We start from the raw sequence: 106,338 nt of genomic DNA, 5'->3' as shown, positions 1-106,338 counted from the left end.
CAACATGTCTGGAAGATGATTACTGAAGACTGCTGGGTCCATCAGAATTTCTGCCTGTGGAGTTTTGAGCTGATGAATCTTTCTGAACTCCCTACAGTTCATCATTTTACATTTAACCAGTCCTTGCTGCGGGGAGTGACAAGTGAAGCAGGACTGGGCAGGGAGAGTAATTTGAGCTGCTAACTCCTTTTAGTGTTTCATTATGAAGGCTGAAGGTGCAGAGGGTATCAGCTGGGCTGTCCAGTGTATTGGGGAGAAGAAGAGTTACCTGAAGAAGAAAAATATAATGCAAAAGAAAAGCAGAAGAAAAATACATGCAAATGAGACTGTTATATTAGAGCATATATAGTCTATTTAACTTTGAAAAGGAAGATAAAAGGCTAAGGGCTATAAAGGGGAAAGAGAGGGGTGTTGCACGGCATGGTGTGGCATACCTAGACCCCGATACCTTGCAGGTGTACATTTCAGGAGAATATTGCCTGCAGGGTCCATGGTGCTCTGTAGGCACAACAGTGTAGGCACAACAGAATTGTGGGACGGAGTTGTCTTCACCTAAGGTACCAAGGAAACTGTTCATACCTAACTCCAGCAAGTAAGGAGAGCAGCCTTACCCACATTCTCCACATTCCTAAATCCACAAAACTAGGTATGGAAATGACTCAGAGGTGCCCCCAGGTGTGTCTTGCAAAGAGCTATTTCCACAGCCTCTGTTGTGAGTAACAAATACCAGGGAGCCCCTGTCCTGTTCTGAAAGTCAGCTCACATTGTCTCCTGCAGTTGGAGACAAATACACTTCACACTTGATAACACCATATTGAAGATACCTGCAAAGCTGCTTGCTATTCCAGTGGATGCTTGATCTGGCTTTTGTCAGCAGCATTAAGAAGTGTGTTAAAAAGCAAATTAGCTCAGCAAAGCATAAATGTCCGTGTTCTCCTGTTTGCTTATCGGCTCCATCAACAGGTCCAGTTCTGATCAGCCCGGGGTGGGGGTGTTGTACTGCCATGACAGTTGTTTTACATGATCACTCAGCATCCTGTTAACAAGCAGGTATTTGCAGAGTATTTTGTGCTGGTCTTTTCCTGAGAGGGTGTAAATGATTCTTTAAAACACTCGTACTGCAAGAAATACCCTTCAGCAGAAACCATGACAGATCTCAGTCTGCTGCCCAGGAAAACTCCTTTCAACCAGTTTAACTGTAAGGCCTTTCTGTCTCTGGTACCGGTGGTGTGCAGCAGCCTGGCGAAGATCTGTGGTTTCCAAGGCCTGGTTCACAGTGGGGACTGCAGCGGGGTGATGATGGCAGAGGGAAGCTCTTTCGGCAGAGGGTCTCCTCTCACGTGCATTCACAGAGCTGTGCCTTGACAGGCTCCCTGTCCTGGTGGGTGGTTCTGCAGAGATAACTCAACTCGCTTTGCTCGCGAGTGGTCAGACATGAGTCCTGGTGCTGCTGCTGCCATCCTCAGCCCCTGCTGCCTTTCCCCTTTGGACTAGAGGGCGGGCAGGGGGACCCTGGCGTGAGGGATTTGTCACTGTGCTGGTGGACAGGAGGAGCTGCCTGCTTGTCCTGGAAGAAATCCGTATTCCTGCTCCTGTGGGTCTGTTTCCCTCACTGTGAAGCCACATGCCACAGGGCCACGTAACAGGAGAGAGACTGGAACACAGGTCTTGGAGCAGGACAAATACAGTCCAGCCTGTGAAGTAACAAAAGTTCCAAGTTTGGTGTGTGAGACTTGCTAAGTCTATTCATCTTTCAATAAAAAATGACGAGTTCTTCCTCTGTCACCGCTGGGGTCTTCCCAGGTGCCCAGGCAAGGACTAGTTTGTTGATGAGCCTGCGAGGTCATGATGAAGCGTGAGCCACGCTTGTCATGTCACTACTTGGGGCAGTAAAACCAGAACTGCCCGGCTGGGGCTAAAATTTCAGCTATGCAGAGCTAGTGATTAACAACCAGAGACTAACCTGCCCCATGCAAGCCCCTTCTGTGGACACTTTATTAACACCAAACCTCACATGTGTGAGAGAGGAGAGGGCTGCTCTGGGGGAGAGGGAGCTTGTACACCGGGAATCGCTGGTCCAGGGATCCAGTTGTCAAAATCGACAGATTATCAAATCCCCTCTCTCTCCCTCGTCTTAGGTTTCACTTCTGCCTTTAGTGTGAAATCCGCGTTGGGCACCCCGGCCCGAAGCCCGTGCGGAGGCTGCACCCGGCGCCAAGGGCACTAGAGGGCGCCAAGGGCCGGCAGGCCCGGGCGCGGCCCGAGGGGAGCTGGTTGTTCATAAAGGGCTGTTTGTTTGGACTTCCAGGCGTTAATCACCGCAAATGGCTGCTCAGATTGTTGGTGTTTAGCAGCCCAGGGCTCCTGTGCGTTACTGCTCGCCTGCCTGTGTTTCTGTGTCCCTCTGACCCCCTCAGGCGCCTGTTCCTCAGCGGGCTGAAGCTTTACCAGCGCTCTGCAACCTACTGGGTGTTTTTCTTCCTTTAAACGTGTTTATATTTTGTACAGGTCCTTCCCTACCCACAAACCTCTTCTCCATCCCTGATTCCAGAGGGGACGCTTCCCCAGGTGACAGAAAAACTGTCTCTGGCCTCCTAGGTGCCGCATACACAGAACACGGGCCCCGGCAGGCCCGGCGGCCCCGCTGTCCTGAGGGAGCTGAGCAGCTCAGCACTTCGCCTTTTCCACACGTTGTTGGCTCACACAGAGTTCACACTTCGTGTCCCCCCGAACTCCGACCTCCTCCACTCAGCACCTTGGTTCCCAGCCCGTCCTGAGGCACCTGCCTGTGGGGAGAAACCCTGTGGGCTTCCCGCAGGTGTAGGAACCACTGCGGGCTGCCCTCATGCGTGACCCTTATAAAGTCATCTAAACAAAACCTGAAAAATTCATACTTATGCTAAATGTCCAAGTAGCTTTACTGCCGTCATGCAGAGCAAGTGCGATTTGTCACAAAGAAATGTCCTGTGTGTCTTTGTATATTGTGATATATAAAGCTCCTCTATCCTACATAGCTGCATACGATTGAATCTCAACATTAAAATATTGTGAAAAGCTGCATATTTCTGAATAAGTACGAGAATTTTCTCCTAGACATTTTCCACTATTTAATTTTATTTTTATTTCAGGAAGATACTTGGAAATATCACAAAATTTGGTATCTGTATTTGAACTGCAAAACAGTGATATAAGATGGAGAAAGTCAGACCTGTGCAGTGGATATATCATTATCCAATCCAGTCATAGGTGAAGCTTTGAGTCATTTTTATACTTTCATCTCCAGCTGACTTGTCTCTGTTGATCTACCGATACATGAGCAGCACGAGATGCAGGAAGAGTCATTCCTGATGAGAAATGGATTTTTCCCCCACGCTCATTATTGTAGAGGACTGTCAGTTTCCCTTGGCAGCCCATACAGTGGGCTTGCTCTCTAATAAATGCAGATAGCATTAAATTAATATTTCATTACCATGGTGACAAACGGTGGCATCTAGTTCTAGCGCAGGATAATTCAATGGCAACATGGCAGCAAACAAGTACCTTGCGAGTTATGGGCTAATCAGAGATGTGGAGTGTTCAAATTGGACTCAAAGCATCTACATAGCTTGGAGTAAGTTTATTAACCTGGAGGCATACTAGTGAAAATGAGCCAGGAACTGGGAAATGAGAGAATATGCATTAAAAAAAAAAAGAGCCAAGGTGCATAAAAATAAGCATTAAAGCATGGTCAATTTTAATAAACATTCCTTCTACTCTTCCACCAGCTCTAACTGGAACCTCTGCAGGAGCTGTCAGGGAAGGAGAACTGTATCCACACCTGAGTGCAGGAGTATAAGTATGCGTGGAGATGAAGAAGATGATAGTTGGTTCATATGCTTGGTTGATGAAGCTGGTAGAAATAGCGCTGCCAGCCTGGCAAATGGTGGAGTTTGTCATGTTCTTTGGTCAGGGTTTGGCAATCTAGGGTAAGGCAGAGCTATAGAGAACCAGAGCCAGAGGTGTCTGGAAACTCTTGCATGAAGGAGCTCCAGCAGCCAAGAGCAGATATCCACAGCAGAGGCACTCCGAGGGTGGTAGAAGCCTGATGGGTGACGGGAGCCCTTCAGTACCCTGCCGTTCTGCTGGGAAGGGAGCTGCTGGCCCTCTGCCAGCCCTGGATCTGAGGCTTCTCTCTCTGCTTCTCCTCTGCTGCTTTTGTCCTCTGCCACTGGATGCGTATCTGGTGGCCCTTTATTAGGCCCAACAGTGAGTGCATCTTTCTTTTCAATTTATAATATGCATGGGTAAACACTCTAGAGGGAACAAGATACTGAGATCTTGAGACAACTTGCAAAGAAGGAGAGATTTTGCAAGGACAGGGAATTCAGCCTTCATTATTAGACTCGCCCCAGGGTTTTGTTCTGCACATCAGCAGTTCTGCAGGAGGAGGAGGACCAGCTGCAGGCTCTTACAACAGAGGGTTCCCCTTTCACTTGTGCTCAGCTCTATGTGCTGCATGTTTCTGAAAGGCTATTTCCTGCATATATTCTCGGTGACACCAATGCTTCAGTTAGTGCTTGGGATAACATCTTATGGCTAGTAGTTGCTTTTTTCTTTTCATCTTATTAGTTATTTAAAAGCATCTCATTAATGTCCCATAAAATTATTCTAAATATTCTCATCACACTTGTTTTTTTTATTAATGAAAGCTCTGGGAGCCACATCTGGCATGTTTTATTGATCATAATCTCATGACTGGAAGCTCATCTTGGTAGCTATAGCAACAGAACTTTTTTTTTTTTTTCCAAATGTCAACATAATGCCGCAAAGAGTGGAGTAAGAGGGAGCAGATAATTTAAATTACTGAGCAGCTAATAACTCTTTTTTTTTTCTATAACCAATTCTGAGTTTTCTAATTTGACACAGTAAATAATGGACAGGAACAAAATCTTTTGACAGCTACATCTGCTCTGGAAGCTCATGAAAGAGAATAATATGGATGCATGTGGTGTCTTGAGAGTCCTTTTTGCTGGCCGTCTTTGCTCCTGTCCTCTGCTGGGCTGCAGACAACACAGACAAGGCTGAGAGCACAGACCCTGGAGCAGCAGCACCACGGAGCACGTATTAGCAGCCCTCTCTCCCCTACCCAACCAGGCAGAGGTCTCAAACACTGCCCATGTCAGTAGCACTTGCTCCAGCTCCCAGAGGCAAGAGGTGCTCCCAAAATGTGCCAAAGGGTCAAGGTGAAATGGTACAGACTGAAGTTATTACTTTCTGTAAGTGCACTCTGATGCCTAAAGACCCCTGTGAGGTCGGCACCACCAATTTGTTTTTATCAGAGATTTTCTCAGGTTTGTCTAAACACCTCTAAACACCTTGTGTCCCCACACAAGTCACCCCTGAACCAGGGAGCCTACAGGTAATCTGGTCCGCAGTGTGGGATAGCTCTGCTTCCAGCTCTGATGTTTGGCTCTGAGAGCATTTGGAGCAGCGTTTCTTCCTCCTGCCTAACAACGGCATCCTGCTAGCACTTGAAAATCATGATGCTGGGACAGTCAAATGAAGTGGTGGGTGGATGCTGTTGCCTCCCTTGTTTCCCTTAGGGCTTTCCAGCAAGGCAAGTGGAGAACCGCCCTCAGCCTCCAGCCAGAGCAGAAAGTCAGATCCAGCTGTGGCTGCCTGCTTTTTTCAGGTCTGCAAGAAACTACGTATGGGTATAAAAAAATTCTAGAGATTCAACTCTTGACATAATCTTTTCAGCAGCTGAATAAAATAGCCCTTTGGAAGTGCTGGAGAGCACAGCCCTGAGAAAATTGCCCAGGGCAAAGGACAGGTTCCTTTGCTGTGGCCCACCACTGCTCCCCAGGTAGGGCCTGGAAACTGTTCCCATCAACTCCCCAGCTGGTGATCAGTGCAAAACGCTTTGGTGGCCTCGACATGTTCCCCCAGCTGGCACTTGTGTTCCCCAAGTCCCATTCCTGGTGTGCAGCCTCAGGCAGGGCTGAGGTTCTTGGCAGCACTCCACAAAGGGCCTCAATTATTATTACCGAAATCCAGCTGGCAGCTGGAGGGCAAGTCATCTGGGGGTTCTGCTGCTCTAAATATCATCTATTTGAGCCCCACTTCTGTGCAGTCCTCTTCCCCACAGCCCCGTCAGCAAGGTGGCACAAGGCCTTCCCTGCAGATGCCCTTTCCATCCAAGAAACACATAGATCAACTTCTTCTCATCCTGCTCAAAAACGAGGCTGGGTCAAGGGTGTTTTCTGACACGTCTTTCCTGCGTTACGTTGAATCTCCATCCATCCCAGCAGACGGCTGTGGCCAGGGCAAAGGCGGCTGCCACTTCCGCCCGACCGCAGCCCCGGCGTTTTGTCCCTGTGCAGATGATACAGCCGCTCATGCGTGTTAATCCCAGCACCAGGTCACTGAGCGGGAACAAGGCAGGGATTGTTCCTCCGGAGCCCAGGGAAAGCAGGAACACAAGGCATGGGGAAGAGAGAGAAAAGACACACCGCCTCATCCCAGACAGTGGCAGAGGGTGAACTGTGTCTCCATTTCGCTTTGGGTAATACCAAGGGCTGGTTGCTGGAAGAGATGCTGGAAGAGATGCTAAGACCTTGTTGCTGCTGAATAAAAGAGTGAGTTGGCACGCGTTGGCGCTGACGTGGTGAAACACGTTTCCCCTGCACTGCACCCACAGAGCACCCCGGGGAAGGAGATAACCATCAGGAAAATATGTAGCGACGGCGCTGCCAGGGATTTGACACAGCAAAATACTTCTGCTGTTATCGGTTTCTGCTGGTTGAAGCGCTCCTCCCTGCTGGGGCAGGTTCCTCGCTGCATTAACACTTAGAAATTTGGGGAGGTGAGGTGGTGGGTACAACATTAGCGAGAAGGACCAGTCTGCCGCGTGGTTAAGGTTGGGCTCTGTGATACTTTGCTTCCAGTTCAGCCAGTCAAGTGCATCACTGTGAAGAGTTTGCAATTTTATATGGCGAGAGCAGAAATGGAAGAGTAAAGTATGTCCCTAAGAGCAGACAGAACCAGTGTGCCTGGATAGAATTTAAAAGACAAACCAGCTTATGTGGTTGAGGGATTGTCAAGGGGGCTTCTTCAGAGAAGTGGGTGTTGTGTTGGTCTAGAAAGGACTAAAGGTATATAGAACTTTTCTTTCCTCAATTCCCTTACTTCCCCTGCCCCTATATTTCCTGAAAAAGGAAAAGCCTTTCACCTTAAGCAAGTATTTTATTGTATTAGCATAGCTTAAAACCTCTAACAGAGCAGCACTGGAAGAGTTTGCCTGGTGCTGCTACTCGCAAGGGGCAGCGTCATTGGCAGGATCATGAACAGAAAATTCAGTGTCCATGGGAACTTTTGGACTTACATAGACCTCAGATATTTTAGAAAAGTTTAATGAGACCATCTTTTATTTTGATTCCCATTGTATCTTTACAGCAGTGCAGATTACATCCCACCACACACATCTAAGAGGAGCCTCAGACAACACCACAACCCAGCATTTGGTTGTACTCACAGCAGCCTGCCCTGACCTTGTAAGGATCCAGTTTTGTTACCTCCTGCTTTTCCACACCTGCAGTCATCAAAGTCCCTACATGTCTGTCCCCTCCCAGGCCACCACAGCCAGGAAGAGGGGAGGTGCTGACACCCTCTTATACCCAGATTAGGAAGTCTTGGTGGCAGGGGATGTGTTGCAGGGAACTTTCCAGTACTTTATATTCAATAATTCTAGGAACGAGGATGGGAAAGGGCTTTTCTACCTCTGCTAATGAGTGGTGTGACCTCTAGGCCAGAGACTCACACTGACTTGACCCAATAAATATTTATGGACTTTGTACGAAAAAGGCAAAGCTTCCACAGGTAGAGCTGAGAGCAGAGAGAGGCTGCAACTGCCCTTGGGCGAAAGAAAGGGCTGGACTGGGGTTTCTCACATCTTGGTTGACTGTTTTAACCACTAAACCAGTGGGTGAGAGTCACAGCAATGAAAACCAAACCCAGCACCTAAATGAACCAAAACAGAAAGTCATGATTCATGCATGGGTCTACAGAGAGGATTCCCTACTCTCACTTTCTATGTACCTTCAAAGAGCTGAAAAACATCCCCATTTTATTTTATTTTATTTTATTTTATTTTATTTTATTTTATTTTATTTTATTTTATTTTATTTTATTTTATTTTATTTTATTTTATTTTATGTTTTAAAGATAAGATTAGAAAGACAATTTGCAAGAAGTGTATAAGCCCTCGTGGGGAGCATGGCTGGGCTCTGCCCTCCCGGGCAGCTATTCCAGCGGCTGCCTGGGGCTCACTGCGCTCCCTGCACTGGCTTTTCATCTTGCAAGATGTACCTATCTCTTCTGTGTCCTCTGTGTGACTGGGGTGTCAGAAATGCTAGCTGAAAAGTTAAATATCACAAGGTGCTTTTGCAGCCTGAATCATCCCTGTGGCTCTAGTCCATGTTCGTAGCTAATCATGTGTGATGATTGTAGCAGGATTGTTTTCTAGGCTTAGAGCCTGAAAATGCCAGATAGAGGAGGAGGGCAGGGCTATGTGTTTAGCTGAGGAGTTAGGTTTACCTTCTGTATCTGTTACTGATATGATCATTTGTATTTGACTCAGTCAGCATTCATTTATTACACATGCATTAACAAATACTCATTAAAGCCAGCTAGAAGCTGCCTAATGTCTAATATACCAAAACCCTCAGGCTACTCACAGCACTACATGATGTATGCAATATTTATTCAGGTATATATATATATAAAAATACGTATGTATGTACACATGCATGTGTGTGAATGCATGCATGTATATGTATGTTTGGATTTCTTATTCCTCAAGCCAGTTTTGTTCTGCTGATCCTTTGATACAGAGACAGCATGTGGATTCTCTCTGTTGAAATGACCTAATTCAGTTTACACTCTGAGTGTGGGGTTGGGTAGGGCTGTTCTCCACCGCGCATGGAGCCACAACCCAAACAGCCCAAAGTCAGTGGCAGCCACACGGGTGCCCTGGGGGGCTGCAGCTGGAGATCCCCCTGCTCTAGGGAGCAGAGCGGCTGCGGGCAAGTGTCCCTCTGGCCGGCGGAGGGGGAGCAGCCACCCTGCCCCAGCACAGCATTAGCCGCATAAGCTACCTCAGCGCAGACTTGGCCTGGTGCCAAGTGTCAGAAAAACTTGCATTTTATTTAATACAGCTGCTTCCAAGGCAGAGCCTGCGCTGGCAGCATTCCTGTGTGGTGGGCTCCCTGCTGTGAACTTGCTGCCCACTCCACGGAGTGCACTGAGTGTTCACTAGGGAGCACAGAGCAAATGCAGTGTGTCATCCTAATGCCGTGCTGCTTGTGCCAGGCAGGCCAAGGGGCAGCCAGCAATTCGGGCACCTCACTGTCAGGGAGCATCAGTGACTGCTGCTACTTCTGCACCGGAGAGGATGGTGGTAGGAAGCTGCTTGCTGCCACCTCAATGTCTGCACAAGCATCCCCAGAGCATCAGTTAAAGGGAATATCTTGTCCTGTACTCTGATTTAATTGGAAAAAGATATGTCACTAAATATTAACTCACTCCACAATGAGACTAATACTTTCCAAACAGCTGCAGGTCTCTCCTACTCTCTGAAATATTCTTGTGGGGGAGTGACGTGGAATATGTTCCCCTTTAAAATGTTTTCATTTGATGTGTGTGCTAATGTGTGTGCAACATTGTCACTGAGATTACCCCAGAGTGTCACATGTTGGAGACTCTGTACAGTTTGTTTCTATAATGGCACTTCTTACTGCTAAACATTTAAAACTATTTTTAAAAAATGAAAAGTAGACAAACTAATATTAGGAAAGTCTTGCTTAAGACAGGGAAAACATCTCCTGGGGGAAAACCATTTTTATTGCTCTTAGTTTATGAAACACTTCACAGAGGTCAGCCTTTTCTGTGTAAAGATCACACACAGAGATACAGAATGATCTTCTGAAAGTCTCGTAGTATGTTAGTAGTCGAGGTAGAATATCTGTTATTCATTAGGCATTAAATAATTAATGTTAATAACCAAGCTGCTGACAGAGGGCATGGGGTGGTAGGGCTGTGTTCTGACTCAAGCACCTTGCTCTTGGTCTGCCTCTTAGACAAGTTTACACAGAATCTTGCCTCTGCCTGAACTGGGTCCTGGCCCTCCCAACCTCCCCTTGCAAAGGAGAGCAGGCCTTTGCCCACAGGAAAGGGAATATTAAATTAAAAAAAAACAACTCCCCAACCCCAGGAAAGGGCACTGTGCTTTGGAAGCAGCCAGCCTGCTCGCTTGCTCGTGGTGACTCACATCCTTTGTGGCTGTGAGCAGCAGCCATGGCACGAACCTGAATCAGGGTGTTGATGGATGCCACGGGCAGCCTGGGCACATTGAGATGGAATGGGAGGTTTGGGTAGCAGGGCTCTGGCACACATCACCATTCCTGTCGCAAAACAGGCATGTACCAGGCTCGACACAGGCACTTAGGGACGCTGCATTTGCTTTGCAGGCACTTTTTGAGCGCTCCTGTCTGTGTGTGACAGTGTCCATAGTGTCAGCTGTGTGAAAGCCATAACCTTCACTCTTGGTGGTTCGGTGGCTCCGGAGGTGCATGAGGAGGTGTGTTTGGGGGCAGGTGTGTGGGGGCAGGTGTGCAGGAGGAGGAGCTGGGGCACTGGGTGCTAGCAGAGCAGTGACTCAGCAAAGGGAGCGGTGACTCAGTGAAGGGAGCGTGGCCCAGGCTCCCACCACCACCCAGCTGCCCCGTGGCCAGCGTGGGCACCCGCCAGGCTCCTTCCTGGAAGAAGTCCCCGCCACCGTTCCTCTTTAAAAATGATGAAAACACATTGTTTGGGGGAGTATTATCCGTAGTCTTATTTTACCAGATAAGCTTCCAGGTTGGGTGTGATGCCAGGCAAGTCAGAAGGTTAACAAGTCAGGGTGTTGAAATCTGTTCTTCCTACTTGATGAACGCATATACGAATTTCACTCTCACACCATGACATGGGCATGTACCTCCAGCTGGCCCTTGGCTTTTTGCTGGCACTACTTGCCTAATATGTATTATAATTTTATACTTCTTGAATGTCTGGCTTGGATAGATCAAATCTTTGATGTAGTCCTACCAACTCTGTGTGTGTGAACAGGAGGAAGTATAGAAGCACTCATCAGGACAACAGTAATTAACTGCATCTTCCAAACGGAAATGCACAATTAATGCTGTCTTACATGCTGAGTTTCAGTCATACAATAAGAGACTTTTGATGGCAATTAGGAATTCCAGAATTTTAGGGCAATTTCTGCGCCCAAAATCCCTCTCAGCTTGCACAAATTGTCCTGGGCAGTATTAACCTATTGTGCAGCATCAGCCAAAGGGGCTATTTGCATCTCGCAATAACTCTCTTGCAACCTGATCTCCAGAGAGATGGCAGTTCTTCTGTGCTGCAGCACATCTCTGGGTAATAAAGTAACCCTGAGCCCAGATGAGAGCCAGATCTCTTCCCGAAAAAAAAGTCAGTGAATAAGGAAGGTCCTCCTGCACAGCTTTCTATGCTTGAAATCTCCTATGCAACCTCCAAGAGTCCCCTCCCTCTCTCTCAAGCTTCTCCCCTTCCATGGAAAGCAGAGAATGGACATGCAACAGGAGGCCTAGGGGTCCAACCCACCAACCCGTCGAAGGGAGATAGTGGTGGCAGCACCTGAGCAGTGCTTCCCTCCACCGCAGTCACCACGAGGCCATGTGAGTATCACACACGGTGATGGTGAGTCCCTCTCCCTGACTGTACCTGGGAAGAGACCTGCTCACCTGTCCTACAAACATGGAGCATGCTGAGCCCTGCAGGTCCTGTGCTCTGCCGTGCTGGAGGGACCCGAAGCCTGAGAGCTTCACAAAATCATGTTTTCTTGCTCTAGGAGTCAAACACAACAGGTTTACAAACACCAGCAGCCCTTACCTGCCACCTACCAGTCTGAGGCCCAGATCTCAGACTTGCCTATGCCATCAGAGATGTGTGAACAAAACTGACCTGTGCCTGCCTCAGTGCCCATGGCTCAGCGATGGTGTCCACTGAAACCACCGGGTTCCACCATTTGTCCACGGGTATCCTGCCTTCGTTATTGCATATGCAAAATACCTGTCCTGGATCTGGGGCACCTTTGCAATGACTAAGCTCGTGAGTCACCTACCAATAATATTTGCCATTGCAAATGACATCCAGAGGACAGCGCTGCCTGGCTGATGCCACCACATTCATCTTCTGGTCCTGTCAAAGGTTTCTGGCATGACTGGGCACTGCCAGAAATGTTTGGCTTGGAAACTCAGCCTGGGATTTCCTGGTGTTTGGGTTTTCTCAGTAATGGTGACTGTTGGGGCATTATCATTGTCACCCCAAATGCAGGGAAAGGCCAGACTAGCTGCCTACTGACCAAGATGGGGGCAAACAAGAAGTGTCCCCTTTGAAGCTGAAGTTTAAAATCCTGTCTCTTTTAATATGCTGAGGCACTGAATAGAAGAGGGAGCTTGGTGCTGGTGCAAACAGTGCAGTGCTGCATGCCTGTCAGAGGAAGGACAGCGAGGCGGATGAAGAACTCCTCTGTTTCCCCATTAGCACTACTCTTTCTTTTTGATTTTCAAGAAAGCAAACTTGTTTTTTTTCCAAATGCCTCCCACCTCTGTGCCCCAAACTCCTCCTGGCCCGTTACAGTTTTTCCAAAGCATTTTGAACTAAAAGCTGCTGTCAAACCTGTCCCCAAGCACTGCTGGTTCTGCTGGATCAGCTTATTTAACCTTCTACCACTCAATGATCCTTGTACAATACTTACTGTTCTCACTTTCAATAATGGGAGATTAATTTAATTATGCATCTTTTTCACATAGCAATTGTGATTAAATCTCTGAATCCTGATGCAGCATTATCAAGCAGCTTCTACCAGCTGCTACAGCAGTAGGGCCTGATCCACAGACCACTGATTGGTTTTGTGGAAGTCACACAGGACTCAAGAAGAACCAAATACTACAAATACTATTTTCACTGCAGACGTTCCACAGGTCACTAAACCAACACCAGCAAGTGCCATTATTATTTTGGACAGGGGGCAGCCTCAGTGAACCAAAATGTTAGTAAAAGAAACAAAGACCAGAGTGAGCAGTATGTAAAATTTGCAGGTGTTTCTTTTAGGATAAAAAAAGCTTTGTCCACATAAACCATCCCACCTAACCCAAAGCAAAACATTTTTGTTCCTTGCATTTATAAAAACAAAAATAAGGAGAGGCTCCATACACTGACCTGTTCCTACACACCCAGATTTGTCCCCTACCAATAGTACCTCACACAGCAGGAAGAAAAGATGGGAAAAGAAGAAAAATTTTAAAGCCATATCTGACCTTTATTGTCAGTGGAGACTCCCCTGGCATGGGCTGGCCCAGGGGGGTTGGGGACAGCCATATATTTGGAGGCCAAATGCCTTGGGAGATACAGTTGTTCCTCCAGCTCTCCTTCTCCCTCCCAGAAGGTTTCCAAGAAATAATGTGAATCAAAGCCTTTGTAAGGAGAAAGGAGAGGGAGTCACAGAGACAAGCTGGAGAGGACGATGCCAGCCAGCGCCACGCTGACAAGTCCTCCCTCAGAAAGCAGCTGTGTCCCCATTGTGCTGGGTGAGTGACAAGGCTCTGCCAGGATGTCATGCTGACCCAAAACATTGTCGCTGTGTCCGGTTGACCAATAAATCATGTCTTGTTCAGGGATGCTCTCCTGAATAGCTGGGTAATCGCTGCTCATTGGCTAAATGCTCCATAATGGGTGAGGTTTAATTTGGAGTAGATGCGAGTCTCTGATGCCACTGGTGAGTGGTTTTCAGTGCTGCAAACTGGTAGTGCCTCTGAGGGACCAGGGCCAAGAGCATCCTGCAGCATCCTCCCTCTGTGCTGGGGACAATTGTCACCAACAAATAATCATGTTTTTATTTGGTTTTGATGGTGGTTTTGTTTTTGTGGGGTGGTGTGGGTTTCTTCCCCCCCCACCCCCTTTTTTTTTTCCTTCTACTAGCAGTAACTATTTGGGTCAAATTTATGAACAGTTTTGGCATGACTGAATTACTTTTGGGGGAGAATTTGCAATTTCCTTCTAAGAAACTGCTGAGATATACCTGTTAATTACTATCAGCTCTGAGGATCTGTGGGGCAGGTGGACACCATGTAGAGGAGACAGAAGTGAGACAAAACATTTTCCAAGCAAAGATATAATTAGGGATTAGAGAGACTGATCCTACTGCATAGTATAATTAGGAGATTATGGCGTGGCATTGGCCTGGATTAGGCTTGACAGAAAAATCTCTACCCAGCTATAAAAAACCTTCCATGTTTTGAAATGGAAACCTGTAAACAAAAGGTCTTCACTGTCTTAAACCCACGTCCTACAGCAGCCTCGAGCTGCTGAGACTGGTGTGTTGAGGAGTGAATAGTAATTTGTGTGGTCTCGTGGGTCGGAGGCAGAGAAACCCCTGACGGGAGGTGCCCACCCGCCCTGTCTGCCGCTTCCCCTTCCCTGCGGAGACACTGGTTCCCGCTGAGCCTCCTCTGGAGCGCTCTGCTTGGAGTTTCTTTGTCATGCACTGTGGTTCCAGCAGCAAGGTTGCTCACTTCCCACAGCAGCTTCCTTTCTCCTGGCACCACTTTTGTCTTTTATCTAGTATTAATTCTTCAGCAGAGAAGCCACCTTTTTACTGTGTTATATCTATACTTGTTCACAGCGGAATAGATAGCAAATGTACTTCTCTTCCCTTGTTATATACTCTCCAGCACACAGGTGTATAATAAATTAATAATCTGCATTTTATGGTCAATTAACAGGAATAAATCCATGGGTGAAATACATGTGACAAAAGCCCAGCGTGAGAAGGCCCTGCAGCCTCTGCAGGTCCATTTTCTGTTTCTCTTTCTGATGCTCAAAAATCAACGTATCGTAAAGTTTGAGCAGCCTTCACATATAAGTGCCAGTCAATAAGCAAAGATCTTGGCCAAATCAAAGGCTTCTTTTACTTTGAGGAGCATTGATTTTAACAGGGTCATTTGTCTTTCTCTTGCTGTGCAATCACAGAATGGAAAATTGCAGAATTTACAGAAAATAGACAGTCATCAGCACATCATTTTGTCAGACTATGATTTGTCTAGAGACAAATTACTGTCAAATTTCTTCAGCCTGGAAAACTAATGTGAACACTGTCTAGTAATTTTGCTAAACTTCCTAGCACGTACAGCAAGCCAAATATTCAGGACACTAAAATGAAGATATTTAAACACGTGATTTTAATTAAAAATTATTCCAGAGCAATTACTTGGATGCTCAGATTCATCCTCTTTTAAGGTATTTTTTGGAATTGTTTTGTGTAACGGTTTAATTTTAATTTTATCTATAATATGAACTCAATCTTTGTGATACACCATAGGCTTGTCTAGTAAATGTAATTGTCTCCCCTCTACATTGTATTTTCCTTGGTCAAGATTATTACCCCCTTGAGTACTTCACTTAACCTTTTGCTATCTAACAAGCCAATTAAAAGTTATTTGAAATGGTAAGTAAAGAAGTAAAAGAAGATTTAGAACTATAAAAAGTAAGCTGTGTACTTCTACAAAAGCACCTATCTGGGGAATATTAAATGACTGCAATGTACAGTCAAGAATAAAAGGTAACACAGCAAATTGGAGCTGTCATTTCATCTCCCATGAAGAGATTAATTAATTTTCCCTTGACAGTGATAGCAGTTGAGCTTCAACAGAATAGCACATGATACGACAGCATAAAAGCTTCTTTCGAAAGTGCATATTGATAGTCATCTGCCTGGGATCCTACAAAGTACAGTAGATTTTTTTCCCAGATTTGGCCCAGCAGGACCATTAGGTGGTTTGTCAGAGGCCGCAGAAAGGCTTGGGAGTTCCTGAAATGGGAGCATATCCCTATTCCAGAGCAGGTTTGTGGTTTTCTTTTGGTTTTTTTGGTTGTTGCTTCCTGCCCCAGCCCCCGCCCCCCCCCCCCGCCTTTTTTTTATAAGATATTGAAGATCTTACTTTTCCTAAAGTATCTGGTTGTTTAGGGAATTTTATATGTGCATCTTCTCCCTTGTGTTTGGGATTAATTAACCCTTGGGAGAAGAGGTCTTCTTGTATATCTAACAAAATGACCTGAAAAGATCTGTATTTAAGGGAAAGCCCACCAGCTGTGTGACAGCCTAGTTCTGCGTAATGACCCAGTCGTCGCTGCACGGCGGTTGCTTTGGGGTTCACCCAGAGCCCCAGGGGGAACTTGTTCCCACAAGACCCCCCAAGATGCCACTGGCGTTGCAGCGAGCCCCAGCTCATGGCTCAGACACCCGAAATAAGGAGCCTGACTTGACTTCCAGGAACTGGGATGAGTTTCTCCAGCAGCCCAGCCTGGTTTTCCAGCAGATGGCAATAACCCATAATGGGTGAGCGGGAGGAGCGGGGGGGTTTGCGCAGCGATGGGGCAGGACCCTCCCCAGCAACCCCACCAAATCCCAGTCCTGGTGACGGGGAGAAGGGGGAAAAGCAGGGAAGAGAGAGCAAGGCAATGAATAATAGATTACTAAAATCTAGCCAGCTAGAAAGCACATACACAGGAGAGGGGAAGAGTGCATAATTCATCTATAATTGCTTGAGGGACGATTTTAAATAAAGAAGAGAGATGGGTTGCACGTTCCCTTTGCTTCTTTTTTAAGTCTTCCAGTGGTGGAAATGTGTTTTTGTTCACCCATCAGGGCCTTAGGACCCAGAGGTGACCCAGCTGCTGTCCTGGCATCTGTGAGGTGATGTGGCTGGTCACACATGGGATGCTGTGGTGTGACTAAAGTGTGACCTAAAAATGACTGTTGCCTGCAATAGTGCAGGCAAAAAGTGGTGAGTGTAGAGGATGCACCTTTAAAAAGACATGGATAAATCCTGGAACTATCTTGGTGATGGTTATTTTATAGGTCCTGAAAATACTCTGGAGGAATCTCTATCTTGTGATTCACTGCTAATCATCCTGCTCACTTTGCAAACCACTGAATTTATGTGAGGTGGGCTTTTGTCACAGTAAATAAAAACCTGTTTAACTTTCTTGTGTTTCTCCAGAATAAACAAAGGAACAGGAGAGAACAACACAGGTTGTCTAACCTGGAGTCTATAAGGATGTTTCCTTGGGAATCAAGCATGTTCATGTCCAGAAGTGATGATTTTATGTGATAAACTTACACTCTGCATTTGTCAAGATTAATATCACCTCAGAAAGCAACATAAATACAGATCCATGCTGTCAGCTCAGAAGTCTGTTTGTGCCAACATCCCATCTCTGAAAGTGTAAAAATTCAAGCTCTTCTGGAGGAACAGCAGATGAGACAACATGCCCTGGCTTCCCATTCACTGGGGCAGGTACAACAGGCTGGTCTGTGCTGTAGAACCGGCACGTTCATGACGCTGCTGTTCAGGGCTGCCTACCTCTTGTCTTCTCATCTTGCTGCGCTCTCAGCCTCAGTGAAAGACTTTGGCAGCAAGTTCCATGTTCTAGTTTGTGTGAAAACCTTTCTCAGTTTCTACTTCGTAACATTTCAGTATCACTGAATGTTCCTTTTTTTGTTTGTGTTTGTTTTCCCCTTTTCTTTTTACAAAAGAGCGCACTTAGAAACTTTTGATCTGCTTTCTCCTCAACATGATGTTTTTTCTTATCCTGTTTCCTTGTACTGGTCTCTACCAAAGGTAAATTATTTCAGTTTCCTAAAGAAAGGCATAAAAAGAATGAAGAATGGGTAATGCCCACTCATAAAGCATGCAGAAAAATACTGAGCTACTTTTATAAGAAAAAGCAGTTCTTCCATGTTTATGTCTGTCTTGCCCTCTTCCAAGTAGTAAATTTAGAGGGCTCAGGAAAATAATTGTTTTGGGTGGGTATGTGACTGAGATCTTAACAATAATGTAATAGCAAGTACAATACTTGAAGACATATATATATATCTGTTAAAAATTAGTAACCATTTGTTATTTACCCACCACTCTATCAGTGGACTTGTTTTAACTCCTGCTGGCATGACAGCTTCTCAGCCTCCACAGCAATAACCTGTTTCGTGCTTATTTTTGAATTATCGTGTGTTCAGCACCTAACGAGATGCGGTTTGTGGTGTGCATGGAGTATGTGGTCCAGATTACCAGCTCTGCATTTATTTCACTATTCTGTTATGATGAAGCTGATGCTGGGAGGTGAGCACTAGCGTATCATTCAGTGCCAGATGGACTGGCACAGAAAACTGCAGTTGGAGAGACCTGCTCAGAAGTCACCGTCTTGCTCTTTGTTTTCTGACCACGAGACAAGATGCCTATAGATCCTGTGTTTCTTTTAGTGATAAATCGTGGTAATTAATGCACTAAACAATTTCCATTAAACAAGAGTAGGAATGGATGATGTATTTCCTGATTAAGAGTAAAATTGGAACAAATGTGGTCTCATTCATTCAAAAACTTCGTAGATTTGATCTGAAGTAATGTGAAGGATGCTGCCTAGGGAGAGCAAAGGAAAAGCAATGCCACTGTATTCCCATCACGAAGTGGGGGGAGGGGACGCCTCTCTTTAAACATTCACTTTCAGCATGGAAGACGCAGGTTCAGTGTCTGCGTGGGGGGATTTAAGCCCCCTCCACTACCTCTTTTTTAGTCCTTCACCACTAACCGCCACGCTATTAAATATTCTGGGGTGCTTGCAATCCTGTTGCTGCTGTTCCACTTAGCATTAATAATTAAATCTTCAGCGGCAGAGGGACTGAGCTTCAGATATCTTCCACCCTCCAGGAGCGCCACAGGCTGAGAAGCGTTCACGTCCTTTGTTGAAATGACTGCTTGTGTATTTTCCACACCCCAGAACTGTGCCAGCCAGAGGGACTGAATGTGCCCCACTTTAGAGTGACTGTCTCATCGTCAGGATGCTAATCTGGAAGAGATCGTAAACATGACTTTAAATCCAGTTTCTGCTTCATTTGAGCTAAACGACAAGGTCTTTGTTTTGCTATAAAGCCTCTCCCATTTAAATTTATTTTGACCCAAGTCAGGGCCTGTTTTTGATTTTGTTCCCCGCCTTGCTTTTTTTGTCTCTGCAAGATGCCTGAGAACTCTCCCTCCCTTTTCATTAATTGCAAACATAATGGTAACAAAACTCCCAGCCAGTGAACACCTCTCACTTGGCTTTGGAGTTTATTCATCCCTAAGGTATAGCTATTATTTTGTAATTGGAAGCACCTTCTAGGTATTCTTTTATCAGTAGTATAATAAGTATAATAGATACTTACAGCTGTGCTACTACTTCTGTGTAAACCTGCCTTGGTGTTAACAGCTTTAATCCTGGCTCAGCTGTTTACAATAGCTCTGGGGCTCCTCCCTTCCAGGACATAGTTTCATCCTGACTGAAACCAGCATCCCACACAGCATCACTCATCACGAGGGCAGACAGGTGCTGCACCAGGTTCTTCCCACTCTGCAGGAAGAGATCATGGCCTCAGTGATGTAAAACAGCGGACAGAGCACGCGTATCATGTACTGCCAAAGCTATGACCCAGTATGCACCAGGCTTCTGGACTTCCTAATTAGGGACTGAGCTAATTAGAACTGGCCAAAATATCCATATATTGGACATGTTTCTATTTCACAGGCTTCAAAAGAGATTTAAGCCTCTTTCCCTTCCAAAAATCTTTATATTTGCCATCCATAGTTGCACTGAAAGGTTTAGAATTTATTAAATTGAAACCTGACTTTTCAAATGAAGTCTATAATTACACGGATCAATGGTTTTGATGAAAATAAGAGAGTTTGGGGTTTGGCTTCATGACAGTGATACGGGTAAGAAGTTTCCATGAACGCTTTAGGAAGCACAAGCACAGTGAAAGGCTGAGCCTGGGGGAAAAGGCATTAGACAACAGCTGTGGTGCAGAGGTGCAATGCAGTGTCACAGATAACACGATCTTTCTTTCCCCCCTTTCTTTATCACAGAGCATTGTGAAGTCACGCTATGCTCTACCCAAAATGTTCCAGGGGATCTTTCACATCAGCTTGGGGTGTAAACCTGTGCTGGTCTGGTCAAAATATGACAAATTTCCTTTCTTTCTAATGATACATCAATTTTTACTATTTAAAAAACACATACAAATAATAAAGACCCAGCCAATCCCTTTAGATGAGCTTCTCCCATGGTTTGCTCTCTAGTGAAAAACTTGAATGACTCATTTCTGGCCAGAAGCAGCTGAGATAACAGTACTACTGGCAGCATTGACTCTGTCACCTGCAGCGTTATTGCTACCCCAGCCTCAGGGCAATTAAATACTTCGTAAGGGTTTCTTTTCCCTTTTCAGTGGAAAACAACTGGGCTAACACAAAGAGCAAGGAAATCCAGCAGAGAAACTTCCAATAAAGCAAACGTAAGACAAAATGAGGACTTGCTTTCCTGAAGATATCTCTATTTGAAGAAGGAGCGACAGGGTTGGAAAGGGTTTGGTCCCTGAACTCCAGTGACTTCTTGGGAATGGGTATGATATGCTGAAATTACTAAGAACTCTGAGCCAGCACATAGTTTCCTTCATACCAGCCCACTCAGGGCCTTGAAATAACTTTTTTGTCAGAGGCAAAACACAGAACTGAAAGAAAGAAAACACAGCATGTGAAGGAAATGTCATAACCTTCTACCTGACTCCTCCTGCAGTAGCTATCACTACAAAAGGTTTGTTTTCTCTTTTATGAAGCAGAATTAAATAGAGAAGAGTCGGTGCAGGGGCTATAAATGAACAGAGCAACTGGAGAAAGAAGAATTAAAGGTGGCACCTGCACTAGTAAATTAAACATAGTCACAGGCACTGGAACTTGATCATCTATACTGTGAAATTGTTTGAACAGTCCTTCCCACGGTTTTGGTCAGAGGCTAGCTTGCTGTCTCCCACACGTGTCCTACAATGAGACCTTTCCCAATAGGTAGTTCACATGTGAACAGCAGATTTCAAAAAGTAAGAGCTCTGCGGCTGTGGGCCCTTCTGGATCAGATGGCGTCACTGGGAGATGCTCAGGCCTGGTTGACCAGTACAGGCACAGCCATGGGGACCTTCACGTTCCTTCTTCCTTTTACGTAAGCAACCAAGTCATGCCTTTTCTCCTAAATGTATCTAACAGCATCTTGAAATGAGTTAAGATTTTTCCTGATTCTAGTGCTCTCTCTGAAGCCATTCAAAAACTCTACCCTCCTGATGGCAAGGAGCTTTAAAAAAAAGCAGCCAATTTTCATCCTTTCTGTTGAGACGAAAAAAGCTTCTGATGGTGTTTTCCCCTGACATATTTACAGAGAGGAATCAAAATCCCTCTTCACCTTTGTTGTGTACAACTAACTACAAGAGTATGGAAATGGTTAGGGACCTCGCAGGTGATGCAGTGCACTACTCACATATTTCAAATAGTCTCTTCCATGCTGAATGATTAAAAAAAAAAAAAAAAGTAATTTTTACCCTTGCTACTACTGGTTATTCCAGTTCTTATTTCTATCCTGGGCAGAAAGCACTTCCTAATTTCCAACTCGCATCTATTCACAGCTCGAACAGGATTGCCGCCCTGCACATGCAGTGTTTCAGCAGCCTGCCCAGACCCAGCCAGCCCTGGGCACCAAGGCTGGGCCTGTACTAGAGCATCACACAGGCCCAGGCTGTCCTCTGGCCCCGGTGAACCGGCAACATCCATCAGCTGAACTCTTCCACCCTCAAAACCAGAGTGCCTAATGGGAACAGCCTCTGGTCTGTGCTAATTCTCCAACTGCCTGAACATGGAGAGGTCAAGGTTGGCCAAAACCACATGCCAAAACCACATGCCAAAACCATGCCAAGGAACACGCTAACAATTCAACAGGGTGGGTGGCCCCGTTTGTTTACCAGCACAGCCACAGCCTTAGACTGTGATTTGCAAGAACATTCACTGAGTTGAATATCACAGTTGCCAGATGATACATTTTTCTGAATGACTGGGGTCCACACAGTGAAACCTCTTCCATCAGGATTGCTCTCTGGCTCTGTTCTCTTCAAGACCAACCCCATGGTGACCAAGTAAAATTTTTTAAGTGAAAATATCATGCTTATGGAACAAAATATTTCAGAGAAAAACTGAAATATAACACAGGGACATCTATTTTTCTGAGGATATATAGGATTTAATTCACTTTAGGCAGCTGAAAATTGAAATTTTAAGTCATCCAATTTTTATCATGAATTTGACTAATTCTTTTCTGAACATGAAAATTTTTGGCATTCACTAATTCCAGCAGCAATGATTTCCACTCTTTAACTATGTCAACAGACTCTAGAGTGCAACTGATCTGATCACAGGTGCCTACTTTAAGATGAGTTGAATTATACTCCAGGCTCCTTTGTAACTCCACTGAGTATCAAGGGAGCTTAGACATCTACCTTAGATGAAGATACATACTAATAGACACCCAAAAAACTTGGGCAGGATGAATTTTTTCCCTGACTTTTAGCTATGGCTGTTAAGCAGAGATGAATCCCAACTGGTCTATCAATTTCTGCTGTTCCTCAGAAATAGGATTCAATATAACTGGACAATGTCATGTATCTTCACTTTGACTATCTGCTGGGAACTTTACTGGACGTTGAGAAGCCCCAGTGGCTGCACGGGGCAGGATGAATTTGACCTTGCAGCGTCAGAGCACCCAGAGGGGAGCACGTCACTCACTGAGCCACCCCCGGGCCTTGTACTGGAGCAACCTGTGGGATTTGGGGAACCAGAAACTCCCTCGTGTATCCTCTTTAAGCCTGAATTTTGTGCAGTATAACAAAACGAACTTCAACACAAATAAAACACTTAACATACAAAGTTTTATTTAATTCTTTTTGCACAGCTATGTAATATCTTTATATATCAGTTCTGCATATCAGTGTTTCGTAAACACAATTCTTTCCTTTTCATTAGACAAAAAATAAGCTACTTAAAATTTAAAGACACTGCTGTAGGACCCTCCTTGATTCTCCAAGGCATAAATGGACATTTACATTGTTCTTTTGAATATCAGTAGATTTCATTATAAGTTTATCCCAGGAAATGAATTTTCTTTTTTAAAGGATTAATCGTGCTTTTAAAATGTTTTGTCTGTTAGCTCAAACCATGGCTAGATGAGGGTACAACTAGTTGTGCAGAGCTGACTAAGATTTAGTCAAAGGTTTTAAGTCAAGGTAGCACAAAGAAAGGTCCTTCATCCACTGTCTGCTTTAGCGGTTCTGTCGGAAAATGATGCGGTACCTTTCTCTGCTGTTAATTCGTGCTGTGACTCAGAGGCACCTCTTTGTGCTCAACACAGAAGTGAGACCACCCGGAATACTACGCTCACGGGAAAAGCGATAAACAGTTTAACTTTGCAGGTAACTAGTGAGCCCGGTCTTGGCAAGAGCAGAATTAAAGGATCTGTTTGACCAAAACAAAGTGTTACTTTGTTCTTTGGTAATGCTGACAATCAGATAGTTGTAAAAAACCGTTCTTTACTTGCAAACTGAGACTGCTAATACAAACAATAGGCACATTTGAATTTTTGTGGCAGCTTCCATTGGATGATTGCAGAGATACAAATACCGAGCACCACAATGACCATGTGGCCAATTAACAGAACAAAACAAAAAAGCACGCTTTGACCACAGTCCCTTCTGGCTAATACAATTTATAAAAATAATCTGCCAGCAAGATGGAAAAATCTTACAAATTCCTCCCCGATTTTGCACAGTAAAACAAATTCTCTTCTCTGAACTGTGGATAAAAGTTCCTCCTTAAGGCAGAGAACATTCCTTTGTAGTGTCATGGTGAAAGAAGTTCTTCGCTGAACTTCTGGGAAATCTGGGTTCCTTTTTCTATACTCTTTACTTTCTTTGTTCCCTTTTCAATTGATTTTCCTTATAATGCGCAGTTTTAGAAATAAAATGGCTCATCTGTTAGCTGAGACAGGAGATGGGGAGTAAATTGACAAATCCATGCAAAAAGCCCACAAGATCTGCACTTTGTTAAGAAGTGCTTTTAGAGAAGTGAGAAAAAGCAGAAAGGAGGAATTGATTGTATATCTGTAGGAGGTAAAAGTATTTTTAGATAGAGGTGAGAGGCTAGAAGCTGCCAAAAAAATGAGAGTAGGAGCAGAGTAGATAGGAGGTGCCCAAGGTAATATGCTTCATATCAGGCAAGTTGAACCATTTTATAAAATACACTTGCAAGTGGTATTTGAAGTAAAACAAAAATATTTTCTAGTTATATCAGAACTGTTTGCTTAATTAAGTGCATTTCTTTGTCTAAATTCAGAATGGTTTCTCTAGTGCATATTACTACTGAGGTTATAATACCAACCATGGACAAAATGTCTGTGAAAAAAAGGAGTGAAAAGCAAGGAGACAGCAAGATGAGCAAGGTGGATATTTGCAGTATCTGCCTGTTAGATGTGAGAAAGCTTTTTGTGTTTGCTTTCTCAGTCATTTCCGAAAGAAAGAATCAACACAGTTCATAATGTGATTAGTCTGTTTGACAAAGGGGGGGTGGCAAACAATGAATGAACAACGCAGATTTAATACTGATCATGTTTTAAGCAGCACATTTCTGCTGGTTACCTAACATCAGTCCTGGCATTATGAGTAACAGGGCAGCAATGTCCAATCTCAGATATGCATTTCAAATTAATTAAAACATGACATGCATCTAGAATTACTGCAACTGAGGCATAAAATAATGGACAGCTGAACTTGCAGAGATTTGAAATAGAGGACTCTGGAGAAAAAAAAGTATAGCAAATAAGTAAAATGGGATTTTGCCCTTCAAATTTAATAGGATCAGATCCTGGTATTTCAAAACTTTGAATCTAAGGAGAGAAAGCATTCTTTCCTTGTCTAATCAAACACCAAAAATGGATTTTTCCAAGACCGGATTTCTACAACAACTAAACTTTTTCTCTGTGGATTTGTGTTTTATGATAGATTGTAAGTACTGAGTCAACTTACCCACAATTGTGGCATTTGTAATGTCATTTTCTTACGCAGCTTCTCCTGCCCCTTATACAGCTGCCTGCTTCTCCACAACTTCTGGGAGCTTAATTACCTTTGAGACCACTCCCTTTTGGCAAACATGGTTAAACGTGGACAAAGGTTTTGAAGGACATAGCGTTAACAGGACAGACGGACACAGTTCAAACACCGACTTTTCATAAGGAATCAGTTTACAAATACAGAGATTGATGTCTCTGTGTGTGAGTTATGATATAAAACATTCAGAACGCAATAGGTAAATGAATTAAGAGTCCTGTAGTTTCTACTACAGCTCACATATACTCCATAAAGCAACTGTAGTTGCCAGTTCTTTAAATGTGAGATTCATGAGGTCACTACGTGTACCTTTCCACCGAACATACCCATATAGTCCCGTTGGAGGTATCAGTGTGACAGCGATCCTTCATCTTCAGAAAAACAACTCACAGTGAGGAAGGTCGTGAACTCCAGTTCTTTGCACTCCAGTGAAATGGCAGAGAAATCCTTCACAGGCCGAACATGCAAGAGATGCTAAAATTGGAACTTGGGCTGGACGGTTTATTTGTAATGTGGAATCTTTCATGACAGTACTTGGGCAGGGACTCAAAATTACATATCTTCTGGCACCTGCAGCTCTATTATGCATGCTGATATTATGTGGGACCATTGGTTCAACACTGACTCAGAGGGAAGAGTGCCTCAGACTGAATCACTAATGCTGTATCCTGCAGCACGCGAGTGAAGCCTTGGCAGCAAGGAAGGATAATTACAATGTGGTTACTATGACTGATTTTTAGATGCTTTTATGTACACCTCAGGCTTGTCAGTACGTAAAATGCAGTCAGCTCACTCAGGAATACAAAAAAAAAGTATGAATACAAAGCTACTTTCCTTTTACATGTTTATTTTGCCTTTTAATGACAAATAAGGACATATTACAGTATCACAGTATGTTTGGGATTGGAAGGGACCTCAGATCATCTAGTCCAATCCCCCTGCTGGAGCAGGAACACCTAGGTGAGGTCGCACAGGAACATGTCCAGGCGGGTTTTGAATGTCTGCAGAGAAGGAGACTCCACAACCCCCCTGGGCAGCCTGTTCCAGTGTCTGTCACCCTCACTGAGAAGTTTCTTCTCAAATTTAAGTGGAACCTCTTGTGTTCCAGCTTGATCCCATTACCCCTTGTCCTATCATTGTTTGCCACCGAGAAGAGCCTGGCTTCATCCTCATGGCACTCACCTTTTATATATTTATAGACATTAATAAGGTCCCCCCTCAGCCTCCTCTTCTCCAAACTAAAGAGACCCAGCTCCCTCAGCCTTTCTTCATAAGGGAGATGCTCCACTCCCTTAATCATCTTCGTTGCCCGACGCTGGACCCTCTCCAGCAGTTCCCTGTCCTTCTGGAACTGAGGGGCCCAGAACTGGACACAATATTCCAGATGGGGTCTCACCAGGGTGGAGTGGAGGGGAAGGAGAACCTCCCTCGATCTACTAACCACCCCCCTTCTAATACACCCCAGGATGCCATTGGCCTTCCTGGCCACAAGGGCACATGTTTTTTCCCTTACAATGGAAATACTAGTCTCTAGTCGGCTTTTTCCAGACTGGGAATAACTATTGAAGGAGTAGGTATGGCAGTGGTATCAGCCTCACAACACCAATAGAATTTTAATAATGATGTTCTGTAGACAGACAGCGCGAAGTCAAATGATCTTTGGTGTCAAGGGGACATTTTCACAAGTATTCAGGCTAAGATACACAGAAGCAAAGCTTTAAGGCATTTGCACTGTTTACCACTTGTCACATACCACCTGATAGAAACATGAAAGAAATATTCAATACGAAAATGTGTCCGCATGTTTAGTTACAACTATTGATGCCATTTTTATCTTATCCTCAAATAGAGTTTCTGTCTCTCTCTTTCAGTTGCTTGTACTGCTCAGGTCTCTTCCCATTGCCTTTCCCTTCAGCAAACATGTTCTTCCCACCTTTTGAGGATTTTACTGTTCCCTTCCTTCTTCCGTGTGTTAAAATAATCAAAGAAAAAGTTAGGGCAAACATTAGTCCTGATTAGATTAACAGATCGCAGACAGTTCACAGATCTCTGTGCCATTGTTTCAGGATGTTTGCAGATTTATTCGGATACCACTGTATCAGTTACAGTCAGTTCATGCTTTCAAGGTTATCCTTGCAACCAGGGGGACCAGATACTATTTTTATTTAAAGATAGGATTACTTACAATTTGAAATTGCCGCGAAGACCACATAAATGTTCCCAAACTGGACGCTTGACAACTGTTACTAATATAGTGAGACATACCAAGCACTGAATGGGACTAATTCTTCTTTCTTTTTGATCAGACAAATTAGAAATTGTGGTTTCTTCAGTTATCAACTATTGAACACTCAGACCCCTGGCTGCAGCAAGGAAGGAGTGTAGTTTTTGTTTTCCATCTGTTCTTTCTGTTACGGACAGAAAGGCCTAGATATTTCACATTACCATATGAATTAGAACACGATGTTATCGCTCTGGCAGTCGCACCGGGTGGCTTCAGACTAGTGAGGGTGGACGGCGGGACGGACGGACTAACCGGGACGCTCACCGATTTCCAGTTACGACCAACAGCCCCGTCCGGGAGCCGGCCCGCGACCCCTCGAGCCTTCCCGGGCCCGCTGGGAGGCGGCTCCGCGGCCGCGGGGCAAACCCGCCCGTGCGGACCCAGCCCGCAGCGGCACCGCCCACCGCGGGGTCCCCGGGCGGGCAGGGCTCTGCCCACCCCGCCAGGCTCGGCCTCGGGCCCGGGCGCGTCGCCCACCGAAACCCCGCCCGCACCGCACGGCCACCGCAGCGCCCCCCGAGTGAAGAGCTGCGGCTGCCCGGACTGGCGGGACAGAACCGGACCCGGCCGGACCGGAGCGGCGGGAACCGGGTCCGCCACACCCCCCACCTCTCTGGCCCCGCCCCTGCGCCCCGCCCCCGGCACGTGACGGGAGCGGTGACGCCGCCGTGCCCCGGAGCTGACACTCGGCTGGCGGGAGGGGGAGCGGGAGCGACTGGCGGAGCGGGAGCAGCGCTCGGCCGCGCCGCGCCGCGCAGGCAGGTGAGGGGCTGCGCCGCTCGGCCTGGCGGGGGACAGGGAGACGAGGAGGAACAGGAGGGCGGGGAGGAGCGCGGCGCCGCCGCCGCCCCCGGGACAATCGGGCAGGGCAGGGCAGGGTCCTCTGTGGCGGGCGGAGGGCACGGCCGCACCCGGGCCGGCTCACGGCGACGGCCCCGGCCCCCCGGCGCCGCCCTCTCTCCCTCTCCCGGGGCGCCGCCGGGAAACGCCTCCTGTGCCAGGCGGCCAGCGGGGGGTCTGGGCGGCGCCACCCCGCGGTGCCCCCGTTGGCGGCGGCGGCGTCTTCGTTCCCCGAGCGCCGCCGGCAGCGCCGAGTTGGCGGCGGCGCCGGGAGGCAGGTCCGCACCTGGCGCTGCCGGTGGGCCCGTGGTGCCGGGGGTGGCGCGGAGGCCGGGCCGGGCTGCCCGACCTGCCTGGTGCAGCCGCCGCTCACCTGCCGGGGCCGGCGGGAAACAAAGGGAGGCGGCGGGCAGCGGCGGCCTTTCCCGGGCCGCCCCGGACCGGGGGGTGTTTGGCGCCCTTGTATTAACTCGAGCGCCGCAACTTGGGGTGGCTCGGCCGGGGCGAGGCGGTGCGGGTGTGCTGCACTATTTATAGCCGGTCGTTGGAGTCAACAACTTAACAAAAGCCCGAACGAGGAGCGAGTGGGCTGGCGATGCGCTGGAAGCTCGTCCAGGTGCGGGGTGCTGCAACGCGGCTTGAAAAGTTGTCCTGACAGTTGTTTAAAATGCATCGCTTATTCAGTACTATGAGTCACGGGCAATTATTAAATGGTTACTTATTATGCCTTTAATTTTTAAGGAAGTGTGCGCTCTGGGAAGCTAGTTCACTTGGGAGGAGTGCTCCATTTCTAACCTGTGTTAGTAATCTGAGAGGAAACTGTAAAGGATTAATTTTGTGTTCATAAAGTTTATAAGTTGTCTTTGTTTTGTCTATATTTGTTGTTTGCATTTGCGTCTTTGCATCTATTTTTATACATCTTTTGCATGTTCTAGATGCACACTTTGCAGATGCTGTTTTTTACAGGCACTGGTGAGGGCTGGTTGTCTGTGTGTGTGAAAGCATCAGCTGAGGAGGTAGTTGTGTTGGATAAAGAGCGCTGCCCCTTGGGGAGAAAGGTATGAATAGGGTTGAGTTCTGGCAAGGTTATTGTGGGACCACTCTCCCAAGCAGTGGCTGTGCAGTATGGCTTGAACCCCTGTGAAAACTGCCCAGGGAGGAGCAGAATCATAGAATCGAGTGAGCTGTAGCCAGGGTATCTCATCTGGCCTGAACTGATAGGAATTTATCCTAATTTAGCTTCAGTAATTGAGTTTATTTCTGTATCAGCACAGTGAAAGGGTTCATTTCAGTAGTGGGTGAAGTTTGATGCTGAAAATGGAAAAAGATTACACAAGTCAACTGCTGCTGCTTTGTAGGACACTGTGAACAAGGTCACACGAAGAATTTTAAGGCGATTGGTTAATATCCTTGGTGGTGGCATTTTTAGTAACTTATCATCTGTTCGTATTATAAAGTAAGTAATGATTCTGTAGCCATGGTAAGGTTTCTTCCAAGAGGAGGAGAAAAGAAATAGTAAAAAGTCTTTTTGGTATACCTCAAGTCCCACTGAATTACCTGATTCTTGAAAATTAGAATAAAGTACTCTGTGCCTGGTAATTTCAAAAGGAGAGTATGAAACATCTATTGTGTACCTCCTGAATTTTTTTTTTTTGCTCTTTAGTTCTAGGATAATGCTGAAGTTAGCGGTAATTATATCTAATACGATATATGATTGTATTATGTGCACATTGTATGTAGATACCTATCTGTGTGTGTTAGGACCATGTTTCTTTCAAGACCACTTGTGTGTGCTTCAAGATCAATCTAGTGAGCATCGCTGTGCAGATAAGGTTGAGTGCTGTCAGGAGGTGACTGTGTTGTTGTAGGGTTTAAGTTCCCCTAGGAAAGGCCAACTGAGCAAACCTAAAGCTCTCCAAACCCAGCCTGCCTAAGGGGGGCTGAAGCTGTCGCTGCAGTTACTTGGCTTTGGTTAGAAAAGGTCTCAATTTGTGTGGATGTGCATGAAATCTGGCGAGAGGCAAATGTTTGTGTGATGCAAACCCCTCGTGCTCTGTTTGTGTCCCCCAGTGGACAGAAGCTGCAGCAGGGAAGGAAGCAGCCGACCTCCACAAACATGGAGGGTTGTAGGAGATGGAACGATTCCCATCGGAAATTTGAGCGTGAGAAGATCCACGGATGGGTACGGAGTGATGGAGTGGAAGGTCCCCTCACCGCGGGTTGCTGGGCTGCCCAAGGTCTCGCACCCAGAGCTGTGTGTGTGATCACGAATGCCCTTTCTCTTCAGGGCAGTAGGAAAGTGCTGTGAAAGGGTGGAATGTATCACCACATGGGGATGTGGCCCACCATGAATTGGTTACCCTGTAGCATTTGGGTTTTATTTGACTGGAAGAAAAGTGTGGCCTGAGTCTGTTCTTTGGTGTTCATGAATAAGTTTTTTTAGGTCTTTGTCAGTGAGGCAAGTCATTGTTACTAATCTCTTAATCAGGTATTGAAACTTTATTAAATAAGTATTAAAGCTTACAGATGTCCTTTCTGGAAGTAAATAATTTTTCATGCTTTTTATCCTCTAATTACGTTTCTTCAACTTCACTGAAGTGGGTGCCATCCAGCATTAGAGGTAATGGTACAGAAAAAAAATATACAGTGAGATTACAAGGTCTGACCTGCTGTATTGCATCAGTTCGCTGTGAATTGTTGACTGACAATGAAGTCAGTACTCCAAATGTCAACATTGTGCATTCACATCTGAATTATTCTAAGCCCCTTAGAGTAGAGGTTTGGCCAAGATTTCCATGCCTCTTTAACCCAAGATCTATGAGGGAGATACATGGACCCTTGAAAGGACTTCACAGTCTCCTGGGCTGTGCATAGGGTGCAGGCAGTCAGCTTTCTCTGGCACAAACAGCTGCTTTAACAAAATTCAAACAAGATCAAACTTAATGCATTTGGATCTGTGAAATCAAGGCCATGGTAGTTGTTTGCAGACCTGCAGGGTTGATGTTGATATTTGTTAAACTTACTGAGAAAGGTTTCCCACCTATAGTATAGGTATGCTATATATCTCGAGGGCAGAGAGGCCCTTGTAGAGGGATCTGGACAAATGGGAGAACTGGGCAATCACCAACCGCATGAAGTTCAACAGGGGCAAGTGCTGGATTTTGCACCTGGGACACAGCAACCCCGGCTGTACGTACAGAGCTGCTGGAGAGCAGCTCTGCAGAGAGGGATCTGGGGGTTCTGGTCAATGGCAAGTTGAACATGAACCAACAGAGTTCCTGGGAGCCAAGAGAGCAACTGTGTCCTGGGTGCATCCAGCACAGCATGGCCAGCCGGGCAGGGGGGCGATTGTCCCGCTGTGCAGTGGTGCGGCCGCACCTGGAGCACTGTGTGCAGGTCTGGGCAACACAGGATTAAAAGGATATAAAGCTACTAGAGAGTGTCCAGAAGAGGCTATGAAGTTGGTGAAGGGTTTGGAGAGGAAGTCATATGAGGAGCAGCTAAAGTCGCTTGGTTTGTTCAGCTTGGAGAAAAGGAGACTGAGCGGAGAACTCATCCGGCTATAGCTTCCTCACAAGGGGAGGAGGAGGAGCAGGCATTGAACTCTTCTTTTTAGTGAACAGTTACAGAAGCCGAGGGAATGTCAGGAAGATGTGCCAGGGGAGGTTTAGGTTGGACATTAGGAAAAGGTTCTTCACCCAGAGGGTGGTGGAGCACTGGAACAGGCTCCCAGGGAGGTGTCACGGCCCCAAGCCTGACAGTGTTTGAGAAGAGACTGGACAACACCCTCAGACACATGGTGTGAACTGTGGGGTTGTCATATGCAGGGACAGGAGTTGGACTCGATGATCCTTGTGAGTCCCTTCCAACTGAGGACATTCTATGTTTCTAGGTATCTCTTGCTTCTTTCTGTTGAGGTAAAGAACTGGAGCCTTGCTTCATCCTGATGATGTGATCTGTTTATAGTACTGTTGTAGTGTTCTGGCCAAGCACAGAACACAGCCTGTCTCTTTTTGATCGTGTGTTCAAATTACCAAATGTTTGCTATTGACTTGGTAATTTTGCAGCTTGGATGAAAGAACAAAAAATTGTGCCGCATTTTTTTTTTTTTTTTTTTGGAAAGGGGTTAGGCTGCAAAACTGACTGCGAAAATGGATAGAGCTATTTTTGTAGCCACTCTATTTTATTTATCTTGTATTTCTCAAAATTGTCTTACTTATTTTAGGCATAAAATGCAACTTACTGAACCTGTCTTGAACAAATGTTAAGCATGCATTCTCAGTGAATAGTTATATGGAATTGGCAAAAGAGAAATTAAACATCGAAGCTTTGAAACACTCAGTAGCCCTGTGGGAAACCACAGACTTGTGTTCTCTCTTGGGTTTCTGTATGGGAGAAGGAAAAAGAGAGTGAATGGATCTTCTAACATTTCAGCTTCCAAAGTGGCAGACCTCAGGGGTAAACTGTGACTGGGAAACACTTGAATTTTTCTGGTATATGACCTTGAAGCTGTGAAAGGGCTTGGTAGCAGCTTTGAAGAAGTGTTGGGAGGAGTCAGGTTTAGCAACAAAGAAAAAATAACGTTTGTATGACAGAGCTTCCAAAACTAGAGTGGGAATGGCTGCAGTGTGTTCATGTTTACCTAATGCTACAGTTGCTAAACAACTGCAGAGCTGCGTTTAAAAACACCTATTTATGTAGAACAGCAGGTAAGCAAGTTGTTTTGTACAGAAGCTGTAAATAGACTGTAATGCTGTGAATTTCAGTGTGCCATTTTATGGTAGAGGGAGTAAACGCCAGAATCCTAACATTGTTTTCTACTGCTTTATGTTCCTACTGTCTGTTGTTGAATGTGGTACCGTCATTCCAATGAAATTCTATATCTGACCTTGTATTCCATTGCAGTTTTGTAAATGATGGTAGCTTTCAAGTTACCTGTAGGAAGTATAAGAAGATGGACAGTGGGAGGAAGACACAGAGGCACAGTACAAAGATGGGCACTTCTGTCTTGGCATCATACTTTTGCTTTTTTCTTCTTTTTCTACTGAGTTATGTGGGAAATACTTCCCCCCACCACCTCGAGGCTCAAACCAAATAGAAATGGTGAAAGAAAATCTGAAGAGGTGTTAGGGGTTTCTGCTTCAGCTCTCCCCAGAAGGTCCTTTTTTTAGTTGTTGTTTCTGTCCTTACTCCTGTGCTGGGTAGCAGAGCTCCCTCTGCATGTGTGTGCCTGCATGGAATTGCATTAGTTCCACTCTCTGGCAGAGAAAACACTACAAATCTCATCACAAAGTCTTAACTTGCAGAGCTGCAAGTTTCTACATAATTTTTCTTGTACATGAAACATGCATTTAAAAAAAAAATTTGTTAATCTTTATAAGATTAAATGTGGTGGCATTTTACTTGAATTCTCTTGCGTTCTATTTGAATGCTAGAGATTTTCCCCTTTACTTACATGCCCTGATTTTTCAAGATGAAGAAATCAAATCTTTCATGTCAGTTTACTCTGTTGTGTTCAGTGTAAGTTGGCAAGACTGATGCTTATCCACTCATGAATTGTGACATGGAAGCTACATCATTAAACAGAGACACCTTGTTTTCATGGGTGTAGATACAGTGGTGGTTGTCTGGATAATAGGATGCTAAAAGTCCTTATCAAAATTTTCATGTATTACTCTTTGATTTGTTATTTTATTTTAATTTGATTTGTAATCTTGCTTCATTATTTTTGTGTTTTCTGTTTTAGCCCTTAAAATTTTGGTTAGATCAGGTTTTCTCTAAGGTAAATACCACTAAAAGCTCTTTTAAGAGCAAAGTAAATACATGGAATTTAAACCACTGAAACCAAAGTATCTTGGAAATGTTAAATACTTTTATTTAATACTACCATGGTTACAGATTAAATTCTACGTTGCAGTTCTGCTGACAATTTAAAGCAATAAATAAAAGAGTGATTATACCATGTATTCAATAGCCCACAGCTGTCTGCAGCGGCAACACGATCTGCAGCCGGTGCGGGCAGTGTAGCTCCCTCCTCATCCTCTGCTCCATGGGGTGAGGCTGGCAGGTCTGTGGGACCTGCAGTGCGCGGGACCGCGATTGCCAGCTTGTGCTTGGACCTCATGGCAGGAGGGAGCGCTGGAAAAAGATTTAAGGGGTTTTTGTAAGGAATTCTGGGCACTCTGAAGGAACTGTTGAACTGAAAGATGAATCAAAATAAGCAAATAATAATATTCACTTTTTGAATATTTTGGTTAAAACCGGTGTAGTTACACAGTTCCATAAAGCAATTAAGCCTGCGTATAAGCAAGAGATTGCCTCTGACTAGTCCCCCCAACAAGCCCCTGGTGATCCACACTGTTTAGTAACAGAAGCAACAGGCATCATGAGCAGCTTGCTAGTAGGAGGCTTATGTGAGTAGGAGAGTTTAATTGGTGAGTAGGTTGCTCTACTGACTTCGTTTTATCACTGAGAAAGGTATCTGAACATCTTGCATTTTTCCATCAATTTATTAGTCTGAGGTTGACATAAATTGAACAGGCAGGTTATTGTTGAAGTTATTTTCCTCTGAAGTGCTCTTAGACAATTACTGTGTTACTTTTTCTTGCAGCTCTGATTATTACAGGAAAATAACACTTCTGGAACAGAATGCGGCTTACCTTTTGCATGAAAAGGTGAAATCTTTTCAAACAGAAATGGCTGATAAAGGTGGGAAGATCCTTCCAGGACAGCTGTACATTGAAGTGGAGTATGACTATGAGTATGAGGCCAAGGACAAGAAAATAGTAATTAAGCAAGGGGAGAAATACATCTTGGTGAAAAAGACTAACGATGATTGGTGGCAAGTCAAAAGAGATGAAAATTCCAAACCCTTTTATGTGCCAGCACAGTACGTGAAGGAAATACCACGAAAAGCGCTGATGCCACCTGTTAAGCAAGCGAGCATGCTGCAAAATAACACTGTGAAGTTGGTGCATGGACTACAGAGATCAACTGAAAATGTGAATAAGTCACCAGAACTTTCTAGTTTTGGAAAATCTTCTCCTGTTCAAGTGTCTTGCTTAGTTCGAGATGCCAATCAAAATCTGGGACCAAACAATAGCCCTGGTCAAACTCTTGGTTTGAGTCTGGACCTTACCCAAAACAATGGAAAACTTAACAATGAGTTGCAATCTCCTAAGGTTTCGAATCAGTATAGAACCGTCTCCATGGGTCATTTCCCATGTCCAGAGTTCTTGGAAATAGAGAAGACCAGCTTTTTGCATGAACAATCTTGTGATTCAGCAGGAGAGGGCTCAGAAAAAATTCACCAAGATTCTGAGTCTGGAGATGAACTCAGTAGTAGCTCCACAGAACAAGTGCAGGTAAGCTGAATACCGGTCCCTGGAGATTTGTTGTGTGTGTTGTAGTGTGTGTTGTGTTTTTTTTTTTTATTTTTGTTTTTTTACAGGATTTCTTGGTACTCTTTTCAGTTTTATTCCTAACAAAATCAGATTGTTGAAGTAAAAATGTATTGTCTATGCCTTGCAGAAATACTTTGCTTTGGGGATTAATTCTACTCACGTTACCCTGTGATTGAATGTGACAGAAATGCTTTTGTTCTTTCTTAAGATTGTTTTGAGATGCCGCTGAATTTGGTTTGTACTTTCTTCTAGAGGATGGGAGCCTACTGCACTAACTCCTCACTTCTTGACGTGTTGAAATAATGGTGCTAGTTACTGTCAGCTTTTCCTAAGTGTGTGTCTAGATAGCTAATGAGCTGTAAATTGATGTACTGGTGGGTTTAACAGTTTAAAAAATGGTATACTTAGAATTTGTATGGTGTTTAATTTCTCATTTGATTATTTTATTTGTAGACCATTGTGAGTCGCCCTTGTCAATTCTGCTTCTCACAAGGTTATTCTGGATTAAAACTCAAAACATGGGAGTTTGTTAATTAGTATGGAAGAATCTCAGGAATGATATACTCCCACTTCAGGCTAAGACTGAGCATTGATGGCCTTTTTTCCTTAGTGAAGTAGTTTCTCCCACTTTTTAATTTTTTTTAACAGGCCTCTCCCGCCCCCAGCAAAAGATTAGCACTCTGATTTAGATAATCAGGTCACTTCTGGTAGCCAAGTTAATTAGTCTATTGAAATTCCAGGTTTGCTCTTGAACCAATGATGTATGTGTACATACACATATTTTTGTGTGTATATAGATAATTCCTCCACCTCACCCCCCGTCTTTCTGTAGGAAGATATGAAACTATATTAAATTTTTAAGGTTAAAAGCTCCCTGTTTTTGAACTTTAATCTTACTCTGTAACATGAAACTGTTGTTTGGGTACAAATAGTAAATCCCACTTGTCAGCACGTATTCAAAGTACCAAGGGAACTCACTCAAGTGCGGTATTCAGATAAAAGTTGATGCTCACGTTAGAAATAGAAGTCTTATCATGGAGGGCTGTGAGTCCGTACTTCGCTAATAAGACACAATTAAGACAAAACTACTTAGTTAATGAGTGTGGGAGGATCTTAAAGATACAAGATTGATTGGGTGGTTTATGTAGTCTCAATCTGTATGAGTTTATATCTATATATATAAATACTTGGAATCAGTAGTTTTTCAATATCCTACTCTACTCTTGGCCTCATTATTGAGACTTGGAGTTTCTCTACGTATGGGGGTTCATGTCTCTAATATTTGTATCTTTTATGATAATTTTAAGGTGGTGTTTTTTTTTTTTCCTCTCTGCAAATAATCAGGAACAAATAGGATCACTTTTTTTTTTTAGGTAATTTCTCACTAATGCAATGTGAAAATTGGTCAGTTTTCTTGTATTTTCTTTACAGCAGTGCCCTAGCTCACTGTAGTTGATATGAGACACTTAGAACTTGGAAGGATAAAGTAAATATTACATATTTATTTTAGAAGCATGTGTAGTTGCCCATCTACTGCTGTACTAGTCAATTGCCAAACAAATTGAAAATAGTAAGGGATGTTTAGAAAGTATATCCTACTTCAAATAGTTTACCACACTGAAGTTTATATTGTATATTAAGATAGTTCCTTCTTCTATGTTGACTGTAGTTAGATGCATCTCTGTCTCTAGATGAAATTAATGTTACATGAGTGTCTTTTGTCAAATAATAAGAAATATATGGCCTGCTGCTTCTTCCCCTCTACCTCCCAATATACTTAACTCAGTGCTACAGCCTATTTCTAAGTCTGGATTTGAGTGAGGCGGGTATGCACTTCTTTTTAGACTTCGCTGGGTTATGAAAGGTCTGAAGATTGGAGTATTCACAGTGCTTAAAAATGACAAACCTTAAAAATGCACCATTTTGGCTGTGGAAAGAGCGTGGCTGTTTCTGACTGATGTTACTGAAGAACTTGTCATTGTCGTGGTCTTTGGTGCCAAGAGTGCTCACCGTGCTTTGCAGTTGTCTGTTTTAAAACTGTGAAGTAACTTAATCTCGTCGTGCGCAATCACAAGCTCCTTAAAGACAATGAAAATATTTGACATTTAGTTGCCGTAGGGATTAACGCAGTAGTAGCACTGATGTCACCGTTAGCTCAGTGTAGAGATTCAGAGTGCCAGCCTTCTCGCTGGAACAGCCCCGCATTTTTTTTAGAATTCTTTCAATAATGAGCATTGTTTAGTAGAAATCAGCTGTGCAGAAATTAATGGCTCAGAAAGCTGTTTTTATTGCTCTTAGTCTGCAGTGAGAACATCAAGTTCCCGGCTTTCACGCACAAACAGGATTTCACTTCACAAGACTGGCTGTGGTTCTCCCTCCCCTGCCTGCTCTGCAGTTCAGCTTGATGCTGTCTGCATTATAATAGACTCTAAGCTACAGGTGTTTTTTCCTGAATTTTTAAGATTAGAAGGAAGAATGACCTTAATAATAATACCTTTGTATTGGTGATTTTTTGGGGACTGAGGTGATAGCATTCAGCCATTGCCCAACCTTCAGTGTGTGTTTTAGTATCCTGAATACAAATGTATGAGACGCAGAGGAATGCTTCTACTATGAGATTCTTCTAAGGGGTGGTTGTGTTCTCTGAAGATTATCCTCCATCTCCTTTCCAGCAATGAAGTGCAGGTTTTGCAGCTGTACAGTCTCGAAGCTCATAGGCTTGATGGCTGTGGAAATACTGAAAGATCCAGAGTCTTCAAAGTAGTGCATGAAGGAAGGATTTTTTAGCAGCTGAAATATTATATGAAATGAAGGATAGAGAGGTGACAGTGTGAGCAGAAGAATTTGCTAAAGAAGATGTAAGCAAATGGTCTGGTCAAGAGAAAGATCAGGACTGGCTAATGAGTAGCCTTGACATTTTATGCAAAGAAATTCCAACTGTTGGGTGCAACTCTGGTGCATAAGGCATTGTGAGAATCAGATGTTAGTTTATGAACTTGAACTGTAGGAAGGCTGGAGGTAATTAGAGGACGTTGGGCTTGAGAGGAAACAAGCTCCAATTTAACCAGATTTAAATCTCTGGTGGAGATGGTGACTGCAGGTTGAGATTGGAATGGAATGGTTCAGGAGTGCACGTCTGGGTGTCAGAATCACTGACATGGTGGTGGCACTTGAAGCTGTAAGAATCAATGAAATTCAATTAAGTTTTAGGAAAGTTGTGTCAGATGTCATGTCCTGATCCCACAGGAAGGGCAGAAAATGCTCCTTGAAGAGGCTGGGGATATGGGGAAAAGGAAAACTTTGAAAGAGAATTCTGTAGCAGAAGATAGACAATACTTGTAAGAGGCAGATGGGAGATCCCAACAGTATGCAGTAGAGCCCCGAGTAATTGTTCTGAAGAGCAAAATGACATGTTTAGGCATGCCTGAACAGGAAAGAAAAGTCAAAGCAAAAGTGGAAGACATTAACATTGGTCTTGAAAAGGAGCTTCGGGCAGTTTTTGCAGATAAAATCTATTAACCAGTTTTGAGAGAGAAGGCGTGCAGACAGGGAGAGGGTTGGAACTTGTGTTCCGAGATCGTGTCAAGAATACTTACGCGTTATCTTTGTGGGGATGGTACTTTGGAATAGAATCATTACAGACAAAAATTAAAGTCTGCTTTCAGCAATGCAAATACATAACCTATGTGAAATAACTTTGTTTCTGGTGAGTGTTACCTCCTGTCATAGGAGACATAGAATATACTTCAGAGTAAAATAAATGCTCTGTCTTAATGTTAATTTTTATGCTTATTAGAAGTTAGTTTTGGTAGCAGGCTGGTTTTAATCATTATAAATATAGACAGTGACCTATTTGCAAAGATTGTTTTGTCTTTCATCCTCTTTAGTAATTGACTATTGCATAAACTGTGAAGCACTAAAGGGGATTATCACTAGGGTGGCTGTTTTACTTTGGTTAATTCTGAGCAGTAAAGATCTTGTAAAGAGATCTTTCTGTCTTACCTCTACAATTTCTTTGGGATTGCTGTATCTTTTTTAATTGAGAAAACAAAGTTTTCTGTGTTTCTGTAGAAGATGTGAGAGCAGGTCTTCTAGAAATCTTGGCATTCTTTATCCCTTAGTTGAAAGACTGGTAGGCAAATGATTAGTGTTAGACTGCCATGTTGATCAAACATGAAATCTTTGAGATAAATGGCTATTACTGGTTTTGTGGGGCCCAGATTTAATTTGGTTCTATTGTAAGAAATTCCATGCTATTTTTGATTTCATTCATTTGCTCAAGGAGTAAATAAGTTGACAGCATGAAGGAAGCACACTGTATACATAGTGTCTTTTCTTAATGAAATTGAGCATGTTTGCAGATTCATATTGGTATGTATAATATGATGTAATATTTTGCATTATGTTTTAAGTACCATCTTTTTAATCTCTTAACTCCTTAAAATCAACATTTGTTATTCTAATAACATTAAATGCTGAAATACGCCCATTGTAATGAGGTGAAGAATAACTTTCAGTGACAAGGAACTAAAAGCTTTATAATTTAAGCAATTTTGTAAAACATTGAAACAATTTTTTAAAAATTTTTGGTAATTACAGTAACTGCTGCTAGAACTTTGTAAACAGCTTGAAATGTTTTTTAAGTTGCATCAGTAACTCTGAATGTTCTGCCCAGAACCTTTAAGGAGTACTTTCTGTGGCTTTTATTCCCTACACGGTGACAACAGGTCTGGATAGTTTTGTTTCACAGTGGTGCTGTTTGTGATCAGCTCTGTCTCAGTATTTTTGATATGTAAGTCAGCTAGCAGATAGTTGTCCCTCTTGGTCTCAGTAATTCTGGATTTAGGTGCCCCAGAATGAGAAGGCGCTGTGTCCCACTGACACTGCTGCAGCACGTATGTGCCTCTGAACTTGCCTGCTGCAAATCAGATTGAGCTTTTTTTAATTAAAAAAAAAAAAATAGAGAACAACCAAAAACAACAAACCAAAAGATCCCAAACATAAGTATTATCTCTGGGACAATTGTTGAAAAATAGTAACCCGAGAGCCAAGTTGGTTGTAGTTGACTGGCTTGTTCTAATACTGGTGTCAAAGCTCAGCTGAGTGAGCTATGGATCTGCCTGGGACACGCGGTTTTGTGTTGTCATTTTGAAAGAAGCATCTAGACCACTGTAAAAATTCTGGAAGTACCAACACAGTCTTCTGACTTCTATTTACCTTAATTTAATGTGGAAAATGATACAGTGGAACTTCTAAGGCATCAACTTTAATTAATAAACCTGTGCCTTTCATCCTGTAGCTCAAATGAAGCTCAAGCTGCACCGCTTAGGGGATAACAGACATAATATGGAATTGGTTTATCTTTTTTCATCTAGAAAAGTCTAATTTCTAGTGCGCAATATGAGTTTTGGTGCCTGCTGTCCCACCCGCCTTTTCTTTTGAAGCAGCACAAACCACCCCCCCTGGCAGGGTGATGCTGGATCTGTACGGATGGCGGGGTAAATGCTTGAACAGCAAAGCAGGGGGAGGAAAGGGTGTTTGTGTGACCACTGCCTAAACTGGACACAGCCAGACATGCTGGGGGCTCGCTTGTTCTTCCTTGGCAGTGCTTCTGTCAGTTTTAAGTTGGGAACCTCTAGACATAGAACAAACTCAAATTGCTTTATAATAAACAAAAACCCCTTTTGAGAATATTTGATCATATCTTGTTCTTGCACATAACTCTGAATATGAACAGTTGCATTTGGTATGTCTTTACCTAGTTGCTATCTAGGGGCTTGTTTAATATTGCAATGCTTACCTATGGAATAAATGTGCTGTTATTTTGTGGAATTCTAAAGAAAGTATCGTTTGTTTTGCAGCAGTGTGACAAAATGGTAGGGAACGTATGACTCGGTAGAATAAAATGCAGAACACTTCTTTTCTTTTTTTTTTTTTAGGCAGCTCTCTCTGGAATAGTAGACATTTGTGCTTAAAAAAAGGAAAGTAAAATCTATGCATATCTAGTACCCAAACAGCTGATATTTCTCTGACGTGCCTTGCCACGTACGTTTGATTTAAAAACAGTAGAGAGAAACGGGTTTTACCATCATGTGGAGTTCGTTCTAATGCTGAAGGGCAGTACTTTTGGGGAAAAAACAGGCTTTCAGGATAGTAAGAACTGAAGAGTTTTAAATGACTTCTGTGATGGTGAGTAATTGGGCAACATAGTGTGAGATTACCTTTATCAGTTTTGAATTTAGGCTCTCTTAATATAGCTTCTGAGCTAGTTCTTGGGAAACAAAGTAACTTTTTGGTAGATTGTTTTATAAAAGTGCTAGGTTCATGCAGGCAAGCCATCGAACAAGCATACACAATGTCCGTAGTATGAAACGGAGCAAAACAAAAATGCAGAAGTCTAATTCCGTGGTATTTCTACATTTTTAAACAGTGCGTGGTTGTTGGCCTCTCTCGTCTTGAAAAGGAGATACTGGTGCTGAAAATAGCGTAGAAGAGGTGAAAAGTATGAGCAGAGATGAGAAATAGTCCCTGTGTGAAGGCTTTGCAAAAAACATTGCATGCTAGTGGGTGCACATTTAGTACTGCATACACAAGACTCCTGATTTTTAATTTGATATTTTAATTATTGATGCTGAAATGGCTGAGAGATTGTTGAGAAGTAAAGCAACCTTAATTTTTTTTTTTTTTTTTGCTCTTTCAACTTGTATCTGCTTGTTCTGTCTTTTTTTTTTGTCAACTTTTTGACAGGGTGTGCAATGTTTTGACATTGTGTGCAATGAGGCTGTGAAGACTGGTATAGGTGTTTGGAGTCCATGTTTCAATTAATTCTAATGCTCTGTCTGATAAAAGTTTTGTAAATGAAGGCTAAAAGTTGAGCTGTCTGAATGGATTGAGCCTACTGCTTGTGTTGGGTTTTGATGTTACATTATCTGGCTTCAACTTCTGTTTGTAATCAAATTCATTATTAGAACTTACTGGTTCCTGACTTAAATCTGAAATTACATATTACGTTTTGTATTTAATTAACATAGTTTTAATTGTTCCCTTTTTAAATGGTTTGCCTGGGGCTTCTGGATGATCCTCAGATCATCCAGTTAAATTAAGTAGCTTCCCTGTGTTCTGTTTAAAAGTGGTGCTGAAGACCAGAGCTCCAGGTATGTTTTCTGGTGATGTGCAGCATATGTAGCTGCTGCCTTTCTCTTGCTTTTATGGATTATTGTTCAGCTGAATCACTTTGCTGCTCTAGTCACCACCTGGCTCTACAAATATTTATTGCCAATACAGCACTGAGATGGAGTGGTACTGTGATCAGTATGTCAATAGCCCCTACATACTCCTTTGTTGCAGCTTAAATAGTTGTAAATAGTCTAGAGTCAAGTCCACAAACCTGATGGATTGGAGGACACACTTGCCTTTTCCATGTCATTGATGTGATGGGAGTTCTGCAACAAGTGTGCTAATGTAAATAAATATTCTACTAGAATATTATGTCAAATAAAAACAAAAATACTGTTAAACTTCTGAACTCTCAGCTGGTTGTTCCACATATCTAATAGTGTTGTACACACATTTACTTTCTAGGCAGCTTGATGGATTGCAAGGATATTGTTTAGAAATGATTCATGCTGTAACATAAACTTTATACCATATTGCACATAACCATTGTTCTTTAAGTATTTAGTAGAAGCTTTGTCCTGCGGTAAAGTGTTGTAACACTAAATATGAAGTTCTTCAGTGACTTTGCTTTGGCTGCTTTTCCTGTTGAAATTGAAAAAGGTGATTTATTTATTTCTTTATTTATTTTGCCCCCTCCCCCTCCCTGCCAGTGTTCTATGAACATACTTGGCACTGTCCATATCAGTTCTGGTTATCTGCATCCAGTTCAAAGCATTAATAGATGGCTGTTGTGCATACCTGCATTGTGCTTTAGATGCAGGGCACTATATGTATATATGCATATACATAATTCTATATATTTATGTAAAGATAAAAAAAATCAGGGGGCACTATTCTGTTTCTTCATAGCACTTTGGCCTTGATTTACACATCATATAGTGCAACTGTTAACTTTAAACTCCTTCATAAAAACTTCATGAGTTATACTCATCAGTATTGTTCTTCCCCCCCCCCCCCCCCAATCCTCCAAAGAATTCCATTTGTCCTGGCTGTGACTTTGCCTTTATCCTCCTCGCAGATGCTGCACTCTACCTTTTAATGGCATCTCCCTGCTCCCCAGGGCTCTGTACTTTTCATACCATAACCCGTGTTACTCCTGGGTGCTGGCACCCCCAAGCCTTGCCTGAGGAGTTAGTTCACTGCTTCCCCCAGACGTGCTTTTCGGGTGCCGGCAGGGAGCTGGAGCCCCAGCTCTGGAGCAGAGGAGCTGTGGCCGTACTGGTGACCCAGCTCTCACACCCTTTGCTCGGTCCACCCTTTGTTGCTCATTCACTCCCTGGGCTCGGCCGCTGGCGCTGGTGCCCTTGGCAGGTTGTGGTCAGTTGTCACCCGCAGCCTTCAGCTTTGTTTGCTTTCCTTCTTCTTGCCTTTGCCAGCTCAGAGGGCTCTGTTCTTCACGTGACTGCCTGAGAATGAGATGTTTAGGGTGAGGGAAGTAAAATGTAAATTTTATTTTTCTTGGTATTGTTCCATGCACCTCTTCCCAGAAAGAGACCTGGCTTAGCTCCTTCTCATCCCAAGTTTGAGAACTTACTCCTATAGCAGGTTGTGGTTTGTGATACACCAAGGTGTAAATTTTCCTTTAAGTTTATTTACTTTTCAGTTAACTGTATATGTAGAAACTGTATTACATCCCTTTTTACTTTTTCCTGGTTTAAAAGTTGCTATTGCAACCATCAGTTGAGCAAAACTTGAATATGTGCTTGTGCTCCATTTTTTCTAATTAAAAAAAAAAAAAATTCTCTTATGAGAAACCTGAAAACTCCAAATCCAAAATTCTTTGTTAAGAGACAGCTCTAAACTCTTCTATTCTTCTTTTCTTGCTTTGTAAAGCATTGGAGCCTTAGCAGATTTTGTCCAAACTTCCCTGTCATACTGTTCCATGCAGTGTTTCTAAGGGCTGTGAGGCAGGGCTTTCCATCTGCTGCATGTCTGTGGCATGTTGTTTATTAAAACACGTAAAGAGAACATTGTGGGGTAAGAGAGATGACACTGACAATTGATTTTTGAGGAAAGTTTTTTGACTGTAGCTTTAGGAGTTGTGTTTGAATACTCTGTCCCACAGGTGGTCTCAAGAATTCCATATTCTTACCCTTCTCTCCCTTCACCTTCTCTCAGCGCTTCCTTACCATCTGCCCAGAAACTGCTGCTTCGCTCCACCATGTATTATGTTAAACTGTGATTTGATTGCTGAGAACCAGGCTTCTGTGTTCTTGGTGTGGATGGGTCTGGGCTTTAGTGCAGCCTTAGAATTGTTGTAAATAAAATTCTACAAATATTGAATATTTTCTATCTTATTAACCATAATAGGGGAAAAAATCGCAATGGTTCAATGTCTAATTTGATTGAAGTGGTAGTTGCAGGCTTATTTTAACATCTGTTTTAATATTGAAACACAAAATTAAGGGACAAAAGTATCCTTATTTACTCTGCATACTGAATTGCAGAAATAGCTGTTCTTAAAAGTGAAAGAAATTCTTGCTAGTGCAAGGAAAATAAAGGGGAAGAAAGAGTTCAGAAACACATGGCTGAGTGTTTAATGCTTTCTGCCCTGAAACTGGATGCCAACAAACTGTCTTCAAGTAGGGAGAAACAGGCTAAGAAGTACAGTCAGAGGACAAATATGTATATTTGCAGTTGTTGTAGGGGAAAAAAAGGGTGCAACCTGCTTGAGATTCCTATGAGAATTTTATTGCTTTGCTTCATTCTGCTGTAAGCAGAACAGTATAGCCTGTTGCTGAGTATTTCTGGGATTTTGAGATAGTTTTTAACATCACTTGTGTACTTGCCTTTAGCATTTAAAAAAAATCCTCAAAAATGATCTTAAAAAAATCTGTAACTTCTTGATGTGTCATGCATGATGGGTTGCATGCATTTCTAAAAGTATTCATCCTACTATTCGGTACTCTTTCGCAAAATGGAATCTTGATGTTAAGATTAGCATGAATGTTGAGAACTAAAAAATAGTGTAGAATCACCATGGCATAATTACTTACAGGCTTTTTCATGTGGTCTTAAACAGCTACTAAAGGAAACATTCCTACTCGAATTTTGAAATAAGTCTTCTGTAAATGTGTCAACTACTAGCACTTATTTTGTTCATCCTGTTATGTCTTTTAAGGACAACATTTAAACTGAAGTCTTGACTTAAGCTGTTGCATGTGTGTCTTGTCTGGCATGAGACTTTATGCTTCTTTATCCTTCATTACCAGAAGAAAATATAATGTGTGATGTGATAGTAGATGTTCTTTGTCACTAAATTGCTAATTGTGCTAATCGTGGGGATTGCGTCACTAAAATACATGGGCTTGAACATGAGTTCCAGCAGCCCTAACAAAAGTTGAAAGTTTTGATTGTGTGCTGGAGCACATATATTGTAAAGGCATCATTTTCTGAATTTAGAGAGACTTGTGACATTTTGTCTTAATTCTTCAGATCTCGATCCTCCTCCCCCCCCCCCCCCCCCCCAAATAAATGATGGATGCCAATATATGTGGGATTTTTATGGTTTATTTGGAAACTTTAACATGCAAACGGAACAGCTGAGTAGGTATGTATGCTGGAGATGACAGTACATGAACAGCCAGCTTCTGGTCCTGTTAAGAGCCCAGCTGGTAATGGAAATTGAATTTTAAAATGCTTTTCCAGTGGAGCTGCGAACTTCATTTCCATAAGTGCCAAAATCAGAAGTATTTTTCTTGGTCAGAGGGGTTTTAAGCACAAAACACATCTAAATATTGGAAAAACAAGAAGTGTATTCATTTTAATGCCAAACATTTTTTTATGGCCTTTTTTCAGGCAGGCTAGTGCATGTCCCCTTCCAAGGTACTGGGAGACAGTAAGGATGTCAAAGACATGCAGTATCCTAAAATACCAGATTCCTTTGAAAATTAAGTTGCAATCTCTGCTCTAAGTTGTTGTTCACTGTCTTGCACCTTGTACGAAACCTTGCTGTCTATCATGTAATGCACTAATTTTATTCAGTGTTACATAGTAAACATGTGAGAGAATACTGGATCTGAATGCAGATTTAGTGAAGGATAATCCAGTACAGAGACCTTGTGTTTTTTAAAGACAGGAAAGTCTGATCTGTTCACTGTTAGTTGAAACCTGCCAGGTGAAAATGAGTTTTGATGCTAAAATAATGAAATTTTAGATAATCTATTTTAATAATGAGCTAAATGAATAAGTGGGACCTTGACATCTAATTGTAATTTAACTATTTAGAAGATTACTTGTTAGTTGAAATTATGTTTACATATGTGAAAAATGATGAAGTGTATAAATAGTTTTTTTGTCATCTGTAAGCTTCACTGCTTGTGGGAAGGTTGACGTGGAGAAAGACACCTATGGAAACAAGCTGTCAAAAACATATCGAACAGCTTCTTGTTCCAAATTCTTTTCAAATTGGGGTATCTTTTAATGTTAATTTGTTATGCTAAGAGTCTCAATAAAGGCATGCTTTATGATGAGCGACATTTTTCTTTTTAAAAAATGATATTTGTAACTTCCTACTTCTACTAGATCCATTTTGTTATGGTACGCCTGCATGGCCACAAGCTCTGTACTGTCTTGGCAAAAAGTGCCATAAAACTTCAGTTTCTGCTCAATATAGATGATTCTATATGCTAAAGTAAAGTATGGACATGTATTAGTTTAGCAATTTAACATCTCAAAAGCATTTGGAGTAATGTTAGCCTAAAGCCTCTTCAGGTATTTAAAGTTTCATGATAAGCTTTATATTTTTAATATAGCAGTTGTACTAGATGTGACTGGTCAGCAGAGTCTGGAGTCAGGGAGCAGAACAAGCTGGACTGATGGCCGGTGGTGTTGCAGGGAGCTCTGGGCAGCTGGTGACCAGCCCGCAGCGCTGGGACCTCACCGACCTCCTGGGACATGGGACCTGGAGCTCCTGCAGTGCCTGCAGTTGCCCGTAATTCAGCTTTTTAGAGAATCGCAGAATGGTTGGGGTTGGAAGGGACCTCTGGAGATCATCCAGTCCAACCCACCTGCTAAAGCAGGTTCACCAGAGCAGATCACACAGGAATGTGTTCAGGCAGGCTTTGAATGTCTCCAGAGAAGGAGACTCCACAACCTCTTTGGGCAGCCTGTTCCAGTGCTCTGGCACCCTCAAAGTAAAGAAGTTTTTTCTCATATTCAGATGGAACCTCCTGTGTTTCAGTCTTTGCCCATTTCCCCTCATCCTGTCGCTGGGTACGTGCAAGGAGTCTGATCCCATCCTCTTGACATCCACCCTTGAGATATTTATAAACATTGATGAGATCAAGAAGGTCGATGGAACTGTCTCTAGAAAACAGCATAGAAATCAACAGCAAAGTATTCTTGTGAAAACTTGTATACAGTAATTTAAAATGCATTGAAAGACTTGTTTTTCTGTCTCTTTTGTTCATGGCAAATAATTGTTTTCCCAGAAGTAGTAATGCTTTAAATGTCACTTGTTTGTGATACTTTGCTTTAGCTAAATCATCAAACAAATACAAGAGACACCTAAAGGTCCATCATTTGCTGATGACCATAGTAGGAAAATAACACACCATTTACCCTCATGTATTTTTCTGGGAGAATCCTAGAAATTTCAGCTTCCATTCAGCCTCTGTTTGCTGCAGCTGAACGGCTGCTTTCCATCAGCTTTACATGCTGAGCTTTTCTATATACTTTAGAGACTTCTTTTTTTTTTAAATACATACATGTCCTTAAAACCATTTTATTTCCAATAGCTTGTCAGATAGTGCTGCGATACTTTATTATACTTGAGGTTTCAATGCGAATGTTCTCTAAAGGCTGGTGGCTGCAGCTGATCCGCTGAGTGCTGAGCACGGAGTTGTAATTCAGCAGCGTGGGGGGGCCATGTTTGCCATGGCGAGCAGCGCACCGCTCGCTGCTTCTTGCTTAATCAGCACGAAACTATTAGCCAATTCTTGCTATCTCAGCTATAACGTACTGCTAATAGGTTTGCTTTATTGCATAGCATAGTCAAAAAAGCCTGGAATGTTTTAGTAATTTTAAGTAGCATAACATTCCTCTTAATGAAGTTTGACAGCATTTTCTAAACTCCCTCACGTTGTATAACGAGAGTACTGTAAATGCATTCCTGTGTGCTAAGTGCTGGTAACTTACTTGTGTCTTTTCCCAATGAAAGTTTTCTTATGTGAAAGCTTTTGGCATAGTTTTATTTTCTAATGTATTATGTAAAATAGATTCATGGCAGCAAAAGCATCTATATAATCAGTCCATTTTAGCATACTGTCTTAATTTTGTCAAGGTATTATGTTTGTGAGATGACTTTGAAAGTCTTACTTCAGTCAAAAAACCCCTCAACTTTTGTGAAGTCCTGTGTTTTGTTTGTTTTGTTTTGTTTTAAAATTACCTCTCACCCCCAGTGTTTTAGGACATGTTTCGTTATCTGGGGTATGCAATACACAGGGGTTCGTTTGGCCTGTTTCGCTCAGACCCTCAGCAGTAGTTTTCAGTGAGGGCTAGTACCAGATGTCTGAATCTGACTTTTTCTTCTTCCTCTCTGCCTTTTGCTTTAGAGGCACTATTTTTGTTTATGGCAGTTTAATATTGTCTTCATTTTACTGCAAAATCAGACGATAACTCTGATACCCAGGGACTGGGATGATTTTAATTTTTAGTTGTCAGCAGTGAAAAAATGTGTTGCATGGTAGAAAGCGAATTCAACTATCTCAGTTTATCTTAGTACTTTTAGTAATTTGTGAATTTGTCTTATAGGAGAAGTGGGAAGTGTCACAGTGTTTCCCTGCTGCCCACCTTGGTTCCGGCCAGGCTGCCAGGGACGTGCCAGAGAACACGGCTTTGTGTTTTTATTGCAGGGTCTGGTTCACTTACAGCTGTGTTCACTCATTTCTGTCTTACATCTGAGAGTCTTATCTCAGTCCTGGAGCCAGACTTGGAGAGGGGTTTTTACAGTCTTAATCCAGCAGCGCTGCTCACAGGCAGAACGGCTCTAGTTTGAATGCGGTGCCATGCGTGGGAAGACCAGATGCCATCTTTATGAACAGTGCATCTTGAGCAGACCCTGTTTGGATTGATCCAACTGTGACAGCAGGCCTTTGGAGACAGAGTCTTTACGTGAAATATCAAAATACTTGATTTCCTCCCCCCCTTATTTCTGGCAGGCTGCACCTCTTTGTGTCGGCTCTTTAGAAGAGGTCTTTCATCCTATGAAAACTTTGTTTGAGGAGGACCTGCAAACAAGCAGGGGGATTTCTGTTAAACATTTAACTACGATTAGTTGTTGATACATGTCTGGAGGAATGAAGTCAGCACAGAATGCCAGAATAAGATTATTTTATTAGTTCTTTTTTTAAATTTTTACTTTTGTGTCCTGTTATTTACACAGTTGGCTTCTACAGCAAACACAGCATTTTATGTTGAACAGATAGTTCCAAGCCTTTAAGTGAGAAATTTTGACTTAGGATGTAAAATATTAGGTAGCGGGATAATTATTTTTTCTTTTTGAGTTATCAGTGAACTGAAAGATATCACAGTCAGGGATTGTTGTAATGACTTCGTCATCTGATTTATACTGAAAGTTGTAGCAAAAGTTAGTGAAACAGCGGAAATATTTCTGTTGATCATGTTAATTATCAGTCCAATCTACAAATGCTCACACCTCAATATGCCCTCCTAAAATGGATGCTTTTTAAAAAAATTCTATCTATCTATCTATCTATCTATCTATCTATCTATCTATCTATCTATCTATCTATCTATCTATCTATCTATCTATCTATCTATCTATCTATCTATCTATCTATAATGTGGTCTGTTGTGGGGAGCCCAGCTGGTGTGCTCTGCCAGCATGAGCATGAAGTGAACCCTCCCATGTTTCAGTTTTTGTTCCAGTTACAGTTGGAAGTACTGAAGTCGAGCTGATGCCTATCAAGTAGATCTGAGGAGTCAGAAAATAAAATATGTATTTTAATTTGATTACAGAAAACTTGATGAGATGCTAATTCTCAAAGCACCTAAGTTCTTATTTAAAATCAAGTAATTTTTGTATGGAGTGGGCCTGTAACCTCTTGATTCTCATAGTGCTTGACCACTACTCTGTGTGGCTGCCTGTTCCACAGCAGTCATGTACCCCTGGCAATGCAGAGACTTTCAGTGGTTTGTGTTTTTTCCCTTTGTCGTAATTTTTAGTTGAATATTAAGGTTTGTTTTTTTTTTTTTCTCTTTTAACATGAGTTGTTCAGTAGTTGATGTAGGATATAAGTAACCATTGGAACCTGTTTCGACACCTCTTTTGTAACACATACCAGCAAACATCATACAGTAATTTTCTGTGTGAAGGCTGTAACTGTTATGTTTAGAGAAGGTGGTTGGAGGAGGGGAGATACTCAGATTTAGTTTTGGCTTTTAAGGATGGATGGCTGTGCTTCTGGGGATAGGCTTAGTCAGTTGTTGAGCAACACTTTTTTTATTATTCTTTGAATATTCACACATATGCTTTATTTTTTTCAAAGTACGTTTCTAGACCATGTGACACTGCCTTAGTGCCTTCACCAAATCTTACTTAAGATAGGATAGACATACTATAGGCTGTATGCACTAATGTTATTTTGTGGTTCTTTCTCAATTACCATAGCATACAATCCATGTTTTTTTCTTTAATTCAAATGGCTACATTGAAATTATAATTGAACTGCAAAAAATACAGCTAACTGCTTCTGAACAGATAAATATTGAAGTCTAGATTGCATTGTACTTACTCAGAAGCTTAAAAAAGCGGAGCAAAAGCGCAGTTCACTTAGTTTGCAAGACCTCTGTTCTGTATTACAAAATGCAACTTGTTTCATCATTCGCTTATTTGCAGCTTCTCAGGAAAGACAAGTGACTTGAAGTTTCCTGTCAGTGCTGCAGTGTGGAAACGAACCAGGGCAAATGGCCACAGGTCTCAGTAAACTGTTCTTCATTAGACACGTGGGGTTTGCTGCCTAACTCAGAACATTTGGGGATTTTTATTTTGCAAATTGTACCTGGGAATTAACTTACCAGTTTCATTTCTGAGGGCTGTGAAGTGGTAATGCATAGTCAAGGAAGGAGAATTGAAGCACAAGCATTTCCAGTTGTCTGCCACATTTCAGGATATTGCTTTGGGTGACTTAAATTCTGTGCTGGAAAGCTTTTTAGTATAGAGGTGATTTCACTGCCTTTGTGATCATCTCCAAACAGAAAAGTGGGTTTATCCATTGTTGAACTTAGCTGCTCTGAAAAATCTGTGTGTTAATCCCGCAAAGTATAACGTTGTGCATGTTTTCCTGTCTGGTTTGTTTTGCTGCCATCCTGCTAATTTTTTTGTGTTAACCACCTCCCGAACAGCACAGGAGCCACTATGGGGTTGTGACTGAGTGAATTGGAGCATGTCCTTACTTTCCTGATACCTGAGAAGCTTGATTTCTCCAAAACTCATCTCTTGGATCTGTGGGGATGTCTGAAATCAGAAGCATAATTAGATCTGGTGGAAACTTTTTGCTGTATCTGTGTCAGTTTTGCTACAGGTTGAAGAAAATGGTCCTCAGCCTTTTTTGGGAAAATTATAGATAAAGGTGTATATCTCCTCTTTCTTTACTGGTATGCCTCTGAATGTTTTAGAACTTTTCTGGATTGTAATTTATTAATTATTAATAAACCCTGGAGGTTTGCAGAGGAGAGGAAAATATAGCATCTTTTCTTGCTTAAATTGATTGAGATATTCCCACCATGCCTGACCCAGGTTTTTATACTAAAAATTAATGTTAGTTGTGAGGGGGGCTTTTTAAAATTTTTCCAGAAGTGACTATAAGCACTCTGAACAAATGTACTCATTCCTATTTTTCTTACAGAAAAATAGAATAAAAACTGGCAGACACAGCAGTCCAGCATAGCTGGACTTTAGTCCTTTGACTCACTACACTTCCCATTCCATCTCATTTGATGACACCGTGGCAATGATATCCTTTTTCTTTCCAATTCTGTAAGGTAAAATATTAGATGCGGAGTGACAGGCATTATTTGTGCTGTCCAAGCAGACTGGTGGAAAACCTTCAGCATGGCCAGGGTGGTGAAGGCCGCACTGGTAAGCGGGCAACTCGCACCCCAAATCTCTGCAACAGCAGAGTTCCTAGAGGTGCTTATTTTGCAGTTCCCTTGGTTTATCTGTTGACCAAGATAATTGTTATGAGCAGGGCTTATCATCAAGTTTTATCTCATAGGTGCATCAGACATCAGTATGATACCCTTTTTCCTGTGGTTGGAAGGGCCTGGGTGGCTGTGAGGAAAATGTTTCATTATATAATGCATATATAGAGTTGTGTATATTATATTTTCTGTTAAAGTAGTTTTGCTCAAAATGCTAACAAAAACACTTTCTTCAGAGATTAGTTTTTTCACTTCAAGTGCATGACTTAGTGAGCAAAACTGTGTTTCTCTCTTCACTCTTGTCATTTATACTATGAGTGTTATGTACTCTGAGATGGTGGGATGAGCTGTATTTATTCAGCTTAAAAATCTTTGTTATTCTCTGTTTGATCTACTTGGGGTACTTCTTTCTTCCTTTGATGGCATGAGGCCTGTTCTACTTCAGGTATGCTCTTTAATGCTCCAGTCACCATGGTGTTGTTGCTCGTTCTCATAGGTTGTTGATTTTTCTTTTGAAAAACAAGGACTTGAGCCCAACATTTCAGTTGTGCATCCTTGTACAATAAAACAGCTTTTTGCTATACATTTTTAATAGATTGCTCCATTTGTTTCTAACTTCAGATGTGAACATGCTGCCTTTCAGGATGAGGGTTACTTTGTGTGAAGCTGTATAAAGCCTTGTGACAATAATAAATATAGAGAAGAACCCCAATGTGGTTCTTTCTCACTGCACAGGGACAGAAGCCAGAATACCAAAAGTGCTATTGAAAGTTGTTGACTAACCTGCATTAAACCTTCAAGGGAAGTTCCCTGTTTTCCTGATTAGACTGTTGTGAGGTTTCATTCCTAGTACCTTGTTTCTCTCCATACATAAGTAACTTTAAAAAAAAATTTAGACAGGGCTGTGGGTTTTTCTTCTTCCTTATTATTGTCTCTGTAATTGATTCCATTTTAGATATTTGAACACAGTTCCTTCTCCCAGCCACTTCTGGGGTTTAATAATGCAGCTGAACCTCCCTAAGAGTGAACAGGTTCTCAAAGAGAAGGTCCCGCTCTCCTGTCTCCTAAGTCAGACACCACGAAGGCACCTCTGACTGACCTCGCAGTGGCCTGCAAACACCTGAAGGGTCTAAATGTTTTTGTTTGTTTTTAAAGTCTTGATGGGGCTAATTTACTGCAGTTCTAGTTTCTTGTATCAGCTTGCTGCAGGGTCGCATCAGCATCCTGGGGATGGGAGATGGGACCCCTCCTTTTGGTAACAGGTGGCCAGCAGACCAGTTTAGCTATATCTTAAAACTGTATCAGTAGTCTTTTATTTTCTGAAATAAATTTGTGGTTTTTCTTATTTTCTAAACGTTGAGTTGTTGACTGAACCCTTTGAACCATGTGCTTTATTAATTTGGTGACGTGAACTGAATTAGCAAAAGCATTTGCTGAACTACTGGTATAAGCAGAAGTGTCAGTGTGGCTTCTGCCTTCCTGCACAAAGGAAATACTTAGCTTGTGTGCATGGGGAATTATGGTAACGTACTACTTAAAATGGCAAATTCCTTTTCTCTTGGCTTCCCTTTCTACTAAGATGATCAGTTTTTCCAAAAGGAAAGAGAGAATTTTTATTTTTTAATATAGTAGATATTCTGGTGTGTTAAAATGGACAGCTATTGAAAAAATTGCCTGAAATCAGAAATATGGAAATAATCAGGGCTTTGCATATACAGACTTAAGAACAATTATATCCTGAGGTCCATATTACCCTAGCGTAGGTCTGTTTTATGTTGAAGTATGAATAAATTACTCGATCAACAGGTTTTGTCATAATTTCTGTAGACTTGGCTATATAATTTGATTTTTGGTTTGTGGAGGTGTAAAGCTAGCATGACAGTATGTGAAATGCGGTTCTTTGAATCGTATGTTTTGAAATTGTGTCGCCGGCCAGGATCCCTGGAACAGACTTTTCAGATGTTGCTCTCAGTTTATAAATTGGGCGGTACAGAAACTTGTTTCTCAGGTTTTCAATATAATGTTTATGGAAGTTAAGGTGAATAGCTGCCCTAGCTGTTGTCTGAAGGGATTGCCTGTTTGTTCCCAAGTGGGACACTGTGGTGAAGGAAACTGCCCACTGGGGACCTGGGGCACATGAGTAGCCGCAGGACCTTGGGAGCAGTGGTTGCAAGTAATGAACGTGGGCAAAGCTCTGAGCGTCCTGTCATAAGGTATCCTCGTTAACACATTAGCAAAGCAAGCCAACAGAAATCATTCTACTATCTTGATTTCTGTACTATACCATGGTCGCTTCCTAGGCCAATTAGCTGTGTTAGTCACTGGGCTTGGCCACTTTAATTTATTTCCATAACATATTTCCAATATACCAGTAAGTGTACGATACATTAGTGTTCCTCATACTGTTTGAATACTGGTGATGTTCTGCAGCTGCATATGTTATTAAAAACTCTTTAATGTTGCAGATCATCAGCTCAAGAAGATATTTTGAAATGATTCTAACATCTAACAGAGAAATACTGGCATAACAAATGTTAGCAGAATTTGCTGCCACAAGCAACACTTAGTGAAGCCAAGTTTCACACAAGTGAAATCTGCTTTTACAGCAGAGTAAAAGGACAACAGCTGTAAATTGTGTGGGAGTTCTGCATTTTCTTGTCAAGTGTTTGGAAAGAAATACCCTCTCTGACAGAACACAGATTTGATGACTGCACTGGTTTAGAGCTGTCTTTTGCAAATTGTTTTTTTCTCTATTAAAAAAAAAAACCCAACAAACTTAATATTTGGGAAGTGAGATATTAATATAAACGTATATAGTTTTTAAATTCTTAATGGCTCTGACTTTTTTCTTCTCCTTAAAATATAAAATACTAACGTTTTTGTTCTACTGAGTCATGGGTTTTTGGTAACTTGCACGGCAGTAGTTAGATTTTATCCTGTTTGATCAAATAGTACTCAAGCTATCTTTTAGGCTTTTGAGTTTGCCCAGTAATACAACTTCAGTAACTTTTGGGTAACTTGGGAATCATATCAGAAGTGATGTTTACTTTCCCATCTGCACTTTCCATGAGTGCTCAGCTTTACGCTGGTTTGTGTAAGCACTGGACCCTCAAAAGTACACCTGAATGCTATGGGATCTGTACTTTGGAAAATGTAAACTGTACAAAAAAATTGCTATTCAGTTTAAAGTGACTTAAACTAATGGAGACTTTTTATTGACCTTTAAGCTCTAATGAGGTCAAATAACACCATTCCAACCCCTCAATCATATTTCATAGGAGCTAACCTTTAGGTGTCCTATGGTACTGTAGTGATGACAACATAGAAGTATTCTATGCAGATACTAATAATCTGTCTTAAAAACTACTTTGTCATCTCTGAGGCAAATGAGGTGTACAGCTCTAAATTAAATCAGTTAAAACCGTAAGTGGTTTGTTAAGTGAGGTCTCTCCAGTACCCCTGAAACTTCAAGAAATGATTCTGCTGTAACCCTTCTGAAACAACCAAAGAACTTGTTGGGTTCTTCTGATGCTGCCCTTCTGAAAATCAGTAGCTGTGGGCTTATTACAGGACATTTTTCCACTGGAGAAAGCAAGTTAGGTTTTTCTGGTGTTTTCTTTGTGTATTCTTTTAGTTTTTATAGAAAATAATCCTGGAGAGACATCGCAAATGATTCCCAACAGCTTTATTCATGGCAAATCTCCATTCAAATGTGTACTGTGGGTTCTCCGGAGGTCAAGAATTGACAGCAGTTGAACTAAAATGCAAAATACGTTTGGTGTTTCTGCTAGTATTGTTGAAACATCCTTATTACAGAACCAATTTGAAACCACTTCCATGAAGGCAGAAAAAATAAATGTGTTATTTTCTCCTGTGTGACATGTCCAGATTGTTCAAGATGCTCACTAAATTCCTGAAATAGGTTACAGATACTCCATTATGTCTATTGAAACTGTTTTATATGGTGAAGTGGACAGGGTAAAAAAGGAGTGCAGGTAATTTACTGGCTGACTTTTCAACATGACTTTTTCACTCTTTCCTTCTTGGCATAAGTTTGCTGTGTAAGCATGTTTGAAGTAAAGTGTTTCATATGGTATTTAAATTTCCTGCTATAGGAAAAGCAGCTTTGTCTATATCCTTGGACAAAAGCTTTTTTATGGAAGGGAGAAGCTAGATTGTGCAAGTGGCAAAGTACAACTAGGGTAAACACTGTCATCTTTGTGCGTGTTTTACAAAAGATCCCATTGTAAGATCTTATTTCCGTTTTTTAAAATATTTGACTTCACTGTTGCAAATCCTTCCATCAATTATATACTTTCTTTTATTGCTATATACTTCCTAAGTTCATATGTAACCATTTTGCTCACCGAGATGGTCGTGAGCACTATGGAAACGTGAATGGGAGGTGTGTCAAGTGTACAACAACAAAGGGTTTTCCATCGGTTTTCCTTGATGGGTCAGTTATGATGCAGATGTGGGAGTGTTGTCTCTGGCACCGGGGGCCATGGCCAGCGGCTCCCCTAGCAGCGGTCACCGTGTCCCTCCCCTCTGCGGCATCGCCTTACAGAAGCCTCTTGCCTTTCCGGGTGAAAGGTTTCTGCAGCACAATTTAATGAATCATTGTCTTAATGAGTATGAAAATAATTTAAGTACTCACCTACTTTTTTTTTTTTTTTTCTTTAAATTGATAAGGCATTACAATATCGCCAGATAAAGATTTATATTGTCGTCAACTTTGGGAATGTGTGTGGGGGTTTATTTTGTGTGTTATGGGTGAGCTAAAGCAGAAGGCAACTTAAATGGCTCAAATAACATGAGCGCTTTCTGGCAGAACACAATGTTCTATGTACTAAGACTCTTTGTTTCACAGTTTAGTTTAATAAACCAGAATATTAATAGTTGTATTTATATTAAGATGAATTGTATGTAAATATCGCCAGAAATAGAAGCAATAGCTCAGCCTGTAATTCAGACTAGGTAAAATGAACTGTATGCAAATATGTGCAGAATTTGAAGAAAGTAATAGCTCAGCCTGTAATTCAGTGCAAGAAAGACGCAAAATTAACCAAAAGATAGAATTAATGAAAGTAAATCAGATGCTTAATTTTACTCTTTTCAATCCGATGGAGTTATCAGCCATTTTAAAAAATTACTTCGAGTGTATCTGCTTAATTTTTAAATGGGTCATTTTAAACCTGTAACTGTTGAATGGCCTTTGCTAGGCAAATAAATTTGAATCATTAATATGGGATGATTTTTGATTCTGCATTGCTTTGCAATGTGATTTTGTTATCACTTTATAATGGCAAATCAACTAAATGTGAGAACTTCTGGGCGTTTAAATAATATTTACTATAGCTTGTCTGAAATTCATAGCCAACTATTAACAGGCTTATAATATTTACTGTCTTCTTTGTATGCGTTCCTTAGACTTACAGATTGAATTATTCAGTTAAGTATTAGGCTGGAGAAGATTAGTGTACAAATAACTATTTGGGTTATCTTTTCAACCTGGCTTTTAAATTTGGTTTGTTATTTTCACCTCTGAGGTAACAGAGAACTTGCTGAAAAATCTCCTTCATGGATTTTGCGGTATTACAGTAAGTTTTAAATGTGCCTGAATATGTTAGAAAGGAAGTAGGATCCAGAACATGTTTGTAAAAACATGAGCCAAGAGCAGAAAGAGGAAGGAGGAGATGAGCTAATTATTCCAGTTGAAGCTGTCACTTTGTGAAAATGAAACTGTAGAGTTTTTGAGATTTCTTTTATATTATTCCTGTTGAATAAAGCTGGTATTGAAGTCCCAGGCCTTCTTAAAACGACAGTGGCGATTCCTTGTCGAGCAGCTGGGTTGTTGAGGGAACTGGGATGCTGCTTCGCTCCGTGTCTGGGGATGCTCTGGGATGTGCCTGTTCTCCTTTCTTCAGCTTGCTGCTGCAAAGAGCTGCTGTTCCCTCATTTTCCTTCAGTGCAATACCGTTCTTTCACATGAGTATAGACGATCTGTTGCTTGTAACTTCAGAAAGAGTATTAAGATGAAATTTGCCTTTTTTTTTTTTCTTAATTTTTAGCAGCTGGTTTCAGCAATCTGAATGATGCTACTGAAATGGAAGCTCTTAATTTCAAGTTTGTAACACTAAGAAAAGCTGCGAACAGAGGCACAACAATTAGAGTGATTAATTTGTAAAGGAGGGAAAATCATGTGCGGAAGGTCATGTTTTGCAGGCTGGTGTTGCAGTTGTTCTTTAAGCAGTTGTTTTCTTCTAGAAGTTTTTGTCTTGGATTTAAGTGCTACGAAGGAAAAAGGTGATTGCCAGTTTAAAGGAAATTTTGTTTTCTGTCATTTAATTGCTGGCATCCTCGGTGCAGTATGTTCTCATTGCATGAAAATAAATCATAAGCCTTTTTAGCTGGTGGATAAGGAAGAGATCCGTAGTCTTTTTTTTCTCCCGGAACTGCAGTCTTACACTATTGGAGTGTACTGAAGCTTTTTTTTTTAAATCTTGCTTTAATTTTGAATGCTTAAACAAATATGTATAATGTATATTATAACATTAAAATTTAAGGTATCCTCTAAGAAGCTGATATGCATTTTGATAATGAAAAGTACCTTATGAAGTATAGTAAGTTTGCTTTCATTGCACGGAGTTCAAGTGTTCAGAGGCCTGGTTGTTGCCTTTGACTGTTCATTCATGAATGATTAACAGATTGTTTTATTTAAAGGCACGTACCTGCTCCCTACTGTGTCCGTGTAAAAACTGTGTTCTGAAAAAGCTGTGTGTATAGTCTGAACAATGTTTTGTGTTGATCCTGGAAACTTTGTCCTGTCTGCATGAAACTCTCTTCCTTATCAATTTGCAAGGATTTACTGCTAGCAGACTTTTCTGTGAAACTGAATTATGTCATATTTGTAAAGTATTAAAATACAGAGCATTACTGAGCTCAGGGAGAGGTCATTATACTCATAAGGCTGTCATAGTGCTTAATGAGCTGTACAACTTGCATTCAAGTTGTAGGATCTTGAGTATTTCTGATTTTTGATTTTTCTTTTTCTCTCAAGAGTCCTTCACTCTTCTTAGCTGGAGAAAGCAACGTGAACAAGTCTGAAATATGTATCAAATAGCAGATGAATGTTGAAATGTTTTGAGTTGAAGGCATTTTGTGTGTGCGTGCATGGGCATGTTGAGGGCCATGTTCCTGTGATTCTGATAGTGCGAGGACAAGGAGTCTCTTTTGGTAGATTAAATTCTGTATTTATGAGTATTTGAAGCTTGTTAGTGCAAAAATGAAACTCAGGGAGTGAAATGCTGGCTGGAAGTCCTCATGCGTGTACAGAGCTGTTTAGTGTTTAGCATACATTTAAGTTTTCCTTAACTGTCTATGTCTGGTTTTGGAAAAACAGCCATGGAAGTGCTCAGAAACTATTTTGATCTAGGTAACGCTTTATCTATTCCAATTTATACATTGGTGATGAGTAATGGATTTGGTAAATGAAAGGAATATAGTTAAATTAATCTGCTTTTTGGCTTGAAGCTACTGAAGTTTTTTGCAGAACACAGTGTTGAACTCAAACAGTCAGGTTAAAAGCAATGGTGCGGGGTCTGGGGCCTGCCTGTCTGCAAGACTCTCCTTCCCGCGTTGCAGGGGGCAGGGTTGACCTGCCAACACTAATGTAGAAAGTACACTCGATTTCAGGTAATTTTGAGCTTTCTAAAAGCTGCTTTTCTCATAAATGAGAAATTCTTCACAAAATTCACCTTGATAAGGTTGGGTGCTGTTGAACTGAGCATTACTGTAGACGCAACATACCTCATTGCGTGGCTTGAGGTATGAGGAAGTAATATTATATGCTACGTAGTTATTTAAAATAGTTCTTGATAAGAAAGTTGTATCCCTCAAAGACGTGTGTATGAGCTAAGCTGTGTGTTGTAGTTAGATTGATGGATTTGCATTTTTTTTATGGTTCACTGAAAGCAGTAACTTAAAGAACCTTTCAAAAATCTTGCCATTCTCCCCGAGAAAAAACTTTGAGAAGTGAGAGCAACAGGGCGTGAGAGTAGCTGAGGGCTTGGTTGGCAGGGACAGTTCACTGTCTCGTTTGTTGTTCAGGTCACAAGTTCTGGCTTCCTCTTGAAAACCAGAAATCAGTATTTTGAGTTTGGAAGTACTAAGCATTCAGAAGATAAACTCCCCATTGCACTTTCATTTCATGTTGCTGTTTTAAACTCAACTAGTATGCTGCCCGAGTTACGTGGCAGTATGTTTGCTCTGAGCTTCCAGCATTGGCTTAGCACAGTTTGTGTCCTGCAGTTTCATCTGGAGTTGTCCTGGTTGTAATACTGGAACCTTTGAAAATGTTGGTGTGAAACCTCTGAGCCATATTCTTTGGTGTTGCTTGAGAAAATGTTTTAAAAACCTTTACCAAGCACATTGTTGTAGACTTTATATTTGGAAAATATACACAGAACTGTTATTTTAATAATGACATTTCACTGCCTTAAAGCAAGTGGCAAATGCAGGCCAGCCAGCAAAGCCACCTGTCTTGTATGGAAGAGCAGCTTTAGGAGGACGTGCGTGTTGTGCGCGCCACCGGCCTCAGCAGCCAGGGCCCTCATGGTGCTGCTCTTGCCACATCCTTGAAAGAGAGGAAGAACCTGAAGGTTTGTGTGTTCCCCTGGTGCAGGTGTATGCTGTTGCTTCAAATGACAAGCCTGGTGTTTTGGTGGCAGGATGATTTACGTGGGAAACATCGTTCTGTGGGCCAGTTGGGAAATGAATGCAGAAACCGAGCTCTTGAATAAGGAGACCGCAGAGAGGCTTTCAGCAGCACCTGAAGGTGATCAGGTTTGCGCTTCCAGCGTCCTGGGGGATTGGTCATCCCTTGAAGACACTGGGGTGATGGTTTGTTCATAGCAGCATTCTTTAGGCAGTTAGTGTTCTCAAGACCAAGTTTACCAAAGGCACACATTGTACCCCCCTCAGAAAAAAAAAAAGAAGGCAGGAGGGAAGACTTGGATACTAGAAAAATAGTCTTTTACTGTTCATCAAGTTTTGTAACAGAATTTTTTTTTTTTCTTTTGAATTAGAAGAGGATACTAATTGGTTTTTGGCTCTGTGATTTTGCCAGTCCTGCAATTCCTCCATCCGCCCCCCCTTGTGGTTTACCTTAAACATGCCGTACTTGCTATATCTAGTAGGCTGTGTTTTCTCTTTTAAAGGCATACAAAACAAGTCTGTGCCTGTTTTAATCTTGTGAAGTTCCTCTCTAGCTGTTTCCCCTTTTGGTTGTGGATATTGCCCATATTTGGGTCTCACTGTGGTGCAATCAGTTTACATCTGATTGTGTGGTATGATATGTTGTCTTGCCTGAGCAAACCCTGGTAATTTATTATTAGATGTGGGCTAGATTAGCAGCTTATGACTTTAATATTTGAAAGTACATTATAAAAGATCTTTTATGTAATGCAATATATTATTTTTTTCCTGTGAACGATGCTACAAGAGACAGAAGGACTTGCCTCCAGCAAAGCTGCTGAATTAAAACCAAGCAGGAGGAAGGGATGGTATAAATTATATAGTTTCTTCCTTTAGAGTGCCTAAATGTGCCCTAAAATACAGTGATGGCAGTGCATTACCAGGAAACTATTCAATTTGGTTTAATAACAAGCTGCTTTCACAATCTCATAATCATAGCTCTCATGAAAACATGTGCTTTTATATTCTGCGTGGTGTATTTTATATACTTGTGTTATAATTTAAAAATTGAACACCTAGGAGTATATTTATCTCCTAAACACTTTAGTGGGTTCTGTGAAAGTACTCATGGTTTCAGTGAGTGCCATGGACTTTTAACTGTGCTTTCTGCTGGCCTTCATGTTAGCAAACAATATATTAATGAGAAATCATCATTAGTGTTTTGGGGGTTTTTTGTATTCATTGTTCTACTTGTGTGCATGTCTCTGAATTAAATTAGGTGGATAAGAATATCCACTTAATTCCTGTAAGAAGAGAGTTGTAATCAGAACACTCAGTGATATTGCCTAAAATATTTTTAGGTAAGCATCTCTATGGAATGGCATACAGGTAAACCATCCAGGTGTTTTCCAGAGTATCTTAGTCATAATGTTGCGCTCGTCTTTCCACCTGAACTGTCTGTTTAGATCTTGCTGAGAAGGTAAAAGTGCCGCTTCACGTTCACTATCACTGTATTTGTGGTGAGGGGGATAGGTTGGGGAACCATCCTTGCCTAGCAAGTGGCATCTCCGAAATGCCGGGTTTTGTCTTGAACAAGATCCCATTACTTAGAATTCCTGAGCAATAGTTGAACTGTAAAGCTGAAGTTTATCAAGAAAGCAAACATAAAAATATTTTGATGATGATTCCAGTGTATTTCAAATCCACTGTCCACATAGTTATTGGCTGACATCTAGAGAAATGCTGACATTTTTTTCAGTATTAAATAAATACAGCTTGTGATATTTATGTTCTAATTAACAAACTAATATTTTCACGCCCCATTGTCTTGTGGCTGTCCTTTGTGCTTTTCTACTTAACAACAAAAAAGGGAGTTTGTTGGTTTGTTTTACTACTGTAATATATTCTGATTTGTAAGGGAGCATTCTAAAATTCATCTGCTCTTTAACGATACATTTCTTCTCTCAATAGCCAACTACTCCACCAAGCCAAGGGAGGCCTGATTCACCCGTTTATGCTAATTTACAAGAACTGAAAATATCTCAGTCTGCACTTCCACCACTACCTACAAGTGCTCCGGTCCAAATAAATGGGGAATGGGAAACCCATAAAGATACGACAGGACGCTGTTATTACTACAACAGAGGATCACAGGAGCGAACCTGGAAACCTCCACGGTGGGCCCGAGATGCCAGCGTTAATAAAGGGGATACCCAGAGCCATGCAGATCATGAGGTAGTTCCTTCTGAGGTCAGAAGCAATGAGATTGTCATGTGTATGATGCTGTTTTGCTGCAGAATTCGGTATCTCTGAATTTCCAAGTGTCAAGGAGTGTCTTAATTTGTCTTTTTTTGTCATGTGTCGTGGTATGAAGTAGTAAACAGTTCAGCTCTTCAATTGCTTGTGTGTAGAAGAATGCGTACGTAGACTGTGTGCAGGCCTTACAATCCTTTAGCAGGTATTGTAGCTTTTCTTTTAAAGGTAAACTGAGATATTTTGAAACTAATACGACTACAAATGACAACAGAATAAGGCAGCCACCGTAACTTCTCTGACGTGCAGTGCGTTCTCCTTCCCAGTGTATTGGGCACATCTTCCGGGGAGGAGGGGGAGAGGAGTGCACGTGTGACAGTGCTTCTAAAAGCAGGATTTATGGGGACGCATTGAAAAAAGGCAAGGGGAATTATGTATTTTTATGAATATCAGTTAAATACACAGTAAAGCAAAAGTAGGCAATATACAGGTGTTTGTTACTGCTTGGTTAATACTGTGGCAGTAAATTTAGATATGTGGATTTTTATAGAGGAAGATATTTTCGTAGAGAGGAATCAAGATGGTTCTAGAGTTTAAGATGCATGTAGAGAAATCCAGTGTTCTGGAGTAAAAACCAGACTTAATGGAGTTCCACAGCACTTTCCACCTGTGTCAAAAATACTGACATAATTAAAGCTTCTATCAAATTAAAACATATTGGTTTTTATTTTTGTAATTAGATTTATATATACTACTAACAATTCTCTATATTGTATGGCGATTTAAAATGCTGGGTTTTTTAAAGGGTTGTATGTGACTGTTCAAACTAAAATTTTATTTAATTCATAAATTCTTAAAGAGGTGGAATAATCATAGTGAATATAAAAAACAAGTTTACCTGGATAACTTGTTGCAGCATTTTAACCATTTGCATAGGAGATTTGAATTTACATGCTTGTCAATGATTTCTGCCTTGGATAGCTGGAGAACAAAGTAGGAGAAAGGGCAGTTAAAGGAGCAATATTTTGTAATCAAATTGTGTTAACTTTGAGAAAATCCTTTCCTTCATTCTGTGAATGATATCCTAGAGAACAGAAGATGAGAACATTAAAATTACCGTGCTAGAAGTGCTGCCTAAGCCAGCTGTCTAGGTCTAAGAGCAGCAAATGTTGATGGGGGGTGGAAAACCACCCCAGCTTCTGGCAATTGGCCGTAGGAGTTTTTGACTAGGGTACATTCAGGCCGTAAGCATGTTCTTTAGATATATCGATGATTTTGTTGTTGTTGTTGTTTTTTCATTATGCAGACCTTTTGCTTTTGCAAAACCTCTTGGCAAAGCTTTGCTGCACACCTTGCTTAAGAGAGTTGAAGCTTACCATGAAGTTTTTTATGTTAAAAGATCATTTCTGCTAACATGTGAGGTGCAGATAGATTCTGTGCAAACAGTCACTAGGGAGAGCCAGACAGTGGTGTGTGTTTATTTGAACTGCAGTGGTTCAGATAAAGCAAAGGAATAGTTGGGAGATGGATATTACTATTTAAATACGCTTAAAATAGTGCTCTTGTTTTCAAACAGTACTTAGGCTAATCAGTTTCCTGATAGAAAGAAAAAGCAAACATTAATAAAGAAATCTTCTACGTATTTCACTTTTATATGTCCTTTTCAAATACGTATCGTTTAGGTGGATTTCCTCCTGAGCCTATTACAATGCTTCGTTTTAAAATTTAATTGTGGACCGCTCACAATTTTGATTGCTGGAAGCTGTGTCGTGGAAGCTTACCTCTGGGACAGTTAGTGCCAGAAACAGGAGAGAAAGGAAAAAGGGACCTTTCATTGCCTTTGGCAGTGGCCTTCACAGCAGCTGTGTCAGCCGCAAGCATTTAAACAGCCAGATTTTCTCGCCACAGGCCAGTGGCAGCAACAGGTAAACTGGTGAAAAGTGTGTGGCTGCCACTTTGATATCTCTACTTATGGCCTATTAATTTCGCACTGGCTCTTCTTTTGTTGGAGAAGACTCTGTTTTTCATCAGGTTAAGATGATTGGTTTTTTGAGTAGTAATTCTCCTTGTCGGTAGTAAGTGTAACTGGTTTTCTGCTGTCATCGTTCTTTTTGTGGAAGGACTTCCAATAATTCTTTCTCCCTCCCCATATGCAAATGATCCCTCTGACTCTTACTGATACCTTAGTACCATGACTTCACCACATGGTTGCATGTTCAGAAAGCTTGATTTTATTTATTTATTTTCATTACCTATAACTTATTTCAGCTCAGTTCTTCTGTTTATTTGTGATGCTTGAGGTATCACAGATTGGTCTTCAGACAGTCATATCTGTTTTCAGTCTTTGTAAGACCAGTGAATCATGCATGTTTTAATTAATTTTTAACTAGCCACAAGTTTATATCTCCAGTAGCACAGGTTCCCTTAGTAACATGTGTCTTCTCTGACTGGCTGGTCAATGTTGAGGCTAGAGAGATGCATGCTGCAAGGTCCTGTCAATCCACTTTCCAGCAGTTGTGTTGATTTTGAAGCTTTTTTTCCCTTTTCTGCATTTGAGAGTATACTTCACACTCCACTGCTCATGTTCACCTTTTTGTTTATGAGTATTTAAACCAAATTACTTAGGCTTGGATTTCAACCTTTACTCTGAGCTACCATAAAATATAGGAAATCCCCAATTTTGTTTGATTATGAGCAAATATGTCTTAATAATTAGTAAAACCAGATTTAATTTATTATAACAAAGTTAAGTTGGCCTTTACACACTAGTCTGAGTCATGCTCATTCCTTTCAGATTTAGTAATAGAAGAACATGTACAGGAAGATTAAATACTAGTTGTAGCTCTAGAGATTTGTCCTCAGAGGAGCTTGTGTCGTATTAGGTAGCAAAACGTCAAGGTGACGTAAAAATGAGAACTGTGAATGATCATATATTCTAATACATGTTTAATATATTAGGATTTGAAATAGCTTATAGTTGGTCTTAGAACTTTGTGATTAGGAAATTGAATTTTATTGGATAATTAAGAAAGGGCAAAATTGTACCCAGTTTGTCAAAAAAAGTTGGTAACAGCTATGGCACAGAGAGAACACTTGTAGGTTTGGTAGTTATTTGGATGGGGTGGGGGGAAGCAGGGAAGTCCTATCAACAGGACATCTAGGGAAAGTGTGTAAGATTTTGGATTACAGATAAATTCATTGGAGGTAGTGACTTGTTAATGTATTTCAGGAAGGAGTGCTTAACAGTAACTGGGAGAAATTTGTCGTTAAAGTGATTTAATCAGGGCGGACTGTTAGAGGAATGAGGTGTCATCATATCAGAGAAAGACAAACCTCTAATACCTAGATAGGAGACCTTAATTGGAAGTAGAGACTAACAAATTAGCCAGCAAGCTGTAGAAAAGCAACAGGATTTAATTTAAGTTGAAAACTACATTTAAAACGTATGGCCAAGATGCAATTTAATTCCCTGTATTTTTGTTTCAAAATGAACAAAAACTGATAAAGGGATGCTGGTTTCTTTAATTAGTCAGTATTCTTTCTTGTTATTTTGATTTTTAGAAGTAGTAATAACTTTCTTAACTGCATGGTGATGAACTGGTGTCTGCCCTCAAGAATTTTCCATGTAAATGGAAAGAAGCCAAGGAAGATAGTAGAAGTGATGATGTGGGGGACCATTTCTGTAAATCCCTTTAGTGTCACAGCAGAGTTCTTAAAAGGTATAAGGTTGGTTAGCTTTCTGCTTAAGATGACTTTATTTAAATGTGACATAGTATAATTGAGGGTGTGACTCTGAGAGGAAGCATGGAGGATATGTAAAAAAAACATACACAGTTAATACTGAAAAAGTGTTGAAAGTTAGATGGAAAGGTGCTGACTGTGGTTTGGCCAGTGTTCTCTAACCCCAGCTGATGCAGCTTCAGCAGTTGTTCCTGCTGGCGGAGGGACAGGGAGGGCCTTGGCTTGGGAAAGCTTGGACCATCTCAGGAATTTGGTTTAAGTTCAGGTCTGCAAAGCCTAAATTCCCCCATTGTATTGTATGTAAGATTAGTTAAGCCTTGAAAGCATCAAAACTTCCATTGTGTGGGTGTCTTACTGTGTTCTTACTGAACAACAGTGGTCTTTCTAAAATAATTTTATTTTTTAAATCTTCCGTTTAATTTTACATGTGTATGGTGCTTCCTCAGTTTCAGGAATTGCTTGTAAGAGGCAAATACACATACATTGTGTTATTCGGTCATAATTCCTGTTAATAGTAAAAATAAAAATGTCCAAGGTCTTACTATTTTAAACAAATGTCAATGCACTTAATATTTAATCATGAAAACATAATGAAAACTTAAATATGTGTAAACAATATAGCTATCTTATAAAACAGTAGTTGAAATGAGGCCAATGGCACTCTTATCAACTCCTCAGTCCTCATTCTTCAAGTGTAAGAATGGGACTGAAGACCCCTTTTTTTCCCCAAATGATTAGAAGTTGCCACTTCAGAATTTCATGTTACTACATGTACAAAAGAAGTGGCATTTAGACACTTGCATTCTTTGGGCTGTAGAGGACGCTTAGATTTTTTGTTTGTTTATTTTTTCATGTTACTTTATTAATGACACGAAGTTTCCCATGGGTTTTGCTGTGCTTGGTAAGCTGGCTCGTGTCAGCATACTCAGAAAGGCAATGCTAAAACCCTGTGCAGTAATAATTTGGAAATCTCACTGAACATTTAGTCTCTAAAAACACTGACTTTTAAAAACTGCTTAGTTTCTGGTACCTGGATGTTTTTAGGCAATACTTAAGCTTTTCAGGAAAGGAGTTTTTTCCTACTTGAAAATAGAAATTCTGCCTTTCTCCTGCTTTACTGATTTCCTCAAAACCCTTGTGTTACTGAACCTTAGTCAATATTTAACTGTCATAATTTCTGAATAGCAGGATGTGTTCCCTCTTACTTGCTGAGGATCCAAGATAGTGTGAAAGGAAATTTGCATTGGATTCCTCAGGAGACTGTGGCGTAGAGATCTTGTTGTGGGAGATGAACGCAGAGAGGTGACTTCTTTTTTTTAGATTTTTTTTTTGGTGCATGGAATGGATGCTTTGAATAACGCTACAGTATTTTAGCAAGGAGGTGAACAAGGTGTGCAAGGGAACAGAAATAGTTTATTGTGTGTGCAAAATCTTTTTTTTTCTATTCTACAAATCAAACTCATTTCTTATGTTATAATTCACTTCTGCCTTCAGAAAATGATCTTAAACCTCAGCCAGCTGTGCCTGGTAGAAAGCCTGGCTTTTTGCATTGCTCATTGTCACATGCATCAGAGTTGGAAGGTGGAGAGTGGAAATTCCTAATATTTTAGGTTGCATTGCACAAGTACTGTAAAGTGCTGGGACCTGCCAAGGTGTAACTGGAGACTCAAGTTGTCCTTAATGATGATTGTCTGTTCTTCTCTTTCCCAAATAGTGCCTGAAAAGGATTTAGCTATGAAAATTGGGATGTTGCCAGAAAATGAAGGTAGCAGGTCTCCCAGGTTTTTTGAGGCAATGCAGATTACTGAAGTTAATGAGAGAGTTAAGTAATGTGAATCTGTGGGAATAAAATTTAGATTGGCAAAAAAATTCTGAGTTTCAACTTGAGTAGCTGTGATCTGGTGTAGTAGAACTTAAAAAAATTCTATCAGTATAAAGCAGTTGTTCTGAAAGTAGGTTGAATTGCCTAGCATTTATCAAGTATTTCTGTACTGTAAAAATGCATCTCTTGTTCTCTGACATAAAAATGTGAACTCCCTGAATTTATTACTATTCTCTTTCTAGTCAAATAATCTTTGATCTTTCAGATTTTAAAGCACTTTCATTCTCAAAACTGCCTTGTGTGTTTCTGACTACTTGTAGCATCTTTCATCAGAAGAAAACGACCACAGTTCTTGTTACAGCCAGTCAGATAGTCAGTATGGTTCTCCTCCAAAGGGTTGGTCAGAAGAGTTGGATGAACATGGTCAGACCTTATATACCAATGACTATACTAATGAAAAGGTACTTTTTCCTTCTTCTCATCGCGTGTTCTAAATCTTTTCTGTTAATTCACTCTTAGAAATGCAGATTTCATTTCTAGGAGTGAAAAGCATCCATCAGTGGTATCTCCTTTTGGTTTTTAAATATGCATTAAACTGAACAGATTTTTTTTTTCTTGTGTATGTTCTTCACTATTTAGAAAAAGTTTTCTTATTTCCATTTGGGTATTGGATTATATTAGATGAACATATCATGTATAATTTTTTTTAAATTTGTGCTCTCTCCCATCTTCTTGGCGACACTTCAGGAATGAACTTTGTACCAATATGATGTTTTTCTTACTGTCTTTTAAGACCCATTCTTGTCTGTGGACACCTTGCAGTTAGGATGGTTTCAAGCTGAAAATAATGCTGTTTTATCAGTTTCATCCTTTATCAGAGATTTTCGATACTGCTTTCAGATGTAGACAAACTTCTTAATTGAACTACAGCTTTATCAGCAGCTTTATGTTCTATTCTGATTATCTAATTGCCACTGACAACTTACTGTGATTCTGGGCATATACAAATATATCCCATGTAGGATAAATGACAATATTTGTTTATATTTGTAAAGCAGTTGATTTTTCTCATAGTTTCCTAAAGTTTAGGTTTTTTGTTTGTTTCAATGAATACTTCTTGAAGTTAACACAAACAGTAGTTTATTGTATTATAGTCCTACCTTTTCTCCAGTTGATATATGCAAGGTTTTTTGAAGGAAGGTTTTAAATAATTGAGTTTTATGTCAGTTTTGGAATTTCATCATGCTTAATCTGTTTCTGCTAAGCATCTGTAGAGCACATACCTTGTTTGGCAAATATGCAAACCTTTTTTTTAAAAAAAAAAATAAAATTGTACATTGGAATTAAATTGTAAATTGGAATCAATAGAAGACAGCATTTCCTGTCACAGAGTGGTTTATTGGGAGGCAATCTTGTGAAACCTGCATGACCCAAGTGCCTTGCTGTGCGTGTTTCTGTGCATATTTTGTGTGATCTTGTAGAATTCTGCTCATTACAATTCCTTCCTTTATGCATAACTAGTCACAGTTGCCATAGTTTTACTTCTCTGATTGTGGGAGTCGCTTGTAGAGGTTGCAGAAATTATACCGTCTTCTTCATGTTTTATATAGAAACGGCATCTCATGTTCCTGTTGATGTTTTAAAAAGAGAGTTGTTCAACAAGTGTAATTATCTCTTAAATGATCAGCAGTTGCTGGCTGAGCTTCTTGTAATTCTATAATTTCACATATAAAATCCTTACACAGATGCAATGCGAAGGTTGTGCCTCCTTGAACTGACTCTCTAGTGTTGGCAAGAGTGAGATATGCCATTTTTGAAAATACCTGCTTATCGCTCTTGTGTGATATTGCAGGACTATTTTCTGAGGATTTACAGAATGAAATAATAACGGCGAACCCAATTCAGGAAGCTGGAAACTCTGTTGGTCTCGTTGCTAACCAACCTTGGTTAGTTAACAGGGGTTGTGTACTAGACACTGCTGGAATGGATGGCACTTTATTAAAAATTAACTTTAAATCCCAAGTATAAGAGGTTTACTATGTTGCGGCTGTCACTCTGATTACATTTGCTATCATTGCATTTCTTTCTGCAGTGGATAAAACATGCAGATGAGCAAGGCAGACCGTATTACTACAGTGCCGATGGTTCCCGATCGGAATGGGAGTTACCAAGGGTGAGTGACCTAAAAAAGAATCTTCTACAATTTGAGGCTTTCCCCTCCTCTTCAATTAGTGTTCTATGGGGCCTTTAATGGGAGTTATTCATAGCCAGAGGGCTTGCATATTACATTTGGTCATTTCTTGGATTTTTTGTGGAATTTCTGATTGTGAAGAGAAAAAAATATACTTAAGGATGTGAAAAATGGATGTACGTAACTATTCAGATGCCACAGAAGATCCTGTAGCTTTGCTGAACTGAGCTTTCCATGCAAGGCTGCAGAATAATGTTTGTGGTTTTGCTGTGAAAACCTCTGCAGGAAAAAATAATTTTTTTAATTACAAAATGTTCCAGAGAAACTGTTGTCTATTTTTAGTACCTCCAAAATGCTTATACAGACAGGTGTCAAAACACAAAAGTTTCAGCAGAGTTTTGTGGTATCTTAGACAATGACAAAGTTTCACTGGAAGTGTTTTCTGTTATTTATTATTTTTTTAATTGAAACAGGAATTTGTAGGAAGGTGACAGAGCTCAGGTCACTTGGTTGTCTGAGTATGTTCCTAATACTTTTAATTTTCATTTTCACTTTGAAAAACTATAAGACATTTGTCATAATGATGTTGTTGTACGTGACTTTCCTGCTACTAGGATGTTTGTTCAATCCTAGATAGTAAGGTGACTGTAAAAAACAAAACCAAAAAGCCCAAAACAACCAACCAAAAAAACAACAAACAAAAAAAACCCCAACAACAACAGAGTTTCACACAGTAGCGTGTGTGCAAGTATATGAAAGAGTATGTTTCTCAATTTTTGTTTCATCAGTCCAAAAACAGGTGTCCTGAGTCACTTCCACTTACAAAGGAGCAATCTTAATACATGGTGCTTTCATAATATTTGTGAAAAAATACTTGCACTGAAATTTAAGTGAAGTTATATAGCAGACACGTTTGTTGTGTTGGTAAAGGAGTTTGTACCTCAGTCACTGAAGAGCTGAGTTAGCTCTGTGAATTCTCCTTGTTGGTCTGATGGGTTAGATGACTTACGTTTTGTAACATATGTAAACCTAACAAGATAATCTGTGACAATTGGTTTTAAGAGCTAATTAGCTGTTGATTATCTACTAGGTTAATTAGTCTGAAAAACATCTATATCGGGTTTTACAAGAAGCAATTTTTCGTTCAGTATGTATAATTGAAATTAATTTGGGGGAATAATGTCTTGGGTACTTCATTCTCTGACTTCTGCAATGCAGAAAGTTCTGACAGTGAAGAAGTTGCTTTCTACTAAAATAGAATTGGTTTGGATTTGAAATAAATAGCAAATTAAGTTGGCTTTACCACAACTACAATGGCACAAAGATAATCCAGAACTGTTACCTGAGGTGTATATAGTATAAAGGGGTGGATGGGGTCTAGAATTTGTGTGTTAGTGCATGATGTTCTAGTGGTTCTATACAAGCACCTGAGCTGTGTTGCATTAGTAGCCACCTATGGAATGCAGCAGGCCCTGTTGTGGAGTTTGTGATCTGATATGCTTTAGTTCCTGTTTATATGAAAATCATCACATACTACTGTTACAAATTTTTCCTTGAAAATTACTTCTGTTGAACCATTTGGGCAGGATGTACACTTTAATTCTTTCTTGAAACTAGTACATCTCGGGTGGCAGCAAATGCACTGTTAACAGAAGTAAATAAGCCATTGACTCTTGGATTCATGACTCAAGAGTCTGTGTATTTCCAGAAATCCTTAGCTTTTAACTTTGAATACTGTGGAATAGATTAAATATTTCAGCACAAGATTTAGCTGGTTTATGTGACTGTACATCTGAAGAACATACAGCAGAGATGTTACACTTGGGAATAGTTGAAGTGTGATTGAAGGTTATTCTCTTGAATCTTACTGAAGCTGGTTCCAAAAGTGCTTAGGGACAAATGAATAGGAAAGACAATGTAGACCACAGAATTGCTTTGAAGAATAATAGTCTATGTTGAAAGCTCTTATGAGTGGTGAGAGAAAACCATAGAAAGACTTCAGCATTTTAACTCTTGCTCAAATGAAAATTGTTACCAAGAAAAACCCTCTTGGTCATTTTTTTCCCAGTGTATTTAGCTCAAATATTACCTTCCAAAATTTGTTGTGAAGTAAAGTGATAGAATAGCATGGCCATGTAGTGCTGTTAAACCACAGAAAGAAGAACATCCTTTTGTTAGATGGTTCTTAATAATCAGGACTTCATTAGAACTAAAAGTTGTCCCAAGGTTTCTGGAAATAGCACATTAGCTGAGCAAATACTATAACATAAAAATCTTCACTGTTATAACTAACTAACATGCTTAGAAATAACGCTTCTAGTATTCTTGTATGTGTGTTAAATTGTGAGGGTATATGTTGGGGAGGGGAAGCAGTTACAAAACAAATTACTTCAGACAGTCTCATAGAAAGCCCTCCAGTTATGTATATTTAAATAACATCTAGGAATAGCTGAATGCCTCTGGCTAAAAATGGTGTCTCAGAGTAGCTTTGACAACTGCTGAAAAGTGTGTTAAGGCTCATGACGAGTGTGACCCAGCTTTTTGCAGTGAAAGAGAAGAACATACCAAATTATTCTTTACAATGGATAGTCTTTAACCATAAATTTGTACCACATCTTGTGAAAGACCGAGTTTTCTCCTATGTCTATGCATTCTGCTGCATCCATTTGTTTGCTCTTGCCAATTATTAAAAAAAAAAAAAAAAAACAAAAACAAAACTGCAGATGAAAGTTCGTTCCTGTGTAGATCACTATGATAAAATAAGTTTATTTCCTGTGTGATGAATGAGTAATATCTAAATTGTGTTAAGAAAGGCTGCAACGCTGTTCTAGAAATAGAGTTTTCTAATACGTGTTTTATACTTTAAGCAAATGAGAAATCTGTATTAAGGGGGGAGGAAAACAGTTAAACTCATCTCAGAAATGAGAACTCTCTAATTCTGAAGTTTAAAAAAGGTAATCTGTCAAAATGACAAAAAAAAGTGTAGCTCGAAGGAGAGGTAGAGAGGACAATCTAATAAAAATTAGAGATTAATGGCTTCTTGTGTTTTCAAAATGCATTCCTAGGCTGATATGTGGCATAACAACATGATACATGGCCATCCTCGGACCAAGCTCTCTGATCCAAGAATAGACTTTGAAAGAAAATCCATAAACTCTAAGCGTCTGGAGTGAAGTCACAGTTTGGTGTTATTATTTGCAGACTGTGATATTGGCATTACAGTCTGTTCCGGAAGCTCCTGCACCCCTCTGCAGCAGTTTGGGCAGTGTCAGGAGCCCAGCAGTATCTTAATTCACTCGTGCGCTGTGTGAGCTCGGGCCTCAACTCTGAAACTCAGGTGGATGATTTTCCTGCTGGAGACCCGAATGCTGTCAAACAGCACATGCTGTCTGAAAAAACACAGGGAAACATGATGCACGTAGCATCAGGCAGATATCCTGGAGATATAAACATTTTAATAGGGCCTGGTTGTCTTATGGTAAATTTGTCTTGTTCTGAGCTGCGTTCCTTGATTTGAGGTAACACACTGTGTGTGCTGGCATTTCTGTGTCAATGCACTAAACAGTATCATTAGCAATAGTGAGTTATCTTCACATTCTTGTCATAAAATTGGGGATTGCTTGGCGAAAGCTGAGGCTGTCTCAGCTCTTGTGAGGATCTAGACAGTTTTTAAGGACAAAAGTGCAAGTGATATGACAAACCAGAGATGAGTATGGGAAGGCAGTCAGATTATTTTTTTTTTTCTCTTTAATGTGGATGTTCGTACTCAAGACGCCTTGTCTGGTCTTCCTTATTTATCTTGATGTTTGGTAGTTCCCGCCCTTCTCCCAGATAAGATGGGGGAAAAGTGAGATAGAGCTGCTTGATGTCCTGTGGCAGAGAATGAGGAATCTTCTTCCCCTAGATAAATAGAGGGAATGAAGTCCTTACAAGGACAAAAATGATTATTTTTTTTTTCTTTATGTAGGTTTAAGAAAAATATGTGATTGATTTATTCTAAAAGAAAAGTAGAAACTATAAGTCTTAAGTCCATTGGAACACCATGAAAGTTTATTCAAAGCCAGTGACAGTAGTAGCACTCAAGAGTGGTTTTGTTCTAAGGCAATATTTACATTAAAAAAAATTTCAAGCAGTCTACTGGGACAAGTGGAATTAAGATGGTAGGATATATAAGGTGCTAAAGGATAGGATATCAGAATATTTTTAAGTGCTGCTGTTTTGATCTCTGATTACAAGAAGGTAGAGTAAAATGCTTAACTTTGGGTCTTTACTAACTTACATTATCTGTTGCTTCCCACTGTTTTCTCCCTTCAACCACACAGTTCCTTTCATCTGACTGAGGATGTTGTTAACGCGCAAACCAAGAAGAATCTTTCTTCTGTTTCTTAAAGCTGACGGATCTGTGTCATCTCTATAAGAATGGGGACAACTGCGACAAATAACTCCCGAGGTGTTACATTTATTTCAGGCACAATTAGGCTAGGATGGAGCCTTGAGCCATGCCACATCTCAGGTTAAAATGAAATATAAATCACTCGGCTGGTTGAGAGGGTTAGAAAATTTTATACCGAGGTAAAGAAAGCTTTGAAGTAGCTGGTGAAGGCATTGAACAGATTCAGCAATGAGAATAACCCTGTGTGACCTAAATTTACACCACTGGTGTAAATGATTATTTTTTTACACCACTGGTGTAAATTTACCCTATGCCAAGAACAGTTCTAACCAGAAGTCTGTGTTACCTTGTGCCTGCAGTCAGAGTGTGACCAACTTGCTCATGTCTTCTCTTCCTGGTAGGAGATGTTCCCAATGAACTGGGGAACAAACTGAGGTGATGTGCTGGGTGGTTAATGCCATAACACACATAATGAGTTTGTGGAGGATTTTTCAGGGAGCAGTACTGTGTATATTTGGAGTTGCGTGGTACGTTATCAAAAGCTTTAGAATTAAGAAAATGACATTGCACCCTTAAGAAGATGCTGTTAAGGCATATGGTATAGCAGAGATTGTCCTACCAGGCAATGCGTAGTCTTGAATAAGTTTTAGTGCAGTATATGGCCCTTGCCTGATCTCTGTTTTTGAGGCTACACCAAGGCTTAGGCAGAGAAAGCTTGTTTAGAGTTATGTAAAAATAAAATTTTGCATGAGGGAAGGAGAGCCCAACCTAGTTGCTCATTGTTGCTGATAGAACAGTGGGAAATATCATTGTAAACACCTGTAGGAGAGGCAGCAGCTCAGCAGGTAGGAGTCCTGCAGAGTGTCAATAAGTGAACCTGACCTGAAGCTGTTCTGCAAGGCTTTCTGAGCTGAGGAGCTGGGGTGGGGGCAGGCCCAGGAGCAGCAGGGGTGGCGGGACCCGGCCTGGCCTACTGCTCTCTGTCCAGTGGGCTCTGCCTGACCTAGTTCAGTTGGATAATGCAGACTCTGAAACAGTGTCTGCGTCTCAGTGTGATTCTTTTTGGAGATCACAGATCAGCCCCTTTATTTTCAAGGTGAAGGCTTTTACTGAGCCCAGAAATACACAAACATTTTCTTCCCCCCTCCCTTTGTAGTGTGTTCCACTACTTGTAAGGAATAAAACAAACAAAAACCAGAAAAAACTCACAAACACCTGAGCACGAAATGTTTACTTGACACCTCTATTGTGAGAAAATGGGGCAAAAATGTCAAATGTTCCCTTTAAAGAACTGTCAGTTTACTAACACAGTTTGTATCACCAATGCAAATTATATAACCTGCTAAGATGTGTGTAGCTCAGTGTTCCTGAGTTGTTAGCAGTGCTTTGTTAATAAACTCCATATACTGTTGCTTTGCTTTCTCATTAAACTTGTTCTTTAAAGTAGAATTTTTTATTACTTTATAAGTCCTTTCTTCTTCAAGACAGGGTTGTCTGTTAGATAAGTTAACTCCTGATGGCTTGTGATGGTATCAAAGCCACATTTTAAATATAGATCACCTGTAACTAGGCTTGTGCCCATATCTTAATCCTTTAACATGGACTTAAATTCAAGATAAATTACTTTGACTGTTTAAACTTGTATTTCTTGAGTTACTCAAATGGAAAGTGCATGGAGCATTTTAATAAATAATATTCACCAGTGTCACTGAAGTGTAAATCTTTTTCTGAAATAAATGATTCTGTTTCATAGCAAGAACTATGCTTAAATTCAATATGTTCTTCCGCTGCAAAAAGCTGGGTCACGCTCATTGCGAGCCTTAAGAGACTTTTCAGCAGTTGTCAAAACTCCTCCTAGACGTCATTTTAAGGTTTTAGTTGTAATACGATGGGCAGTTTTGCTGCATGTTGCTTACCTTGCTCCCACAGTTTGAGTTGTAGGAGCATCTGCAGAGTGGGTATTTCCGTAACAAGCAAGTAAACTAGTATTAGATGCCTTGCAGCACGAATGATGGTTAAGCTTTGGATTTAACAAGGGCACAAACTGGGCGTTGCTTTAACCCCTCACCATTGTAAGGAAGTTGTTGTCAAGTGAGTATAAATGAACCTGATACAGTGCAAACTCAGAAGTGAATTCTGCGAGGGCAACCAATACATTTCTGTCTGCACATGAACAACCAAACTTTATTCTCGAAACTGCAAGACCCATTCCCAACTGGGAATATTGTCTTACTATTGTGTGTATTGAAATAATTTAAGGAAACACTAAAGTTATTTACATTTTAAGCATCTATTGACTTATTGGAGCATTGACTCTGCTCATAGTAAAATACACAGCTAACACAAGCATAGTGTCTGCAATGGCAGTAGTAATGCTAGCTCTTTATTTGGACAATAAATATAACTGTGTTGTGGAATTTATCTTAAATTTGGCATTTATGTTATTTAGGCTAAACCTTGCGATGCTTCATTGGTGTGTATAGGTATAAATTTTCCTGTCCTTGAAGACCTGGGGCTCTGAGCTTGCAGTAGGAATTGGTAGCAAAACTGTAGAATTCAGTGTACGTGCAAAGATATTGCTTCAGCCTTTTCCAATAAAAGGGGCACTTGATTTTGTTACTTCTTACCCAGTAGACTCTAGTCCTTTACATGACTCCTCAAGTGCTGCCTTATGATTCTTTTTATGTACAGATTTTAGTCTTCTGATGCTGAATAGAATGAACGAGATTTTTAGTTACTTTAAAAAGACCCAACATACATTAATGTTGTCTTTTCTTGTTTGTATTTTCAGTATTAAACTTTGTTTGAAGGTTTTTAATAATTCTTTATAATGCTACCTCAGTGTTGATTGTGATGATCAAAAATGGCAATGCTACTGATGATGTGTGCTGCAATGCTGAGATATAATTAAATGCTGTGTCCTTCTCATGGCCTTCACATTTTCTCAGCCTGTATATTTTGGTATGCTACTGAATTAGTAGAAAACCTATTTTATGATAAAACCATTCTCTCCTCTGACAAGTCTTAAAATTATTTACTGCTAAATATTTATTTTCTGTGCTTATGGACTTTTCACATGAACAAATCCTTTTGTAAGTAATTTTATGTGCCTATTCTGAAAGAGCAAGTCCTCAGCCTTGTGTTTCCTCTCCAAGGCATCCCAGACCTTTGGGTCAAAGGGACTCATATCCAGGCAATCACAACTCTCGATCTAAATCCCTCACTGCAGGATAATCAGGTTTTTCTTTCCTTACACAAGAGCTGAACAGGTGTTACAGTTCTGTCAGAGCAATATGAAGAGTGGATGTTTAAATATTGTATTTATTTTAATTCCATGGTGGTTTTCAGTATTGTGGTTGATCGCAAAACGGGCAGTAAGCTGTTGCACAAGAAATCAAACATCTCTCTGCCAATGGAGAGTATTATGCCAACAGGCCAGTCCTACTTAGTGCCTTGGAGAGGACTATGGCAGCAAGGACTGTTCTGAAGGTTAAATGTAAAATAAAACCAAGGCTATCTTCACACCTGTGGGGGACTTCAGCAGTCTGAAAGCTTGCACTGTTAAGATGTATGAATGGTATGTCCAGGTCTTGTTTACATGAATTAGATTCTACTTATAGTTTGATTTTTCTCTTCTTTAGTATAATGCTTCACCACAGCAGCAGAGAGATATAATAAAGAGTAGGAGTCTGGACAGGAGGATACAAGAACCAATAGTTTTAACAAAATGGAGGCACAGCACGATTGTGTTGGACACCAACGATAAGGTAGGAGCAGGTTAAACAGCATGCTGGAATACCAACTGTTTCTGATGTGTGAAGTATTTAATCTAACAGAAATGAGTATGCATGAATTTCTGAAATCTCATTTTTCTTTTGTGTCACTGTGTATAACGTTCAGTGAAACCAAGGACTTTTTGGTAACCTTATTACTGTTACTTTGTGAGTAGTAGCTCTTTTCTTGTTGTCCCTGAAGTATTTTAGCTAGTGTTAGTTCAGGTTTTGGCATGTACAATCATTTTAATTATAATTGGGAATCTTCCAATACAGTTCAGGCTATGGAGTATCATTAGGCTTTGAATTCAAGAATTATGGATGTGGGTGAGATTCTCATGTAAGGTATAGTGGTATTTCACACCTGAATGTTTTTATTGTAGGCAACACCAAAGAGGAACACACTTGAAAGATGAATAAGTGAAATATTCATAGCACTGAAATAAAAATTGCACTTGCTAAAACAAAAACTGTGCCTTAAAGATGTAAATAGTAATATTTACCCCTTTAATGACTGTTTCGTTAATCTCCACTGTAATATTTCAAGGAAAGAGGAAAAGCTGTGTGTGGTTAGAGCAGGGCTGTAATATTGTTGTGGAAGGGCAGAAGACAGAGCTGGCAGCGCTGAAACGCTTGGCTTTGACCCTGGCCAGAGCTGAGATGGGTGTCGGGTCTGAAAAGGGCTACAGGTCAGTGACAACAACAGCTGTTTTCTGCCCATTCTTAGGGCTTGTTCTTGATAGTCTGTTTTGGGCTGTACAAAGAAGCTGTCTAGGCCAGCAAGGAGACAGAGCCCCTCTCTCCCTTGCTGCCCCTCTGCTTGTCCCTCTCTGGTTTGACTTTTTTGTCCCAGATGTTTCAGGTTGTTCTGCCCGTGGGTGAGCTGAGTGGGGAGGAACTGGAATGGGTGTGGGAGACTGGTGACTTGCTGGTTTTTGTAACTTTGCAGCTGCCCATCCCAAGATTAATGGAAACGGAAATACTTTGTAATGCTGAAATCTTAGCACAGACTACTCAGAATGAGATACCAGGGAACGGCATTGTAAACTCCCTTTTTCTAAAGGTACAGGGAGAAATGAACGTACGTTTGGGAGTACGGAGAAAAGCCTCTGTGTGGGCCTGTGTAACCTCAAATGCCAAAGACAAACTTATGTGGACAAAACACAGTAGTTGTAATGAAAATGGATCTGCTACCCAGAATGTTATTTGCTCGACCTGTTGTTTTTGGTACGTTTTAATGGCTTTACTTGTTGAAATCGGGTACAGGAGAGTGGGCTGTCATGAGCTGACTTAGTTCCTCAGAACAGGATTTATTGGATTTGATCTTAAGCTTTTGAGCTGTCAGTTTAGAATACATCATCCGTGGTGCTGAGGAGGCGATGGACCGTGCCTGGCTGGAGATGGTGCGTGTGTGCGTGTTAGATCAGCTCGCGCGATCCCGGGCTCCTTCCACTGCTCCTCCAGCCGCCCCTCTGTACCCTGTGTGTCTCGCGTCACTGTACGAGGGACACCTGGACGGAGCCCTGAGAAACCAGAGCTGAGGAGACACTTCCAGGCTCATGTGCAGTTGGTGCTTCACAGGTGTGAACGATTCTGTTGGGAGACAGCTTGGAGTTTTAGCCTCGCTTTTAAAGGAAGACTTTTCTTTCTGTGTTTAGGGATAAGAACTACTTCTATTTTGGAACAACCTTTACGTAGTGTTGCACTGAATGAAGAAGCTCTTGAAAAACATTGAATAAGTGGAGTTGTTTACTTCAAGACCCATTGTCTTCAAGACCGTAAACCTAGTGAAGCAAACATGAAAGTGTGCAAATGCCTGGTGTAATAACCAAAAGAAACTGTATCTATGAGCCACATTTGAAAGGCTAAGCCAGTAGCTTAAAGTTCCTATCACAGCTTCAAACTATGCAGGCAGCATGCATTTTTTAATGGCAGAGACACTATATAGTTCATATTAATGCTTTGAGGAAATTAAAAAATGTGTAGTGGAGCAATAAACTAGTGTTTTGTGGAAGGACAAAATTTTTTAGTGCATTGATACACCTGTTTTATTACCATTGGCAGGCACACTGTTATATACTCTATTTTAAATTAGTATGTGGAAAGGGAATAGTTCCTGACCACAAATACTGGATTTCTTTTTCCAAAGTTGTGTAGCGTATGAAAGCTATCTCAAATTCAGAACGAAATAGAAAGAAAAACAACTGGCATTTGGCTGGATAGCACATCAGTCCCAAGTTTGCTTTTTAACTGATTCTTAGGGAAGCTATTTTCTTTTTATTTTCCTTATTTGTTTTTCCTGGAAAAACAACACAATTCTATGAAAATAGACCAGTCAAAAGAGTGCTTGAAATGTGTCAGAGTGGAAGTGTGGGTTGCTATGGCTGATGAGAATTTGATTATATCTAATGTACTTGTTGAGTGTTTATTGGCTGTGGCACATACTGTATATAGCCAATCAGCTAAAAAAAATTGGTAAGGAGAGGAAAAAATACGTTCCTGAGAGGAACAACTTTGATTTCCTTAATTTGAACATATCTTCCCCCACCTCTACAGACATCTGAAAATATGGAACATATAGGCTGTTCTTAGGGTTGCTCATCTTCTCTGTTATTATACCACTAAGTAACTAGTGGGCCATTTCTGTAGGTAAATTTACAAGTGAATTTTAGCGCACGGGTGTGCAGAGTGTTAGGTAATGTTAGAAAAGCAAACTGAATTTGGGAGAGCTATCAAGGGAATTAATACAAAGGAGGAGGAGAAATGCAGTACACAGCAATGGAGAACAAGTGATGTATTTATTCTGTTTGAAGTTCTTTACCAGATTTTCAAGTGGTGTATTTGTGCAAAGCAATCATTACCTCAGAGGAAATGCACATGCCTTTTTTGTTCCAGATGGGCAATTTTTCTAGTTTTCAGAGATGTAATGCTTTCTATTAGTCTATAGTTGATGTCTAGTTTAAAATAAAAGCCTGAATTTCTGGAAATGTTCAGTACTTGATTATAAGGACATTAATGTCCATGACTTATCTAAATTAATCGAGCTGGTATCTGCTTTTCTACATGTATAACAATTTATTGTACTAATCTTCTATTTACTAACTACACAGAGATATAATCTGTTCTTTAAAATTGTGGTATTTATTATATGGTGTCCTGTAATAACTTAGTATTATAGATGTGCTTCATAATTTGATAGCAATGTCATTAAAAGAATCTGCCTCTTAACACGAAAGCTTTGCTAATACAGTATGTATTAACATTTTTTCAAAAGAACATGTGCTAATCAACTCAGTTTGAGTGTTGTCTGTAAATCTGGTAAGAACACTGTTTAGTAAGCAGGTTTATAATACAACTATCTGAGAATATAATGAATGTTCAAAAAAAGTACGTTCTTTGATGTGTGAATCTGTATAAAGAGCAGAAGTATCTCTGGAGTTGAAAAAAAATTAAAGGAATTGTAAGCAAGATAATAACTTACGTTGCCTGATTGTATTTTACAGGAATCATCAACTGCTTCTAAGGCCAGTTTTCCTGAAAATGAGTCCTCTCCTTCTTCACCAAAGCATCAAGCCACAGTCAGTATGCCAAGTGTTTAAATAGATAAGTAGATGTTGTAGAAACTGGGCTATTCATGGTTAGAGAATTGGGGCTAAGCCTGCTTGTTATTGAGAAAAATAATGGGATAAAAGTATTTGAAGGCTTTACATTTTAAAAGGAATGCATTGCCTCCAACTGTGCTTTCAAAAAGAAATGTAGATGTCTTTGGTTTAAATACAGCTTGGCGATAGGAAATTTAGTTTAAAATTCACTGTAGAATAAAATTATATCGAATTATGTAGAACTCAGTTTACTTCAACAGTCAAGGCTTCTCACATAGCAACCTGGAAGGTAAAGGCAGAAACAAACGCCACCTCTTCACAGAATGTGGCAGTAATAGTTTGTAGTATCTGATATCTTCATTTTTCACTTGTGTTTCAGTCTCCTTGAAAAGAGCTAGAGGACCTGGCATAAATGGACTACGTCTCTTTGATTTAGTAGAATAACTGCTGGGAGGAAAACTTAAGCTTGTTAAACTCCTTATGGATGTTTAACAGATTTTTTTGCTTCAGTTTTTATTTTAAACAGTGGGAAGTAATTCAAGAAATGAAGTGTTCTAATTTTGCAGCTGTACTACAGTAGCATTGAAATATGTGCCTTGATCAATTTTAGCAGCCCTTTAATAGGTAGCTCAGGGCATGAAAGGTGCAACTTCTCCTGTTCTATTCTACTCTGCACACTGAAGAATGGTTCTCTGGCTTATTCATGCTGATCCATTCTTAGAACTTTTCAAACAGTTTTCCACAGTAAAATAAACATTGTTTATTAAGCAAGCATAGTCGATAGCCTTGCACAGGAGCAATTACTGCTGCATGTATTCTAATTTATTTAAATACGGCTCAGACCTTGAATTATTAAAATTGTATTTTGTAGAAGAATGCACTGCTGCTTCATGTAATAGAAAAAAAAAATCTTATTTTCTTTAGCTATCCCCTGGGATATCAATATTACAAAGAAAGCTGATGAATTTTACTGTGTTTTGATCCTTAACTTGCTTTCTACTTCCTCTTCCCTGATTACAGTCATTTTCCCATTAGTACCCCCTAGTGTTGCTGCTGAGTAGGGCATTATGATACTTTTTCTGAATAATTCTTCTCTGGAGCATTCGCAGCAGTTCCACCATGAGTAATTTATTAAAGCCCTAATTTATTTGAGAAAGTGGGGCTGGGTTGCTCAGTCACAGTGACAGAGGGTGACAGGCCTGACAGGCCGCTCTGCTGACCAAGGCCAAGGGGCTGTTGGAAGGTGCGACGCGTTGGACTCTTAGTGGTGGTCGGCATGGATCTACACAACGGGCTTTTTTTTTTTTGTGGAGGACAGAATTGCCTCTTCTATTGATAATATCAGTTTGGGAAAATAATGTACACATCACAGAATTAGGCAAAAATTCCAGCCCAGTGGAGACTTTTAGATTGAGTTAAGAGTAGCAGTTACCATTGGACAGAAATAACATCTGAAACACCAGCTAAAAGCTATTTTCCTTGAAAACGTGTCTCTTTTTTTGTATTTGAGTTGCTGTGATTGAAACATGTAGCTAAATTTTTTAAGGTTCATGAAAAACAGATCTATGTCTTTAAGAGTGTTGTTATAGTATTCCATAAAAAAAAATCGCTTTGATATTGTATTATGCAGTTATGGTCCACTTAAATTTGAGATTTAGAGGAGAAAGCTGAAGAGAATATATCTTCTGTTTTCATTGAATCTGGAATTGAGGACATTTTTGTTAAGATAAAGCTAATTTGGATCCTTTCCCTAGTCGATTGTTTCAACTAATAGCTTAGTTCTTAAATTAGGAGCTGTTACAAGCTGTTACTGAAAAGCAATTGATTAAAAAAAAGAATTTAACATTCATTTAGCAGTATTCACTAGTAGGGCAAGGCTGGGCTGACAGGAGAAAATGACAGAATTTGTTACCTTATCTTGAGTGTCACAAATGGTGTAAATCGATGGTTTTCTTTTTTATCCTACAATATTTTTTTCGAAGATTGCTTAATATTTTATTATTTTTTGCATAGAAACTACAAATATCCACTCCATAGATTTGCAACTTGCAAATACCCTTCTTGTTCAGCGATGTTCTTTTTCTGCCATTCACTGACTGATCTCCAAATTTGCACGGGGCATACCAATAGAAATGATTTTCATCAACAAGCCATAATTAAGTAGTTAAAAATTCTAATATTTTGCTTGGAGATATGAAAAAATAGGACATCAAAGAAATGTTTCACTCATCTGTTTTTGAAATGAATATATTTTTATGCATTTCAACTGTGTTTTATTTAAAATATGCAATTATGTTAAAACTTGGAATAATTTTGTCAGAGAATTTAGGCTGTCTGTTTGTCAGTCATCTCCTTTTTAAATAAAGGACACAAACACAAATGTGCAATTATACCAGTCATTATAAATTACGTTTAAAATTTCCAGTGTCTAGTACCACAAATAATTTTGTTTGGCTTATCCAAAAAAGGAGGAAATCTTTTTTACCCTCTGAATGGTAATGAGTACTCTCCCAAAGGAATTTTGGTTTTGCTGATCTCTGCATATTTAAATATACATAAAACAAGTTTCTTGAAGTTATAACATTGGCTAAGATGGCCCATTGCCAGAAATTGATTATTGGGGGGATTGAATTCCATGGGAATAGAAGCAGATTTTCTTTTATGTTACTTGTGGCTTACTCTGTCTTACAGGGTCAAGAGAAGTATGGGCTACTGAATGTGACAAAAATTACAGAAAATGGGAAGAAAGTTCGGTAAGTCTTGGACTTCTAGAAGTACCTGTGCATAAGGGTTTGTGTAAGGTATCTGACTTTTATTATGTATTAGGACAGCATACTGGGGTTTACAATTTATTACTTTTTGTCTGAATTTGCCATAGAGGTTTTCCTGTAGGACACAGCATTTCCTTATCCCAAAGTATGTGTTTCTCCCAGTGAGCTAGAGACAATGGACTTGGGAGAGCCAGAGGCTCATGGATGCCAGGGCTCCACATGGGGCAGTGATTTTGTGAAGGTGCACTGATGAGACACAGCTTTTTAAAACGGGATCCATTTATTTATCTACTTAAGAGAAAATCTATATAGGTTATACCTGTCTTGTTCCTGGGACAGAATTGATGTAAGATGGGCTTTCAGACTTTCACTTCAGCTCCTTTAATTTCTAAGGAGTGCTTAGAGTGCTGGGGAGCACATGTCTTGTGCTCCCCAGTTCTTCCTTCCCTGTACTTGGGAAGGGTTTGAAGCAGAATGTGTCACCCAGCTTTGCTCTCCCTGTAGGTGATGAATGACCTAATTTCTAACTTCCTTTCTCTGCCTTACAGGCAGATATTTACATTATAAAGCGTGAAGTATAATCAAGTAATGCCATCTAACTTACATTTCTGGTGTTTTGCAAAGAGTGTTAAATGCAGTGTTAAATACTGCATAAGTGTGGCCCGTTCTCAGATTTAATGTAGGTTTACTTTTTTTACTTGTTTTTATTTTAATTTAATCTTTTAGGTCTAGAACTGTGGTGTATCTAGTTCAGTGTTTCCTAGACTTAAGATACGTGGAACGTGCTTTTCCTGATGCTTAAGTAGCTCAGCACCCAGCTGATCTTCCAGTGCCACCCTGGCCCAGTCCAGCACAGCTGGGCGACATGTCTGGCCCCCAGTTTGGTTCCTCAGAGCTTGGTGGGACAGGGTGGACAGTGCCTCATGGAAGCTGCGGCTGGTACAGTACACTGTCACCACTTATGTCTAGTGGAATCATTGATTTGGGCTGCTGCACAGAAAGATGCATCATGGCCATCCCATCACTTTGAGAGCTGCTGAATAATAGTTCATGTGTGGGCAATGGGAATAGATTGTCAGGGCTTGTCAAGACTTTTACTTTTTTTAACCTCAGGAGGACAGGTACTCAGAGATAAAAGCAAATAGACATCTGGAACAACTAGTTTGTCCTTTTTCTGCATTTTTTAGATGCGTAGCAAATATTTTATTGTCAATGTAAATGAGCTTATTACATAAACACGGCACACTTGCACCACAGTTATATGTGATCAATCAGTTTCAGAATTATGCAGTACTTTGGCATTATCTACTAAGTACACAGTAGGCTGAGTGTTCCATATTAGCTCCTTTGGAATTATAATCGTATGGTGTTTCTCCTGGTAAACTGCTTCCACTACTAATTAGCTTTGTTTGATTTAGACTTTGGTCAGGCTGGGACTGTTAACATATGTTCCCTTCTACAAATATGATGGCAATTAAGACTTACTGATGGCACTAATGACCATATGTATGGTTAAATATATTAACATGCAGGTCAGCTAGATAACAATGATTGACAATTGAAATATCTACTTCCAAGTCAATTTATCTTATGTTTGTTTACAAATATTTACAGAAAGAATTGGATGTCATCGTGGGCAGTGTTACAGGGTTCATCACTGCTGTTCACTAAAACCCAAGGAAGTGGAACTGGCTGGGTAAGCTCAGGAACAACTCCCACCCTCATTTAAGTGTTAATTGCATAAAGCACAATAAATTAAAGCCCTCTTATTTGTAGGCCTGTACAATTTAGAAAAAATAAGTGTGTGTAGGTTAGCAGGAAAATAGTTTAATGTAACGATTATGATGTAGAATGAGAATAAAACAAGTTGTACTTTCTTATATTTAAGAAATATTTTTATATTTGATGAGTAAGAAACTGATAAAGAGGTATTCACATGCCCTGTGAGCTTGATGTTTTTGCTCTAAGGCCAAATATTTTTGTGTTCCTTACTAATGTGTTTGTCTAAAGAGTTTGTTTTACTGTTCTTTGACATTTTTTCATAAACTCCAGATAATTTTGAATGTGATACATGTAATAAAGAACATGTCTGACACTTGGCTTATGACGTCAGACTATTTGAATAATGTATTATTGTTGTCATATCATTCAGTCTTTGGCTTGCTGGATTTCATATTTTGTTTTATATCTGCATCATGCATGACAAGTATTTGTATCTGTTTTGATGCCTGATGAAGACCTAAATAGAAACATCACACTGAAGATGATGATCATTTTTTGTGTCATCTCTAGTTTAATAGTACTATAATTAAATTTACTATATTTATCCTGCTACATTTCTACATTAATAAGTGTAGAGATTTTTTTAATCTACGACTTACCTACTTCTGGAGGTCTGACATTAAACTGTGTGGATCTCCTATAATAACTAAAGAGAGGTCAGATTCAGTATTTGTTATTCCAGTGTATTATCATGTAAATTCCATCAAAATTGCACCTTATATCTATAAACTGTCTTGCTGTGCTTTGCTGATCTTTCTCCTTGGCTCACTTTCTCCTGCTGTGCTTCTTTTTGGGTAGTGAATTCATATTGACAATTCTTTTCTAAAGCATTGAGTTCATTTCAGAGCTATAAACATCATTTTTTTGCCCTTCTGTTGCTGTAGAAAGGTTGGAAAAAAATGAGCGACGATGGATAAATAACAACATTTGGGGTAGAAAAGAATGGAAAGAGTAAACATGGTCAGGCAGAAAGAAAAGAGAAGGGAAGGAAAAAGAATAAAGGCACAAAATAAGGTAAATTACATTGTCAGGTAGGAAGTGGAGTGGGTGAGCTGAGGAGGTCCACCCCCACCTGGTGTGGGGAGGGCAAGAGAACGTGGTACGTATCAGATACAAAGCACAGAAGATGACACAGAAACATATATATGTCTGAAAGTCACAGACACTCCCACCTGTAAACATTGGGACACTCAGTAAATAAAATCACAGTTATTCATTAGTGAGAAAAATATTGCCAATAAGAGAATTTGTTGGGGAAAAAAAGCATAAATTCTTTTCATAATTTAAGTGGAGCAAAAGTGCCACAATATTTCAGTTTGTGCACTGTCAAGTATTGGAGTAGGATCAGCAAAACAATCAACAGAATGAACATAATAAAGTGAAGCTGGAAATTTTAAGGGAGAGTCTCTTTCAAGGACTTTGTGTTGTATACCTGCATACTTGCAGGTGGATTTTAAAATATGTAATTAAATATTTAGCACACACTCTTTTTTTTTTTCTCTCTGATTTTTTGGGGGGGTGTTAAAAATTCCACCTCACCCCTCAAACTTTCATCTGTGTCAGTATTTTAATAAGGTGAAGTCAAGTCTAACAGTTTGACATATGATAAGAATTATGTTCCTTCTTCAGCTTACGAGAAGAATATTTGTGTAGCATTCATCTAGTGATTGATATAACCACATCTTTTTTTGTGCATTGTTTTGTGACTTCATCACTTTTCTTCCTTTTTCTCATCAAGTCATTTTGCCAAGGGGGCTCAATTCCTGAGCTCTTGCTCTCGCTGCTTTCTTCTTGGAAAAATGCTCTCAGTCGCCGACCTGCTGTCACCTATGTAAACTCTGACCAAGTTTCAGCTGTCACTGTATGTTTCTTGTTGCATGCCTCTTGTCACTGTAAGGCTATTTGCCACTAATCTTGAAAGTAAATTTGAATTTTTCCAAGGTTTAAGTTTTGTCACTTCATATAACATCTTTTGTATCCTGTTTGCTGTTTTCTGAAAGTCATCCGAGGTGCAAATTAACACAAGTGTGGTGCAGTAATCCTGTAATTCTTCTGATAGAACAAAAATAGAAAGATACCTGTTCCATCAGTGGCAGAGTTATAATCCCAAATTTGCCTACTATTTTGAACCACTGGTCTCTTGACTAATAAACAGCATGGTATGGTCAGTTTTTAACAGATATCTTATGTCTAATTCTTTCTAACACAACTAATTTAGGATGTTTGTAAGATGCCTATGATGCCTTTTGATACAATAATGTACATTGTTGTTGGTTAATTGTAGCTATAATTGGAATACTCAAAAATGTAAATGCTGTGCTTAAAAAGCTGAAAGGAAAAGAGCTCAAGAATGTTCTGGCTATATGCCACGTATAGAAAGCTGATAGAAATTTGTAAGACTTTCTCTGTATAATTTAAACATCTGTAGTTAGTCATGTTTTGAAGTGTAGATGCGAGGCATAGACGTGTGGTTTATTAGAAACTGATAAAATGTTGGTAGCTAATATGATAGCTTGTTGCTCAAGGTGGATGAGGAGGAGTTCAGACCATGATGCCAGTGTTAGAAGAAACAAAGCACTTGACTGGTTGTATTTGGGTTTCAATATCAGTTTGTCAACACTTATCAGAATCGAACTAAAATTTTCTTGGAAAAAAATAATATGCTGAAGACACCGAAAGCAACATTTCAGTAGTTTGGCTTCTTGAGGATTTTAAAGTGTTGGTGATATATAAAACTATTTTGGTATCTTGGCTTGTATTTCCTGAAGAGTGAAGTGAGAGATACATCTTTAGAGTTTAGTTAAGATTCCCGAGACTTCTAGAAGGACTGTTTTGATGACTGCTACCTTAGTGTTGTTTTGTGGTGGTTGTTTGGGGCTTTTTGGTGGTTTTTATGTTTTGTTTTGTTGGGTTTTGTTTGTTTGTTTGGTTTTGGTTTTGTTTTTCTGTAATGAGGGAGTAACTGTAGGCTTATTCAGTTAACCTGATGCTAAAAATGATGGAACTGCCTCTTCTTTGTGTGTCACATTCACTGCTATGTATGTGGAAGGCCGGAACAGATAATTTGTACATTGGTATACTTTAAAATGCTACTTGCCGTAAGGAAATTTCTGCATTTTTTTATTACGTGTTTTCACAGAAATTTAAGTTTTCAACTGTTGAAAGAAGGTGTCTCTCAATTTTTGGTGTGAATGAGTTGTAATAGCTACTGCCAAGTTTTAGCAATGGGGCTTCATAAAACACAGCAAACAGTAACTGCTTAGCAGGATTCATCTGTCAGCCTGTGTAATAGGTGCATGTCCTCAGTGTCAGGTACGCTGGCAGTTAAACAAAAGTGGGTAAACTTCCCAGACATCAAGGAAATAAATGCTTTTCAAGGTTCATCTGGGCAAATTATCATTTACTGTGTCACACCGCTATAGGCAAGAACGTTATATGTACATAACTGCAGTTCATCAGTGTTGCACAGCTGATTATACAAGGGCTGTAGATTATTGTTATGAAAACTATTTGGAATGCAAATACTCCTATCAGAGTCTGGTTTCAGAAAAACTTCCATCATTTTGCTATGACAATAAAGAATATATTTCTCTTTTTTTGTTGAAGCTGCAAGTTCTGAAGCTTCCTTGCCAGCCACAAAGGAGCATCTGTCTCCTCACATCTGTTTCTGCAGTCCGTCCGTGAGCCAGAAGGATTTGGAATTAAAACATTCTACCAAACTTTAATTAGTATTATGAGACTGCAGATGCCATTTGTATGTCCAAAGTCTTCCCAAAATAAGATCCAGTTTTGTTTCCAGAGAATGCTGGAATATATCACGATACAGACTGCATGGCTTGTCCTGTGGAGGCTTCCAGGACTTGGAGAAAACTCCTGAAAAGATTAGAAAAGGTTTTTCATTGATTGATGCAAGCACACATCTTCAAGGCAGTCCTTGAACTACACAGCATCTACTATGTCTAGAGGAAAAAAAAAAAACCAAAACAGCAACCCACCCCATTCTTTCCAAAGAGTAAAACTTATCCCTGCCATATAACTAGCACAAGCACATCCCACAGCTATTGCTTTCTTTCTAGAAAAAACTATCTGAAGTGACTCTAGGACAGCTTCCTACCCGGGTCAGCTGGCAGCACCGTGGACAGACCTCCCTGAACTCCCTTTTCTCACACTGCTGCCCTCTTCAAACCTCCCAGGCAGCTCAGAAGAGAAATGCAGTAAGAATAAGATGTCTGCGCAGTAAGGGCCAGATTTATCCCAGCTAGTGCTGACTTGGTAGCACACTCTGGTGAGAAAGCAGACTTTCTGTCTAGGTGGCAGCAGCTGCTAAAGGGAGGGGCTTTCTTTTCACTGCTCCCAACAAAACGAGCTTGCTCCAGGGGGGTTTGGCTCCTTTAGCTATCATAGGTGTGCACAGCACCTGAGCAGCCCTGGGCAGGACTTGCTGCTGGAAGCTTGCAGGGAGGGAAGTGGCTGCTGGCATCTTGTTTTCAAACACTCAGAAGCAGAAAAGAACCATGTCAGGAAAGCTTATAGAGAGTCTGCACGCTAAGCTCAAAATTTCCTTGCATGAAGAAATCAAGTTTGTGATGAGTCTATGACATATTGATGTATCAGAGAAGCTTTGTAGAGTGGCTGGGTTGTTTGCATGGGTTTCCCCATCCTTGGATCACATGGAGTGGTTTGGGCACTGCTTGTAGGAAGAAGCGGCGCAGACTTCTTCCTCCCCACCCCGAGAAATTTAGTTTCTAGTTTTTGGTTTGTTCTGTGCTTCTCTGAAGGAATTCAGGCCAAAAAGATGGGTAGAGTGCGAAGGTGTTTGAGGCAGTCCTGCCATCGGCCAGGTGGGCAGTTCAGCAAGCTTATGTGTTGGAGGGCTCTCCTTTTGGTCAAAACAGCAATGACTGTTACATTTTTTGGTTGTTATTTGTTGGTGTCACCTGTAGCAAGTCACCTCCTGTGCTTCTCCACGTCCTCTGGTTGGTGTTTTTAAGGAGTCCCCCATGATCCTGCAGAGGACTTAGGCACTAGTCTCCTGCTCCCTCCAGTGCCAAACTCTATAACTTGATTTTTCTTTCCCCACCCCCAAACACACAGCAGGGTTGTTCTGGGCTGTCAGAAGTGTGTGGCTGGGCACTTTGGTCGTATGTGAAGCAATTATGTGAATGTTTTGTCCATGGGCAGTTGCTGCACGGTCACCCGCTACTGCAGGAGCCAGAGTGGGCCAGAGATCGTTGCTGCTGTGTGGGCCCTGTGGCTGAGCTGGGCCTTTCTCGAAAACTATCCTATAATTAATAGGAAATGTTCTTGGATGTGTTATCTGAGAATTAAGTTAGTGGAAGGTGAAGGTTGATTTGCCCCCCCCCCCCCTTTTTTTTTGTCAAGCACTAGCTGGCATTTAGCAATTAGAAATATTCCCTAATTCTGGTATTTCATGGGTAAAATAAACAAGATACTACTTTCCATTCAATGCTTAATTGCCCTTAGAACTCAAAGTGGGGAGATTTTCTAGTGGTAAACAGCCTTTCTAAAACACAATTAGCATTAATTAACATCCATGCTGGGAATTTAATCAGAAGCAGCAGATTAATTCTGTTTTCTGAACGATTTTTTTCTCACCTTGGATACGGCTGTTGTTGTACGGGCTGGAAACCTCGCGTTCGCAGCAAGGAGCTTGTCCCAGGGCTTACGTCCCCCAGAGCTGTCACACGAACAGCATTTGAATCAAAGACTTTTTAAAGAAATAGAAAAGAACCTTTCTGAGGGATCAGAAGCTACAAGCTTCCCTACAAGTACAGCATTAAATTGCTGTGTTACAACCAAGAGACTTCCAGCTTTTCATGTTTTACTCACAATTAGAGCTTTTTGTGTGCAGGGGTCACTGAGGGATGATATTTCAAAGTTATCTGGTATAGATTCAAACGTAGTAAAAGTACTTTATTTTAAAAATGTGGGTTACCTAGTATAAATATAAAAGTAGTGAGTAGAAGTGTCTCGCTGATGTTTTCCTCCAAACTGTTTGAAGGGTTACTTGTGGGTTAAATGTTTTTTATCACTTTGGTTATTTGCTGTTTGTTTAGTAGCTAGACAGTGAAATGGAGTTGTGTGTACTTGCTAGGATATGCTTCGCTATTGTAACAAAAGTACTACAGAAATATATAAAGAAACATGAAAAGCACTGTTGAAAATATGTCTATATACACACACACACAAAATAGAGGCATTAGGAAAAGGTAAAATCTTCCAGTGTTCTTTCAGTGCAGGAGGGATGTGTCTAGCAAAGCCACTATTTCTGGTTTGATTTTTGGTTTTTTATACAACCATGGATTAAGTGACAGAATGAGGGTTTTTTTCAGTTACTTGTTAGCCAGTTTTCTTTGAATCTTGGGACTATCTTGACTAAAATTGAGCTACAATTAAATGCTGTACGGACTTCTACCGTTTGTGATAGGAAGAAAAGGTCTGCTGGAATCTGGTTGGCATTTTAAATGTTGGAATTTTAAGGGCCTTAAACTGAGCAGCTTTTAATAGGCCTGCTTGAAACATGTTTTGTGTGTGGTTTTTGTTTGGTTTTTGTTTTCCTGATGTCATGCCTATTGATCTGTGTCAAAGTATCATGTTTAGGTTAAGTTGTATAGACGGGAAATAACTTAGGGGACCGTATTATGTTATACTTAGAGGACTTCAAGGCTGTGTACCTGTTAGGAAATTTTGTTTGGTTTAAAGTTTGTCATCATTGTTCTTTTTTTTCCAGAAGTTTGGTGTCAATCAGTCTAAGCCAGAATTTACAGTGGATCTCAAAGGGGCATCGATTGAATGGGCCTCAAAGGACAAATCCAGCAAGAAGAATGTTATTGAGGTGAGTTATTTTGTTTTAATGCAGAATTATATGTACTTTAATTAATGAGCTAAGAAATTTTCTCTAAACTTACAACCAAAAACATTGAGCTTTCCACATTTCTTCTCTCTCAAATGTACATGTATCTTGGTATCGGCAAGAAATGTCAACTTTTAATATATCTGTATGGGTTATGCTTTTAAATTTTAAGCGGACTGGTATTTACTGTTTTCACTGGTAAGTGCTCTGGAGAGGATATATATTATGTAAAAGTTATGCCAAGGAGAAGTTTATTTTGATTTAGGTAATTTCACTTCCGAATTCTAGTGTGTTTATCAATTCTGATGATACCTGTTTTTATTTCCGTAAAGCTAAAAACCCGCCAAGGAACTGAGCTCTTAATTCAGTCCGATAACGACACCTTTATAAATGAATGGTATACAGTTCTTAACAATCAGGTATGTGTTTGAATTGTGAAGGCTCTATTTTCAAGGTAATGTTATTTAGTAAAATAATTGATATAATGACTCCTAGTGCTTCACATACATCTTTCTGATTTTCTTGACTGTGGGCAGGAGGCTGAGGATGTGGCAGTTCCTGGTGGTGACAAGCGAAATATAATTAATAGTGCAAAGGAACAAGGATGGTCCACTGGATTAAGGACAAGGAGTTATTAGATTAGTCTTGTTCCATAGTACAAACTAGATTCCAGATGATTTTTTTTTTTTCAAAGCAGTTAATGGTTTTCAAATTTTTCAATCCTGAAAAACTTTGAGGCCTCATGAAGAGAGCACTGTCTAAATGATCTCGGTGGCAGAGGGATCCTTAGTGGGGATGTTAATTAGACAGTTGAATATATTGATCTTTGATATGTGAAAAAGTGACCTGAAGCTTTTGGAAAGCAGCAGAACGAGTGTGTTCCAAGCTCACATCTAAGTGCACCTTAGTTGATGAAGTTGTGCTTCCAGTCATTTTGTGCTCTGGAGCACACAACTTTGCCTTGGTTTTAAAGTGTCCTTGTAACAAAAGACACTGTACAGCCAGATTTTTCTAACTGCTTAGAAGTCAGGTTCACTTTAGTAGAAGTGAAGTACAGTTTTGGAAGGGCCTATGTTGTGCTCAGACTAGGGGCAGTTTCTTTTCTTGTTTTCTGGTGTGTCTGCAGTCACGTGTGTAGCACAGGTGAGCAATTTTAAAACAGGCTCTGGCATCTGCTTCTGCACTACAGTGTGATCTACATTTGCACGTCACTGTGTTTAATGAGAATATGCTGAGAGAGCAATAACACAGGGTAGAAATTTTAGGTGCTGGTATATTTAGTTTTTCAGAGTGAATTCGGTGTATGCTTTTAACAACAGTGCAATTTTACAACTAGTGGTTCTGTTTTCTGTTAAGAAAATTTTAATTACAGATATCTGAAATGTGATAAATGCTTTAGCAATATTTTTTAGACTATCAATCAGGTGCTTCTGCAGCAGACCATGAAATAGCTGATGTTTGTCTACTGGATTTGGAAAGAAAAAAAAAAAAAAACAAAACCAAGCACCACAAATTCATTATTTATTGGTTGATTTAATGAAGTGTTATGATGAAGGGCTGGTTGTACTTTGAGTGTCCAGCAAAACTTTCTTATTGGATCTTACGATGAAGTAGTGTTTCTCAAAGTTATTCGCTCTGCCAGTGAGAATGGTGTCATCTCTGAAGATATTTTTAAGCATCTAGAGTTCAGGAAAGAACCAACTGAATATCATTATGGGGAAAGAAATGTACATTGTAGAACTGTGTAAAGGAAATGTGGGTGTTGTGTGTGTGTTAATGCTATATTCTATGAATTGGCAAACTGATCAGTGTATATCTTCTTAAATCTAGCCGGTAGTAGAGTCTGATGAAGCACTGGAAGATGAGGTACCAGATTCCCCTGGGGTGGAAAAACAAGACAAGGAAAAAGACAAAGAGAAAGAGAATAAAGACTCTAAGAAGCTTCGTTGTGAGTTGAACATTTTCCATTTATTGCTTTTAGCAATGCCAGTTTTTATTTTCTGCCTCTTCAGTATTATGTGTGGATAGAGAAGAATTAAAAAGGACAGCTAGAAATGAAACTACTCAAGTTTGGAAACAGGTTTTGATGTAGTTCATTTTGCATCTTGGGGCCAGTTAGTAGATTTTCTTCCGTGTTTTATAAATCATCTTTAAAAAAGTACCAAATGTCTTTAGCTTCTGCTGAATGGCACATGAAAAATAGGAGAAAATGGGCAGTGGTGAAATGAATTATTTTAAGGGTGTTGTCAAATGCATAGAAGAAATGAGACATTTGTGTTCTCTGACTTTTTATAAATTATTTTGAATAAGAATTATTTTGTCCTTTTACATGTTTACTATGTTTTACTTGATTTTTTTTCTGTGGTTCAGCATCCGTAAATATTCACACCATTAACTTAAACTGCAATTTCACTAAGTTGCTAATGATGTTATATTGGCTCATTTGGAGGAACTAAACATTTTTAATTAGACATTCACAATTTCAGAGCTAAGTTTCTTTTAGCCGCAGAAATTTCTTTCTCTGCACAGAAATACATGAATCAGGCAGACTATTTTCTGTCTTCTGGGCCTGTTGTGTAATTTGCAAGAAAGTATTTGTTTCTTTCAAAATAGTTGACTTAATGAAGGACAGGACCAGTTTTGGAGCATAGCTTTATTTTTAAAATTCTGCATCCAGCCCATATGTAAGCTGCTATTTATTTAGTTTCACAGGCAACAGTTGGTTTTACAGGGTGGGTTCTTTTTGTGGCAGGATTGTCTCTTGGCAGTTTGAAAAATAGATGCTATTTACAAGGAGCTCCAAAAATTTAAGGGAAAAAATGTGGATGCATTGCAAATTTGAATAGGTTTTTTATGTGGGGGGGCTTTTTTTAGTTTAATTATTTTCTTTTAATGTTGGTTCCTTGGCAGATAAATGTAGTGTTCATTCTGTGGATATTCATATTAAATGCATCTCTCTTTGCAGCAGTGAAAGCACCTAGCAATATAGATTCCACGGAACAGAAAAAGACCAAAACAAAGCTCAAGAAGTTTCTTACACGGCGCCCTACGTTACAAGCTGTCCGTGAAAAAGGCTACATTAAGGGTAAATGAACCTTTGTAACAAAGGAGATAATTTGAAAAGCCGAATTTAGTAGTTCATGTGTAAGATGGGGTTAAATAGGTCTAGTTTTAGAGTAAAACACACGTATATGGCTGGTTTAACAGAAGTTTTGAATGTGGTGGTGGATTGTCATTCTTCTGAGTGCTGGCAGCAGGCACTGACCTGCGCGGGGGTGTCCTCTCCTTCAGCTCGGTACTGCCAAAACTGCAGTGGAAATTGAGGGTCTGGGAGCATGTTTGGATTTGAAGTGCCTCTTAGTCCCTGTGCTCTGCCGTTCTGAGCTGGGGATGTCAGATGGGTGATCATGGTTTGGGCAAACAAGGGGAAGAAAAGTCCTCTGGGTAACGAGCTGAATGCGAGTGCTCATCTCTTTCACGAGGGTGCTTTAGTCTTAGTGGAACCAGACAATCATGTGCCATCTCATAAGAAATGAAAGATTTAGGCAAACCAGCATGAGGCTAAAGGAATCTGAATTTAGACATCTGTTTTGCCTAACCTTTTTTGAATGTATACATTTTGAAATTGTTTCACAAGCAATGTGTCTTAGTGATATTCTTGAAACAAACTTACGGAGGAATTGATTTCCGTTTGTCACACTTTGAGAGAACAGTATTTGCACAGGTTAAAGTTAGTGTTTGTGTAAATTATTGACTTGGTACTCACTGTAAAACTTTATTTATTTGTATGCTTTAGCAGGACTTGTAGGTGGCGCTTTACTAGGGTCAAAATAGCATATGAGTAGGCAAATACCAGACCAAATCTTACTGTGATTTGCCTAACTACATGCTTTAGCAAGTGTGCTTCTGTTGCATGTGGTGTTTGATATATTTGTGTATCTGCAAATATAATTTAACTGTAAATTATGGAATTTTTGTTTGGGATAAGGAGGCATTATTCCCAGGCTTTGACTTCTTGCTCTGCTTTACAGCTTAGTATTCATGTCGTGGCTCAGTGACGTAACGTTAGCAACAGTGAATGCTAAGCCAAGTTTAATTTGTACACGTGCGTGCTGATGATTGAATTTTTAATAAAGATGTTAAGGAAATAAGAGTTTGTTTTTATTTAAAAGCATGATGTAATTTTAAAAGTTGGATCTGCTCTGTACAGTTTTAGTTTATGAATGAAAAATACAGAAGCCTTTATTGAAAAGCACATTGTATTTTCGTGGCTGCTACAGAACAAGCTTAGTAAATGGAAAACTTGGCAAACCCAGTATGAGCAGAAAAAATAATGAAAAGTTCTAAGAAAAAAACCCACTTCAAGCAGCATGTGCTAAGCAGAGAAGTAACTGCTGAAGTTTTGTTACATGGAAAAACAAAATTACGAAAGTTACTTTAAGATGAGAGGGAAAAAAATATGATTCCTGTGTATGTGGAAATTATTAAAATCAGAGGCAATTGTAGCGATTCAGTTTGTTCTGTGCCTGTGTTTTCTTGTGCTCCCTAACGTGCCTTGCTTCACCTGCCGCAGCTGCATGCCAGCCTGGCTTTCTGCTGCGCCCGCTTTCGCCATCCCTTGCTACTGATTCTGCTTCTACGGCTGGTTGTGTGAGTGGCAGCAGCAGGACTGGGTCACTGGCATTATTTATGCGCATACAGCTAATATTACCGTTATACGCCAGTTTTTGTACTGTATAATTGGTTTGCTGTGCTGTTTAGATTTCCCAAAGCAGTAGTCAGATGCAAGTGTTGTTAATGAATCTACTTACACTACTAAAGGTGAAAAATGAGTTAGATACTGTGCATGATGCAAGTGCGGTTTCCCTCTTGCAGAAGCTCTGAAGTAAAATCTACCAGATACTGTGAAGACAGCCACTTACATACCTTATTTAACAGAGCAAAACAGAACCAACCAAACAGACCCCCCCCACTTTGTTCCTTAAGAGTGTGAGCTTTGCCTCTCTATCTCAAGACCCTTTTTCAGTCTCATGCATCTGAATGGGGGAGGCCATCTATTACTTGGGTATCTTTAATAAAAAAAAGTACAAATGGGGCTGAGAAAGATTCTGGTGATAATATAACCTGAACAAGGGGAGTTAACATGTTGCTGAAATACAGTGTGGCATTGCAAGAATCTGTTGTTCTTTGCTGAAGCTGATTTTAGTTTTTGCTCCAGTTTATGATAGCAAACACTCCCCTGGATTGTGTAGTTTGGAAAACAAGACTCAAAATTACCTTTGCCCATAAATAGCTGTATTTAGATTTCAGCCTTCTAGCCAGGTTGCCTATGCATAGTCATCCTTGCATCCACTCAGAGCTCTGTCGTTTATGAATCCACGTCAGAACTTAAAAATGTTGGAAGTTAAAGACTGTGCATTAAAGTAAATTAATATGTAATGCTGGGTTAGACAGGAGGTGCAATGAAAGATGAAATTTTACAGGGTTTTTCCCCAAGCAATGCCAAAAGCTTTTACTTTGGTTGAAGTTTATTACCTCTGTTCAGAGTTTTAACAAAGATGACAGCAAATGTATTTTGAACTCAGAACAAGAATAGAGGGTGACAGGACACTTGGATCCATTAAATTTCTCATTACAGTGATGACTATATGACTCTTGCAAGTATCTTCTGACGGGGTAATGTAATTTCAGTAGCAAAAGTTCCCTATTCAGTGACTCAGGTTGTGGGAGCTGCTGACACTCTTTCTTACCAGGAGCTTTTTCTTGCTGGGAGCTGCTGAGAGGTCTTTTCAGCCCTTGCCTGCTTTCACTCTAATAGTGGGACAATTGTATCCAGTAGTCTTTGCCCTTTGTAGAGGTTTGTTTTAACCTGAACTAGTTCTGTCACTTGAGTCCTGTTCCACTGTAAATCAGTCTCTTTACTTGGTTCCAGATCAAGTGTTTGGTTCCAATCTCACCAGCTTGTGTCAAAGAGAAAACAGCACGGTGCCAAAGTTCGTGAAGCTGTGCATTGAGCATGTTGAGGAACATGGTACGGTGACATTTTTTTGTTTCCAAATCTCTTTCTTACCATGCTATCCAATTTTAAACGTTTTAATCCTTAAAATGCTGCAGGTTTCTTCGGGGAAAATGATCCGAAACCTGTAAATGTAAACAGCACTGTGTATTCAGGAGTGGGGACGTAGGTGGGATCCAAAATGGGGAGAGGAAAAGAAGTTATATCTGAAAAATGGATCTGCTTCAGTATCTTTCAAGCCAAGGAGAAGGCAGGACAGTGTTTTTTGTTGAAAATATGTTGGGTTTGACTCCTGCATTGACTGTAGTCTGTGCTGGTTTTCTTGCTGTTGCCATTACACTCTCTCTTGGAAAAGATGACTGAGAGGGGATTATGGAATTTCCATAATCATCATTGAAATATACACCAATCTGTTAATCTTGAGAATCAGGCTGTTACAGGGGAACACTATGTGTTAATTTACATCTTCCAGTGGAACTTCATTTAGGATTTTATTGCAGCCTGTAGCCCTTTCTCAGTGCTACCATCTTATGGCCTGGGAGGGGAGAGAGAACTGTTTCTGTTGCCTGACTCCCGTTCAACAAACTGCCGCCGTGCTTGTAGCAGCAGGCTTTGTTCCATTTGTGATCTGCAGCTTGTGAGAAAGAGGTTATTTTGCTTTTTTTTTTTTTTTAAAGACAGGACTGCAGTGAAGATAGTGGTGTGAAGTTTTCCTTTTTTAAATACCTGAGGGAAAGCTGACAGAAGTGAACAGCTTTTTTCCCCCCGCTTCTTCAGCTCTGCTTCCAACTGCCAGTACACTTGAAATCAGTTCTTTCTGTAAAGGAATGACTAGTGGATTATGGGGCAAAGGGGAATGTCAGATGGTGCTGGTAACTGTGCTTGTTGCATCAGACAACTCCCTGAGGAGCTCCAGGGACTGCAGGTATTCTGGCAGCGCTCACCCCCTCAGTGGCACTGACTCACATGATGCATTCAAGTGGCGTTTCAATTAAATTCTTTCCCTCCTAATCGCTTCTGAGTAACTGCAGTAGCAACCACGGAGACGCAGTTTTCTTCTTTTCTGGTGGAGCGTGCAACACTGCCACGGCAAGGGCCACCCTTTTCGTTTTGTGGGCTGCTGGGTAGTGAGTGTGCATGCACATTGTTCCTTCTCCATGTAAACCTGGTCACTTGACAACTTTGAGATGCCCTATGTGCATTATGTGTTTTGATTTTTTTCTTAACCATACATTAAAAAATTGAACATCCACAAAACACTTGGTTTTTGCATGTTGGACTCCCATATACCCCCTGGCCGCCCACCAAGAGTATCTTAAACGAGACACCCATCTCATTGGGGAAACTTGGAGCTGTTGCCTCATTGCAGCTGTTCTACTGTGTAAGAAGTTTTAGAGATCGAGCCTGACACTACCAAACCAGTGCCAGCAGACTAAACCTCCTCTGATATGCCCTGCCCATCAAAAAAGTTAGTTTAACTTTGTTGTTGTTACTGTTGAACCAAGGGTTCTTTGTTACAAGGTGGGTTTCTTTTGTTCTGATTTTGCTAAGTAGACCTATAAAGAAGCAGCCTAATGATTTCCAAATTCATACATATGTAAGGCATTAAAATGGATTTATCCCTTTGTTTTAGGATTAGATGTTGATGGCTTATACCGAGTTAGTGGCAATCTTGCAGTGATACAGAAGCTAAGATTTGCAGTCAATCATGGTGAGTTTCCTTTGGCCATGTTACAATTGTGTATATTTACAGATTGTTGAAGTTTGTAGAAAGCTCAGAAAAAAATTTTGAAATGTATAGCTGCAGTCTTTCATTATAAATGGTTGTTAACTTCAGAGGAAAATTACTTGCAAAATTACAGAATTTCGTGTGTAATATACATCATTTGAAACCCCTAGCATCCTGGAGGCTTGGTCTTACGTGGAGTATTGAGGTATTGCTAGAACATAATTCTAAAGAAAGGTGGTAATAGAACTTGGGGTGGGGGGTCATTATGTCAAACAAAATAGCTTCATACCTTATGGAAAACCAGCAGGCATGTTAAGCTTCCACTAGAATTAAACTCCTAAGTTAATACTTTGAAGCAATATTTGTTACTGCCCTTTTAGTATGGGGATGCTTAGCTCCTCATTGCCACAGTCTGTGTATAAAACCCTTTATGTGGTTGTATCTTAGTGTTTTGTTCAGCGGGAATCAGTAGGCAGCTCGCAACTGAGGGCAGTAACCCATCCACAATCTGACCTCTCATTTCCTGATTGACAGGGTCTGACAGTGAATTTTGTGTTATTTCAGCAGCTCCTGTTCCCTTTGGAAAATGCCCTTGGCATAGGGGAGCTGCATGCAGTGCAGTGGGCAGAGTTTGGCCATCTCTGTTCTGGTTGACTTTCTTGTATCCCCTTTTACGTGGCTGCAGCTCCGTGTCCCTGCACAGAATGGTCTGAAGTGTGGAGTAGGAGCCTTCACTGCTTTAAAAGCAATAAGTGCAGAAGAGTGGTTAAATTTATTAAAAAGAAAAGCTTTTATAGTTAAATTGTTAACATTAATTATTCATTTTTCTCTCTCAGATGAGAAACTAGACTTGAATGACAGTAAATGGGAAGATATACATGTCATCACAGGAGCACTGAAGATGTTTTTCAGAGAATTGCCAGAGCCGCTGTTCACTTATAATCACTTCAATGACTTCGTCAATGCAATAAGTAAGTCTGGAAAACACAGTGGTGTTGCTTGTATAAGTCCTCCTCAGTATGTACAATTCATTTAATTCTTGTGGATAGTAAGAACAAAGTTTTGGTTATGATTGTCCGTAATGCTTACCTAAAATCGCCTGTCAGTAATGCACGGACTGGTCAGGAGGTGGCAGTATTTTATCTGATATTAGCACTGCAAAATGATTGCTTTTATTCCCGGTCTGTTAAATTTTATGCTGAATTTTTATTTCTACACCTCATCCTTTTGCAGAACAAGAACCAAGGCACCGTGTCCACGCTGTTAAAGATTTAATCAAACAGTTGCCAAAACCAAATCAGGACACTATGCAGGTTCTCTTCAGACACCTGAAGAGGTAAGTAGCAGATGGAAGGAAAGGCTTTGTATTGATGATCCTCCCTTAAAATGAAATAATCAAATAAAAAGTACGAGGTGACTGTTCCCATGGTGGTTTTCTCGCATATATTGACTTGCTGAAAACAATATATCGATCTGTATTTATACAAACTTGCAGAGCACCAGATGGACTTTACACAGTATGTGTCATAGTTGTAACATTTTTACTGCCAAGTCCTTGTGTTCAAGGGATTGTGAGAGGATCAGGAATAGCATTTTGAAGAAAGAACTTCTCTGTAGAGAAAGGATTCACAACAGCTGTGTGTCCTAATAACAAGACTACTCATTAAATATTGTGAATAGTCATTTGCTTTGGACTGTATCTTTTTCCTGTCATTCCATTACTGTAATGCTGATAAGTCTCTTCTTGTGTTTTTTTTTTTTTTTCTCTTTCAGAGTTGTAGAAAATGGAGAAAAGAACCGAATGACTTATCAAAGTGTAGCAATAGTTTTTGGTCCAACCTTATTAAAACCAGAGAAAGAGACTGGTAACATAGCAGTCCACACGGTGTACCAGAATCAGATTGTAGAATTAATTCTACTGGAATTGAATTCTATCTTTGGACGCTGACATTTTTCTTGGAGCAGAAACTGGAAGTGATGGGTTGGCAGCAGGACTCCATCAGAAGGAAAATCTCTCACTGTACATGATGTGTATTATGTTTGTGGACCAAGAAGCAACTTGTTTTTTGCACTTTTGGGGAGGGGAGAAACAGGAGAAATGTTTGACCACTTTAATGCAAATTAAAGACAACACTCTGGATTTCTTTGAGAAGTTCAATGTAAAAAGTGAATTGAAAAGTTTATAGTTTGCCTTTTTTTAAGTAGCATCGGAAAAAATGTAATATAGGTTCATACACTGGATTTCTTGGAGAGTAAAGCTATTAATCTCAAACTGGGTAATCTGGAATTTAATCTAAAATGTTTCCAACTTGATAGGGAAAAGTCCCACCAACTTGGGCTGAAAAATTCAGTGAAGTTACATCTTAAGCTTGTGTGTTACAGCCTACTCAGATCTGTATGACACTTTTTGAAGGGGTTTCTGCATGCAGTGACTGTCTTAAACTTGTGCTAACAATTTGGTTTAGTTACTCAAATCTAATTCCTCACTTGCTGTCTGCTGACCTTTTTCCTTTTTTCCCCCTTTTTCCCCCCCTTTTTTTTTTTCTGGTCTGTCTTTCCTTTTTCCTCCCAGCAAGCTTTATGGAACTTTTTAGTTGCGTTATAGAACAGCACACTATTTCAAACACTCATCTTGTAAGAATATCCAGCAACGGATATTTGTCTTGTGGCATAATAGAAGTTATATTTAATAAACATGTTCATTTTTTTTTCAGGGTATTTCCTGAGCTAAGTTTTGTGTTATACTGATTTAAAGCTAAAATCTGAAGTAAATACCAACTTGTAACACTGTGTTGAGTTCTTGGTATAATGCTGTGGTAGTGGAAGTTTGATGTAAATACAGGCTGTCCTTTTGATTCTTGTATATAATTCCATTCCTGTATAGTTTAGGACCGTTTTAGTCACACATTTCTAATCATGGGTAGATTAGCTACAGTAGCGTAATGTTTCCAGTGGACGTCTGGGTTTGAGCAGGGAACAGGTTCTGGGGAGGGAGGGGGGATCTAACTGTGTGCACTTTTAGATGTTAATGACATTTGCGGGCAAATAACTGTAATGCAAAGGGTACTGGAGAAATACCGAGTGTGCTTGCTAAATCGTTAATGCACTACAAGAGGAGCCTTTTAGGTTATTTAACGTGTACAGGATACGTTAGAAAAAAAATGTACTATGAGTTCTAACATCTACAAATAGTGAAACTCATGTTTTAATAGATAGGTGTTTGATGGAATCCATGATGCTAAACGTAAGAATTTCTTTTTACATTAATGTAGAATAATTTGTAAAATTGGTTTTGAAAGATTTTGTTACAGGGAACATGGTCTGCTAAAGATTTTTTTAAATGTATTTTTCTAGACTAACTGCTGTATCTGACATATTTGTTATGTCTAACCCCAATAAAGAAAACCGTTAGTTTTTTTCTGGAGTTTGCCGTTCCCGCTTCAGACAACATGAACCCCCTTTACACAGTAAGACTGACTGTATCTTACTGCTTAGCATGGATACTACTTGTGGCAAAGAGTTGTCATGCTGGATTAAAGGCGAATGCTTCCTTTATAACCTGACAATTTGAGGAACTTCCCTGTCCCTTTCTTTAACAACTTAAATTCTAACATAAGCTTCAGACAAGGCAGAAGTAATTTATGGATATAAATTTGTCACCTTTAAAACCTATCCCAAATCACTTGGAGCCTACTGTACAGAAAGCAGATACA

General features: G+C 40.4%; 1 protein-coding gene across 5 annotated transcripts; it reads left to right on the top strand.

Moving 5' to 3' along the window:
- Positions 1 to 28,103: 28,103 nt before the first annotated feature.
- ARHGAP12 (Rho GTPase activating protein 12) lies at positions 28,104 to 106,049 on the top strand. Of its 5 annotated transcripts, XM_082045985.1 has the most exons (19): positions 28,104 to 28,163; positions 34,852 to 35,605; positions 63,650 to 63,913; positions 69,815 to 69,955; positions 71,587 to 71,667; positions 79,720 to 79,845; positions 83,355 to 83,429; positions 86,145 to 86,206; positions 87,839 to 87,920; positions 89,745 to 89,867; positions 94,758 to 94,862; positions 95,213 to 95,299; positions 96,711 to 96,828; positions 97,846 to 97,965; positions 100,813 to 100,911; positions 102,530 to 102,607; positions 103,462 to 103,596; positions 103,859 to 103,961; positions 104,399 to 106,049. In XM_082045985.1, exons 2-19 carry the CDS (start codon positions 34,937 to 34,939, stop codon positions 104,571 to 104,573), a joined length of 2,643 nt encoding a protein of 880 aa, XP_081902111.1. In that variant the 5' UTR covers positions 28,104 to 28,163; positions 34,852 to 34,936; the 3' UTR covers positions 104,574 to 106,049. The 5 variants fall into 5 exon arrangements, with proteins under 5 accessions (XP_081902111.1, XP_081902114.1, XP_081902113.1 ...); XM_082045988.1 differs by lacking the exon at positions 69,815 to 69,955; XM_082045987.1 differs by lacking the exon at positions 89,745 to 89,867 and having other exon boundaries at positions 94,761 to 94,862.
- The last annotated feature ends 289 nt before the right edge of the window (positions 106,050 to 106,338 follow it).

The sequence above is a fragment of the Streptopelia decaocto genome (genome assembly GCF_964273445.1).
Source record: "Streptopelia decaocto genome assembly, chromosome: 2".
NCBI classification, from domain to species: domain Eukaryota; kingdom Metazoa; phylum Chordata; class Aves; order Columbiformes; family Columbidae; genus Streptopelia; species Streptopelia decaocto.
This window is presented reverse-complemented; position numbering and strand designations above follow the sequence as displayed.

What these genes read in the sequence shown, in the direction of transcription:
- ARHGAP12 (XM_082045985.1), top strand. Translation starts at nt 34,937, where the DNA reads ATGGCTGATAAAGGTGGGAAGATCCTTCCAGGACAGCTGTACATTGAA. An exon ending in TGAGCATGTTGAGGAACATG is followed by an intron (nt 100,912 to 102,529) that starts GTACGGTGACAT and finishes CCTTTGTTTTAG; the next exon opens with GATTAGATGTTGATGGCTTA. An exon ending in TGACTTCGTCAATGCAATAA is followed by an intron (nt 103,597 to 103,858) that starts GTAAGTCTGGAA and finishes ATCCTTTTGCAG; the next exon opens with AACAAGAACCAAGGCACCGT.